Here is a 122,737-nt window from a genome sequence, read left to right as displayed (position 1 = left end):
TTTTTTTTTTTTTTTTTTTTTTTTTTTTTGTATTTTTAGTAGAGACGGGGGTTTCATGGTGTTAGCCAGGATGGTCTTGATCTCCTGGCCTCGTGATCTGCCCGCCTCAGCATCCCAAAGGGATTACGGGTGTGAGCCACCGCGCCTGGCCAGGAATCTGAGTTTAGAGCGTTGAAGGAATTTGCCCAAAGTCCAGGCACTGGTCAAGAGAAGCCATGCTGAGAACCCAGCCTCATGGTTCCAAGGGTGTCTTGACACAGTCAGGTATTCGCTGCTGTCTGCTAAAGGAGGTAAGGAGCTACCATCATTTAGTCATCCACTCATTGAACTAGTATGTATTGAATAGCACCTAGGTGACAGGTGCTGCTCTTGGCAGAAGCATTGTTCTGTTAATAGATGCTGGAGTTGTTTCTCTCATTAGAAATATATCAAACCTTGTACAAAAACAAATGTCTTCCTTAGAGTTTCCTTTGCACTTCTGGAGTTTAGCTAAAAATGCTGATCAAGTGAAAGCAGTCTTCTGTTAAGAATCTGCAAAAAAACGTTGATTCTGATAATAATTATTTTAGAAATTAAATCTTCCCTTCGATTAGGTATAACTTGAAATTACTAGAAAATAAAATCTGGAATTACTGAAAATTTTATTTGGAGTGTATTAAAGAATGAAATTATACACACACAAACACACATATACACGTATACTAATAAATATTAATTATATCATGCCAACAAAAAGCAATTCTATTGTTTCTGTTCCTACAACATCTAGCTTTACTATTTAATTTTATGTTAAATTTTGATTATTCACATTTAAACATAATGATAATGCTTTTTGGTCATTGAAAGAACATGACAGTATCATAAATATTGTAAAATATTAAATATTACCACTAATAAAGCAAATAATTAAAATACTAGTAAATATGATCTCAATCATTAAAGGTAATGATAATTTTATTTTGATCTTTAGCCCAGACTGATCTTTTCATACAACGTCGTTAGAAAGCACTTTGATTTATATTATTGTTTCAGCACCATGCTGTTAGTGCCTCCTAGGATATAAGCAACTTCCCACATCGGAATGGGCAATGGGAACAACCAGAAGCCACATGGAGATCTGGCACGGGGGCCAGCGAGAGCAGAGCGGGAGTCAGCATTGCGCTCATGGCTCTCAGAAAGGGTCTTGGTGGTGGAGCACCCTGAGCAAATGGGAGAATTAGTCATGAGGCCTGGTACATCAGCATTCAATCTACCTTTCCTATATGCCAGGGGATTTATGAAAGTTTTTTTTATAGGAACAAATAGACTATTTATATCCTCAACAATCATCTTTTTTTTCTTTTCTTTTCTTTTCTTTTTTTTTTTTTGAGACGGAGTCTTGCTCTGTTGCCCAGGCTGGAGTGCAGTGGTGTGATCTCGGCTCACTGCAACCTCCACCTCCCGGGTTCAAGCGATTCTCCTGCCTCAGTCTCCTGAGTAACTGGGATTACAGGAGTGCACTACCATGCCCATCTGATTTTGTATTTTTAGTAGAGACGGGGTTTCTCCATGTTGGTCAGGCTGGTTTTGAACTCCTGACCTCAAATGATCCGCCCACCTCGGCTTCCTGAAGTGCTGGGATTACAGGTGTGAGCCACCGCGCCCAGCCCAACAATCACCTTTGACACTTCATATTATAGCAGAGAATGTCTTTCCTCTTGATTGTTCAAGAAAAAAATATATAAATGTATACATTCATTTCTATGCAATTCTAAGAGTTAAACAATACTGAATATATTTTATTATATTTAAGTAAAATTTAAGAAACAATTTTATTTCATCATTTCTAATAAATAGTACGAGTTAAATAGATACTATGAGTAGAATTTGTTGTAGGATAAATGGAAGTAAAGATGGATATTTTTGTATATAATAAAATACAGTCGGCATGAATTGTATCCAATTTTTAAATAAACATAAAGTTAGAAATTAAAAGTAACCAGCCATACCAACCCATTTGACTCTATAGTTTCCTACAAGGACATGAAAGGCAAAGTAATAGCGGGCCTCCAAATGTTTCAGTTACAAAGTGTAGAACACCCACCAGTCATCTCACCTCTGTGTCGGGGGCTGCGGGGCTCCCCGGCTTCGCTAGTGGTGCTTCTCTGAGCTCATGCCTGCACCTTTTCTGCTGGAAGCCTGAACAATAATGCCGAGATACTGTCTTCTTTGTTGCAGAAAACAGCAGAAGGTATGTGCTCACGAGCGCAATATTAGGTCCTCATAAGTTGTGGCTTGCTATCTTCAGCACATCAATGAATGGAGAAAGTAAGATTTAAACAAAGATCAGTGTCTTCATTCTCTAACATTTTACTCAAAATATTGGTTAGGTTAGACTCCACACCCACCAAAACCCAAAAGACATTCCGTCTTACAGATGCTGTACATTCTTTCAATACAGAAACTGTACCATGTACCATAAAGCCTACAATATACACTTGTTTTAGTAAAACAATTGGTCAAGTTAGTAAAAAATGCGTTGAGTTAGTGTTCTCCTTCTCACAGATTATAACTTTTTTCAATTACAGAGATGTTTACAGAATTTATCTGAGGTGCTTTCTGTATATCTCTCAAAACACCTTCATAATAGTAGGCGCACCCTGGCTGGTGGTTCTCAGCCCTGGCTGCTCACTGGTGTCACCAGCAGAGCTCTGGACATACTGAGGCCTGAGCCCTTCCCCAGACACTAATTTAATGGGACTGTGGTGGGGCCAGGGCACGGATGTTTTTAGAAGCATCTGCTGATAGATAAGCAATAAATACGAGTTTATTAATGATACATGGTGATTTGGTTTCCTTGGATTCTTCCCTGATTTTCGGATCCATTGCCCCGTATATGAATAGACTAACTTCTAGTGTGTGGAAAGACCGACAGGATATTAACCTGGACCATGCCTGGAAAGAGTTATGAAAAAAACGGAACATATGCACCTGAGAGGGGCGCAACAGAAGTAGGCGAATGTGGGGTCTTTGAGAAGTCACTGCTGATCCTGAGTTTCTATGAGTATATACTAAAGGAAGTCATTGCAGTTTCCTACGTACTGTGCATTTGGATATTCTCACAATCCAAAACAATAATTCACAGTTTTGGCAAGGGGAACAGATAATGTGTTCTAATGTAGCATCTTTACTTTCTCTATTATTAGAAACATTTTAAAAATCTATCTTTCTTTGGCTTGGCATGGTGGCTCACAGCTGTAATCCCAGCACTTTGGGAGGCTGAGACAGGCAGATCGCTTGAGGTGTAGGGAGTTTGAGACCAGCCTAGCCAACACAGTGAAACCCTGTCTCTAGTAAAAGTACGAACATATTAGCCGGGCGTGGTGGCACATGCCTGTAGTCCCAGCTACTAGGGATGCTGAGGCAGGAGAATCGCTTGAACCCGGGAGGCAGAAGTTGCAATGAGCCAAGATGGTGCCACTGCACTCCAGCCTGAGAGATAGAGACCCCATATAAAAAGAAAAAAGAAAAAAATCTTTGGAGTTTATCAAATGTATTGCTGCTTTGATTATTATTAGTGAAATTTGATGAGTTACAGCAACTGACCAGTGATAGGAGATAATATCTACAAGGTTTAATGATTGACTGTAGGGAAGGAGAAGAGAAAGGAATAGACTTCTAAGTCAAATTGAATTGATAATGATGAGAATCATATGGGGAGGAGTCAATGTGTAGGAGAAAAACATTTGGTTTAGGACATGTTAAATGTGAGGAGCCTGTGATAAAGGATAGGATGATATGAAAAGCCTCCAAAAGGAGTGCACCAGATTATGAGATCTTTTTCCCAAACTAATAAAGGGAAAAAGTATGAACTCCATCGTTAATTCTCTATTGATCCTGATGAAATGTCAGTACTGCTGATGAGATGTAAAAATAAAAAGCAGCAAGACTAAAAGTTCTCCAAGATTCCTCTAGGATATGTTTGGTGTCTGCATTTGGATTTACTGTTGTTTTATCTACGTTATTCAAGATGCTTTCTATTTGGAACCCCAAGACAAATGGTTGAATGGGCTTGCTCTGGCTCTCTATTTCCACAGAACAACCACCCAAAATTTAGTGGCTTAAAAGATGACAGCATTTATTTTGTTCATGAATATGCAATAACTCCGCATGGTTTGAGGATGGCTCATAGACCAGGGGCAAGGGTCATCTGCAGGCTCATCCACTCACACGTCTAGTGGTTGATGCTGTTGGATCTCCACGTGGCTCTTCAGCTTCCTCTCAGCATAGTAGATGGATCCAATGATGAGTGTCCCAGGAGAGCAGAAGGGAGCCAGGCAGTGGTGTTTGGCCTTTCGTAACTGAGCTGAGGAAGTCAGATGGTGTCCTTTCTACCATATTACAGTCATTAGAAGTGAGCCACTAAATCTGGCCCATATTCAAAGAGAGGGAAATTAGATTCTATTTTGAAATAAGTGTCAAAGAATTTAAGAGCGTATTTTCAAACTGCCAGAGGGATCTCAGAAGGCTCTGCCACCTACAATCAACTATTTCTTTGCATTTTAATAGAATTTTTAAGAGAAATCATAGCTGAAGCTGAGGTTATATTTTGGAGTCATCACAGTGAAAGAAATAAAGTATATGTAATTTGATATTTCAGAGCATTTTTCCCTTTGTCCAAGACATTTTAAATTTGAAATATGGTTTTGGCAGTTTTGTAAGAGATATTATGTAAATTGAGAGGAGAAGATGAGTTTTGGGGTCAATCTTAAAAATGCATTTTGGAGAAGCACAGCATTTGCACAGCATCCCTCTGATTTCATGCTATTTATATAAAAGAGCTGTGCTTTCCCAGGAGTGGAAACCACATTATTGGAAAACTATAGGCTCTTTAGGGTAAATGACAGCACAAAGATAGTAAATGTCTTTTCATTTGAAATAACCTTTGTGGAAATGCTATTATTCTCAATATATTGTAAAAGAGATGAATCAGAACAGTGTTAGAAACTATTTAATGGATCGTCTATCTATGACACATTATAAAGCTAAATGTTGAATTAGCACTTGGCTAAAGGAGGCTTCATGGCCAGAAAGGGTTCAACTTTGGAATCCACAATCCTAGTTTTGAATCTTGGTTTACTTTTCTTTGCCAAGAGATCTTGAAGTTTTGTTATGAGGATGAGAGCACAATTCCTGGTATCTGCTCCCTGGCTGACACTCAGAAACTGAGACTTGTCTTTAAGATTGTGATGGTGAGATGATGATGAGAAATTGTTTGACTATCTCAGGAATAGTAGAAATTATTAAAATATTGAATTATACCCACAAGACTATGTGGCCAGGCAAGAAGAATGAGATAGGCCCTTCCTTCAAAGTTATGATTTTTTTATTATTGAAGAAATTATTCATAAACACTTGAAAACAAAGCATATTCAAAGTTTTAAACTGTACCTAAAAGATGGTGCCATAGGAGTTGTGAGATTTTGCTAAAAACTTTGACCTTAAAATGGGCAACTCATGAAATACGAATTATTTTAAGGGTCTAATTTATTGCATTTTTTGATTCATATGAATTTCCCTTGACAATGTTAATTCAGTTATCAGGGCAAATGAAAAAATAAGCTTTGTAAATTAAAATACAGAAATATTTACATATTGTGGCTTGTCTCTGAAACTTTTATAATGGTATATTATATTTTAACATAATATTGACATAAAATATTATAACCAAGATATCAGCAATATAGTTACAAGTTGTTCTTTCAAAACACAGGGTCATAACTCACAGGTACCTAATTTCAAAATACTTGGCATAATTTATAATTTATAAATCTATAACCTCTTTAAGGCTAATTGTTCTAATACATAATTAATGCACTAGTGCCAGGACTGACTTTTAAGAGTGCTGCATTTTCCACACCAGTTTATTGATAGCCTAAAATATTGCAGTCATTCTTTTAAAAAGTTGTTAAAGGTGTCTCTGTCAAATATAATGGCAAATGCTGGCTGTTTTATGAGTGGGCATTACAATAGTAAATAGTAAAACTGAAAATATTTTCCAAGAATAAATGTGCTTCATGTGGGTTTGATCAGCACATCTGGTTGAAGATTTGAGGTGGGATACATTGTTCCCATTGAGTTGAAGGGTTTCAGCGGAAAATTAGCTGATCTACTCTTTGAAGTGCAGAGCATTTGTGAAAATGCCAAGTACATCTCTGTTAGAATCTCATCCATGAGCAAATGAGTAAGTCAGATACAATGGTTAATTCTGTGGTTTGCCAAATCTGTCTACTTTCCTATTACTCTGTAGATTGTAAAATAATGATGCAGGGTTCACTCGTAATGATCAATTGTTTTCCTTACTAAAATGTAAGCGTTTAAAAGATCTGCCTAATCTTTTCTACGTATATGTTAGGCAGATCTATACTTCCAACTCTTAAAGCATTCTTCTAAAGCAGTTTATTAGAGCACATACTAATGGCTTATCGATTAAGCAAACACGATTAGTATTGAACACTTGCTCTGCTCCAGGGTGCCAGTGCTAGGTTCACGTGCATCAGGGAGACAGAGTCATTGTCCTCATGAAGCTTACAGGAGGGCAGTTTGATTGAGCTGACACCTCTGATTCCCTTTTAAGCCTGTAAGGGAGCAGCTGCTCTGTAAAGCAGGTGTTTCAAACACAACCACCTTCAGAGACGAGGTGATTCTGCTGAGTGGGTGAAGCAGGCCAGGCATGAGGCAGCAAGCAGTGGTTTAGACTGGTTCATTGGGGAATCCCTGCCTTATTAAAAGGATTTACTTCCAAAAATGTGAAAGGAAGACATGTCCTTTTCCCCAAATCATTTAGAAAGCTTGCTTTGTCACCTCTGCTTCTAAGGAGTCCTGGTTGGTCTCCAAAAGGAAGCTTTCCCTAAAGAACAGTGCAGTACAAAGTAAGATGGAACAAGACTCAGGGCGCCCACTCCTGAGCTGCTCAGCCACTTGCCCACCTCAGGTAAACACTGAGCCGGGTGGTCTTTCAGTCATTCCGGGTCTGATGTTCTACAGTTTTGTCAGGTTATCTGGGAGAAATGTTGATGCTGAAGAGTCCCAAAAGTAGGAGACGCATTTCAAACTGAGGCCTAAGATGTTTTCAAGTTGTAGCAGAGTTGCCTTGAAGAAGATAACTCGAGCTTTGCCCTTTGCCCTCACCTGCAGCCAGCACATCCATACCTCGCCTCCAATACAGCACCCCCTGTTTGACATGTTGTATATATTAAGCTTTTACTCAAGATGTCATTTAATGAAAAGGATTTTGCTGCTTAAAAAGCAGTGGAGAACAATAGCTAGCCTCTTGAATACACAGTCCTGTAAGATTTGAGCACATGATTTTTTAGAAAAAGAATAGAAAATGAGAGAATATTATAACCTTACTTTATCTGTTGGGATATTGGCATCACTGTCAGATTTCACAAAGCCACATGTGCTTCTGGTGAAATCCGAGATCCACCCTTTCTAACTGTATGCTCTTAGAATACAGTAGCTAGTTAATCTTTCTAGGACTCAGTTTTCCTTTCATTAAATAGGAAACTTACCACATAGGGCTTTTGAGAGGGTTACATGAGTCAATATAAGCAGAGAACTTAGTACTTTACCTGTCACGTAGTAAGCACTCCTTGTTATCCTTGGATTTTGTGGTACTTTGGAGGAGAATGGCATTGGGATCTCTGTTGGTATAATTTTTACCAAAGTAAAATTTGGTTGAAATAACATTCAGATTTAGGCTTAAGGAGAGGATATTTCTTAGAAAGGAAGGCTAAGCTTAATGGGGGAGAAGAGTTATCAGTGAGGCCCTGGGGCAGGGGACTGACTCCACTGGGCATTACTTGTGAAAAAGGGATAAAATGTAGAGATAGGTTTTTTTTTTTCTGGTATATTATTTTATTCCAATGTGTCTACAGCCATCTATTGTTAAAGTCAAAATTCTACTTTTATTTTGTAAAATAGTATTTCTGAGTCCTGAACAAAAGACTTTCAAGATAGATTTTACTGACAGAGAAATGGAGTGCCACATTCCATAACTTTGCATATACAGTTTCACATGCAAAACTCATTGCATCTCAAGGGCTAAGCCAGGCTGACTTAAAGCAAGTAGCTTTCCTATAAACTGTAAAGTAGAAGAGACAGGAGACAGCTATGAAGGTGAGAAAAATGCCTCCTGCAGAAGAAGAGCAGACGTAGGGGAGCATAACTAGTATACCCTGCCTGGACCCTGAGGAGGACCCAGACCCTCATGCTGTATACTGAGAGGGACACGGCTGTGGATGCTCATTGCTTGGGATTCTCAGTGATGCCTTAATCTACAATTTCCTAAAAAAAAAAAAAAAAAGTCTTTAAAATATGTGCATCTAGGAATCAAAGTGTCATTCAATGACTTATGGGTCCTCAAATGACAGCTTGGGGTTATATCTTATTTTGTATATCACAGAGTAACTCCTACATTGTATTCTTTCCAGGAGAATTAACTATGTCAATTCTTATGTTCATCTCTTCCTTAGCTGATTATTCGTTAGGGAAAAGTCTTTTGCTTGTTTATTAACTTGTTGCCTTCCTACTCTTCTGATTATTATTTTGTAATCAAAACATGATTTTGCAGTTCATAGACACTAAAACATTCTAGACTTTTAGCACTGGTTTCTAATATTTTGGGAGGAGAAGCTTCATTTTTTCTTGAAAATGAAGGTGTAAAGATACTAAATTCCTTGAGTAGAACGTCTGGACTTCATAGAAACTTTGGAGCTATACGATACTTAGAATGTAGACAGGGTTCCTCATTGTATAGATAATGAAACTGAGGCCCAGAGAAGCTGAGTGACTTGTAGAAGGTCCCCTAGTGAGTAGCAGATCCTGGATGCATACAGCATTGCTAACTCTGAGAGCTAAGTCCTCGTCATACCCTACCTTCACTACACCACACAATTCAGGGGAAGGGGCACATCTCTAGAATACGGCTGGAAAATACACTAGGGAAAACTTTAGATCCACTAGCAGAGTCCAGTGCTCCACTTGGAGAAAGTGACCAGAAAGAATAAAGCACAATCAGTTGTTGAAGAAAAGCTGATTTCTCAGCCAGATTATATACATTAACATCCATGTTAGTTACCTTTGCTGAAAAATTCTCTCCTCAACTCAGCTCTCTGAAGAAACCTCCAGGAATTAGCAAGGGTTTGAGTAGAGATGGCATATGTTTGGGCCCTCATGAAAATGATAGAATTGTGGCCTGGTTACAGCTTGTGTGCTGAAGGAAGAGCATGATGCAGTTCATTGGTATGAAAAATGAATGCAACTAAAACCTAAACATTAAGACTTGGCCTTTATTACCGAAGTGAAAGTGCTTCCAATTGAGACTCCCTGGGTTTTAATTGTTCTTCAGGAAAATTAGATGTTGTCAAAGTAGAAGGTTAATGTCTGTTCACAGTCTGGAGTTTTTGGAATAACTTCCTTCGCAGCGTGTGTGTTTTAAACATAAAAAGGGCTTTTTGGTTTGTATATAGTTAGTGGGATTACAACTGCCTCACTAGATGCTTCCAACAAATATTTAAGAAATCCATAAGGTCTATTATTTATAACAGAATAAACATTTAAATTTAAGATATTTTGATCATTTTGGTAAAGCATTTAAAAATAAACTATCATGAACTGACAAAACCAACATCATTTGAAAAAATTCAACGTGGCTAAAATTTTATGAGACTTATACCGTAGACCAAATTTGTAACTTTAGCCTTGATACTTTACTGCTTGTAAATAAAAATGTTCTTGCTACAAAGTGATGTGCTCAGATACACCCAAAATTTATTAAAGGCCTGTCAACAACCAAATTCTGTGGTAGAAAGTTTTTCATACATTATTTTACATAACCTTTGAGGAATTCCCATTTTATATTCTCATTTTCTGAATACTTGGTTAGTTACTGAATTCAACAAATGAGTGTGAGCAGGGGCCTGGAGTTAATAAACAAAATGCCTTTAAATCAGAAACACAAAATTGCTAGTAATTTCAGTTAATTGCACTTTACTCCATGTAGCCACAATTGTAGATATCTAGAAAAAATATCTATGCTAAAAGCCTGCCATCTGGAAAAGTCAAAAGAATGATGAGCTGGTATTAAATCACAGTACCCCTGGCATATGGAGTGTCTCTCCCATGTTAAGAGCGGACCTTAGTATGAGACTGACTCTGGGCTTTACATATGAATTTTGAATTGCCATTATCTCTACTTGAACTACGTGAGACAATAGAAGTGCTCCCTTATACACTTTAGATAATGGGCCCTTTAGGGAATCTGATGTTCATTCTGCCTTTCCCAGAAAAATACAACTATAATAAAATGTTGTAATCAGTTTCAGTTTATTTATTGCTGATCTTTTATTTTTGTTTTAATTTAACATGGCAATCCACTTTCTATAGTCAACAGTGCAATTTAAAGAACTCTAACAACTCACGATCTAGAAGAATGTCTTTGGAAATTTTAGGATTCAAATCTAAAATAAATCTTGAGATTTTTTTTCCCCTAGATTGTACTGATGTTATAAGTGCCTTATGTAATACCCAGTTCTTCCTCATGGAGATTTCTTAGTGAAAGAGCCACATCACATGTTCATAAGAGCATCAAGAAGAGGGCCAAGTACCTAGGAAGAACGACTGGCTAGCATTCTCTCTCCCCATAGAATATAAATGAATTTAGCACAGGGATTTGGTTTAATTCACTACTGCCAGCACCTAGAACAATGCTTGACATTTTTAATATGACAATGCACAATTCAAGAGGAAATAATAACATTGTATTAGTCTGTTCTCACACGGCTATAAAGACATGCCTAAGACTTGGTAATATGTGAAGAAAAGAGGGTTAATTGACTCACAGTTCCACAGGCTGTACAGGAAGCATTGCTGGGGAGGCCTCAGGAAACTTGCAATCATGGCAAAAGGCAAAGGGGAAACAGGCACATCTTCACATGACTGGTAGGAAAGAGAGAGCAGGGAGGTGCTATACCCTTTTACAGCAATCAGGTCTCTTGAGAACTCACTATAAAGAGAATAGCAATAGCAACAGGGAAGTCTGCTCCCATGATTCAGTCACTGTGGATTACAATTTGATATGAGACTTGGGTGGAGATACAGAGCCAAACCATATCAAACATTAGTACATGAAAGTAGTTATTATGATAAAACACATTTTAACCAACATACAATTAGTTATATGATTTTTTATAATGTTTTCAGTGTTAAAATTTTTGAAAACACTGCAGAAAAACAAGTGGAAATGAACAAAATTACATTGACAGTAGTAAGTTGTTAATGTGTAATCTTTGAATGTTTCAGTGGGAGCTAGATATTGGTTTGATATACTTTTTAGTTCAGTCGGAATACTACACTTCTCCACTTTGCCTAATATATGCTGCAGCAATAAATTAATTTTCCTTCTGAGATTTCTAGTAATTTGAGGAGTGTTTATTTGCAAAGAATTGAAAAAAGTGATATAAATTGATGTATCAAGCAAACTATGTGGTTTTGTATTTTCAAGTAATAGCTAAAGAGTACTTACAAAAAATATCAGATTCCTCAAAGAAGAGATATTTAAGGCAAGCAAAGAAATGTATAGGTCAGTTTCCTTCAAATAATTTTGTTTCTTACTCTTAAAAAACTTTTATTTTAGATTCAGGGGGTACATGTGCAGGTTTGTTACACAGGTGTATAGCATAGTGCTAAGGTCTGAGCTTCTATTCATTTCCTTACCCAATACTAAACAAAGTACCCAACTGGTAGTTTTTAAACCCTGCTGCCTTTTCTCCTGCCCCATTTTTGAAGTCCATGGTGTCTACTGTTCCTATCTTTATTTTCCAGTGTTTAGCTCCCACTTATAAGTGAGAATATGCAGTTTTTGTTTTTCTGTTTCTGCCTTAATTTGCTTAGGATAGTGGTCTCCAGCTGCATTCATGTTGCTGCAAAGGACATGAAATTTTTTTCTTTTTATGGCTGTGCAGTATTCCATGGTGTATGTGTACCACATTTTCCTTATCCAGTCCATTGTTGATGGGCACCTAGGTTGATTCCATGTCTTTGCCATTGTGAGTAGTACTTTAATAAACATATGAGTGCAGGTGTCTTTTTGGAAGAAACATTTATTTTTCTTTGAGTAGCTACCTAGTAATGGGATTGCTGGGTCAAATAGTAGTTTTATTTTTAGTTCTCTGAGAAATCATCAAACTGCTTTCCACAGGAGCCAAATTAATTTACATTCTCTCCAACAGTTTATAAGTGTTCCTTTTCTCCACAACCATGCCAACATCTGTTGTTTTTTGACTTTTTAATAATAGCCATTCTGACTGGTGTGAGATAATATTTCATTGCATCTTTTTGATGATTAATGATGTTGAGCATTTTTTTCATATGCTTCTCGGCTGCTTGTATGTCTTCTTTTGAGAAATGTATATTCCTTTTGCCCACTTTTTATTGAGGTTATTTGGGTTTTCTGTTTATTTGTTTAAGTTCTTTATAAATTCTGGATATTTGTTTTTTGTTGTGTACATAGTTTATAAATATCAAATACTTTCAATCTGGAAACTTGGATCTTTGATTTTTAGGATGATAAATTGAGACGTATTGCAAGAAAAACATTTGAATCAGAATATGTACCAACATTATCATAATAGTGAATTATATTTTTACTTGTCCCTACATTTTGGTAATAACAATCAAATTTTGCTAAATAATATTTAAGTGCTGGTCCAAGATGGTGGACTGATTATTCTTCCAGGGGGGCAGTTTCAATGACAATAAATGAGAAAATGATGTGAATCGGTAACAATACTAGTTTAAACCAATTTCTATAGTGTACATGTTCTTTGAAGAAGCAAATATCTATCACTGTAAGAATAAGACATTTTGAAAATTTCTTATATATAGGAGATATGTCATATTTTTGTATCTATATAAACCATAACATTTCTATGGTATATGATGTGAGCTATTTTCAAATATGTGAGTTCCGATTTCCCTCTGTTAAGGAACATTTAACTTTGAGTGATTCATGTGACTTCTGAGACCAACTGTCCCCAGCCTCTGAGATTCAGATAAAAACAAGTATTCTTAGCTCTAGCTTAATCAGATGGCACTGAGCGTCTATGGTGATGAAGAATATATTTTTGGTAGTCATTTTACCAAAGATGGGGCTGTGAAAACCATCAAAATATAAATCATGACCTTAACCATCTAGCTGAGAAGACGAGACTAATACGCTTGAAGCACAAGAAACAAATGCAAGAGAATGTAAATATACTTGTCATTGAATTTTGTGATACAGCCTACAAATGTTATGGAGGTCCATCTACATGAGGAAGTCAATGATGCATAGTGTAATAAAGACATCCTTCCTAGAATACATTGTGTAGATGGATTTGAATAGGCAGAAGGGATAAAGATGAACATTTAAGACCTGAGCAAATGCCTACACACCTGAAATAATATGGCAAGTCTGTATAGGAGAGGAGGACATATCTGAGGGCTTCAGCTAGAGTGTGACAAGCAGCTCATTTGAATAATCTGGTGGAATCAGATGGGCTATGGAAGCCTGACAGAGTAAAACAAGCAGATAATGAAGATACTTATCAGCTCTCAGAAGGAATAGAAAAAAATTTTAGAATATAAACAACGGAAACAAGGAAATAATTTTTAAATGTATAAATTTTAACCTAAATATAATTCTATAATGTAAACAGAGAAAAATAATGGACTGGAAACTATTTTCATCAAATACAAACATTATAAATTATTATAATGGGTTACTCAATTTACTTTACAGTTTAGACATTTTAAAATGATTCAATTTTAAAATTTGTTTTTAAATTTATATATATTTGAGATAGCAAAAAACCAAACTGTTTTTCTTAGTCTCACACACTCACCACTCAATACATTACTTCACCTCTGGTCACCAAAATATGTATGGATTTTTTCCCGCATACCAAGTAATTCTCCAGCAGACATCCACCGGGGCGGCCTATTATTGAATTCAATTCTGACACTATCTACATGGATATAGGGTCAGATCCCACACACAAAGGGCACGGTCTCACAAGACTTCCCTTCACTTCAGATGCTAGTTACAGGTCCCAGGATGTGACCTGTACTTCTGGCCAACTGGCTATAAATTGGAGGTTCCCACTATCCATTGTTTAGGTTCAATTAATTTGCTAGAATGGCTCATAGAACTCAGGGAAACACATTATTTACATTTACTCATTTATTACAAAGGATATTACTAAGGATACTAATGAACAGTTAGGTGGAGAAGCTGCATAGGGCAAGCTTGTCCAACCTGCCTTATTTTGTTGTTGTTGTTGTTGTTCATTTTATTTTGCTTTAGACTTTTAGCAACCTGAAGTCATGGTTTTAGTTTCTGTCTATAGTGATAAGCAGAAAAGAGGAATGAGGAAGGGGCTTTACTGGCTCAACAAGGAACAGAAACTAAGAACCCATGACTGTATTTCCTCCCTTGGACATCACTGAAGGCATGAGGGAAGGGGTAAGGAGCTTCCATGCCCTCTCTGGTGTGCCACCCTCAGGTACCTCCATGTGTTCAGCAATTCAGAAGCTCTCCAAACTCATTTTGGGGTTTTATGAAGGCTTCACTATGTAGAAATGATTGATTACAGCATTGGTCACTGGTAAACAACTAAATTTTCAGCCCCTTTCCTCTTCCCGGGGAATAAAGGATTGGGGCTAAAAGTTCAAACCCTCTAATTACATGGTTGGCTTTCATGGCAATCAGCTCCTATTCTAAGGCTATCCAGGAGCCTACCAAGAGTCACCTAATTAAAGCAAGAGATGCTCCTATAATCCAGGAAATTCCAGGGTTTAGGATCTCTGTATCAGATACTCCTATCACTCAGGAAATTCAAAAGTTCTTCAGAGCTCTGGGTCAAGAACCAGGGTCAAGTATAAGAACAAAAGATATTCCTAGCATCCCTATCTGCAAGGGATTTAGAAGCTCTGTCTCAGGAATCAGGGACAGAGACCAAATACATAATTTTTTATTATATCACAATATCACATGGCATAATTCACTTTTATATTTTTTATATAGTTCAATAAGTTTTACCAAATGCATAAAGTAATATAGCCACCACTACAATCAGCAACACAGAATAGTCTCATCACCACAAAACAACTCTCCCTGGATGCCCCTTTGTAAGCGCTCTTCTCTACCAATATATAGTCTCTAGAAACCGCTGATCTGTTTTGTGCTGTTATAATCTGGTGTACTTCAGAGTGTCAGAAAAATGTGATAATAGGAAACGAATGATGAAAAAGCTATAAAACCTACATAAAACAAATAACAGAATGCCAGTAGTAAGTTCTTCCCTTTAAATATAAATAGATTAAACTGCAACCAAAATACATAGACTGTCAGAATGGATTTTTTAAGAAAACCCACACAGGATCCAACTCTATTCTGTGTATAATAAACTCACTTTAGCCCTAAGGACATGCACAGGTTGATAGTGGAAATACGGCAAAATATATTCTATGCAAATAGTAATAAAAAGAAAGTAGGGTGCCTATACTATCAGTCGAAATAGACTTTAAGTGAAAAACTATTATAAGAGACAAGGAAGGGCATTATATAATGATAAAAGAATCAGTTCACCAAGAAGACATAACAATTTTAAACATATATGGACCAAACATCAGAGCTTCAAAATATATGAAATATTTTCCTAAATCAAAGTCATGGGTATTTTCTCCTAGATTGTCTTGTAAAGTTTTATAATTTTACATTTGTCTATAATCCATTTTTAGTTAATTTTTTATAAAGTGGAAGTTATAAGTAGAGGTTTATTTTTTACATAAGATGTCAAATTATTTCAGCACCATTTATTAAAAAGAAAATTTGATATTTTCTTTGATCTTTATCAAAGATCAATTGACCGTACAGGTGGACATCAATCTATGGATTCTGTATTCTGTTCCGTTGACCTGCATGACTGTCTTGATTACTGTAACTTAAGTCTTAACATCAGATAGTATGATTCCTCTAACTTTGTTGTTTTCAAAATTATTTTAGAATTTTTGCTCCTTTACCACACCATATACAATTTAAGAATCAGTTTGTGCTTTATCAGGATAAGAAAATTGCCTTTATTTGTACTTTGCTGAGAGTTTTCATAATACGTGAATATTCAATTTTGTCAAATATTTTTATGTATGTAGTTATGTGACTTAGATTTTTATCAAAGCAGTGTAAGAAAATGGCTATGAGTAATGCAGAGGATTAGTTCTTCTTCTTCTTCCCAGATCAGCCCTATATTTTGACTGCAATTTTCCATTTTGCTAATATGTGTCTATAGGATTGTATATTCTTCCCTATTTATTTAAGCAATTATTTAAATAAATTTAGAATTAAAAATAATTTAATACTTTGGGATATAATTTAATACACTACTTTATTTTATTACACAAATTGCTCTAGATTTGGCCACTGGGAGTTCTTTCAGTTGACTCCTGTATTCCTTTGATATACCCCCATCATTGAGGGTTTTTTAAAATGTGGTTTATTATTAATGAAATTAAAATGATCTATTCATAGAACCTGAGATTATTTCAGATATTATATTATGCAAGCATTAAGATAATATTAAGAATTAGACTGGCAAATGAAAGTCATAGAATCAGAGTACTTACTCAATGTCAAGTGTTGCTAATAACTGCAATGACATAAGTAATTATATGACACAAGTGAAGCAGAAAGTGTTCTGGGACCCCAGTGTGACTTACTGAGTCCTTTCTTCTTACATGAGATGTGTTCTGGTATAGATCTTGCACAGAAGAAGCCACTTAGGTCATGAATTACTCAGTTACATAGTTTATGTGACATTTTCCTTGGAGCCATCCCCCGTAAACTTAAATATTCCAGGTCTATTTACCACAGGTGATTCTAGACAGGCTACTGCATTTTGCTCTATGTATTTCATAGTTCTCTCCTGCTAGCCAAAATCACATACTTTGTTTGCCAGGAGATCTGCCATTATAATGTTTACAAGGCAATTAGACAAGATAATATATTTTCTTTCTTCCTTTGATGCATCACTCAAACTCTGCAATGAGAGAGAAGGGCATGCAGGTCTACTTCATAAGTCCTTTCTTTCTAGATATTCTGGTACAGTATTTTAATGTATTTTATGATATAGACACTCTAGCATTTAATATATTTTAATGTATCATGTTTAATCTAAGCTGGATAAAGAATCATCATTTCAAATACTTTGGATAGTAATTGTACACAGTGCAAATTCATGGAGAAAATAATCAGAACCATTAATGCTGATAATTTTGGGGCATTTAAACCTTTTTCAGGTCAATGGATTAATAGATTTATTAGCTCTTACAGAGTGCAAGCATATTACAGATTTATAGCATAAGTGGTTAAAAGCAGTTTTATTTCACTGAAAATTCACGTAAAGCAAAGCCTTTGCAAAACCGTAATGTTTATGCTTTTAATAAAACAGTATTTCTGTTGTACACTGTAATGATTTTGTTCCGGAACACTATGTATAAGCAGGTTTTGAATTGAAGGCAGTGGAGCAAGTTTGTCAAAAATCGATTCAATTGATTTCTATTTATGTAGATGTATTGAATTTTACAGTGGTTGAGCTCTCTTTAAATTGATTGGATTCAGAATGAAGACCAGTGGTCCACATCCATATCCTCACCATTGCTCCAAAACTTGGTAAAGAAAAATGCTTCAGAAACTTTCCTGAACAAATAATATAAAGATCATGCCAATTATACATTAACCAACTAGTTATGAAATCTAAAATCATTAGGGTTACATTTCAAAAGTGAAGTTACTAAAAAGGTGAAATTCAAATAATTCTAACAGAAATAGGATAAAATGCAGAACATTTATGAAACATAAAAGAGGGCCTATTTGTGTTAGCTGTAGCACACAAGGGCTGTAGCAATTTCTGATATCAGAGTCCAAATTTGAAGAGATCCAGACACTTAATACACAGGTTTATTTTGCCCAAATATTTTGTCTTATTGAGAATTGTGATAAAGCCAGAAGACCTGAGTTTCACTCTTATAATGGTTTGAAACATGAGGAAGTCACTGAACATTGCTGGACCTAACTCACTTGCATGATTTCAACTATCACATATACCTGGATGCTTGAATTACAAACCTATGTACACTAGACTTTCCTGCTAAGCTGAAAAGCTGTATATGAACATATCTTTCATGTTAGCTCCAGTTGACTGTTTCTCAGGTACTTTCAATTTCATACGTCCCACATTGTTCCAATTTTCCTCTGGCCTCTGAATGCCCTTTCTCTGTAAGCAGCACCATCACACACCTTGTCACCCAATCTCAAAAATGGAAAGACACCTTCCAAATAGCCTCTTCTCACCACCCTTATCCTATTCCACACCCTGTTTCAAACACTGTGAAGGTTTTTGGGGTAGCCATTCAAAGGATCTACCACAATTAGTTTCTGAAAAGAACAAAAAAATTACTAGCTCCAGCTGGTTGACCATCCCAGTTGGGATCATGCTTTATTCTGCCTCTGATGTAAGATTTTCATTGTTCAAGGCAGTCAATACATTTTGATTCTTAAAGACACGCTCTGATAATTTTCTGTGAAGTAGGAAACTCATTCAAGAAGACCAGCCTTTCAGTGGTATCACAGTCTAGACTTTAAATTTATAAGGTGGAAATGGGCTACAGTTGAAATAGATTTTTAGTTCCATGGATTCTATTTCTATCACAGCTGTCATATCCACCTCCCTCTCCATTGCCCATGAAACAGCCTAAATCCAGGCCTTTAACACTTTTTATTTGAATTATTATGGAAACAGTTAACTGTCTTTCCTGCCTCCAGACATGCTTCCCTCTAACTTCCTCCTTCATATTGCTGTGCAGTGATCTAAACTCCAAATCTGATCCAAATCTGCTGATCCTTTAATAAATGACTTCCTAAATCTTTCAGGAAAAAGTTCAAGTTTTGTGGATCATCACACACCACATTGTTTGAATGAATACAGAGTAAAATAAAAAGTAGTTGAATGAATATAGAGTAAACAAAAATGGGTGGGCCTCATGCTCCTATAAAACACAAGGTTTTATTAGGTAAATTGAAAGTTTCTTAAGCTTCCAAAATTGTCTTATTCCACAGGAAGCTATAAAATTTTATGTCACTGGATCCACACTTTGTCTTTACATTCTCCTCTCAGCACACCACTTCCCAATATTTGGTAACCCACAGACTAACATAGAAAATGAACAAGTCAGGGTGGCTGGCAAGGTGGCCAAATAGGAACAGCTCTGGTCTGCAGCTCCCAGTGAGGTCAACGCAGAAGGCAGAAGGCGGGTGATGTCTGCATTTCCAACTGAGGTGCCTGGCTCATCTCACTGGGACTGGTTAGACAGTGGGTGCAGCCCAAGGAAGGTGAGCCGAAGCAAAGTGGGGCATCACCTCACCCAGGAAGTGCAAGGGGTTGGGGAACTCGCTCCCCTAGCCAAGGGAAGCTATGCGGGACTGTGCCATGAGGAATGGTGCATTCCAGCCCACATACTATACTTTTCCCACGGTCTTCACAACCTGCAGAACAGGAGATTCTCTCCGGTGCTTATACCACCAGGGCCCTAGGTGTCAAGCACAAAACTGGGTGGCCATTTGGGCAGACACTGAGATAGCTGCAGGAGTTCTTTTTCATACCCCAGGGGTGCCTGGGAATTCCAGCAAGACAGAGCCATTCTCTCCCCTGGAAAGGGGGCTGAAACCAGGGAGCCAAGTATTCTAGCTCAGGGTGTCCCACCCCCACGGAGCCCAGCAAGCTAAAATCCACTGGCTTGAAATTCTCACTGCCAGCACAGCAGTCTGAAGTTGGCCTGGGATGCTCGAGTTTGGTGCGGGGAGGGCTACTCAAGCCATCACTGAGGCTTGAGTAGGCGATTTTCCTCTCACAGTGTAAACAAAGTTGCCAGGAAGTTTGAACTGGGCAGAGCCCACCGCAGCTCAGCAAAGCAGCTATAGCCAGACTGCCTGTCTAGATTCCTCCTCTCTGGTCAGGGCACCTCTGAAAGAAAGGCAGCAGCCCCAGTCAGGGGCTTATAGATAAAACTCCCATCTTCCTGGGACAGAGCACCTGCGGGGAAGGAGTGGCTGCGGGCGCAGCTTCAGCAGACTTAAACATTCCTATCTACTGGCTTTGAAGACAGCAGCAGATCTCCCAGCACAGCACTCAGGCTCTGCTAAGGGACACATTGCCTCCTCAAGTGAGTCCCTGACCCCTGCACCTCCTGACTGGGAAACACCTTCTAGCAGGGGTCGACAGACGCCTCACACAGGAGAGCTCTGGCTGGCATCTGGTGGGTGCCCCTCTGGGACAAAGCTTAGAGGAAGGAACAGGCAGTAATCTTTGCAGTTCTGCAGCCTCCACTGGTGATACCTGGGCACACAGGGTCTGGAGCGGACTTCCAGCAAATTCCAGCAGACCTGCAGCAGAGGGGCCTGTTAGAAGGAAAACAAACAAACAGAAAGGAAAAGCATCAACATCAACAAAAAGGATGTCCACATGAAAACCCCATCCGAAGGACACCAACATTAAAGACCAAACGTAGATAAATCCACAAAGATGAGGAAAAACCAGTGCAAAAAGGCTGCAAATTCCAAAAACCAGAATGCCTCTTCTCCTCCAAAGGATCACAGCTCCTTGCCAGCAAGAGAACAAAACTAGATGGAGAATGAGTTTGATGAATTGACAGAGGTAGGCTTCAGAAGGTGGATAATAAAAACTCTGAGCTAAAGGAGCATATTCTAACCCAATGCAAGGAAATTAAGAGCCTTGAAAAAAGGTTAGAGGGATTGTTAACTAGAATAACCAGTTTAGAGAAGAGCATAAATGACTGGATGGAGCTGAAAAACACAACACAAGAACTTCATGATCCATACACAAGTATCAATAGCCAAATTGATCAAACAGAAGAAAGAATATCAGAGTTTGAAGAACAGCTAATGTAATAAAGTGAGAAGACAAGATTAGAGAAAAAAGAATGAAAAGAAATGAACAAAATCTCTAAGAAATATAGGACTATGTGAAAAGACCAAGCCGATGTTTGATTGGTGTACCTGAAAGTGATGGGGATAATGGAACCAATTTGGAAAACACTCTTCAGGATATTATGCAGGAGAACTTCCCTAACCTAGCAAGACAGGTCAACATTCAAATTCAGGAAATAGAGGAAACACCACAAGGATACTCCTTGAGAAGAGCAACCCCAAGATACACAATAGTCAGATTCGCAAAAGTTGAAATGAAGGAAAAAATGTTAAGGGCAGCCGGAGAGAAAGGTCGGGTTACCCACAAAGGGAATCTCATTAGACTAACAGTGCATCTCTCTGCAGAAACACTACAAGCCAGAAGAGAGTGGGGACCAATATTCAACATTCTTAAAGAAAAGAATTTTCAACCCAGAATTTTATATCCAGCCAAACTATGCTTCACAAGTGAAGGAGAAATAAAATCCTTTACAGACAAGCAAATACTGAGAGATTTTGTCACCACCAGGCTTGCCTTACAAGAACTCCTAACGGAAGCACTAAATATGGAAAGGAAAAACTGGTACCAGCCACTGTAAAACATACCAAATTGTGAAGACGATCAACACTACAAAGAAACCATATCAACTAATGGGCAAAATAACCAGCTAGCATCATAATGACAGGATCAAATTCACACATGACAATATTAACCTTACATATAACTGGGCTAACTGCCCCAGTTAAGACACAGACTGGCAAATGGATAAGGAGTCAAGACCCACTGGTGTGCTGTATTCAGAAGACCCATCTCATGTGCAAAGAAACACATAGGCTCGAAATAAAGGAATGGAGGAATGTTGACCAAGCAAATGGAAAGAAAAAAAGAAAAGCAGGAGGTGCAATCCTAGTCTCTGATAAAACAGACTTTAAACCAAAAAAAGATCAAAACAAACAAAGTAGGGCACTACATAATGGTAAAGGGATCAATGCAACAAGAAGAGCTAATTATCCTAAAACATATATGCACCCAAATATATATGCACCTAAATATATATGCACCTAATACAGGAGCATCCAGCCTGATGAAGCAAGTTCTCAGAGACCTACAAAGAGGCTTAGACTCCCACACAATAATAGTGGGAGACTTTAACACCCCACTGTCAATATTAGATAGATCAATGAGACAGAAAATTAACAAGAATATTCAGGACTTGAACTCAGCTCTGGACCAAGCAGATTTAATAGACATCTACAGAATCTCCATCCCAAATCAACAGAGTATACATTCTTTTCAGCACCACATCACACTTATTCTAAAATTGATCACATAATTGGAAGTAAAACACTTCTCAGCAAATGCAAAAGAACTGAAAACATAACATTCTGTCAGAGCACAGTGCAATCAAATTAGAATTCAGGATTAAGAAAATCACTCAATACTGAGGGAGGTTCCAAGACAGCCAAATAGAAACAGCTCTGGTCTACAGCTCCCAGCGTGAGCCACACAGAAGATGGGTGATTTCTGCATTTCCAACTGACCCTCCACTGGTGATACCCAGGTAAACAGGGTCTGGAGTGGACCTCCAGCAAACTCCAACAGACCTGTAACTGAGGGTCCTGACTGTTAGAAGGAAAACTAACAAACAGAAAGGACATCCACAGCAAAACCCCATCTGTATGTCACCATCATCAAAGACCAAAGGTAGATAAAACCACAAAGATAGGGAGAAACCAAAGCAGAAAAGCTGAAAATTCTAAAAATCAGAGCACCTCTTCTCCTCCAAAGGAAGGCAACTCCTTGCCAGCAACGGAACAAAGCTGGACAGAGAATGACTTTGATGAGTTGACAGAAGAAGGCTTCAGATGATCAGTAACAACAAACTTCTCCGAGCTAAAGGAGAATGTTCGAACCCATCGCAAAGAAGCTAAAAGCCTTGAAAAAAGATAAGATGAATGGCTAACTAGAATAAACAGCGTAGAGAAGACCTTAAATGACCTGATGGAGCTGAAAACCATGGCATGAGAACTGCATGACACATGCACAAGCTTCAGTAGCTGATTCGATCAAGTGGAAGAAAGGATATCAGTGACTGAAGATCAAATGAATGAAATGAAGTGAGAAGAGCAGTTTAGAGAAAAAAGAGTAAAAAGAAACAAACAAAGTCTCCAAGAAATATGGGACTATGGGAAAAGACCAAATCTATGTCTGACTGGTGTACCCGAAAGTGATGGAGAGAATGGAACCAATTTGGAAAACACTCTTCAGGATATTATCCAGGAGAATTTCCCTAACCTAGCAAGGCAGGCCAACTGTCAAATTCAGGAAATACAGATAACCTCACAAAGATACTGCTTGAGAAGAGCAACTCCAAGACACATAATTGTCAGATCCACCAAAGTTGAAATGAAGGAAAAAATATTAAGGGCAGCCAGAGAGAAAGATCGGGTTACCCACAAAGGGAATTCCATCAGACTAACAGCGAATCTCTCAGCAGAAACTCTACAAGCCAGAAGAGAATGGGGGCCAATATTCAACATTCTTAAATAAAAGAATTTTAAACCCAGAATTTCATATCCAGCTAAACTAAGTTTCATCGGTGAAGGAGAAATAACATCCTTTACAGATAAGCAAATGCTTAAGAGATTTTGTCACCACCAGGCCTGCCCTACAAGAGACCCTGAAGGAATCACTAAACATGGAAAGGAACAACTGGTACCAGTCACTGCAAAAACATGCCAAATCGTAAAGACCATCAATGCTAGAAAAAACTGCATCAACTAACGAGCAAAATAACCAGCTAACATCATGATGACGGGATCAAATACACATTACAATATTAACCTTAAATGTAAATGGGCTAAATGCTGCAATTTTAAGACACAGACTGGCAAACTGGACCCATCAATGTGCTGTATTCAGGAGATCCATCTCATGTGCAGAGACCCACATAGGCTCAAAATAAAAGGATGGAGGAAGATCTACCAAGCAAATGGAAAACAAAAAAAAAAGCAGGGGTCGCAATCTTAGTCTCTGATAAAACAGACTTTAACCAACAAAGATCAGAAGAGACAAAGAAAGCCATTACATAATGGTGAAAGGATCAATTCAACAAGAAGAGCTAACTATCCTAAATATATACGCACCCAATACAGGAGCACCCAGATTCATAAAGCAAGTCCTTAGAGACCTACAAAGAGACTTAGACTCCCACACAATAATAATGGGAGACTTTAACACCCTACTGTCAACATTAGATGGATCCATGAGACAGAAAGTTAACAAGGATATCCAGGAATTGAACTCAGCTCTGCACCAAGCAGACCTAATAGATATCTACAGAACTCTCCACCACAAATCAACAGAATATACATTCTTCTCAGCACATATTGCACTTATTCCAAAATTGACCACATAGTTGGAAGTAAAGCACTCCTCAGCAAATGTAAAAGAACAGAAATTATAACACACTGCCTCTCAGACCACAGTGCAATCAAACTAGAACTCAGGATTAAGAAACTCCCTCAAAACCACTCAACTACATGGAAACTGAACAACCTGCTCCTGAATGACTACTGGGTACATAACGAAATGAAGTCAGAAATGAAGATGTTCTTTGATTTATTTATTTATTTATTTTTGAGATGGAGTCTCGCTCCGTTGCCCAGGCTGGAGTGCAGTGGCGCGATCTTGGCTCACTGCAAGCTCCACCTCCTGGGTTCACGCCATTCTCCTGCCTCAGCCTCCCAAGTGGCTGGAACTACAGGTGCCCACCACCAAGCCTGGCTAATTTTTTTTGTATTTTTAGTAGAGACAGGGTTTCACCATGTTAGCCAGGATGGTCTCGATCTCCTGACCTCGTGATCCACCTGCCTCGGCCTCCCAAAGTGCTGGGATTACAAGCGTGAGCCACCACGCCCGACCAAAAATGTTCTTTGAAACCAATGAGAACAAAGATACAACATACCAGAGTCTCTGGGACACATTTAAAGCAGTGTGTAGAGGGAAAGTTATAGCACTAAATGCCCACAAGAGAAAGCAGAAAAGATCTAAAATTGACACCCTAACATCACAATTAAAAGAATTAGAGAAGCAAGAGCAAACACATTCAAAAGCTAGCAGAAGGCAAGAAATAACTAAGATCAGAGCAGAACTGAAGGAGATAGAGACACAAAAAAACCTTCAAAAAAATAATGAATCCAGTAGCTGGTTTTTTGAAAAGATCAACAAAATTGATAGACCTCTAGCAAGACTAATAAAGAAGAAAAGAGAGAAAAGAATCAATCAGACACAATAAAAAATGATAAAAGGAATATCACCACTGACCCTCAGAGATACAAACTACCATCAGAGAATACTATAAACACCTCTACAGAAATAAACTAGAAAATCTAGAAGAAATGGATAAATTCCTGGACACATACACACTCCCAAAACTAAACCAGGAAGAAATTGAATCCCTGAATAGACCAATAACAGGCTCTGAAATTGAGGCAATAATTAAGAGCCTCCCAACCAAAAAAAGTCCAGGAGCAGATGCATTCACAGCCAAATTCTACCAGAGGTAAAAAGAGGAGCTGGTACCATTCCTTCTGAAACTATTCCAATCAATAGAAAAAGAGGGAATCCTCCGTAACTCATTTTATGAGGCCAGCATCATCCAAATACCAAAGCCTGGCAGAGAGACAACAAAAAAAGAGAATTTTAGACCAATATCCCTGATGAGCATCGATGTGAAAATCTCCAATAAAAAACTGGCAAACCGAATCCAGTAGCACATCAAAAAGCTTATCCACCATGACCAAGTGGGCTTCATCCCTGGGATACAAGGCTGGTTCAACATATGCAAATCAATAAACATAATCCATCATATAAATACAACCAAAGACAAAAACCACATGATTATCTCAACAAATGCAGAAAAGGCCCTCGACAAAATTCAACAGCCCTTCATGCCAAAAACTCTCAATAAATTAGGTATTGATGGGAAGTATCTCAAAATACTAAGAGCTATTTATGACATACACACAGCCAATATCATACTGAATGGGCAAAAACTAGAAGCATTCCCTTTGAAAACCAGTGCAAGACAGGGATACCCTCTCTCACCACTCCTATTCAACATGGTGTTGGAAGTTCTGGCCAGGGAAATCAGGCAGGAAAAAGAAATAAAGGGTATTCAATTAGGAAAAGAGGAAGTCAAATTGTCCCTGTTTGCAGATGACATGATTGTATATTTAGAAAACCCCACTGTCTCAGCCCAAAATCTCCTTAAGCTGATAAGCAACTTCAGCAAAGTCTCAGGATACAAAATCAATGCGCAAAAATCACAAGCATTCCTATACACCAATAACAGACAAACAGAGAGCCAAATCATGAATGAACTCTCATTCACAATAGCTTCAATGAAAATAAAATACCTAGGAATCCAACTTACATGGGATGTGAAGAACCTCTTCAAGGAGAATTACAAACCACTGCTCAATGAAATAAAAGAGGACGCAAACAAATGGAGGAACGTGCCATGCTCATGGATAGGAAGAATCAATATCGTGAAAATGGTCATACTGTCCCAGGTAATTTATAGATTCAATGCCATCCCCATCAAGCTACCAATGACTTTCTTCACAGAATTGGAAAAAACTACTTTAAAGTTCATATGGAACCAAAAAATAGCCCGCATTACCAACACAATCCTAAGCCAAAAGAACAAAGCTGGAGGCATCACGCTACCTGACTTCAAACTTCAAGCTACAAGGCTACAGCAACCAAAACAGCATGGTACTGGCACCAAAACAGAGATATAGACCAATGGAACAGAACAGAGCCCCCAGAAATAATACCACACATCTACAACAATTTGATCTTTGACAAACCTGACAAAAACAAGAAATGGGGAAAGGATTCCCTATTTAATAAATGGTGCTGGGAAAACTAGCTAGCTGTATGTAGAAAGTTGAAACTGGATCCCTTCCTTACATCTTATACAAAAATTAATTCAAGATGCATTAAAGACTTAAATGTCAGACCTAAAACCATAAAAACCCAAGAAGAAAATCTAGGCAATACCATTCAGGACATAGGCATGCGCAAGGACTTCATGTCTAAAAACACCAAAAGCAATGGCAACAAAAGCCAGAATTGAGAAACGGGATCTAATTAAACAAAAGAGCTTCTGCACAGCATAAGAAACTACCATCAAAGTGAACAGGCAACCTACAGAATGGTAGAAAATTTTTGCAATCTACCCATCTGACAAAGGGCTAATATCCAGAATCTACAAAGAACTTAAACAAATTTACAAGAGAAAATCAAACAACCACATCAAAAAGTGGGCAAAGGATGTGAACAGACATTTCTCAAAAGAAGACACTTATGCAGCCAACAGACACATGAAAAAATGCTCATCATCACTGGCCATCAGAGAAATGCAAATCAAAACCACAATGAGATACCATCTCACACCAGTTAGAATGGCAATCATTAAAAAGTCAGGAAACAACAGGTGCTGGAGAGGATGTGGAGAAATAGGAACATTTACACTGTTGGTGGGACTGTAAACTAGTTCAACCATTGTGGAAGACAGTGTGGCAATTCCTCAAGGATCTAGAACTAGAAGTACCATTTTACCCAGACATCCCATTACTGGGTATACACCTAAAGGATTATAAATCATGCTGCTATAAAGACACATGCACATGTATGTTTATTGTGGCACTATTCACAATAGCAAAGACTTGGAACCAACCCAGATGTCCATCAATGATAGACTGGATTAAGAAAATGTGGCACATATACACAATGGAATACTATGCAGCCATAAAAAAGGATGAGTCCATCTCCTTTGTAGGGACATGGATGAAGCTGGATACCATCATTCTGAGCAAACTATTGCAAGGACAGAAAATCAAGCACCGCATCATACATAACTGTTGATTTACTGGATTCTCATCACTCCCTAAGAAGGCTGCTGTTATCATTTTGCCCTTTTTTACCTGAGGAAATTGAGGCTCATAGAAGGTGTGATGGTTGATTTTATGCATTTACTTGACTGGGCATGGGGTGCCCAGACATTTGATCAAACATTCTTCTGGGTATTTCCATGAGGGTGTTTTCTGAGGAGATTGACATTGCAATCAGTAGACTAGTTAAAGAAAGCAGATTGTCCTTAATGTGAGTGGCCCTCATCTAATCACTGGAAAGTCTGAGTTAAGTAGAACAAAAAGGTTGATTCTTCTGCAAATAGGAAAGAACTCCTCCTGCCTGGCCATTTCAGCTTGGACATTGGTGTTTTCTGTCTTCAGACTCAACTGAAACATTGGCTCCTCAGACTCAGACCGGAACTACACCATTGGCTCTCCCAAGTCTCTAGCTTGTCAATTGCAGATCTTGGGACTTCTCAGCCTCCATAATTACATAAGCCAATTCCTTAGCATAAATTTTCTCATATATATGCATGTGTACACACATACACACATGCACACACACTCACAACCTGTTTATCCAGAGGACTCTAATACAGGGGGTAAGTGTCTCAAGGCCACATAGTTACAAAGCTCACCCAGGGAGTCTGACTCCAGAGCCATGCTCTGTTGCATCTATTGGCCCTTCAAATATCACTCAGTGTTCACATAAAACATAATGTATTAGGCACATTACATATACAGTAAGTCATAATTTAGTGTCATTGATAGGTTCTTTGAAATTTCAACTTTGAGTGAAATGACATACTGTATGCCATAGAAACTTAACTCTTATTTATATCAATTAGCCTACGGTAAAACTGGTTTTGTTATATAGTACAACATTTTATTTAAAGTTGCAGTTTCTAAGAACCCGTCAATGCCATTAAGTGAAGACTTACTATACTCCTGTTAGATCAATACTAATATCTCAATTTGAGAAGTGAAAAATTTGAGTCTCAGACAGTTTAAGCAAAATACCCAAGGTTACATATTTCTGTGTAGCTGAGGTAGAACTTGAACCCAGATCTTTGCGGCTCCAGACACCATTATCTTTCCAATTTACCTTCTGTCGGTTGTCTACCTTCAATTAATATAGATATTTATCTACCTTTAATTAATTAATATACATAATCATGAAATAAGCTGAATTATCTCTGCATTTTAAGATCTAGATAAAATGGGTTTAATACACACCTGGTGGAAAATTCCAGTAGCCCTCCCACACTTATGTGAATTTCAGATTCCCTGACTCTGAATTGACAAGTTCTCTAAATTCTTTTTTCTCTTTGCAGTATCTAGAAACTTCTTACTTCCACATGAGGAATGCAATGTCATTTGCTGGGTTTTCACATGACAACAAAAGAAAATAACAAAAATAATAAACAAGACCTTGCTCACATGGAAAATTCACTGCCTATTTCAGAAAAAGTCAAGGATGTCATTACAGAGAGCAAAGAAAATAACAGAGGTTAATGAATGTTACTGCTAGCTTGCTCTTATATAGACTTATTTTCATTTCTGATGCTTTTTACCTCTCAAGGGTAAAAAACAAACATCAAACTTCTGTAAATCTCTCATGCAGGGCACCCAGCTTTCTGCAGCTCTGTCCTTCTTTGGTTTGTAATCCGCAGTTTTGAAGCCCGTCTAAGTGCCTTCATAGACAAGGCCATCTCTCCCCTTGGCCTCTGACTGTGGGCCAGGGGGTAAAAAGTGGTAGGTGGATTATATGCTTCTAGTTGAGTAAATGCTAGGTGTTTTTATGTGGGTTGCCTTTTATCATCTCTTTCTAACAAACAGATAATGGAACATTCAGAAAGGGTAAGTAACTTTCCAAAAGTTTCACAGACCCTGGAAGATAAGTCAGGGTTCATACTTTGGTCTGTCTGATCACAAGTCAGGCTAAGATTTGAACTTCTCTGTGACTGTTTCCTCAAATGTAAAATCAGAATTATGTTATCTAACTCACTGGCTGAACGAAGCTCATTCCTCACCCTTTTTTTTTTTTTTTTTTTTTTGAGACGGAGTCTCACTCTGTCGCCCGGGCTGGAGCGCAGTGGCCGGATCTCAGCTCACTGCAAGCTCCACCTCCCGGGTTCACGCCATTCTCCTGCCTCAGCCTCCCGAGTAGCTGGGACTACAGGCGCCGCCACCTCGCCCGGCTAGTTTTTGTATTTTTTTTAGTAGAGACGGGGTTTCACCGTGTTAGCCAGGATGGTCTCGATCTCCTGATCTCGTGATCCGCCCGTCTCGGCTCCTCACCCATTTTTTATCGGTACTTCTTAAAGAATGTAGTCTTCCCTCTCCAGGTTCCATGTTTTGAGCATGAAATTCCTATTCCTGTACCCCAGGCAGAGAGAACTGGACCAGGTGTGGACCTCTGACCTACAAGATCCAAGGCATTACGTTTGCCTGGTTCATCACCTCCTTCAATTGTAGATGCAGCAGATGAAAGTAAATTGGTGTGAGGTGACTGAATTGCAAGATGAGATGGAATTTCAACATTCACGCTGCCCTCTCTATAGAGGTTTAAGTAAACAGGAAAGAATGTTTAATGAAAATAAGGGGAACAAAGCAACTGTGTGGAGAAAAGCAGAGATGACACATCAGGAGGCCACAAATGAACAATAAGTGAAACATTAATTCCTGGACCTGAAACCTTGATGCCAGCATTCAGGAGGCTTCCTAGGCCACCTCCTTGCACGGCCTGTCAGCTGTCCTATTTCCTTCCACTAGATTTCTTTCTTTTGTTTTGTTTAAGCTAGTTTCAATGACAGGCAGCTATCTCTTGTAATGAAATGATCCTAAGATAAAGGGTTATTGTAAAGTTCAAATGAAATTAGATAAGGAAACATGCGTACACGTGGTCAGCACAAATCTAGAAAATGATGATTATTAAAGAGTAACTGTTTGGTTACAATTATCTCAATCTTATCACTATTAAAATTTCTCCGAGGTCAGCTACTTTTTTCAGGACAAGGATTATAATATTCCATGAGATTCAAATTAGCCATATATTTTTAATTTGAAAAGAAAACTACAAAAGATGTTATAATTCAATGTAAGCACACTTTGTAGCACACTTACTGTTTGATTTCATTTTCATGTTACATTAAAAATTTTTTGTATCAGTGCTTGTGCAACATGGTACAATGGAAACAATCATATTGGGATAATCAAATTTTTGAATTATAATATGCTCTTTCATTTTACCAGATTTTTTGAAATAAAAAATGAATATTGAAGAATATTCATAGTATCTATAGCTATTTTCTGTTCAATTTCTGAAAGAATAAGGAATGCTAGCTTTTTGAAAGTTGGATTTTGGTTCATGTAATTATAATATCATTCAAAGGACTAATAAAGACTAAAAGGAAACAATGACTTTATTGTAAAGATACATATAGACTGACTCTTCAAAGTCACCATGAGGAAGGCTGCACTGTGGCTATTTAAATGTAAATATATTTAAATTAAACAAAACTAAAAATATAGTTTTTTAGTTACATGAGCCACATTTCAAGCGCTCAATATGTTGCTACCATATTGGATAGGCATGGAAGATTTCCTTCACCCCAGGAAGTTCTGTAAAGTACTGTAAAGGACCAGTGCTTTCTCCTCGGCTTTCTTTCTTTATTAGGCATTGTTTTCCTTAAAATCTTCTACCTGCTATGCCCATTCATAGCCCTACTTCCATCTCACCCATGGGCAAAATATCCACTACAGTGGCCATTTACCTTTTTGTTAAAGTCACAGAGAGAATGTAGTAACACTCTGTTATTTTTTTAATCCAACAACCTCTTTTAATTGTGAAACTGCTGCCTCTGACCACATGCATGAGCAATTGACCAGGTCTAATCTCATCAACTGTGGCTCCTTATATTCCTTACTCTAGTTGTCAGTCCAAGTGTAGACATGTAATCGTATTAGGACCATAGACCCTGTATGAGATTATAATATTCCAATATTGGAGCAAGATCAGTCTCTCTTGCTCTTACTTGGAACAAGTGATTGATGGAGCTGGCAGAGGCCATCTTGGCACCACAGGGAAAAGGCCTGCTTGAGAATGAAGCTAAGCAAATGCAAACAGTGCTGAGAGATGTGGCATTATTCCTAAATCTCAATGTGTGAAAAAACCAATTCCTTTAGCTTGAATGTGGTTACAGTTGTTTGCAACCAAAATATTTCTGAGGCTGAGGAGGGAGGATTGCTTGAGCTCAGGAGTTTGAGACCAGCTTGGGCAAGGTAGCAAGACCCTGCCTAAATGGAAAAAAAAATTAGCTGGGCCTGGTTGTGTGTGCCTCTAGTCCCAGCTACTTGGGAGGCTGGGGTAGGAGGATCTCTCAAGCCCAGGAAGTCAAGGCTGCAGTGAGCCATGATGACACTGCTGCACTCCAGCCTAAGCAACAGAGTGAGACCATTTGAAAAAAAAAAGTCTGGCTAATATATGGGTATTCATGCATTTTATGGCATTGTGTATTAAAAGATACATATTTATAATACTAGATTATTTAACCCTCTAAGTAGATTTCTATATAGTATAATACTGCCATTATATTTTGTCTTTTGCATTGCATATTGCCAATTTAATTCAGTTTATTTAGTGCATACTTTATGTAAGGTACTCTCACATTCAACAAAGGTTCTTCTAATAAAATAAATGCACAGATCAAGAATGTACCAAAGAATAGGAGTTCTGTCTTGATCATTGATACAGTTTGGATTTGTCCCCTCCAAATCTCATGTTGAAATGTGATCCCCAATGTTGGAAGTGGGGCCTGGTGGGAGGTGTTTGCGTCATATAGGGGTGGGCTCCTCATGAAAAGCTTGGTGTCCTCCCTGCAGTAATGAGTGGGCTCTGGTTCTATTAGCTCACAGGAGGTCTGATTGGTAAAAAGAGTCTGGCACTTCCTTCCCTCTCTCTTGCTCCCTTTCGCACCATGTGAGAGGCCAACTCCCCCTTCACCTTCTGCCATGATTGTAAGCTTCCTGAGGCCTCACCAGAAGCAGAATGCTGAAGCCATGCTTTTTGTACAGTCTGCAGAACTGTGAGCCAAAACAAATCTCTTTTCTCTATAAATCACTCAGCCTCAGGTATTCCTTTATAGCAACACAAAATTGACTAATACAATCACAATTACTTTTTAAAGGCAAACTAGCTGTGAAAGTTGTCTGTCTCCAATATTTAAGACTATAATTTTATGATCATACAACTCATACTCCCAGCACTCTGTAAAGACAACCTATATTATATTTCTGTCAGTCTTTTATATACACAATTAGAAAATGATTAAAATAGTCTGATAATAGATTTCCCTGATAAGTTCAGAAGCCCAGTATTCATTTTTGGTTTTTAACTGGCATACTCCCTTTAATTTTATATTTATTTATTTTAATGATTCATATAGAGGCAATAAATAATACTTTATATAGGATTGGATTACAATTAACTGATGAATTTAGGAAAGGACTTAAAGATTTATTATTATCATCTTGTGATTTAAAACAAAACAACAGGGCTATAAACTCCAAATATGCAAGTACATGTAAAGCTCCACTTCAAAAATAAATGACTTGACAATGATGAAAAAGTAGGAAATGTTTGAGAAACTTTTTAGCAATATCCTTTTACTTCAAAAATAGGAGAAATGTGCACTACAGGTAGGCCCCCATTTACAGACTCCTAATTATTAATACGTGAATTCTCAGAAGACAAGGGCTGGGGGTAATGCTGCTTTTAATGAAAGTCTACTTTTATGAGTTTTCAGATGCCATAACCAAACTGACATTGTGTACCGTTGTTCTCTGGGGAGCTTCATGCACACAATGAACTCATATGTTCCATGACCTTGGGCCAAACAATATCTTAAAGAAGTAATCAGTATAACATTTTGGAAATTGAGGTGGCCAAAGTTGGTCTAGGAAAGTCTCTCAGGATTTGCTATGCTGAGTGCAGGAGAATTCATTTTCCTTCAGAGAAAAGGTCGTAGAAAGTATTCATGTGCCTCAACTGCTGAAAGCGATATAGAAAAAGAAAAATTGGGCTTAAACAACATTTTAAAAAATCTGTCTTCATTTTCTCCCCTGTGATCCTTTATAACTAGGAAGGCTATTACTGTGGAGAGGCCTTAATATGGACTATTTAGACCAGTCATTTGAACAAATGTCCTAACAACAGCAGAAAAACATATCGGTGTTCTGCAGAATCGGGACTTGTAATCAAGTAGACGGTCCTTAAGAGACAAGGTAAGGTCATGGAAATATACTGGAGCCAAGAACCAGAATTCTAGTTTTTGCTCCAGCACTGATTTGTTCAGCTATGAGTGATGTTTTCAGATAGATTTCTTTAGAGTAGGAAGCAATAACGTTATATGACTTGGAAAGACTTGATGAATGTTACTGATAAATAGATGTTTGCTGTTGAACAGTGGATCAAATTATTAAAGAAAAGTTAAGATAGAAAAATTCAAATACAGGCCAGGTGCAGTGGCTCATGCCTGTAATCCCAGCACTTTGGGAGGCCGAGGCAGGTGGATCACGAGGTCAGGAGTTCGAGACCATCTTGGCTAAGATGATGAAACCCCATCTCTACTAAAAATACAAAAAATTAGCCAGATGTGGTGGCGTGTGCCTGTAATCCCAGCTACCCGGGAGGCTGAGGCAGGAGAATGGCGTGAACCTGGGAGGCAGAACTTGCAGTGAGCAGAGATCGCGGCCACTGCACTCCAGCCTGGGCGACAGAGCAAGACTCAGTGTCAAAAAAAAAAAAAAAAATCTAAATACAAAATTATAACAATATGTAGCTATTTAGAGTTCATTAGTTACAAAGCTGCTAAGAATATAGATATTGCATATTATAATATATACATGTGGAATTTCTGGAACTGATTCTGTGTTTTACAAAGATATTTAGGCAGTTGCCAGTTTGGCAAAATTTTACATTTTCTGTAGTGAATGAATACAAATTATTTGATCTGAAATTACTATTTTATGAAACATATTATTTGACTATTAAATCATCAGTTCTTTTGGAGCTGGCCAACAATGTACCAATTTATGTTTTTTTAGTAGTGCAGCCCATGATAAAGAAAAGCAGAAAGCCACTAAGGACAAAAAGATTACTGAGCGCTCCTCCTCATTGTACTTAAATTTTGTTTAGGATGAGATAAAAGGGAAAAGAGCTGCAGCCTGTGGAGATCTAGAAATTTGGGCAAATTTTCCAAATGTTCATCTGGATGAGTAAACTGTCACATTTCCAGATTGAAGAGCATTGTTTTTTATTCTGCCTGGACTAGTATTAGGGAAAATCTTCAACTGAAAAGGTTACCTTATAAGAATTATATCCAGAGTATCATATTTAATTAATTTTTTGCTTACCCCAAAAATATTCCATTATCAATGTTTTTGAGCAAAAATAAGGCAATAGGTCAGGCTCTAAAAAAAATATAAGACTATAAAAGATGTATGTCTTCTATCCTACCATGGTAAATGGGGCAATGGTAAAGGAGAATGCAGAGGCCTCCTTCCCGTGTACAGAGTTTCTTTTATTGATTTATTATTGTCTCACACACATCAACCCTTGAGGCAGGAAAGGTATGTTCATAGAAAGCAACTTACCAGTGACCATGCCGGGAATGTTCAGATATACTTCACTATGACATGGTGAGAATACAGTCATATTAATGTAACACTGACAGGAATTCAGTAACGATATAAATCTGATAATAGTAACAACCATCATTAGTTAATGAGTCCTTGTTATATACCAGGCACTGTGTTAGTGCTCTCTGTCTTTCTGTTTCTCTTTCTCTCTCTCAGAAACCACACATATTCATATATATTTATATAAAATGATCATACAATTCCAGCAGCCACATAAAAGTTTGGAAGCATTTTCCCTCTTTCCTCTTTTTGAAGAAATGGGGAAACACAGGCACAGACAAATATGGAAACTTCGCAGCAATCACACAGAGGATGCAGAATGGAGCCTGAATTAAAATGCTCCCTCGGATAGAAGAGGCTTCATTCTTCTTTCTAGAAAGACTGTGGTGAAGGTCCTGGATTGTGACAAATATGCTATTTCCTCTAAACCCAGACTCACTCCTCTTCAAGTAGTTTGAACCTCTTTCCTACCCCTAGACCTGTAGATTATGCCTCCATCTCTCCCATCCTTGCTCTCCACTCAAAACGTAAGCTGTTCTCTTCGTTCTTTCTGTTAGTCCATCCTGCCTCCTAAATGTCTCCACCAGAATCTCTCTGGAACACCATTCCATTCTCATCAACTCCCTCCACATCCTCTACCTCACACACCTTGACTTAAGTGAGGTTTCTGTAAAGACACTGCCCACCTCCCACCTCCAGCAATTACAAAGGGATGCTTCTTAGAGTTGGAAGCTTCTTGGGGTTGGGAGGAGAGGCCAGTGTTCTCCACCCTCAGTGCAGTTCCAGACCATTCCTCCTATGTAACAAACCCTTTCCCTTAAGGCCGACAACATCCAGCCATGTGACCCTGTACTTCTTTCTCACACTCCCTTGCTTTTACTGAAGATGTTGAAGCTTTTTCTATATTCCAAGTGTCACCATTATTTTTGTATCTGGCACGTAGTAGTTGCTAAATTATATTATTAATAAATTCACAATCATTATTCTTAATAAATTATGTGTGATATACTCACGATTCATGGTGAAATGACCGTGTATCTCGAGATGAGAGTTGAAAAGGACAATGAGGACACCCCTTCCATACTCTGAACTCGAAGTTGCATGATCTTGTCAATCTCAGGACTGTCAGCCGTCCACTTTCACAGCCAAATCCTAGACATGCTGGAACTTTGAAATATTAAATTATAATACCACATACATACACACCTACTCCAAACCACATTCCTCCAGCCATCACTCGTCACCTCCACTCTGCCTTTCTTCATTTTATTGTAAAGAATGAATTGGGTTATTGTGACAATCTTTATCAGTATTCTCATTACTATACTACTTTGTCTTTCTACTGTACCTCCTGTGGAAAAAGATTTCACATCATAATCCACCAGACTGTCTTCTGATCTCCTACACAAACAACTCTCCTACAGATGGAGAAACTCATATAACTGCATTAAAAGTTAGTTTGAAAGGCATAGTTGCCAAACTCAATTGGAATACCACCTGGTATTTCTATATTTTCCTGGGCAACTTTCTCTTTCACTTCCCACAAGCATATTTCAAACCTCTATTGTGGTTTAGTTTTCTTTATCACATCACTATATGAAAGTGTAATTCGTTTATTCCACACTTACTTATTAGACATTGTAATGTGCCAGGCAAAGGGTGCTAGATATTATGGCAGAAAAAAGTATAACATTTGTCTTTGTTCCCTCTCACTTCTGCCTTCATTCCTGAAAGCACTCACCTATGTCTGTGCCCACCTTGCCAAGGGGAAGAGATATCTCCCTCCATGCCCAGTCATTCTACCTGTACTCTGTTAGCTCAGCCATTAGCTCAGTTAGCTTATTCCTCTCCCTCTCTCCACTACCTGAAAATTCTCCAGGTAGTGGAGCATTTTCCTAGCTCTTCTCCAGCAGCACTTACACTTATTTCTGTCCTATCTTTAACCAATCAATATGACCACTCTCAACCGTATGTTTGCTTCTAAGTATTTCCCTATATCTTCTAAATTCTTCAGACCCGCGGTACAATTGTCCACGCTCCACTCCTCATTCATTTCATTCTCTCTCCAGCCTCCTGTAGTTTGGCATCTTCACTCTTCTACTGCAGTGGTTCCTTCCAGGGTCAACAAAGCCTCTTTATTAGAAAATGCACTGGGCACTTACTTTCTTCAGTCTTTGAACTCTGCAGGCATTTCTTTTCTTTTCTCTTTTTTTTTTCAGATGGAGTCTCACTCTTGTCTCCCAGGCTGGAGTGCAGTGCCACGACCTCAGCTCACCGCAAGCTCCACTTCCCGAGTTCCCGCCATTCTCCTGCCTCAGCCTCCTGAGTAGCTGGGACTACAGGCGCCCGCCACCACGCCCAGCTAATTTTTTGTATTTTTAGTAGAGACGGGGTTTCACTGTGTTAGCCAGAATGGTCTCGATCTCCTGACCTCGTGATCTGCCCTCCTCGGCCTCCCAAAGTGCTGGCATTACAGGCGTGAGTCACTGTGCCTGGCCAACAGGTATTTCTTTTTTTTTGTGGGTTGGGGGAGACGGAGTTTCACTCTTGTTGCCCAGGCTGCAGTGCCATCGCGTAATCTCAGATTACTGCAACCTCTGCCTCCCAGGTTAAAGCGATTCTCCTGTCTCACCCTCCCGAGTAGCTGGGATTACAGGTGCCCGCCACCAAGCCTGGCTAATTTTTGTATTATTAGCAGAGACAGGGTTTCACCATGTTGGCCAGGCTGGTCTCGAACCCCTGACTTCAGATGATCTACCCGCCTCAGCCTCCCAACGTGCTGGGATTACAGGCGTGAGCCACTGTGCCTGGCCAGGCATTTCTTTCTGTAAACTGTGTGCCCCGCCTCTGGCCCACCCGAGGCTCCTGGTCTTTTCCCACTCACCTCTAGGGTCAGTTACTTGGCCTGTCATGACATGCGATGCTCCTCCAGGTTCTTTCTTCTCTCCTTAAAGTCTGTAGGTTCCATGAATGACATCATTTACTCCCTCAAATCCAAGTACATGTTTTATTTGTGTGAATCCCCAATAAGTAAGTTCCTATGGACAGAGGCTGTGCATGTTCGTTGTTTTAGTCCTGACACCTATCACAGCGTGCCTGACAACCCAGTACCCAGCAATACAGAAAAATGCAGACTGAATAATACAATAAGTTACCAGGACGACCCATTGAAAGTGGAGTATATTCTTTCACTCAGTATTCACTGGGAATGGACTATACACGAGTTCCACTGCTTGGGTTGGGAATTCAGTGAAGAGCAAGAAAGACAAAGTCTCTAGCCCCTGGGACTTACATTCTAGCAAGGGAGATAGTCATTAAACATATATACTATATATGGTGTCAGACAGTGACAAGTGCCGTGAAGAAAATAAGGCAGGGAAGGAAGTTAGAGAGTGGTAGAAGGTAAAAGTGGGCCAGCTACTCAAGGCAGTCTGGGAAGGAAGAAGAAATGGATGTAATGAGAAAAGGCCCAGCGGCTATTTGAAAGAAAACCATTTCAAGAGGAGGAAATGGTAAATACAGTGAAGTGGGAAAGGCTTTGGGGTATTTGAGGAGCAGGAATCAGGCCAAAGGGATTGGAGCCGAAGTTCTGATTCTAGATAGAATATAGAAGGCAGTGGCACTGCATCACTTTCACTGGAACAAGTAGTTCCAAAAGTAAAGAAATTGGAAATGTAGTGGTTTTAAAGATATCAGAGAACTGTGGTGTATAGATGATTAGATGGACTACAAGTGGAGTTGAGATGACTCCCTATTTCAGGTTTCTGTTCAGACTTGCCCTCAGCTGAGGTGTTTTGCCAGGGGAAAGAGAAGACAATAGAACTTACTTTCTACATAGATTCATTGAGGTATGACTCATGCACCATACAATTCACTCATATAGAATTTACAATTCAATAATTTTTAGTGTTTTAGAGATACGTGCAACCATCACCACAGTCAACTTTTGAACATTTTTATCACCTCAGAAATAAAAGCCATGGCCGGGCGCAGTGGCTCACGCCTGTAATCCCAGCAGTCTGGGAGGCCGAGGTGGGCAGATCACCTGAGATGTTCGAGACCAGCCTGGCCAATATGGTGAAAGCCCATCTCCACTAAAAATACAAAAATTAGCCAGGCTTTGTGGCACGTGCCTGTAGTCTCAGTTACTCGGGAGGCTGAGGTAGGAGAATTGCTTGAACCCTGTACTCCAGCCTGGGTGACAGGGAAAGTCTCCGTCTTAGGAAAAAGAAAAAAGAAAAAAAAGCCACACGCTTCAGCTATTACTTCTTGTCTTCCTAAGCAGTAGCTAGGCTACTGTCTCCCAGTAGATTGTCCTATTATGGACATTTCATATGAGTGGAGTCAATAACATGTGGTCTTTCGTTACTGAGTTCGTTCAGTTAACAGTGTTTTCAGGGTTCTCCATGTTGTGGCATGTATCAGCTCCTCTTTCCTTTTTTTGCGAGTAAAGAAAAAAGTAGCAAGATTTAACATTTTAACCATTTTCAAGTATACAGTACAGTACTGTTAACTGTATGCAAGTTGTTATGCAATAGGTCTCTGTAACCTTTCCATCTTGCAAAATGGAAACTCTATACCCGCGGAAAAACTCCCCGTTCCCCTCTCCCCAGCTCTGGTGCTCACATTCTACATTCTGTTTCTGTGAATTTGATTACTTTAGACAATGTATACACAGGGAATCAGGCAGCATTATTCCTTTTATGACTAACATATTTCGTGTAGCACAATGTGCTCAAGGCTTATCCATGTTGTAGCGTACGATAAGATTTTCTTCTTTAGGCTGAATATCCAGTGAATAATCCAGTAAATACGTATTTATACATTAATGTATAAATACGTGTTTCTACGCTAATTTGTCAGGAGATATTAGTGTTCTTCCAACTCTTGGCTATTGTGAGTAATACTGAAATAAAGATGAATGTGCACATATCTTTTCAAAATCCTACTTAAAATTTTTTTTATATATACCCAGACGTGGGATTGCTGGACTATATGGTGGTTCTGTTTTAAATTTTTGGAAGAGCCTCTGTTTTCCGTGGTGGCTACACCGTTTTACATTACCACCAACAGTGCACAAGGGTTTCAATTTCTCCATACCCTTGCCAGTATTTCTTATTTTCTGTTTCTGTTTTGTTTTTCTATAGTGATCTCGCTAAGAGATGTGAGGGGACATCTCACTGTGGTTTTGATTTGCATTTCTCGGATTAGTGATAGTGAACATATTTTCATATGTTGGCCATATTGATGTCGTCCTTAAAGAAATGTCTATTCAAGTCCTCTGTTAACAGGGTTTTTTTTTTTTTTTTGTCTAGTTTTGATGTTGTTGAATTGTAGAAATTCTTTCTATGATTGGATATTAACCCTTACCAGATACATGGTTTGCAAATATTTTCTTCCCTTCTGTAGGTTGCCTTTTCACTCCTTCATTATTTCCTTTCTGTGCAGAAGATGTGAAGTTTGATTTAATTCCATTTGTATGTTTTTGCTTTTATTTCCTTTGCTTTTGGTGTTATATCCAAGAAATCATTGCCAAATCCAATAACATGAAGCTTCTCCCTATATTTTTATCTTACTAGATAATTTATAATTTTTTAAATTTTAGTTTTATAATTATACTTTATTACATCATAATTTTATAATTTTAGGTCTTACATGTAGGTCGTTAATCCATTTTGGCTTGTTTGTTGTTTTGAGACAGGGTCTCTCTCTGACAATCAGGCTGGAGTGCAGTGGCATCGTTACAGCTCACTGCTGCCTCAACCTTCTGGGCTCAAGCAATCCTCCTGCCTCAGCCCCACCTCTCCCAGTAGGTGGCACTACAGGGTGCGTGGCACCACACCCGGGGAATTCTTACATTTTTTGTAGAGACAGGGGTTCTCGGTGTTGCCCAGGGCTCGAGCTATCCTCCCGCCTCAGCCTCCCAAAGTGGTGGGATCACAGGTGTGAGCCACTGCACCTAGCTGTTAATTCATTCTGAAGTGATTTTTGTATATAGGTACAGGAAGGTAAGGGTCTAACTTCATTATTTTACATGTGAATATCAAGTTTTCTCAGCACCATTTGTTGAAGACACTATCTTTTCCCCATTGTATAGTCTTGATGCCTTTATGGAAGATTATTTGACCATATATGTGAGAGTTTATTTCTGGGCTCTCTATTCTGGCCCATTGGTCTATATGGGCATCTTTATTTCCAGTATTATGTTATTTTGATCACTGTAGCTTTACACTGTTTTTTGAACTTGAGAAGTGTGAGACCTCTAGCTTTGTTTTTCTTTCTCATAATTGTCTTGACTATTTGGAATACTTGGGATTCTTAATGAATTTTGGAATTTTTTTCTGTTTCTGCAAAAAAAAATTGAGATTTTTATCTCAAATTATTTAATTATCTGCCAAAAAAAAATAAGATTTTTATATGGACTGCATTGAATCTGTAGATTTTGGGGGTAGTATGAACACTGTAACCATATTCTTTTCCAATATAGGAACATAGGATGTCTTTGTATTTATTTGTGTCTTCATTAATTACTTTCAGTAATATTAAAAGCATTCAGTATACAGGTCTTTTGCATCTTTGGTTAGGTTTATTCCTAAGTATTTTATTCTTTTTGATTCTCTTGTAAAGGGGATTTAAAAACATTTCCTTTTCTGATTATTTATTCTTAGTGTCTAGAAATGCAACTGATTTTTGTATGATTTTGTTTCCTGCAACTTTACTGAATTAGTTTATTAGTTGTAACAGTTGTCTGTGTGTGTGTGTTTGTGTAATCCTTCAGGTTTTCTACATATATAATCGTCTGCAAACAGAGATAATGTTATTTCTTCCTTTCAAAATTGAATGCTTTTTACTCCTTTTCCTTGTCTAATTGCTCTGACTAGAACTTCCAGTACTGTGTTGAATAGAAGTGGCAAGACTGGGCATGCCTGCCTTGCTTCGATTTGTAGAGGGAAAGCTTGAATATGATGCTCGCTATGGGCATTACTCATAGGGCTTTTAATATGTTGATGTAATTTTCTTTTGTTTCTGTATTATTGAATTTTTTATCATGAAAGGGTGCCGAATTGTATTAAATGCTTATTATTGCACTAATTGAGATGACCATGTGATTTTTTTTTTTTTTTACCTTTCTTTCAGCTAATACAGTGTATTGCATTGACTAATTTTTGTATGTTGAACCATCCTTGCATCCCAGGAATAAATACCACTTGGTCATACTGTACTGCTGAATTAAGTTTATGGTATTTTGTTGAAGATTTTTGCATCAATATTTAGCAAGATTATTGGTGTACAGTTTTTTCGTGGTGTCCTTCCTTAGCATTGGTATTAAGGTAATATCGGCCTCATAAAATGAGTTTGAAAGTATTTTTTCTTTTGAAAAGTTTCAGAAGAGTTTGAGAAGGAGTGATGCTAATTATTCTTTAAATGTTTGGTAAAACTCATCATCGAAATCATCTGTTCCTGGGGCTTTTCTTCATTGGGAGATTTTTGATTACTAATTCAATCTCCTCAGTTATAGATGTGTTCAGATTTTAATTTCTTCACAATTCAGTCTTGGTAGGTAGTATATTTCGAAGAATTTATTTCTTCTAAGTTACCCAATGTACTGGAGTATAATTGTTCATAGTAGTCTCTTGTAATCTTTTTACTTCTGTGTCCTCATTTTTAATGTCTCATTTCTGATTTGTGTTACTTTAGACTTCTATTTTCTTAATTATTGAAAGAGTTTGTTAAATTTTTTATTTTTTTTTAGGAGAGAAACTCTTATTTCATTGATTTTTCTATTGTTTTGATTTATTCTCTATTTCATTTATATTTTCTGTAGTCTGTGACCTTCCTTTTGCTGACTATAATCTAGGACCTTCCTTTCACTAAGTTTGGATTTAGTTTACTATTCTTTTTCTAGTTCTTTGAGACACAAAATTATCTGCAAGTATTGATTTTGGATCTATAAGCATTTACTGCCACAGTTTTGGTGTATTGTGTTTTCATTTTCATTTGCTTTAAAATACTGTTAAATAGTGATTTCTTGACTCATGAAGTTGTTCAAGAGTATATTGCTTAATTTCCACATCTTTGGGAATTTTCCAGTTCAGAGTTTTCTAGTCCGAATTTTCTAGTTTCATGGTTATTAGAAAATATGGTTGGTATTCTTTCATTTTTTTTTTTTTTTGGAATTGTTAAAACTTGTTTTGTGTCCTAATATGTGCTCTATCTTGGAGACTGTTTTATGTGCAGCTGAGAAGAATGTGTATACTAATATTGGGTGGAATAATCTTTATATATCTGTTAGATTCAATTCGCTTATAGTATTGTTCAAGTCCTTTATTTCCTTATTGTTTTTCTTTCTGGTTGATCTATTTATTATTGAAAGAAGTGTATTGTATTCTCCTCCTATTATTTTTTAAATCTAATTCTTCCTCTAGTTCTATCAATGTTTGCTTCATGTATTTGGCTGCTCTGCTGTTTGATGCATATATATTTATAAATGTATTGTGAATTGACATTTTTATCAATATGGTGTGTACAGTTTTTCTCTTGTGACAGTTTTTAACTTAATGTCTATTTTGTCTGATATGTGTATGGGCACCCTTGCTATTTTGGTTACCTCTTGCATGGTATATATTTTTCTATTCCTTCATTTTCAGCCTATGTGTGTTTTCAAAGCTAAGTGAGTCTCTTGTAGGTAGCATGCATTTGGATTTTTAAAACATTGATTCTGCCACTCTGTCTTTTGATTGCGTAGTTTAATCCGTTCACACTTAAAGTAATTATTGATAAGGAAGGGCTTACTGTTGCAATTTTGTTAATCATTTTCAGTATGTCTTGGGGCTGTTTGTCCCTCTTTTCCTCTCTTGCTGCCTTTGTTTCATTGTTTTTTTTTTTTTTTTTGTATTGGTATGCTTTGAGGCCTTTCTTATTTTCTTTGGTATGTCTTCTATAGCAGTTTTCTCTGTAAGTTATATGGGGATTATATAAAACATTTTATAGCTATAACTATTTATTTAAACTAAAAATTTAATTCAATTGCATGCAAAACCTCTGCTCTTTGACCTCCAATTCACCTTACATTATCAATGTCACAAATTATACTTTTAATATTTTGTATCCATTAAAATAATTTAATAATTATGGTTATTTTATGCTTTTATTTATACCTGATTTAAAAATGATTTGTGGACCACTATTGTAGTATGACAAGATTCTGCTTTTTTTTTTTTTTTTTGACAGAGTCTCACTCTGTTGCCCAGGCTGGAGTGCAGTGGTGCAATCTCAGCTCACTGCAAACTCTGCCTCCTGGGTTCATGCCATTCTCCTGTCTCAGCCTCCTGAGTAGCTGGGACTACAGGAACCCGCCACCATGCCCTGCTAGTTTTTTTTTTTTGTATTTTTACTAAAGATGGAGTTTCACTATGTTAGCCAGGGTGGTCTCGATCTCCTGACCTCATGATGTGCCCGCCTTGGCCTCCCAAAGTGTGGGATTACAGGCGTGAGCCACCACACCCGGCCTAGATTCTGCATTTGACTATATGTTTGCCTTTACCAGAACCTTATACTTTTGTGTGCTTTCAAGTTGGTATCTAGCTTTCTTTTATTTCAACTTGAAGGACTACTATTAGTAATTCTAGCAAGCTAGGTTAATGGTGATGAACTTCTTCAGCTTTTGTTTATCTGGGAAGATCTTTATTTCTCCTTCATTTCTGAAGGGCAGATTTGCTGTGTATTCTTAGTTGGCAATTTTCTTTCTCTTTCAGCCCTTTGAATATACTACCCCATTCCCTTTCAGTCTGGAATGTTCCCGCTGATGAGTTTGCTGATAATCTTATGAGAGTTCTCTTGTATATAAGTTACTTTTCTCTTGCTGCTTTCAAGATTCTCTGTCCTCGACTTTTGACTGATTATAATGTGTCATGGTGTTGGATCTTTAGGTTCATCTTAGACAGAGTCCTTCAAGCTTCCGAAATTTGGTTGTCCGTTTCCGTTTTCAGATTTGGGAAGTTTTCAGCCATTTCTTCAAGTAAGCTCTCTGCCACAGGCTACTCTTCCTCGTGCAATCTGTGGACCCAGTTGTCATCTGCCACCACTGTCTACTTATCTTTCGACTGCCACAAATGGACTCCAAAAAAATCTCCAAAAGAAACCGTTACCATGACAAGATGGCCAACTAGACACAACCAGGAAGCTCTGCTCCCACTGAGAGAGACCAAAATATTAAGTACACCAACATATTTTGAGTCTATCTTCAGAGAGAAAATACTGAGAGTCATTAAAGAGGTGATGCAGACAACAAGGCTGAAGAGGGAGGAAGCTGGGAACCCTGCACAGGATACTTGCGTGACAGGGCTAGTTCCCAGACCTGAGTGTCTCCTGGGGAAGGGATAAGTGAAGGGATGGAGGGACAGGCCACTCTTACTGCGGACCTCTGGGATCCAAGGTACATAGAACTTCACATTCTCCATGGACATATGAGCTGCCAGGGGGATCTTCAAAGGGAGTGGGCAGAGACAGGGCTTCACTGGCATGGAGTCCAGGAGCTTTTGTACATGTGGCAGCTGTGGCAGAGCATGGCCTAGACACCCATCCCCTAGGACGCCCCATCTCCGTACAAGCAGCTCTAGCCTCAGCTGATTGCTGGCCCAGGAGAGAGTGTGGCTGGCTTCCCTGTGGGACTGGGAAACTTTTTTTTTGTAGACCCTCCTGCCCACCAGCAGGACCCCTGCCTGGTCACCCTGCAGGAGGTGTGTACAGGGTAGCCTCTGCTGCCAAGCCTGGGAGCTTTGCTTTGCCTGAGTACCTTCCTGGTGGCCTGGGAGCACTTTGGATCCCCCAGAACAGCTAGGGCCCAATCTCAAGGGTCTGGAGGATGAAGCTGAAATCACTCCTAGCCCCCCAAAACTACACAAATACATGGAAATTGAACAACTTACTCCAGAATAACGCCTCAGTGAACAATAAAATGCAGGACAAAATAAAAAAATTCTTTGAAATAAATGAAAATAGGGACACAGCTTACCAAAATCTCTGGGACACAGCTAGAGCAGTATTAAGAGGAAAGTTTCTAGCACTAAGCACCTTCAGCAAGAAATTAGAAAGGTCTCAAATTAACAATGTACCTTTGCATCTAGAGAAACTAGAAAAAAAACAAGCCAACCCCAAAGCAAGCAGAAGATAATAAATATCTAAAATTAGAGAAGAACTGAATGAAATTTAGACACAAAAATCCATACAAAAGATCAATGAAACAAAGAGTTTTTTTTTTCAAAAGAATAAACAAGATCGGCAGGGCACAGTGGCTCACGCCTGTAATCCCAGCACTTTGGGAGGCCGAGGTGGGAGGATCACAAGGTCAGGAGATTGAGACCATCGTGGCTAACACGGTGAAACCCCGTCTCTACTAAAACTACAAAAACAAAAACAAAAAAATTAGCTGGGCATGGTGGTGGGTGCCTGTAGTCCCACTACTCAGGAGGCTGAGACAGGAGAATGGCGTGAACCCAGGAGGCGGAGCTTGCAGTGAGCCGAGATCACACCACTGCACTCCAGCCTGGGCGACAGAGGGAGACTCCGTCTCAAAATAAAAAAAAAAAAAAAAATAAACAAGATCAGTAAACCACTAGCTATATTAATCAAGAAAAAAGAGAAGATCTAAATAAATACAATCAGAAATGACAAAGAAGACATTGCAACTGGTTCCACAAAAATACAAAAGATCCTCAGAGACTGTTATGAAGAGCTCTATGTACACAAATTAAGAAAACCTAGAGAAAATGGATAAATTACTGGAAACACACAAACTCCCAATATTGAACCAGAAAGAAAGTGAAAACTTGAACAGACCAGTAAGTTCCAAAATTGTATCAGTATTAAAGAAACTGCCAACCATAAAAGAAAAAAAAAGAAAAAGAAAAAAAAGCCCTGGACCAGATGGATTCACAGACAAATTCTCTCAGAAATAAAAAGAAGAACTCAGAAAAAAAAAGAATACCAATCGTATTGAAACTATTCAAAAAAAATTGAAAAGGAAGGGTACCTCTCTAACTTATCCTACAAAGCCAGAATCAGTCTGATACCAAAATCTGGCAGAGATACAACAAAAAAAGAAAACTTCAGGCCAGTATACCTAACGAACATAGGTGCAAAAATTCTCAACCCAATACTAGCAAACTGAATCCAGCAGCACATCAAAAAGTTAATTTACCACAATAAGGCAGGCTTTACTCCTGGGATGCAAGGCTGGTTGAACATATGCAAATCAATAAATGTGATCCACCACAGTAACAGAATTAAAAGCAAAACCATATGATCATCTCAATAGATGCAAAAAAAGCTTTCAACAAAATCCAACATCCCTTCATGATAAAAGCCCTCAACAAACTAGGCATCTAAGATACATACCTCAAAATAATAAGAGCCATCTGTACCAAACCCATCATACTGACTGGGCAAAAGCCAGAAGCATTCCCCCTAAGAACAAAAACAAGACAATGATGCCTACTCTCACTGCTATTATTCAATGTAGTACTAGCAGTCCTAGTTAGAGCAATTAGGCAAGAGGAAGAAATAAAAGACATCCGTGGCTGGGCATGGTGGCTCATGCCTATAATCCCAACACTTTGAGAGGCCAAGACGGGCAGATTACGAGGTCAGGAGATCAAGACCACCCTGGCTAACACGGTGAAACCCTGTCTCTACTAAAAATACAAAAACAAAAGCAAAAAACAAACAAACAGAAAAGACGTCCACATAGTAAAAGAAGAGGTCAAATTGTCTCTCTTCACTGACAGTACGATTTTCTCTTTTTTGAAACTGAATCTCCCTCTATCGCCCAGGCTGGAGTGCACTGGCACCATTTCACCTCACTGTAGCCTCTGCCTCCTGGGTTCAAGTGATTCACCTGCTTCAGCCTCCAGAGTAGCTAGGATTACAAGCATTCACCACCATGCCTAGCTAATTTTTGTATTTTTTAGTAGAGATGGGGTTTCACCACGTTGGCCAGGCTGGTCTTGAACTCCTGACCTCAAGTGATCTGCCCTCCTTGGCCTACCAAAGTGCTGAGATTACAGGTGTAAGCCACCATGTTTGGCCCCTGATAATATGATTCTATATCTAGAAAACCCTAAAGACTCTGCCAAAAGGCCCATCAAACTGCTAAATGACTTCAGGAATGTTTCAGGATACAAAAATGATATACAAAAATCAATAGCATTTCTATATATAACTGAGTACCTCAGCCTCGAAATACATTTTTAAACTATTTTTTTCCTCTCCTTTCTAATCTTAGAATGTAGCCTTGTAGTATAAGATTCTTTGTTATGCCCTTTCCCAACAGACGTATCTGTGCACAGTGCTTGCCCATCTAACTATGTGCTTGCCCATCTAACTATGTGCTTGCTTAGAAATTCCAGGAGCCAATTTTGAAGCAAATCAGGCAGAGAGACCCAGCCGCAGATCTTCCCACTCAAGGGGAGTTACGCCCAAGTCAGGATGATGCAAATCAGATCTCTCGATGGGCGATGACTTGAGATAATTATGGGAACAAGACATGCAGCTATGCACTCCCTTTTCACTACTCATGTTCATATCCCACACCTTTTTCCTTCTTAAATTCCTTCACTCAGCCCAGAAGGCTGAGATGGCTCTTTTGAGCTTATGCCCAGACATTCTCCCATCTGCTAGCATTTGATCAACAAAAGTTGCTTTCCTTTCACCACACCTCAGTTCTCATGCTTTGACTTCTGAGAGGAGAGCAGCTGGACTTGAGCCGGTTACATATACACCAATAATGTTCAAGCTGAGAGCCAAATCGAGAACACAATCCCATTTACAGTAGCCACACACAAAAATGAAATATCTAGGAATACAGCTAACCAAGAAGGTTAAAGATCTCTACAAACCTGACAATGTTGGTGTTGTCGTGTTTGGAAATGATAAACTAATTAAGGAAGGAGATACAGTGAAGAGGACAGGAGCCATTGTGGACATTCCAGTTGGTGAGGAGCTGCTGGGTCGTGCAGTTGATGCCCTTGGTAATGCCATTGATGAAAAGAGTCCATTTGGTTCCAAGACCCATAGGCGAGTTGGTCTGAAAGCCCCTGGAATCATTCCTTGAATTTCAGTGTGGGAACCAACGCAGACTGGCATTAAGGCTCTGAACAGCTTGGTGCCAATTGGTCATGATCAGCATGAGCTTATTGGTAATGGACAGACTGGGAAAATCTCAATTTCTATTGACACAATCATTAACCAGAAATGTTTCAATGATGGATCTGATGAAAAGAAGAAGCTGTACTGTATCTATGTTGCTATTGGTCAAAAGAGATCCACTGTTGCCCAGTTGGTGAAGAGACTTACAGATGCAGATGCCATGAAATACACCATTGTGGTGTCAGCTATGGCCTTGGATGCTGCCCCACTTCAGTAACTGGCTCCTTACACTGGCTGTTCCATGGGAGAGTATTTTAGAGACAATGGCAAACATGCTTTGATTATTTATGACGACTTATCCAAACAGGCTGTTGCTTATCATCAGATGTTTCTGTTGCTCTGCCAACTCCCTGGTCATGAGGCCTATCCTGGTGATGTGTTCTACCTACACTCCCGATTGCTGGAGAGAGCAGCCAAGATGAACAATGCTTTTGGTGGTGGCTCCTTGATTGCTTTGCCAGTCATAGAAACACAGGCCAGTGATGTGTCTGCTTACATTCCAATGAATGTCATTTCTATCACTAACAGACAGATTTTCTTGGAAGCAGAATTGTTCTACAAAGGTATCCACCCTGCCATTAATGTCTGTCTGTCTGTGTCTCGTGTCGGATCTGCTGCCCAAACCAGGGCTATGAAGCAGGTGGCAGGTACCATGAAGCTGGAATTGGCTCGGTATTGTGAGGTCACTGCTTTTGCCCAGTTCAGTTCTGACCTCAATGCTGCCACTCAACAACTTTTGAGTTGTGATGTGTGTCTAACTGAGTTGTTGAAGCAAAGACAGTATACTCCCATGGCTATTGAAGAACAAGTAGCTGTTATCCATGTGAATGTAAGGGACTATCTTGAGAAACTGGAGCCCAGCAAGATTACAAAATTTGAGAATGCTTTCTTGTCTCATGTTGTCAGCCGGCACCAAGCCCTGTTGGGCACTATCAGGGCTGATAGAAAGATCTCAGAAGAATCAGATGCAAAGCTGAAAGAGATTGTAACAAACTTCTTGACTGGATTTGAAGCTTAAAATCCTATGGATTCACATCAAATACCAGTTCAGTTTTGTCATTGTTTATTCTAGTAAATTAGTTTTATTTGTGAAAGGGTTACTCTCATACTCCTTATGTACAGAAATCACATGAAAAATAAAGGTTCCATAATGTGAAAAAAAAGATCTCTACAAGGAGAACTGCCAATCACTGCTGAAAGAAATCACAGATGACACAAATAAATAAATTAAAAAAAAATTCCATGCTGATGGATTGGAAGAATCAATATTGTTAAAATGGCCATGCTGCCCAAAGCAGTTTAAAGATTTAATGTTATAACTATCAATGTCATTTTTCACAGAACTAGAAAAAAACTATTCTGAAATTCATATAGAACCAAAAAAAAGTCCGAATAGCTAAAGCAATCCTAAGCAAAAAGAACAAACCTGGAGGCATCACACTACCCAACTTCAAACTATACTATAAGGCTACAGTAAGCAAAACAGCTTGGTACTGATACAAAAAAGACAGATGAATGGAACAGAATAGATAATCCAGAAGTGGTTCTATCCCTATAGCTATCTGTTCTTTGACAAAGCCCAAAAAAAATGGGAAAAGGACACCCTATTCAAATAGTGCTGGAATAACTAGCTAACCATATGCAGAAGAATGAAACTGGACCCCTACCTTTCATCATAGACAAAAATTAACTCAACATGAATTCAAGATTTAAATGTACAACCTCAAACTGTAAGAATCCTGGAAGAAAACCTAAGAAAAACTGTATTCTGGACATGAGCCTTGGCAAAGAATTTTTGGCTAAGTCCCCAAAAGCAGTTGCAACAAAACCAAAAACTGACAAGTGGGACCTAATTAGATTAAAAAGCTTCTGCTCATCAAAAGAAACTGTCAGTAGAGTAAACAGACAACCTACATAATAGGAGAAAATATCTGCAAACTATGAATCCAACAAAGGTTTAATATCCAGAACCTATGAGGAACTTAAACAAATCAAGAAAAAACAAACAAACAAATAACCCCATTAAAAAATGGGCAAAGGATATGAACAGATACTTCTCAAAACAAGACATATAAGTGGCCAACAAATGTATGAAAAAATGTCCAACATCACTAATCATCAGAGCAATGCAAATCAGAACCACAATAAGATACTATCTCACTCCAGTCAGAATGGCTATTATGAAAAGGTCAAAAAACAACAGATGCTGGTGAGGCTGTAGATAAAAGGAATGCTTATAAACTGTTGAGGGGAATGTGAATTGGTTCAGTCATTGTGGAAAGCAATTGAAGATTTCTCAAAGCACTTAGAACTACCATTTAACCTACCAATCCCATTATTGGGCATATACCCAAGGGAAAATAAATCATTCTACCAAAAAGACACATACACTTGTATGTTCATAACAGCATTATTCACAATAGCAAAGACATGGAATTAACCTGGGTACTTATCAACAGTAGATTGAATTTTTAAAATGTAGTACATATATACCACAGAATACTACACAGCCATAAGAAAGAATGAATTCATATCCTTTTCAGAATCATGGATACAAATGGAGTCCATAACCCTAAGTAAATTATTATAATATAGGAATGGAAAACCAAATACAGCTTGTTCTCACTTGGAAGGGGAAGCTAAACACTGAGTACACATTGATCTAAATATGGTAACACTAGACACCGTGAACTACTAGAAGGGGCGGGAGGGGGGATGGGTTGAAAAACTACCTGTTAGGTAATATGCTCACTACCTGAGTGATGGAATCTATATCCTAAACATCAGCATTACAGCACATACCTGTGTAAAAAACTTGCAGGTATATCCCCTGCATACAAAATAAAAGTCAGAGTTATTTTTTTAAAAAGAAATTGTTGTCATTACAGGAAGTGGTAGATATTTTGGGTTCTGCCTAGGCTGTTTCTGAATCATAGGGGAGTCCATGTGATTCTGTTTGACATAAGTATCCCTGCTCAAACCATTCTGGAAGGAATCAGCTTTATACATGGAGACATCTGTCATCTCTCCGAGGTTGAGAAAGCCTTCCAGGATATAAATGTTACTTGTATGTTCCATATTGTCTTTTATGTTATGTCAGGGTGGAAACAATTGAATCAAAAACTGGTTGAAGAAATCAATGTGGGAGGGACACAGGCAATGTCCTCCAGGCTTGCAGGAGGATAGGAGTAATAAAATTAGTTTACACTAGTGCTTGTAATGCATATTTGGAGGTGAAATGGTCAGAAATAAAGATGAATCTCTGTATTTCTTAACTCTTCACCTCTATAGCGATCACTACTCTCAGACAAAATTGACTGTGGACAAAAAGATGGTGGAAGTGAATGGTGTTTTTCCTCCCCTGCATCCCTAACATCCTGAATCCTTTCCCTTAAGTCTGTGACCACTGGGATACTTAGTCCCACTAGGATAGCTTTCCTCCACTGTGATTCCTCATCTACATATTCAGTGTTGTCAGAAGAATGATGTTCTTTTCCAGATAGATGAATTACACAGCATTTAAATTTATCTTATTTCGTTTTTTATGAGAAGTTATAAAATTGGAATAAAAAGCAGAAACAAGGAAAGGGATCTTCTGAAGTATACATTTCATAAGAGCCAAGGAATTAGTACCTGGAAAAATAAACTGTAATATTTAAAATTAGTTTATATATGGAGATAATTATGTTTCTTGCTAACATGCCTATCACCCTACTGATTCTCAATTTGAAATAAGCATTATAACTTTTATATGTCTGAAGATGAAATTTTACAACTTTGACAGAAGAGGCCAGAGAAGTAGCTTGCTCTTTTTCCACCACGTAGGAATAAAACAAGAAATCAGCAGTCTGCAGTTAGCAGTTACTGGAACTCAACCATGCTGATGCCTTGATCTTGGACTTCCCAGCCACCAGAACTATGAGAAATAAATATTCCTTGTTTAAGCCACCCAGTTTATGGTAATTTGTTACATCAGCCTAAACTGATTAAGACAAAAATGCTAAGAAACAGGAGGACCACAAAGTAAAATTCTGTAACTCGTTCTGGAGTTTTAGATCTACTACAAAGGTCTAGAATCCAGTAGGTCTTCATGGACTGAATATGGTACCAGCAAAGGGGATGTGGACACGAGCCAGATCCTAACACAAAGGATATTTGCCCTCAAACCTCCTTTATGGTTCCTTCCAGGAGTGTGCAGCCCAGAATGAAGGTTTGATGGAGTGACTGGTGCCACAGGTATGAGCAATCAGCTCGTAATTGGGGCAACAGCTAGGAATCAAAGAATCATGATTGTTCTTGTAAATGATACTTATGGACCAAAGAGGCACATTGGGCTCAGAACATAGCAATTTTTCTCCTAGGTCTGTCAGCCTATATATCTTTTACAGGCCAGGTATGTCAAGAATCTACATGTGAGAGAGGTCTTAAAATCCATACAATACACATTTTGTACACAATTTCAGAATTCATAACAGATTAAACTCAAGATACTGCATTTTATCTAGTGTGTTTTTACATTATAATTTCACAGGGTAACAGCTTCTCATTTTCAATGCCAGGTTACTTTTATGTGATATTCACATTTTGTACCAATCTGGTGTTCAGATTTTATATTGCTTGATATGACTTTTTAAGTGCATAATCACTTTCTTAAAGTTTCTGTTTAAAAACTTACAGGAAGCATGACACAATATAAATTATATTAGAGATGGAATGTTTAATATCCCCTAAAATACCAAATAACTTACCAGTATCCCAGTATTTAAATATATAGTTGGTAACTCAAAGTAATTTATGACTGTTTCTTTGTAATCATTTTGATGTCACAGGTTGTTCAAGGCTTAATGATGATTAAGAACATTTAGTGAATTTATGCACACTTTAATGAATTGATTTAACATTTCAGCTGTTTATGTGCAATGACCCATAAAATTATCAATTTAAATGACTTGAGAATTAAAATATAATAGTTTATTCTTGGAGCATTACTTTTTCTCTCTCCACTTATTGGTCAGGCTACCAAATGCTTTAAAAAAAAATCTGTGTTTTAAATATTTTTATTTATTTACTTATTTTGAGATGGAGTTTCACTCTTGTCGCCCAGGCTGAAGTGCAATGGCATGGTCTTGGCTCACTGCAACCTGCGCCTCCCGGGTTCAAGTGATTCTCCTGTGTCAGCCTCCTGAGTAGCTGGGATTACAGGTACCCACCACCACGCCCGACTAATTATTGTATTTTCAGTAGAAATGGGGTTGCAACATGTTGGCCAGGCTGGTCTGAAACCCCTGACCTCAGGTGATCCACCTGCCTTGGTCTCCCAAAGTGCAGGGATTACAGGCATGAGCCACCACGCCGGCCTAAATATTTTTACGTGAGATTGTGGATGATAATCTCATTTTGGGTAGATTTGTATTTTGGGTAGATTTGTATTATGGGTAAATTTTTATCAGGGATCCTGATTTTAAAAGAAGAAAATAATTTTTTTTTCTGGTTATGATGAGCATTTTTCATTAATTACCAGCTTTAGTTAAGATAGCTTCATTTAATCCATACATTTTATTTGTTAATGCATGGTGCGGTTAAAACAATAGTTACAATGTCACGAAGGACCTGTGCCAGGAATCAGATGGCACCACATAGCCGTCATTCCCTATGACGATGCTACTTTCAAATGCTCACTTTTTTAATGAGAATATTGGGGCTCCGAGATGTTAAGTAACTTTCCCAAGAATACACAGCTAGTCGATTCCGATTTATAAGGCCACAAAGCCTGGGTTCTCAGGTACTGCTCTGCTCACTGGAACTTGTGGGAGCAAATTCTAATAAACTTACAGCTCTTCTTCCCCAAAACATCTTAGCTCGGAGAGGGAGGAGACCTCTATACTGCAGAGCTAAGGTTTTAAGTAGGTCGTGCTTGACTTTCGGGGCATGTGACATGTGAATACAGCTGGTTTTATGATGGTAAAATCATCAGCACTTCCATGGAGCATCTTGTGTTTCTCAGGGCATGGGAACCAACCGCCTGCAGCATAAGGTACATTTTTAACTCATAAGTCAATGAGATTGTTATTGCTACGGATATCACCATATTATTTGGCAGGTAATTCTTACTGAAATATCATAAAGGGCAAGTATTGTGACAACTTTTCTCCAAGATTAATAAAACAAACAGGCAATATTTACAATACTAATCCTTACTGTGTTTCTTAATAAAATGTTCTTGATTACTTAAAGTCCTATTAAATTAAAAATCAGATTTTTTGCAACATGTAGAAGGCTCTTTTAAAAGAAACTATAGTAGTATTCTATATTGTATTTCTGTAGGTATAATATCACACCACCATAATCTGCATGGTCTAATAAAATAATGAATTGTTTCTCAATAAATAACTTTCCCACAATATGGAAACATTGGCAATGTTTTGTTTTTTGTTGTTGTTTGTTTGTTTTGTTTTGAGATGGTGTCTCACTCTGTCACCCAGGCTGGAGTGCAGTGGCGCGATCTTGGCTCACTGCTACCTCCACCTCCCGGGTTCAAGCGATTCTCTTGCTTCAGTCTCCTGATTAGTTGGGACTACAGGTGTGTGCCACTATACCAGGCTAATTTTTTGTATTTTTAGTAGAGACAGGGTTTCGCCGTGTTAGCCGGGATGATCTGGAACTCCTGACCTCATGATCTGCCTGCCACAGCCTCCCAAAGTACTGGGATTACAGGTGTGAGCCACCGTGCACAGCCGGCAATGTTTTTTAACCTGTAGTTTAGTCTTCAGACCCTCTCAAATTGCTTACTGAATTAAAGTATGCCTTTTATAAGAAACAACATTCCAGTAATATAAAAAAAATTCTGATCTCTTCTTTTACTTTCCATTCAACTTAAGGTACATTTTGGAGGGCATTCTTGTGCTTACTTCATGTAACCTCACTTGCTTTTAGGTGAATTCAAAATTCTAATGTTAATCCCTTGTATTAGCGTTCTCTCGAGGAACAGAAGTAATAGGATATATGTATATACGAAAGAGAGTTTATTAAGGAGTATTGACTCACACGATCACAAGGTAAAATCCCAGGATAGGCTGTCTGCAAGTTGAGGAGCAAGCAAGCCAGTGGTGGTTCAGTCTGAGTCCCCAAACCTCAAAAGTAGGGAAGCTGACAGTGCAGCGTTCAGTGTGTGACCTAAGGCTCGAGGGCCCCTGGAAAACCACTGGTGTAAGTCCAAGAGTCCAGAAGCCGAAGAAGTTGGAGTCTGATGTTCGAGGGCAGGAAGCATCCAGCACGGGAGAAAGATGAAGGCTGCAAGACTCAGTAGTCCGCTGTTCCATCTTCTCCTGCCTCCTCGCTGGCAGCTGATTAGATGGTGCCCACCAGGTTGAGAGTGGGTCTGCCTCTCCCAGCCCACTGACCCAAATGTTAATTTCCTTTGGCAACACCCTCACAGACATACCCAGCAACAATACTTTGCATCCTTCAATCTAATCAATTTGTCACTCAGTATTAACCATCTTCTTACTGAGCAGTTGACTCATAATAACACTGCCAGAGAACTCTAACAGTTAACAGAAGCGTTGTTTGTTGTCCTAAGTCTGTCATAATATGCTGTATAAGCTTTCAAGAAACATTTAAAATGTCCTCTTTCAAGCAATGAAATGTGCATTCCTTGAATTGAAAGAACTTGAGCCTCCTTGATGAGTTGCCTGATATGGTAGGAAAGGTGAGCCCCTGAGTGGGGGACTCATCCCGGATCCCATTCTCTCACAGGTTTGTGAAAGCAGAAGTCACTTTCCTTCTGACCTTGGCATGCATCCTGCTTCAAGAATGGAGCTGGAGGCATATCCGTTCTGATTACAAAGAAAATTTAAGTCACTCTCCTACAGAATTTTAATTTCAATAATTGTTTTAGTAATTTGCAAGTATATGGCATGTTTTGTCTTAACTAATGGAAAAAGCGTCCTTTTTCAAAAAGAGAAGTGTTAATGTAATAATAACAGTAATGACGTCACAGGGTGTGTGCGTTCTGTTCCAAGCACTTTAAAACATGTTAACAATTTAATCCTCTCTTCCTGGGCGCTGCCTACGGAGGTGGCAGCCATCTCCTCCTCGGCATCATGGCCGCCCTCAGACCCCTTGTGAAGGCCAAAATCGTCAAAAAAAGAACCAAGAAGTTCATCCGGCACCAGTCAGACCGATATGTCAAAATTAAGCGTAACTGGTGGAAACCCAGAGGCATTGGCAACAGGGTTCGTAGAAGATTCAAGGACCAGATCTTGATGCCCAACATTGGTTATGGGAGCAACAAAAAAACAAAGCCCATGCTGCCCAGTGGCTTCCGGAAGTTCCTGGTCCACAACAACAAGGAGCTGGAAGTGCTGCTGATGTGCAACAAATCTGACTGTGCCGAAATTGCTCACAATGTTTCCTCCAAGAACCGCAAAGCCGTCGTGGAAAGAGCTGCCCAACTGGCCATCAGAGTCACCAACCCCAATGCCAGGCTGCACAGTGAAGAAAATGAGTAGACAGCTCATATGCATGTTTTCTGTTTAAATAAATGTAAAAACTGCCAAAAAAAAAAAAAAAAAAAAAAGAAATGTAATCCTCACAGTAGTCCTTGGAGGATGATATCATCCTGACTTTGCAGATGAGACCACTGAGGCACAGAAAGGCCAAGCCTTATATGGCAGAGCTGGGATTTGAACCCAGGATGTCTGGCTCTTAATGCTGTTAGTTCACTTTCTTAACTGTGGGCCAGATGTGTGTAACTGGCTATCAAACGTGGTTCTGACACAAAATTCTACATCTAAATTCCAGTCTCCATTTTACATTTCTGCTAACCTGACAGGGGAAAAACTTTTATTTTAATATGACCAGCGATCCACATTTTGAAAAATACCACCAGTGCAGTCCTGACAGCCACTTCTTCATTCTTAAGCACCTGGGAGGAAACTGTTCAGAAGTGATTTGTTAATGAAATGGTAAAATCAGCTCTGCCCTTGCTGATGAGTCAAGAATAATTACCAAGGACTGAGTCCAGCCTCATGACCACTTTCTTGAGTGACATTTAGTTTGCATCCTAATTTGAAGTTTACAATTCTGGCAAGATATTGGACAGCTGTGTGGATAATTTTGTTCACAAATATAGATGCAAAGCTCTATGCTGCGTTACAGCTATTTTAAAGAGCATACTTTAGGACTAGTGTTTATTTCCTTGTGTCTAAATTTCCTGTTTTGCATTTGCTTTAGCTAAGATTGTTTTGGGCTAAACTTATCTTCCTACACAGACCCTTGGTATCATGTAAATCAGAATAGTCATTAAAACACAGGCATATCTAATTATATGACTCTTATTGTTGCTACATTGAAGTTTTTCTAACATTCTTAAATTTTGTCTACATAATGAATATGTTTTTAACAGGAAAAAACTATATGTTTGATTGCTTGCTTATTTAAGTAAAAAGAGAAAGAAGAGATAGAAGAATTATGTACTCTTTATTGGTTGCCAAACAATAAAAATACTTTTTTGGGAAAAAAAGGTAAACCCCATTGTTTCTTTGAATGTGCTTGTTCTTTCAGCTCAGTCCTAAGAGTGGATGATTATTGAGCACAGGGCCCTGAGATGAACTGAGGAACTCGCATCTCATTCAAGCCTCACAAAGCAGTGGAAGTATTAATGTTTCCTTCATTTTATAAAGAGCACACTGAGACTAAGAACGGTTGATTAGTTTGCCCAAGTTCTCAAGAGTAGTAAAATTTTAGCCATTAATTTAAAACAGACCATCTGGAGGTAGACTAGAGCTGAAAATGATCTCAATTAAAGGAAGGAATTCTGTCACTTTGTGGAGTTTTATGAAGAGATAAGATAGAAACCAACTTACTGAGTATTAAACAAAAGGCTTTTTCCTGAAAACAGTCTTCCACGTTTGTTCTTCAATCAGTAAAGTTTTACTACGGTTAAGGCAAAAAAAGGGTTAGACACAATTCCTTCCTTCAAGAAGCTTAGAGGTTAATAGGGACACTACAATATTCGTGACACAACTTAAAAGCTACATAAAAATGGTATAGAAAGGTAAAGATTTCTCTGTGGAAGAGGTGTAAAAAAGAAAATATTTTCCTCATGGTAAGCTTGAAGGTTCTTCCTCCCTGGGAGGCTTAAACAAGTCTTCATGATGGAGATCTAGAATCCATCTTAAGTTGGTTAGTGTGTGCACATGTGAGAGAGAAGGCCATGCTGGGCCTCATCCAAGAATGAGGCCGGAAATGGGTGTACTTTTAAGAAAATGAGTAAATAAATAAATGATCTTGTTTGCCTAGGAGCCTGGAAGAGACTAATGGAAGCTGTGAATAGAAAGACCCTTTGAAGCCAATTTGGAGATGGCCTTGAAAACGAGGGGAGTATAGAATTTTCTTCAAAAGAAAATAAGAAACCTTTAAAGGATTGTATCTGGGGAGGGGCAAGATAACAAAATCTTCGAGGAGGGAATAAGCCCTTACCTCACTGCTGTTCACCTTGTTTGAGGGCTTACCCTTCACAGCATGCGCCCCTGCTGCCGGCCCTCCCCGTCGCCTAGGCAGAGTTCACTGTTAGCCCTCGTCAAGTGTGATCACCAGCTGGCTGGTCTATCTCTTCTTATCAGTGATTGGGCAGTCTTGATACTGAGCTTCCCAGCTGTGGACCCACAACTAAATTAATGTAAGACCCAAAGGTCTGAAACGCCCTGTAAGATGCCACCCTTGAGAATAAAGAATGTTACATACCAGCAGAGGGTGTTAGGGTTATGCAAGAAGAAGATGGTGTGGTAAAAAAATCTGAGAGTAAGAAAATTAAGAGAAGAGAAAATAATAAAAAAGAACAGTGATCATTTGTATTAAATAATGAGAGTGAAAATAGAGCTAACAGTATTTTACAGGTGCAGTGGGTCACAGGTTGTTGACATGTAACCAACAAGAATTGGACTATATGGCTGCAACCCTTTGTCTGCAAAAGCTCACATGTATTGGCTAGTAATGTTCAAGTAATTAACAGAGGACATTAATCAGTTAAATATCTATCTGCACATGTTTTCTCTAAAAAAGTTCAGGTCTCTGCTGGGCATGGTGGCTCATACCTGTAATCCCAGCACTTTGGGAGGCTGAGGCGGGCGGATCATGAGGTCAGGAGATTGAGACCATCTTGGCTAACATGGTGAAACCTCGTCTCTACTAAAAATACAAAAAAAATTAGCCGGGCATGGTGGCGGCGCCTGTAGTCCCAGCTACTCAGGAGGCTGAGGCAGGAGAATGGCGTGAACGCGGGAGGCGGAGCTTACAGTGAGCCGAGATTGCGCCACTGCACTCCAGCCTGGGCGACAGAGCGAGACACTGTCTCAGGAAAAAATAAAAATAAAAATAAAAATACAGGTCTCTATTTTTTTCTGTCTAATACTTCTGGCTTCAAGGATAGAGTCAAGAGAGCTGAGACCAGGAATTGCAACTATTGCAATCAGGCAAATCCCCACAATGTCCCAGGTCAGAGAGTCAAGAGAGAGGCAGCTAAACAATGGGACTATACCCACCTATGACATGACCTTTTAAAACATCTCTTTTTTTTATGCTTCTTTAGATGGATAGAAGTGAACTTATGTCTATGCTTTGATTTTTACAAAATTCTTAGGCTGTAAAAGATACAGTTGTGACTAGGAGACTAACTCTTATTTGCCTCAGTTCTAAATTCAGTGTATTCAGTATAATGTTGAGGAAATAAAAATCATAATAATGATTTCAGGAGTGACATACTAACTCCATATTTTTGAAAGAAAGTGTGGTCAGGCTCTGTGCTAAAAAAAATTCTACCTACTGATGTTCCAAAAGTGTGTCATGAGATGATCTGTTATACTGAAAATTAGATTTCTGTGAATGCGGAATGACTTTTGTGTCCTTTTCTTTTCATATTCAAATCTTATTTCACTTCTATGAGACTTCCCCTTATTTATGGGTTTCTTTAATCATATGCGTGTATTTTTATGTTGACATCTAGTAAAGGTATACACTTTTGTTTCATTTTTAGCATGGACCTAAGAAGCTCTTCCATCATAATCTATGGCTTTCATTACTGATTCTGTTTATAGATAGGATACAAAGATAATATAAAAATCAAAAACAAGTTGTCAACAAAAATTATTTTTAAAATTAGATTTTTCTCTTCAATTTAAATATTTCACCCTTCCAAAGGATGAGGGAAGGGGGAAAGATGAAAGTGGCAGAATTAATGTAGAAGTAAAGTGTTTGGAGCAGAGCTTGGGTTTTTTCCCATAGAGTGAATACTAAATTTTATCAGTATAATGATCCACCACAGTTTAAAGAAGCAACACATTTTCCGATTACAATGATAACTTTTAACATATCGAACATTTTAACATATCTATGTCTTCTAATATATTAGACTTGAAAAATTCTGTAGTGGCTGCCTGTCTCAGCATTTTGCAAACATCATCCTTGCTGTACCAAAACAGAGTTCACAAATTTTGGAAAGATGTGTGAGTGGCTGTACCTCTTCTGGGACTAGACAACTGACAGCAACTACTATACGTGCAAGTAGTTGTTCTCTGATGAGCTGAAACAGTCACTCATATCACTTCCCATGCTCTGTGGTTTACATGAGGAGCGCTGGTAGAGAAAGGCAGCTCTAGATCTTTGTAAGAAGGTAATAAGACACCAAACTGTGCTCTTCAGTGGCAAGTGTTAATCTAATACATCTCTCCAAGGAAGGGCTGACAATGGGAGTTGAAAGCCACCAGATAGCAAGCACCCTGTGGCTCTCAAAATGAGCGGGAAGGTAGTTATACAAAGTTGGTGCCCCTCATACCTGTCTGGGGGCCTGGCTGAAGAGCCAATCCTAGTATGCCCCTCTTATCATCGTGGCCACTCTAGGAGCCAGCCCCAGCCACAGGTTCCCTGCTAGGCAAGAGTTGTCATACTTCTTCTACAAACTTCGAGTCGACTTAAAGTTTTCCTTTTGTCTTCTTCACCAGAGAAAGAAAAAGTTTACTTTTGGACAGATTGCACTAAAGCACTTTCGATGTTCTCTTTTCTCTGGTGGAAGCCTGTGTCTTAGGAGACATGGGGAGCCTGCTGCTGGCTCACCTGTCACAGAACTGGATCGTGAAGCTTTCATCTGGTTTTTCCCAGGTGGGCATTTTAAACTTCTGCTTCAAAGTCTGTCTTTGTACTTTTAATAAATAAGACATTTGTACTGATGGAATCTGCAAGACAGGTTTGAAAGAAGAAATAAATGTCTCAAAGTGAAAGTCTATTTCTTTCCATAAAGATGATATCATGAACAGTCATGTAAAAAAAGTATTAAAAATAGCCTTTTTGTGTTGGGGATCTATTATGTTCAGTAGCTAAACTACAACACAGAAGACCACATGGAGCACATACATGGAATATTGTTGAGCTGGCCATTTGGAGTCCTGAGTTCTAGTAAGGACTCCACTTCAATTGGCCACATGATCCAAGGATGGGCACATCACTTCTCCAGGACTTAGGGTCTTCGGCTCTAAAGTGAAGGCTGAATATTACAGGTGCCCTTAAAGCCGCAAAGCATCACACATTTCACACCTGTTTACCCTCTCTTTCTCTTAGATAACACTTTTTCTCTCCTTTTTCTTTCCTCAAAATGCCAGTATCTCCTCTCCCCGTCTCATTCTTAGCTTCCTACTTCACCAGAAAACTGAAGCAATTGAAAAAGAATGTCCATGAGCTTCCAACATCACATTGGCTTATGGCTGTGATCTGAATGTGTCTCCTCCACAATTCAGGTATTGAAACTTAATGGCTGGTGTGACAGTATTAAAAGATGGGCCTTTAAGGCCATGAGGGCTCCTCCCTCATCAAAGGGATAAAGGTCTTTATAAAAGAGGCTTCACACAGCATCTGGTCCTCTCGCCATGCTACCTTCTGCCAGGTGAGAATGCAGTGAAAAGGACCTCACCAGATGCCAAATGCTGTCTCCTTGATCCTTAACTTGTCAGCCTCTAGAACTGTGAGAAAATACATTTCTTTTCTTTTCTTTTTTTTTTTGAGACAGTTTCACTCTTGTTGCTCAGGCTGGAGTGCAATGGCACAATCTCAGCTCACTGTAACCTCCGCCTCCCAGGTTCAAGGGATTCTCCTGCTTCAGGCTCCCAAGTAGCAGGGATTACAGGTGTGCGCCACCACGCCTGGCTAATTTTGTATTTTTAGTAGAGATGGGGTTTCACCATGTTGGTTAGCCTGGTCTCGAACTCCTGACCTCATGTGATCCCCCTGCGTCAGCCTCCCAAAGTGCTGGGATTACAGACATGAGTCACTGCACCTAGCCAATTTCTTTTCTTTACACATTACTCAGTCTGTGGTTTTCTGTTATAACAGCACAAATAGACTGAGGCCAAAATTGATACCAGGAGAATGTTGCTACCACAAATACCCGAAAATGTAGAAGCAGCTTTGGAACTGAGTCATGGGTAGAGGCTGGAACCATTTTAAAGGGAATACTGAAAAAGCCTGTATGGCCAAACATGGCACATTAAGGGTGATTCTGGTGAGGGCTCAGAAGAAAAGAAGAGCTGTAGGGAAAGCCTGAACCTTCTTAGTTTATCTTAGACAAATTCTTATATTATCTCAGTGGTTGTGACCAGAATACTGGTAGAAATATGGACAATGAGGGCCTTTAGTAGGTATCTTAGAAATGAGAAACACCTTACTGGAAACTGGAAGAAAGGCCATCATTGTTACAAAGTAGCCAAGAATTTGACTGAATTATGTTCCTGCCTCAGTAGTTAGTGGGAGGCAGAACTGAAGAGTGATGAACTAAGATACTTGATGAAAGAAATCTCTAAGCAGCAAAGTGTTGAAGGAATTGCATGGCTTCTCTTAACTGCTCCTAGCAAAATGCAAAAAGAGAGAAATGACTTAAAGATGGAATTTATAATCAAAAGGGAAGCTATCACATGTAAAGAATGTAAAGATTTGAAAAATTCTCAGCCTGGCCATGTAAATAATAAAAAAGCATGTTTAGTAAAGAAAACCAAGGTTGTGCCCAATTGACAGTCTAATAAGCAAATTAGTGTGAATAGCAGGAAGCCAGGAGCTATTTATCAAGATAATGGGAAAGTGACCCCAAAGACATTTCGGAGATCTCCCAGGCCGCCACACTTTTCACAGGCAGAGTTCTAGGGCCTTGGGGGCAGAACAGGTTTGAGGAAGGGGCCCAGGATGCCCTTGGGAACTTGAGGCTTACCATCTAGGGTCACCTCAAATCTCTGTTCCCTGCATTCTGGCACAGTGCTCCTTGGCTACCCCAGCTATGGCTCAAGCAGGCCCAGGTGTGGCTCAAGCCACTGCTTCAGAAGGTATAGGCCATAGCACTTGGCAGCATCCATGTAGTGCTAACTCTGTAAGTGCACAGAGTTCAGGAGCTTTGAAGGCCTGGCTTCCTCCCCTTGGTTTCAGAGAATGCCACAGAGTGTCTCCACCAGAGAAATGCACAGTGGAGCTGTGTGAGTGAGGCCACCTCAGAGAGTACTCACTAAAACAAAGTCTACTGGAAAAATAGGGGCAGGGCCATGCTGGAGACCTCCACATTTTAGAGTCACCAGCGTGCAATGCCAGCATAAAAGAGCTGCCAGCAGGAGACTCCAACCCATGAGGGCTGTGGTGTGGGCTATGCCCAGCAAAACTATGGTGTTGTGGCCTTTGGAGTCTTGGGGATCCAACCCCTGCCCCAGTCTGCCTTGAAGGTAAAACATGGAGTCAAATAAAATTATTCTCAAGCCTTAAGACCTAATGTTGTTTGCCCTTTTGGGTTTTGGACTTACTCAGAACTTGTTACCCCTTTCTTTTAGCCAATTTCGTCTGCCTTTCAGGATGGGAATGTCTATCCCACACTTGTACCACCATTGTGTTTTGGAAGCAAATAACTTATTTGACTTTGCCGCCTCGTGGCTGGAGGGAAATTTGCCTCAGGATGAATTGTTCCTTGAGTCTCACTCATACCTGATTTACGTAAACCTCTGGACTTCAGACTTTTGAGTTGTTGTTGGAATGAATGAAAACTTTGGGGGCTATTGGTATTGAATTAATAATGTATTTTGCACATGAGAAGGATATGAATTTTGAGTGGCCAGAGAAGAATGCTATGGTTTGAATGTATTTCTGCCAAAATTAATATGTTGAAACTTAATGAAGAATGTGATCATATTGAGAGGTGAGGCCTTTAAGAGGAATTAAGCCATGAGAACTCCTCCTCCATGAATAGGATTAAGGACTGCCTTAGTCCATTTTATGCTGTTACACAGAATACCACAGACTGGGTAATTTATAATAAAAAGAAATTTATGAGTTCACTATTCTGGAGCTGGAAAGTCCAAGATCAAGGGGCTGACTCCTGGCTAGAACCTTCATGTGTGTTTTTTCATGGTGAAGGGCATACAAAAAAGGGTGAGAGAGAAAAAGGCAAGCCAAACTGGTCCTTTTGGAAGGAGCCCACTCCCACAATAGCAACATTAATCCATTTATGAAGGCAGAGCCCTCATGGTGTAATCACCTCTTAACATTCCCACCTCTTAATACTATTGTAATGGCAATTAAGTTTCTAACACATGCTTTTTGGGAGGACACATTCGAACTGCAGCAAGACCCTTAAAAAAGAGGCTTAAATGCAACATTTGGCTCTCTTGTCCTTCTGCCTTCTGTCTTGTGCACAGGCAGCAAGGAGGACCTCACCAGACATCAAATTCTGGCATCTTGATTTCAGGCTTCACAGTTTTTATACCTGTGAAAAAATTAATTACCCAATCTGTGGTCATCTGTCATAGCACAAAATGAACAAAGACACTTACCCATCAGTACCTACACCCACAGAGGCTGCCTCCTCACCTTTTAACTTAGACTAACTACCCTTTCTCATATACAAAGCTCATACTTCACCTATTCAAAAACAGAAGTCACAAGATTAGCTCACCTCTGGCCTTTGGATTTTTCTCTGATAATCATGCAAAGCTGAGTTGCTCATCCCATGACTGTTAGGTAAAGACAAAAAACTTTATTTCTTTCCTCTCCCTTTCTACCCATTCCCCTTTCACCCTCACCCCTGGTATCTTTGATGTTCCCTGAACTGGCCAGGCGCTCTCCAGCCTTAGTCCTTTTAATGGTTCCGTCCACCTGAAACATTCTTTCCACAAATATCTACAGAGCTCGCTTGTTCACTTCATGCAAGGGTTTGTTTAAATATTGCCCACTTAATAATGTATTTTTTGATCACAGTTTTTAAAATAAAAATCCATGACTAATGAAGACTGACACACGTGTAGTCTTTTGAACAATACCTAGATAAAAATGTCTGTGGAATGAAAGAATAAATGCTGACTTTGCTATTTCCTGGTTTTCTTCAGGAAAGTCTCATTATTTCTCAGACTACTTCGTCAGAAAATGGAGATAACAATGGCTTTCTTTTACGGTCATTGTGAGACTTAGATGGCCCCGTGTTTGAGAAGTCCTCCTTATGAGGTCACCCCCGTGGCTGCTCTTCACTTGAGTTCGGGCTCCTGCTCTTTGTCACTCCCCTTTGTGGAGGCAGACAAACTTTCTGGAACTGACTAACCTCTCATCACCCAACCCACATCTGGCTACTGGGGAAAGCACATGCTTGCCGCAGGAACTACGCTGGTTGTACCATCCCCACAAGAGTGTCCTCAGATTCTTCTTGAGAACAGTCTAGAATTGCACCAGAACTCTGATCCCCAGCCCAAAAGCTTGCATCAATATGGTATTTTTACATTTACATAGTGAAATGACTACCATAATCAAGCTAATTAACATATCCATCACCTCACGTATTTATCTTCCTTTTTTATTGTATGAGAACTCTTAATATCTATTCTCTTAGCAAGTTCCAAGTATACAATACAGTATTATTAACAATAGTCACCATGCTCTACATTAGATCTCCAGGACTTATTTATCTTGCATAACTGAAATTGGACTCTTCAATCAACATCTCCCTACCCCCAACCCCTGGCAAACATTATTCTACTCTCTGCTACCTGGATATTTTGTCTCTCTATGTACATTTTAGATTACACAAAATAGTTTGCTGTTATAATGAGTGGTATTGCATTGGATCCACAAATCAAGTTAGGAAGACATCTTGACAACATTGAGTCTCTCTACCCATGTACGTGGAATAGCGCTCTATTTATTTAGTTCTTTGATTTCTTTCATCAGCTTTATAGCTTTCCTCATATAGATCTTATACAAATTTAGTAGATGTGTATCTACATTTTTAATTTCTAGGGGTGCTAATGTAAATGATATTCTGTTTTTAAATTTAAATTCCACTTGTTTATTGCTGGTGTATAAGAAAGTGATTGATTTTTGGATATTAGCTGTGCTCTTATTTTTATTTCCCTCATTTTGCTTGTTTTGAATTTATTTTGTTCTTCTTTCTTATTTCTTAATTAAGAACTTATTGACTTGGGGACACAAATGATCCTGAATAGCCAAAACAATATTTAGCAAAAAGAACGAAGCTGGAGGCATTATACTCCCTTATTTCAAAACATATTATAAAGTCATATTAATCAAAACCACATAGGTACTGGTATAAAAACAGACACATTGACCAACGGAACAGAATAGGAAGCCCAGAAATAAACCTAGCCATTTGATTTTTGACAGAGGTTCCTAGAACACACAGTGGGGAAAGCACAGCCTTCTCAATAAATGCTGTGGGAAAAACTGAGTATCCACATGTAGAAGAAAGAAATGAGATCCTTGTCTCATACCATACACAAAAATTAACTCTAAATTGATGAAAGACTTACATATAAGACTTGAAACTGTAAAACTATTACATGAAAACAGAGAAAATGCTCCAAGAGACTGGTTTGATCAGCAATTTTTTGGATATAACCCTGAAAGCATAGGGAACAAAAGCAAAAATACACACATGGGATGACATCAAGATTAACTATCTTCATTGTATTATTTGATGAATAGAAGTCATTAATTTATAGAAGTTCAATTTAATAAACTTTCAAAATATTTGGTGTCTTTTTGGTCCTGTTTAAGAAATCTTTGCCTATCTCAAGGTCATGGAAAATATTTTGTACTGTTTTGTTATAGAATTTGTATTGTTTTTACTCTCTAAGCTTCCACATTGTGGCCTATGATCCATCCTGAATAAATGTTGCTAAAAATTAAACTTTGACTTCGCTTAATATAAATGATATTTATATTTACGTATTACATATGAGAATTATTTTACTATAATTACTATAATTAAGGCAGAATAGATAGTTTAAATACATATTCATGAAGATGCCACTTCCATTCAACAGGCAAAGGATAATCTTTTCAATAAAATTTACTAGATCTGTTAGATACCTGTAGGTGTGGTGGTGAATTTTGTGTTTAAACTTGGCTGGGCCACAGTGCCCAGATACTCGGTCAAACGTTGTTCTGAATGTTTCTGTCAAGATGTTTTCATCTAGATAAGAATAATATATAAATCAGTGGACTTAGGGTAATGCACATCACCCTCCATAGTATGGATGGGCCTTCTCCAGTCAGTTAAAAGACTTAATACAGCAAAGACTGGCCAGGTGTGGTGGCTCGCGCCTGTAATCCCAGCACTTTGGGAGGCTGAGGCGGGCGGGTTACGAGGTCAGGAGATCAAGACCTTCCTGGCTATGGTGAAATCCCGTCTCTACTAAAAATACAATAAAGTAGCCAGGCGTGGTGGCGGGCGCCTGTAGTCCCAGCTACTTCAGAGGCTGAGGCAGGAGAATGGCGTGAACCCGGGAGGCGGAGCCAAGTGAAACTCCATCTCAAAATAAAAACCATATCATTATGTCTATTCAGAAAAATGTTTTTTTAATATATATATATATATATATTTTTTTTTCAGAGTCTCACTCTGTCACCCAGGCTGGAGTACAGTAGCGTGATCTTGGCTCACTGCAACCTCCATCTCCTGGGTTCAAGCGATTCTCCTGCCTCAGCCTCCTGAGTGACTGGGATTACAGGTGCCCATCACCACGCCCAGCTTTTTTATATATATATATGTGTGTGTGTGTGTGTGTGTGTGTGTGTGTGTGTATTTTTAGTAGAGACAGGGTTTCACCATGTTGGCCAGGCTGGTCTTGAACTCTTAACCTCAGGTGATCTGCCCACCTTGGCCTCCCAAAGTGCTGGCATAAGCCACTGAGCCTGGCCAGAAAAATGTTATTTATATTCTAATGGTACCAACTTCAATACCCTTCATCACTCTGAACCACAGTTTTTTTTAATTTAATAAGGAAAATTTGGGTAGAAAAATGTATTAAGATATATATTCATCTATCAAATACTACACAAAGACACGTCCTTAAATGGGTTAGGCAATATGCTGAAGTTGAACACCAGTAAAACGTTGAGTAACCCCTCCATAGAATTCCCATAGAAATCTCTTCCTGACCATAAAGCCAAGATCGTTGCCCTCCTTCACCACCAGAGGGATGTGATTTTAGCATTTGTATTCAGTTTGCGGGTAGCCTAAGCCATCAATGAGATACTTGGCATTCTGTGTCTAAGCATGTTCCCTCACCACCACATTTCTTCATTTCTCTTGGTTCTATTCTATCTGTAGAAAACACTGAAAAGTGACAAGATGTGATGTTGAAAATCTATTTCACAATCATACACTCATTGCTCACTAAATATTAGCTCTTCAATCCCCTGGAGGTACCTGGGATCAGTCTCTCCCACCTCTCTGTAGAGAAGAGGGAGGGGTACTCTGACTGTTGGGCAGTTGTATATTCTCTTGGTTTTTAAAAATGTCTGCTAATTAAATGCCACTGGGCGTGTGCTCCTACTTTCTGGGGGGGATGAGACACAGTGTGACACAAAAGACAAAATGTCCTTTCTGTATGTTATTATGTCATTTTGTTCATATTCTGTGGCCCTACACATTTATAATGTCACCTTTACCTTTCATTACGTTCATACATGCACACTATTCAGTTTCTGAGACCTCTCATTTCATTGTTGATTTGTTGATTTCTGAACAAACAGCACTGTTTTAATTATTTTAACTTCAGACTTTTTCAGTAGGAAAAGTCATATTTGATTTTTATCTTGCTTGAAAATGCTTCTTATTCATATTCTCATCAGGGTGAAATTCCCCTCATCCTGATATTCAGTAACCTCATTCATTCCATCCATTCCACCTGACTTTCTCCCCATCTATTAGCTCCTGCTGTATTCATGTCTCATCTTATCAAGCTTAGGAAGAATATGGTCCATTATTTACCATTTCCTCTCTTCTATCATTAGTTTAAACTGTGTTTCTCCAACTGTGGTCCATGAACTATTGCCTCTGAATTATCAGGGGTACTTGCTAAAATGCATATTCCTAGGTCATTCAATCTGGAATGAATGGAGCTTGAAATCTGCAAATTTAATATGCGCCTCTGAAGTACATAATCATTTGATAGCTGCTTCCCTAACCTTTCTGCCCATCGCATGGCATCACTCTCAAGAACCCTGACTCAGGATGAACCTGCTTCTCTGCCTTCTTATGGCCTTTAACTAACTGGGCCTAGTGGTGTGACTGAATAAGCATTCACCACAATCCACTTCAACAGGCTTCAAACACCACCGACAATCCTGATACTGAAGTCAGCATCTGCCACACATTCTCGCTATCAGCAGTGACCCAAGTGTTCAGTCCCAGCCAGTACCTCACTTCACTTATATTGAGTTTCCTTTAATGGGCCACTGTTGCTCTTTTCTCCCAACACTTGTGAGTCTGGGACACCCTAGTTTATCAAACATGTTCTAAATGGCACTGAAGCTCAAAGAGAAATGGTCTGGATGCCACTTCTGTTCTGCACAAATGGCTTTTTTGTATCTCTATAAATTTGCAAATGAAAAACAGATGTGTCTAGAAGTAGGAGCAACCTCACTTTTCAGACCATTGATAAGACAAACATACTTAGTTACAGTCATCCCCTGAACCATGGGTTGGGCACTTGCCTTATACCCGTTATCATGAGAGGGACTGTCCAAGTGGTTCATGCCAGAGAAAAAGAGAGTTTTCCCAATGTAAATGAACTTAACCTATAAGGATTTAATACTTCTAGTAATTTCAAAATGATTTTAAAAATTGAACTTCTTCCTTGCTCCTTAAATTTCCTTGTACCTCACACTGTAAATGAGTGCAGAAGAAAGATTAAAAAAAAAGATGACACTAAAATTTTAGCTGTTATTTGGGAATGGCGAAAATAGGAGTGATTTTTAAATTATTATTTTTACAAAGTAACATTTATTAATTTTGTAATTAGAAGGAAGAAGGATAATACTTATTCATTTACCAATATGCTCCAACTTGAAAATGCTTTCATGACAAGGGGTGAGGTCAGCAGTCTGCCGTGTCAGTGAGGTACAGAGGAGTGCTTTAGCCTTGGGTCCTGCACACACTTACAACAGCAGAACAATCTGGTGCTTTGGGAAGAGGTGTCCACAGGGGATAAGGCACAAAATAAGAGGGCTGCATAGGGACTGTGTGAAGTAATAAATTCCTGGATAAATTTAAATACATAAATTATTCTATGTATTTAAAATTTAAAATTACCCTTTCAAGTGTGGAAAAGACAATTTAGGATCTTTATAACCAAAGAGGATAAGAATGATCTCTTCTCCTTAATGGAACCCCAGAGACTAGAATTTAACTATTTCCTGGCTCCATTCCACTTCTACCACCCCAATTTGAGTCTAGAACTCAAAGTGCAATTCATCCTAGATTCTGCGTACGTGTACAAATCATCACATTTGTTTTATCCAGAAGTATAATGATAACTTAGTGTTGCAAGAAAAGCCCTATATCTATTCAGAAAATGTTATTTATATTCTAATGGTACCAACCCCTCCCTTGACTCGGCTCTGTAACCATTCTGGTAAATAGGAGGGATTAAGGTAAATAGGAGGGATTAGGTTTGAAGATGGACAATCACTAAAAACTTGAAAAAAGAAAAAGTCACTTCATCGCCTAAAGCACTTCAATGACTTCCCATTGCATTCAGAATAAAATCCAAGTTGCTTATCCTGACCTATGAAGCCCTGGACCCTTCCATTCCTCTACCTTTCCCAGTTTATTTTATGCCAGTCTCTCTCTGTGCCATCATCATGGATATGAATAGTCTTCTTTGGTCTGAAGTTTATTCTTGGTTGCTTTATATACTACTAAAATAATAATAAGAAATTTGCCCCCTTTGAATTCCAAGTAACGTAAAAGAAGTTGTGGCTAGATGTTATCATAAGTACAACCTTTCTGTTTGGGAAGTACGGAATACTTCTCAACCATAAAAAAGAACGAAATTATATTTTTTGCAGCAATATGGATGGAACTGGAGGCCATTATCTGAAGTGATATAACTCAGAAACAGAAATTCAAAGACTGCATGTTCTCACATATAAGTGGGAGATAAATAATGTGCACACACGGACATGAAAAGTGGAATAGACATTGACTATTCCACATTGACTAGGTCCAGAATAGACTCACTGGAGACTTTGGAGACTCCAGTAGACACTGGAAGGGTGAGAGGGAAGTGAGGGAAGAGAAATTACCTGAAGGGTACACAATACACTATTTGGGTGATGGGTACACTAAAAGCCCAGGCTTCACCAGCACACAATATATCCATGTGGCAAAACTGCACTTGTACCCCCTAAGTCTATTTTTAAAAGTGATTAGAATCCATATGTTCTCCCCAACCAACATTTGCCAGAACAGTGGTCCCTGTGTGCCTGCAGGGACTCGACCAACTATTAGGTCAAAGGCCTGCTACTTATCTACTTCCATGGTCAAGAAAACCACAACAGCTTTGGTGACCAAGAATGTGGAATCCTTTGAGGAACCTTTACTAGGGGCCGACTTGCAGACCCTGAACCAGCGATGGATGAATGAAGTACACTGACACACAGATATTCTGCTTTGCCAGTCCAGCTGAGTGTCTGAGCCACTTACAGACTCCCTGGAGAGTGCTGTAAACAGTTGCAACTGCCGCCTCTATCAGTCAGTGAGACTTGCATTTATTTAGTAAAGATTAATTGACAAAGGTCTCAGGAAAACACTATTAGAGGGTAATTGATATTGTGGACTTCCTGAGTAGAAAGCAATTAAGCACCCAGGGTACATCAAAGGTTAGTCTTAGGAAAACAAGTTAGTTAGATAAACTACTCTACATTATTTTGTATTTGTGCCTTAAGCGCTCTAGCTCCTACAAAGAGACTCTGGCTGCCTTCAGCCAGACAATCTGAAGCTATGCAAACTCTCAGGCTTTCCAAGAGAGTTTGTGGCTATTACTATAACTATCATTAATATTTTTCCAACCAGCCTGAGTGAACCCCCACAAACCTCAACTTCAGCAGAGAGCTGGAAGCAAGGTAAGGAACTGCAGTTGCCATTGCAATTCATTGAGAATAAAGAGAAACTAAAGGGACTTCAAACTCATTTGAATAACCTTAGTCTCTTTGTGTTCTAGAATATTCTTAAAATACTTTGAAGATAAATCATGATATGACTCACAGAAGGAAAAGATCTGTCATTTTGGAGACCTTAAAATACTTGATTTTTAAAAACGTGTGCATTTTACTCACCCTTGTGATATAAAGCGCTAAGATTTCTCAAGGGTTGTGTAAAAATGTGCATTTTACGCAGAAAAGCCTGCAAGCATAGAGATGTCACTTCAGACATTCAGTTTCTAGTTGTTATCTTATTGTCAATCTTTTCAGCTTGGTCATCTCTATATCCCCACACACCAGCTCACTAAAGTAAGATATTTGCTGTGTTTTATGGATAATATAAAGCAATAGCAGACATCACTTTCCACAACTCATGTGGAAGTGATATGTGCTCTTTGTAAGACTCAGAAATCATCCCTCTCTGCTTACCTAATCAAAAAGTAAAAACTCAAACATTTCTGGTATGATGCTGCTTTTCACCATTTTAAATGTGACTAGAAAAGGTTTGCATGCACCTTACTGTAGAAGTAAATGTAGACCACCCACATGAGAACTGGTGATTAATTCAAAGTTTGGGAGTGGGAAAGCTTTAGAGTGAGCAAAAAATGGGAGGGAATGGGTGGGGGAAGTTTCCAAATATCCTCTGATTGGAGGTAGTTGGCAAGGGGAAGTTGGAAGTGGGTTAACTGGAAGCAGAGTATCTTATGTGGTAGGTGTGGTGAACATATTTTGCTTTATTTGGTTGGTTCTAAGTTGGAAACAAGGCAAAATAGGGAAGCTAACAGTCGTTAATGATATCCTGACCGTTTGGGACCAATCACTGCCAATGATGTGGTTTGGCTTTCTGGACTGGTGGCTTCAGAGATTGTGAATCAGAATTCTATTGTCATATGTTCTGACCACTATTCATTTGAAGATTTATCCTCTCAGTCCCCCATTATGGTCATTCTCTTACTTATGAGAGATTGACCAATTCAGGGGCAGCTGGAAACCCAGATCTTCACCACTGTGATATTGTCAAGTGGTCTCCATTGTAAATTATATTATAAGGCCTTCTTGACTTTTTGTTGTTGTATCAGTACTGAGAGGTGAGGCTAGCAGGACTTCCTGGAAGGGGGGACTTGGGGAACTTTCCTGTCTTACAAGAGGATTGTAAAACACACCAATCAGTAACTTACAAGAGGATGGTACAAAGTACCAATCAGTGCTCTGTAAAATGCACCAATCAGCAGGATTCTAAAAGTAGCCAATTGCAGTGAGGATTGAAAACATGGCATTCTGATAGGACAGGAATGGAATATGGGAGGGGCCAATAAGGGAATAAAAGCTGGCCACCCCAGCCAGCAGAGGGCAATCCTCCTCCTTCCAGCTGCGGAAGGTTTGCTCTTTTGCTCTTCACAATAAACCTTGCTACTGTTCACTCTTTGGGTCTGTGCCATCTTTAAGAGTTGTAACACTCACAGCAAAGGTCTGTGGCTTCATTCTTGAAGTCAGCCAGACCATGAACCCACCACTAGGAACCAATTTCAGACACAGTACAACAATGATCTCCTGTGAGAACAGCTGCACAGTGAAATGTAAGATTTTGCACAGGATGTGATGAACCTGCATCATGGCAGGTATGACCAAAGTGTTGCACGTTCTGTAGTTCCGTGTGCAGGGTGGAATGGCGCCCAGTGGCTTTTTCTCCCCTGTTGCTTGGTGAGTGGGAGGAAGAGTTACAGTGTTACAGGATTCCTTCAGTGCCGCTTCATCAGCTGGAAATCTCTGTGGCTGCCGTGACCTCTGTTCCAGGCCTTACTCAGGCCTGCCAGGTTGCTCTGCCCACTTGGCCCAGCAGGCTGCACTTGGCTCACATTACTGGCCCAGATCCTGTGGTCAGCATGGCTCCATGCTCAGCTTATAGCTGGACTGGGCATGCTGCAATTGGCTTCCATGTTGGGCGCTGGTATCTAGATGAAGGGGACGTGGTGGCACCCAAATACTTGGAGATGCCAGCAACTGCAGAGCCCCAACGGGTATTACAGCTTTTGCTTGGGGAGTCCTGAGGTCTGAGCCCCCAGGAAATGTTACAGCTCTCTCTGGTTCCTGCTGCCTGCAGCTCAGTGAACAGGGGCGCCTTACAGCTCCTTTGTTACTGACACCCAAGCTTGGGAAGTTACCACAACCAACAGGAATGACGTGTGTGGACGGCAGAGAGTGAGAAAGACAGAGAAGAATTTTATTGAGTGACAGAAAAGCTCTCAAGACAGGAGGGGACCTGAAGTGGGTAGACTTCTTTTTTTTTTTTTTTGAGGCAGCGTCTCACTCTGTCATCCAGGCTGGAGTACAGTGGCGATCTCAGCTCACTGCAAGCTCTGCCTCCCAGGTTCACACCCATTCTCCTGCCTCAGCCACCCGAGTAGCTGGGACTACAGGCGCCCGCCACCATGCCCGGCTAATTTTTTGTATTTTTAGTAGAGACGGAGCTTCACCATGTTAGCCAGGATGGTCTCGATTTCCTGACCTTGTGATCCACCCGCCTCGGCCTCCCAAAGTGTTGGGATTACAGGTGTGAGCCACTGCACCCAGCCTGAAGTAGGTAGAATTCTGTGTGAAAGGGGGCCTGAAAGTTGGCAGCCATCTGTGTGGCTGAGTCTAGGATTTTTAAGGGCTCAGAATGGGGGAATGCATGCTTACTGGTTCATGGGTGGTTTTGGAAAAAAGCACCATTCTATTGGTTAAAAGGCATAGAGGATGTTCTCACTCAGGTTGTGGACTCTGCAACTGGCAGTTGGGTTTTCAGGGGTCAGGCTGTCTTTGGCTTGAAGGTCGGGTTTCAAAAACAAAAGTAATCACTAGTCCCTGTAAAATGCTACAGAAGCAGAAATTCTGATTTTCCTACCAAGACCAAGAGAACAATAGGCCACAGACCATGAAGATCTGCCTTAGAATGGCAATTATCTTTTTTCCATAAGGAAATGTGAGATGTAGAGCCTATTTTACCCTGCCTGTTTCATTGATCCAAATATAGTGAGAAGTATTAGCAATAACACAGCTACCATGACTAGCCATCAAGAAATCTAGAGAAATGTGGTTATTATGACTTGTACTTGAATTGAGGCTGATTTATATTTCATATAGGGAAGAGACAATGTCATTACTAACTTCTGCCAGAGTTGGTGATAGTTTTCTTACAGTTTTGTCCATTTGTAAAATTCTCACTCTGATTATTCACGCAGTGAGTCAATAACTCCCCCAGGTAGACTGCCTGAATAATCAAGGGTGGCCTCATTTGGAAGCTCCAGTCTGAGGTGGAATTTCCAGCCTTCCTTTTGGAAACTGGGGTTGACCCATTGATGTTTTATAATGGCCTATTTGAATCCCTAGAAACTTCGCCTTTGAAGATTTACATAAGACAGGCTGGGCTCGGTGGCTCACACCTGTAATCCCAGCACTTTGGGAGGCCAAGGCAGGCAGATCAGGAGATCAGGAGATCGAGACCATCCTGGCTAACACGGTGAAATCCCGTCTCTACTAAAAATACAAAAAAAAAAAAAATTAGCCAGGCATGGTGGCGGGCACCTGTAGTCCCAGCTACTCGGGAGGCTGAGGCTGGAGAATGGTGTGGAAGGCGGAGCTTGCACTGATCAAGATTGTGCCACTGCACTCCAGCCTGGGTGACAGAGCGAGACTCCATCTCAAAAAAAAAAAAAAAAAAAAAAAGATTTACATAAGACAAAAACTTTAGTTAAGGCTTTTTTTTTTTTTTTTTTTTGGCATAAAGTTCTGTTAGATTTTTTTCTTTAGCTTTTATATTATCTTCTTTCTTTGTATGGGCTTCAACCTTAAAATGGCCAACTCTAGAAAGTAAGGTGCCTTAACTTATTCATTTTCTGGGGTTTCCAGCAGAGATGATGAATTTCTTTTTTTTCCAAAGCGTCCCAAATTCATGTAGTACTCTGAAAGCATACATGCTATATATGTTTACTACATGGTCTTCAGCTAATTGACAAGCTCTAGTAAGTGTAATAAATTCCATTATATGGGTTGATTTTACCTCAGATAGAAAATACATTCTAAAGGAGAGCTTAAATTAGTGATAATTTTCATTATCAGTTTTGAGGTATGATCCATCCATGAATAACATTTGATCATGGTTCACAATGACAGCCGGTCTCTCATCAATCTGAGTGAGGTATAGAAACTCCCCTAATTGAGGTAGAACAATCATGAGGTTCCCCTTCTTCTGGCAGGGGGAGAAGAGTGGCAGAATTTAAGGAATTGCATCAGTGAATAGTAAAGCGAGAGGGAGGGAGTAAACCTCTCATAAGAAGTCAATCAGCTGGTTGAAAAGTATTGTATGCTCTTTGTCAGTAGTTATGTCTACACTGCCCAGGGAATCATGATGTGAGTAGCAATATGGGCGCTAACTTTCTAGGTGGGGAACCTAGAAATAGTTTAAAAGAAGCATCAACAAATGTTGCAGTGGAAGCTGTTGCCTTAAGACAAGGCTATAAGCCTTTGCAGCTGAGTCAAGGGTAAGGCTGTGGAAAATGATGAATTTTTGATGGTTTCCATGACATTGAGTTACAAACAAAAAAGCTTGTACAAGTTGTCCATGCACAATTAGACAAAATGGCATATTGTCATCGGGGTGCCTAATTACGAAAGGGAGTGCCTAACTACAAAAAGGAAGAGGCTATTGAAGAGCCTTCTTGAATTACAGAATCTATATCTGGGCCCCCACAAAAGACAGTTTCTTACTAAGGACTCAGCCAATTCATAAAAAGAGATCACAAGCTCAGAAAAATTTAGCAGCCGTTGTCTATAATATCCAGTAAATCCTAGAAATCCTCTCAAGTGTCATTTTGTGAGGCACCGAGGCAAAGTTTCTATAGTCTTTTGCCTACCAATAGAGGCAAAATGGTTTCACCCTCTTAAAATAACTTATGACCTAAATAATAGCCTGTCTTTTGACAAAATTGTAATTTATCTTTTGAAACATTATGTTCTTTTTCTGCTATGGCTGAGAGCGAGTAAATGGAATCCTTCTCACAAGTTTCCTCGTTCTCTGAGAAAAGCAGTGGAGATCATCTGATCCTGCATATACTGCATCAAAACCGAATCACAAGTGAAATTTCGATCTTTTAAGTCTTGATTGAGGACTTGGGGAAAGTAAGAGGGGCCTCAGTGAGCCTCTGGAGTATGACTATCCAGGTATATTTGTTGTCCTCCAGATGAAGGCAAAGTTGTTGACTGTTCTGGTCTGGCAGTACACTGAAAAATGCACAGTAAAGATTCAATATGGTGAAGCAAGTGACTTTGTGCAGAATTGATGACAGGATAGATACTACCAGGAAGTAAAGCAGAACAATTTTGTTGATTTTTCCTGAGGTCATGAACAAAGTGTACTGGCAGAACAAGTGTGGTGTGTGGGCTATTGCAGCGTATGAGAAAGTCTTTGGATATAAGGTCGTCAACTACATTTTTGAATTCTTCCTTTGCTTCTAGTTTTTCAAGGAATATCAGGGAAGTTTGACCATGGTTTGCTAGGATACTTCTGAACTTGACTAGGTTCTGCTCCAATTATTTCCCATATAAGTGGATTTTTTTAGTTCGTAGAGTATTAGGTAGAGTGTTGAGGTCTTTATCTGGAGCATACGTCAAATATAATGAAGGAAACAAACGTATATCCAGAGATGACATGACTACAAGTAGAGGAACCCTCAGGAAACTCTGCTGTGCATTTATTTGTTTGAAACAAAGTCTTGCTCTCTTGCCCAGGCTGGAGTGCAGAGGTGTGATATCGGCTCACTGCAACCTCTGCATCCCAGGTTCAAGTGATCCTCCCATCTTAGCCTCCCAAGTAACTGGGGTTACAAGCATGTGCCACCACACCAGCTAATTTTTGTATTTCTTTTTAGTAGAGGCAGGGTTTCACCATATTGTCCAGGCTGGTCTTAAACTCCTGAACCAAGTGATCTACCCACTTCAGCCTCCCAAAGTGCTAGGATTACAGGCATGAACCACCATGCTCAGCTAGCGCATTTACTATTAAAATTCTATTTGAAAATTAAGTTACTCCCCATTATAGAGCAGGGAGAAATGTTTTTAAGTCAAATACCCAAAGGTTGCAGTTACAGTAGGAGATAGAAGGAATCTGTGGGTTATTTGAGATACCTGCCACCTGCTTACTATGAGGAAAATGTTGAGCAAAATTGCCAGGGTTTAATGTAGAAAGAGTTAGTGCCTGGCTGGGCATGGTGGCTCATGCCTGTAATCCCAGCACTTCAGGAGGCCAAGGCAGGCAGATCACTTGAGGTCAGGAGTCCTAGAGCAGCCTGGCCAACATGGCGAAACCCCATCTCTACTAAAAATACAAAAAAAAAAAAAAAAAAAAAAAGCAGGGTATCATGGTGCATGCCTGTAGTCCCAGTTACTTGGGAGGCTGAGGCAGGAGAATCACTTGAACCCAGAAAACGGAGGTTGCAGTGAACCGAGATTGTGCCACTGCACTGCAGCCTCAGTGACAGAGTAAGACTCCATCAAGGAAGGGAAGGGAAGGGAAGGGAAAGGAAGGGGAGGGGAGGGGAGGGGAGGGGAGGGGAGGGGAGGGGAGGGGAAGGGAAGGGAAAGATTAGGGCCCATATTGCCAGGAATCGCTGAGGTTGGCCATATATATTTATGGTTAATTCACCTTGAATATTAAATTTTAAATCAGGATATTGGGTACCTTCACTGATCTAAATTAAGGGGTTTTTGGTCTTATTTTTACTGGAAAATCATTTTTCAAGTGTCCCTTCTGTTTTCAATATCTGCAGGTGTCCTCTTCTACGGGCCGTCGACTCAACTGTTTGACCTGCAGGGCCGTAAGTTTATTCTGGATCCTGTCTTGTTATTGTTCTAGGGCTCTGTAAAAATGTCAGCCAGGTGTTGAAGTTCAGGTAAAGTGGCTATTTCCCATTCTAATTTTGGTCTAATTATTGTCTCCAATTTCAACTTTAATTCCATTAACAAAGCAGATAAAAAAGCCATTATTGCAATGACACTTCTTTAACACTCAAATGTTGTTGAAAGGAATTTTTTAGTTTATTCTAAAAATCTCCTATAATTTCTTCTTTTCTTTATTTACATGATTAAATTATGGTCCATTTTATTTTTACTAGAAATGTTTCAAGTAAGGCTTTTAGGATACATTGCCCTACTTTTTGAGCCTCTTTTTGGCCCTCAGGCTTATTGTGGAAAGAAAGACCCTGTAGATCTCTGTCCCGGTTAGTCCAACTGGCTTTTGTCATAAGGATTTAATGTCTGAGGATCTACAAACATAAATACAAGTGGATATAGTTCAGGTAACCCTGAGTTGTGTACACCTAAAGAATTTAGAATTCTGAACTCCTATGGGAAATACTTAATCATAGCTTTTAATTCAGCTCACGTTCAAGGTTTAAATTCTACTGCTGCTTGCGTATTTGGGTCATTGAAGAGATGAAACTTTAGAGGTAAACAACATGCTGAGATCTCAGGAGAGTCACTGGGAGAGGGTAGGGGGTCTGGAAGAAGAGGGAGGTGTCAATGAGGTATGAAAGGAGGATGGGGGAATGAGGAAGAGTTGCAGAGCTGAAGTCAACTGGAGGAGAAGCTGGGAAAAGATTTGCTGAGCAAATGAGTTAGTTTGTTGTTAAGTTTGTCATATTGTTCATTAGCTCTGGCCAAAACCTATTTTAGCGGAGCAATGCCTGAATCAGAATTTCATTTGAAAACTTGTGTACCGATCAAAAACTGCTGCCCATTGCCCCTGAGAAATGTTAGTCTCTTTCTTTTCTAAGGTGTTTTTCACAGGAACAATTTTGTTCAAGTCCAGTGTTCTCCAGATTGACCACTGAAGGCCTAAATTATCCTTGGTATAGAGATGGGTGCAAGTGCTAAGATCATAGCAAGGCTGCATATAAGAAATGGGAGGTTTTTCTGGAGGAAAAAAAGGAAAAGAGGATTTACACTCAGAAAATTCCCTGAGAGCTGGCAACAGTCAGTTGAAAGTAATATTTGTGCACTTTATGTCTTAGGCCCCCCCAACCTGATAGTTGGCAGCCTCCAAATGCAAACTTGACAACTTGTGCCCACAGGCAGATGGAAAACCAGAATGTTCCCTCTGGTCAAACTCAGCCTCTCCTGACCAAAAAAAAAAAAAAAAAACAAACAAAAACAAAAAACAAAAATGAGGTAGATGAAGAACCTCATCCCATTTTATTGGGGACTGACCGATAGGAAAGTTTAGGAAAGTTTGTCCAGATGGATGCTGATGTGGTAAGAATTGCAGCTCACTGGTTGTGGAGCGAGCTGAGACACTGCTTGTGGAGCGAGCTGAGACACTGGTTGTGGAGCGAGCTGAGACACTCTTAGAGGAGCAATGCCTGTGTTCTGCACTGACTGTCCTTCTGATAACAGACAACACTTTGACATATCTCACAAAACAGAAGCACAAAAGAGAGCAAAAAGGAATGGAAAAAAAAAAAGAAGGCAGTATTCTTCCAAGGGTGCCAAACAAATGGGAATTGGTAGCCAAAGCTGAGTACCAAGCTGAGAGTGAGTAACCAAGGATCTCAATACAAAGAGAACAGAGTTGAAGCCCCGCTCTGTTCTCTCACAGACACTGTGTCAACACAGACTTGACAGGCCTCAAGAAGCAAGGCACAAGAGGCGCCATAGATATTGCACCTGGTCAGGGTCCAAAGTCCATGGTGATGAGCAGTTAAGAATGCGTCTCGCTGGAGCTTCCAGGAAAATTACAGAAATACAGACCAGGCGCGGTGGCTCATGCCTGTAATCCCAGCACTTTGGGAGGCTGAGGCAGGTGGATCACCTGAGGTCAGGAGTTCAAGACCAGCCTGGCCAACATGGTGAAACCCCCTCTCTACAAAAAATACAAAAATTAGACAGGTATGGTAGTACATGCCTGTAGTTTCAGCTACTCGGGAGGCTGAGGCAGGAGAATCTCTTGAACCTGGGAGGCGGAGATTTAGAATATTGATCTGATGTCAATGACGTAAGTCAGCATAGCCAGCAAGGTGAGCCCAGATAGCGCCACTGCACTCCAGCCTGTGTGTCTCAAAAAAAAAAAATAAAAAATAAATAAAAATAAATAAAACAGAAAATTACAGAAATAAACGAGACAACTTAATGAGAACAGAAGCTATTTATTTCCTCCTTGCTAGAGAAGGGGAGGCAGTCACTATCATTTATGTTTGGCAGAGACTTAAAAGCAGGGAGAATGGGAAAGCTTTATAGTGAAAAGGGGCAAGGCTTTGGGGTAGGAGGCTACGGGCATGGAGAGGCTGGAGGTAGGCTAAGGAGAAGCATGACATCTGATGAGATAGGTTGGGAGAGAGTATTTGGCTTTCTTTAGTACTAAACTAGAAGCAGGGGCAATCTTAGGGAAGTTGGCAGTCATTGACCAGCCTCTGATTGTTTTGGGTGAATTGCTACAAAATTTGTGGCTTGCATTCCTGAACTGGCTGCTGCAGAGAATGTGGTTTGCCTTCCCAAGCTGGTTGCTGCAGTGGTTGTGGGCCGGAATTCCACTGTCGTACGTGCTTTGGCCACTGTCTGTTTTAATATTCAGTCTCTATTACTAAAAGATATACAAATGGCCAGGCTTCTCACTTTAGTTCTTCATGTACAAGCTCCATTTGGAGGTTTCTGCACTAAACTATTGTAAAGAAAAAAAAAAGGAAAAAAAAAAGACAAACTCCATTGATCCAATGTCAACCTTGACGTCAAGAATGATTAATGTGGCAGCTGTTTCCTTCTGTTATTGATCTTTTTACTGACCCTTCCCATTGTGCTTTGTCAAGGACTGAGTACCTTCCCTCGACCGCTCTTATCTGAAGTCGTTCTCATCTCTCAGGGATTTTCAGCACCATCTGTCAGCCAGGCACTGCGACTCTGTCATCAGTGACCATTTTTATTGACTTTTGTCTCTTCTGGCCTTTCCACGGTGCCTTGGCCTTAAATATCCTACTGATTAGCTCAGTGGTGATTACAGCACTGGTTTTGACAGCAGCCTGTTGTTTTTTCTTATCTAGGAGAATTTTTTTTCTCTCTTTATCTGGAAGTATTACCTTGCTGGCTATGCTGACTTATGTCACTGACATCTGATCAATATTCTAAATCTGATCCTGGGATTCCCATCTACAGTCTTCCCACACAAGGCAAGGGAAGAGACACACTTGGCTATTTTTCCTCCTCTTGGAGAAAGAATTTCCCCAAAATACTATATGAGGTGTTATTTTGTAAGCCTACTTAACTTAGTTTTATATACTGTGCACAAACTTTACATACGATTTGAATAGGCTCAGTTTTCTTTTTTTAGTTTTTCAGTGAATTTTCTAAGACAGACTATTTAAACTAAATAATTTGTTATAGTTAGAAGATACTGTTGTCTCATTTATGCACCAAAATCTACCAAAATGAATTTATTACAGTTAAGATTTTTTGTTAATTACCATTATCACTGCTGTAAAATAAAATAAATCTTTAAGAATTTTATGAGCAAAGCTTTTTCAAGTTTACTATTTAGTTTAGCAATTATTCTAAATATCAATCTCAAAAATTAGAGTAAGGGACTTTCCCTTTTAGGAAAGGATATCAATAATTATATAGTAAAAAGTTAAAATTGAGATACAGACATTTATTCTGTGTTGGATCCCAAATATCTTATTAGGGAATTATCTTCTCTCATTGTCTGCTATTTTCTAAAATACAGGAAGATATAAAGTATAAATCTGATTTTTTTTCTACCAGAAGTTAAAGAAAGTAAAATATATTTGGTGTGATTAATTGGAAGTTTTTATTTCCTCTGCAATATAGAAATATTATTATTTTAAGTATCTGCAATATTATTTATTTTAAAAGTTTTTAATTTGAAAAAACATTTCTGAAAGTCCCAAATCTATGAGCATTTGCTACTACAAAATTTTTAACTGTAAGCAATTGAGAGAGAAAAGTCCTAGAATTTGGCCGGGCGTGGTGGCTCACGCCTGTAATCCCAGCACTTTGGGAGGCTGAGGAGGGTGGATCACGAGGTCAGGAGATCAAGACCATCCTGGCTAACACGGTGAAACCCCGTCTCTACTAAAAATACAAAAAATTAGCCGGTGTGGCGGCGCCTGTAGTCCCAGCTACTCGGGAGGCTGAGGCAGGAGAATGGCGTGAACCCGGGAGGCGGAGCTTGCAGTGAGCTGAGATCCGGCCACTGCACTCCAGTTTGGGCAACAGAGCAAGAGTCCATCTCAAAAAAAAAAAAAAAAGTCCTCAAATTTATGCAAATGACATAGCAATCACTTCATGCCTGTCAACTCTTAAATAATTTGACAATCATAAGAGAATGGATTTTTTTTTCTATTCTTGTTTGTATCTTGTCTTTTTGAAAGAGAGTACTTGTTAATAATATGCTTCTGATAAAACAAAAACTAAGGGAAGTGTGTGATACAGGCCTGAGTCTCTCTCCTCAAATTCACTTTGAGCATAATCAGGGATATTGTAGCCTCTACCTGTAAAGGAAGGCTGGCTTTATATATTAATGAAATAGGCAGCTTGTTACACGATGTGATTTCAACAAAGCCAGAAAGTATGTCCTGTCTCTAAATAACTCCCTAAATAACTCTAAACAACTCCCCCTAACACCAATATCTGAAATGTTGTGACTGATTTCTTTCTGCCCTGCCGTGAAGTTCTTTCCCGACTGCAAAGAACAGCACATTATGAATGTTTCAAACTGTCATACATGTCCTCTCCAGAAGAGTGGAGTGATGCCCCCACCAGACAGTCTAAGTCACAGGATAACATGACATATTCTATGACTGTCAGTTTTTCCATGCGGTAAGTAGTTAAAAAGAAGAAGGTTATATTTCCAAGAACACAAACTGTATTATGGAATAGGACTAAACACAAGGATTAAAATAATCCCTTATTTTTGCTTTAGGTTACTCACCTTGCTGTCGGTAATTGTGTTGACTGAAGTATTGAGGAACACATTAAAGCTGGTTTCAGATTTTCTGACTTTAAGTTTCACATCTGAAATACGTTGGCACTTTGACCTTGCATAATTCAATGTCATGTCTCTGCACCGCTGTTTCATTTTACACAAAATGATTGACAATAATAGTTATCCCACCCAAGTTGAACTTCCATTTCTGTCAATTGGTCAAACTGGGCTTCCTAAAAAGCCTTGTAGCTCTACAAAATATCAGAAAAATATACCAAGTCTACTTCTAAGCAAATGTGAAGCTCTCAAGGAAGCCCTGATGGCAATCCAGAAATAGATAAAAGCAGCACAGGAGCTAGAGTTGCCTGGGGAACAGAAACTGACCTGCGTTACCCAGAGTTTGGGGTATTAACAACTACTCAGGGGGAAGTAAAAGTAGGCCTTGGACACAGAAAACGTTGGGAAGGTTCAGTCAGACTTCTTGTGTATAGTCAAGTCACAATAGGCTGAGGACATGAATTTAGGAAGGAAAACAAAAAAGTCTACAAGTAGTATGAAAAAAAAAAATCTCCAACACCTTGATACATTTTAATGAAACACCAGATTACAAAGAAAAGTACAAATTCTGGAAAGTGCCAGAGAGAAATCAGAGATTCCTAGAGGAAAAAGAATGTCCACTTTTTAATGGGGTTGTTTTTTTCTTGTAAATTTGTTTAAGTTTCTTGTAGATACTTGATATTAGACCTTTGTCAGATGGATAGATTGCAAAATTTTTCTCCCATTCTGTAGCTTGTCTGTTCGTTCTGATTATAGTTTCTTTTGGTGTACAGAAGCACTTTAGTTTAATTAAATCCCATTTGTCAATTTTTACTTTTGTTGCAGTTGCTTTTGGCATCTTCATCATGAAATCTTTGCCCATGCCTGTGTCCTGAATGGTATTGACTAGGTTTTCTTTTAGGTTTTTTATAATTTTGGGTTTTACATTTAAGTCTTTAATCCATCTTGAGTGGATTTTTGTATATGGTCAATTTTCTGCATATGGCTAGCCAGAATTCTCCCAGCACCATTTATTAAATAGGGAATCCTTTCCCCATTGCTTGTTTTTGTCAGGTTTGTTGAATATTAGATGGCTGTAAGTCTGTAGTCTTAGTTCTTGGTTTCTGTTTCCTTCGTCTACCTGTCTTTTCTTGTACCAGTACCATGCTGTTTGGTTACTGTAGCCTTGTAGTATACTTTGAAGTCAGGTAGTGTGATGCCTCCAGCTTTGTGTTTTTTGCTCAGGATTGTTGTGGCTATTTGGGCTCTTTTTTGGTTTCATGTGAATTTTAAAATAGTTTTTTTTAATTCTGTGAAGAATGCCAATGATAGTTTAATGGGAATAGCATGGAATCTATAAATTGCTTTGGGCAGTATGGCCATTTTCATGATATTGTTTCTTATCCATGAGGATGAAATGTTTTTCCATTTTTTTGTGTCATCTTTGATTTCTTTGAGCAGTGTTTTGAGATTCCCTTTGTAGAGGTCTTTCAGCTCTCTGATTAGCTGTATTCCTAGGCATTTTATTCTTTTGTGGCAATTATGAATGGGAGTTCATTTATGATTTGGCTATTGGCTTGCCTGTTGTTGCTGTATAGGAATACTAGCAATTTTTGCACATCGATTTTGTATCCTGAGACTTTGCTGAAGTTGCTTGTCAACTTAAGAAGCTTTGGGATGAGACGATGGTGTTTTCTAGATACAGGATCATGTCATCTGCAAAGATAATTTCCCAAGAAGGGAGATAAAACAGGAACATCTCACAGCCATTACAGAAATTGAAACAGTATTTATGTATCTCAATGAAAACCAAACCACCATAAACTTATTTCTTTGAAAAATACGATTTTTAATGCCTGCTAAAATATTCCACTGTATGGATATACCAAAATTTACTACATGACTTAGTAATTAAATATACTTATGTTCTGTCTTGAGTTTGCCTCCCATGTTTCAAATATACTAGTCTTTTCAGTTACATTGTCAAGACCATTATTTATATTTTTATGGTCTTCTCAGCACCAGCTGTCGCGATCATTGAAATATATTCTTGATCTTAGATGCTCACTGCACGCTTGATAGACTAAAAACTGAATAGAGGTGCTTGTTAGTATCTGCATCTCGGTGGCTAGGGACAGCTGGACTCAGAGCTTGTGTGACTCATGCAAAGTCAGATGATCAATCGTAGAGGGAACTTGGAACTTAAAAGTGTAAACTGGAACTTACACTTTTAAAAATTATTCTATCTCACATAGTGAGAAATCTTTATGACTCTTTAGTCTACAAAAGGGATTTTCTGTAAGGTGATAGATGATACGATATAGAGTGGTTCCCCTTATCCATGGTTTCACTTTCCATGGTTTCAGTTAAAATGTGGTCAACTGTGGTCTGAAAATATTAAATGGAAAATTCTAGAAATAAATAATTCACAAGTTTTAGATTACATGCTGTTTTGAGTAGTGTCCCTTCTAGGACATGAATCACCGCTTGGTCTAGCGTATTCATGCCTTATATGCTACCTGCCCGTTAGTCACTTAGTAGCCTTCGGAGTTATCAGATTGACTGTCGAGGTATCACAGTGCTCTGTTTAAGGAGACCTCGTTTTACTTAATATTGGCACCAAAGCACAAGAGTAGTGATGCTGGCTTATTGTTAGAATTGTTCTGTTTCATTAGTAGTTATTGGTGTTATCTCTTACTACGCCTAATTTATAAACTTTATTATAAGTATATATGTAAAGGAAACAGTATATATAGTGTCCTGTACTTCTGAAGATTTCAGGTGTCCACTGAGGATGTTGGAAGGAATCCCCTGTGGATAAGGGTGCACCACTGTAAGTATGTTCAGCTTTGAGGGCTACATAGTCTCTGTCACAACCGCTCTACCTGCAACAGCGCCAGACCACTCTGGCTAAGCTTTAAGGCAACAAAGTTGTGAGTCGGTCTGAGCCCTCAGGTTGAAGGTCATGTAACCTGAGCATGCCCAGATGAACCAAACTTGCAACCACAAGGGGAACGTAACTGCCCGGACCAAGGAAAAGACCAAGGGGCAGGGACTGAATTAAGAAGCAGACACAGTATGGAGGGATCCAGGATCCTATCAAATTGAGCTCTGGCATCAGCCCATGGTAGGATCCAATCAGATCATGCCTCCAGGCATCATCTCATTGCAGAATTCAATCAGATCACACCTCATTACCCTATGCTTATAAAACCCGACCCAAACGCCAGCGCAGGGTGATATATTGGAGCATTTCCTCCTATCTCCTTGCCAGTCCACTTGCAATGAAGCTTTTTTTGCCCTCAAAAGCCAATGTCATGGTATTGGCCTCCATGTACATTAGGCAGCAGGCCCATTGTTCGCTCGGTAACACCCTACCTTTGTATGTGAAAACACAGAGACTATGTAAATGACTTTTATCTCATTTAAATGAATTGTCAACCTCAGCTAAATTACTACATATCATATAAACAGAAAATGTAAGTAAACTAATTATTTCTTTCCGTCCATGTTTTTACCCATTTTCTTCATGTGTAGTATGTTAGGATTTTGAAGTTAACTGTTTCTGAAAACTTACTTGCAAATTTTTCAACACTGCAAAAATTGCTAAAAATAATGAAGCCAATAAAATTAAGCCAGGTTAAAAATATAAAAGAAGAAAAGAAAGAAAGGCAGGCAGGCATTTGTTTAAAGCTTCTTTCCCTCAGCATACTATTATTTATGATTCCGCTATCTTGTTGCATTTATCAGTAAGTTGATTCTTGGCCGGTGCAGTGGCTGGCTCAGGGATGTAATCCCAGCACTTTGGGAGGCCGAGGCACGTGGATCATTTGAGGTCAGCAGTTTGAGACCAGCCTGGCCAACATGGCGAAACCCCGTCTCTACTAAAAATACAAAAATTAGCCAGGCATGGTGGTGGGCACCTGTAATTCCAGCCACTGGGGAGGCTGAGGCAGGAGAATCGCTTGAACCCAGGAGGCGGAGGTTGCAGTGAGCTGAGATCGCGCCATTGCACTCCAGCCTGGGTGAGAGAGCGAGACTCGTCTTAAAAAAAAAAAAAAAAAAAAAAGTTGATTATTTTATTGCTCAGAAGTGTTTCATTGTATACCATTTGTTAGCCCATTCTCTTACTGATGGACAGTTGGGATGTTTGGATGTTAGAAATAAAAGTGCCTTGAACTATCGTAAGTTTTCATGTGAAAGTATGTTTTTTTAATTCTCTTGGGATTAGAGCTGCTGGGACAGAGCAGCAGGGATCAGTGAAATCTTAATTTGTATTTTATTTTATTTTACTTTATTTATTTATTTATTTACTTATTTATTTATTTATTTTTGAGATGGAGTCTCGCTCTGTTGTCCAGGCTGGAGTGCAGTGGCACCATCTCGGCTCTCTGCAAGCTCTGCCTCCTGGGTTCACGCCATTCTCCTGCCTCAGCTTCCCAAGAAGCTGGGACTACAGGCAACCGCCACCACGCCCGGCTAGTTTTTTGTATTTTTAGTAGAGGCGGGGTTTCACCAGGTTAGCCAGGATGGTCTCCATCTCCTGACCTCGTGATGCGCCCGCCTCGGCCTCCTAAAGTGCTGGGATTGCAGGCGCGAGTCACCACACCGGGCCAAAACCTTAATTTTATAAAATGTTTTTTATGTTCCAGACCTTAACTTCTAAATTTGAAGTGTATATTTAATTATGGAATATGCTTTAATGTAATCTTTTGGGATAATCACATAATATTTCGCCTTGAGATTTTTAATGTAAATAACAATAAAATAAATAACTGATAGTAAATGAATACCCTCGCTATCTTCCTAACCTTGGAATGTGGGGACAGGATTCGAAACTATCTTAGAATTTTGAGATCTTTACATGGTTCCCTCAAGGCTTTTAAAAAGAGTATTGAATTGCCAGGCATCCTGGCTCACGCCTGTAATCCCAGCATTTTTAGAGGCTGAGGTGGGTGGATCACCTGAGGTCAGAAGTTCAAGAACTGAATGGAGGTGCTTATTGGTATCTGCATCTCAGTGGCTGGAGACAGCTGGACTCAGAGCTTGTGTGACTCAAAAGATGATCACCCCTGGTCAACATGGTGAAACTCCATCTCTACTAAATATGCAAAAATTAACTGGGTGTAGTGAAGGGCGCCTGTAATCCCAGCTACTCAGGAGGCTGAGGCGGGAGAATCGCTTGAACCCGGGAGGCAGAGGTTGCAGTGAGCCGAGATAGTGCCATTGCGCTCCAGCCTGGGCAACAAGAGTGAAATTTCATTCCAAAAAAAAGAATATTTAATTGTGTTGATTTTAATGATTACTAAAATTTTAGCGGTTTTTTTTGAAACTATTTCTTGTTTCCTTTCTCTTTCCCTTGTAAATAAGCTGTAAGAGAAAACTGCTCAATCACAAAATGTAACGTAAGGCTTTCCTGTCAGTGTCCAATAGGAATGAATTTTTTATGGTGACCAGGTAGGATTATAATCCAGAACTCTGGTAGGCACATCCATGTGTAGAAAATAGCATCAGTTTTTCTGACCAGGCGCGGTGGCTCACGCCTAAAATCCTAGGATTTGGGGAGGCTGAGGACGGTGGATCACCTGAGGTCAAGAGTTTGAGACCAGTAGATACAGTGTTCTTGTTCTCAAAGCCGAGGTGGGTGGATCACCTGAGGTCAGGAGTTCAAGACCAGCTTGGCCAACATGGCAAAACCCCATCTCTACTAAAAATACAAAAATTAGCCAGGCATGGTGGCAGGTGCCTATAATCCCAGCTACTCGGAAGGCTGAGGAAGGAGAATTACTTGAACCCAGGAGATGGAGCAAGACTCCATTTCTCAAAAAAAAAAAAAAAAAAAAAAAAAAAAGAAAAAAGAAAAAGAAAGAAAGAAAGAGTGCCAGTTTTAAACAGGTATGAATCTGAATCTTCCACTTACTAGCTACATGATCCTCAAAAAATTACATGAATAACCTAAATCTCATTTATTCGTTTGTGAAATGTATGAAATCTAAATCCTTACGGGATTTTTGGAGGATGGTGTATATAGAGTATCTGATTTATGGAGTGTATTCCGTAAGTTTAATTTTTCTCTTCAGTCATCCATGCAGTCAGTATTTATTTAGTAGCTACTATCTGGCAGGCTCTGTGCTAGGCACTGGGGATACACCGGTGAATGATGGCCACTGTCACACTGCCTGTCTGTCATCCAAGCAATTACAAAGCAGTGCTACCCACACCACAATAGAAGGAGAGATAGTGCTAAAGTGGCCATAAAAGGGAGGTCAAGGAATATTTCTCAGAAAAGAAGGTGTATATCTGCAGTGCTTTAAAGGATGAGTGGCAATTATCCTGGCGTGGCAAAGGAGAGCACTGCTTGTTTGAAAAGGTAAAAGTAATTTAACATGGCTGGAGCGTTTATTTACTTGGGAGAAATGGCAGAATATGGGCTTCCATAAGGGTCCCAGGTAAATTAGCAAAGGCTACATATTGGCTTTTTAATTTTTAAAATTGATAAATTGTTACAAAATTAATTTCACTGCAGCTGAATGTGACTGTAGAAAAATTTACAGCGATTTAGATTGGTTTCACTTTAAATTCATGATCACAAGCTTCGAGTGAACCTGTCCCTCATCTATTCACTCTCTCTATCCTAGATGACCACTCCGTAGTGAATCTCTTCAAACCCTAGACACGTCTTTATCTATCCTCCCTCTCAGCTGGTGACTTTCTGACCAGAAGTGTTTCAGATTCTGGATTTTTTTGGATATTGGAATATTTGCATATGCATAATGAGGTATCCTGAGGATGGGACCCAAGTCTAAACATAAAACTCATTTATGTTTACATTTGCTTCATACACGTAGCCTGAAGATAATTTTATGCAATATTTTCTGGTAATTTTGTGCATGAAGCAAAACTTTGACTGTGTTTTGACTATGATCTGTCACGAGAGAGGTCAGGTGTAAAATTTTCCACTTGAGGTGTCTTGTCTTTTGAAGCATTTGGATTTTGATATTTAGCTTAGGGATGCTTAGCCCATATTATACAAAAAGTGGATAACAAGGAATTGTTTAGGTATATTTGCAAATATTTTCTACTTGGGTGTAATTATTTTGTAAAATGTTTCCATTATTATACCATTTACTTACTATACTCATATAAACTTAAAAGAAGCTATGTTTTTAATATTCTGAATGCATTTGTTTCTATCCACTGCAGTTTTATATCCTCAATAAATATATAACAACTAATAGAAAACAAATTTTTTGCTACTAAATAAAACAATTAGTGTATCTTCTATGAGAGACCTTAAAAGTTAGTCATTTAACTTTTAATTAACATTTAACATTTAATGTTCAGGCTGGTAGTTCTGACTGCACATTAGAATCACCAGATAAGCTTTTAAAACTCCTGATGCTGAGGTCTCACACCAGATAAATTAAATCTGAATGTCTATCCATGGAACAAATTGACATTTTAAAGACTTCCAGGTGATTTCAGTCTACAGCAAAGATTAAAGGCCACTGGTTAACCAGAGTCCATCAAGCACTGGACATTAATCTTGAATAAACCTTTGTAGATATTTCCAAATGAAGATCAGAGCACCTCTAGCATGCTGCAAACATACTGTCTCTGCTTCTGTCTTCTTTAAAACACAACATATGGGCCGAGCGCGGTGGCTCACGCCTGTAATCCCAGCACTTTGGGAGGCCTAGGCGGGCGGATCACGAGGTCAGGAGATTGAGATCATCCTAACTAACACCGTGAAACCCTGTCTCTACTAAAAATACAAAAAATTAGCCGGGCGTGGCGGCGGCACCTGTAGTCCCAGCTACTCGGGAGGCTGAGGCAGGAGAATGACACGAACCCGGAAGGCGGAGCTTGCAGTGAGCTGAGATCCGGCCACTGCACTCCAGCCCGGGCGACAGAGCGAGACTCCGCCTCAAAAAACAACAACAACAAAACACAACATACGACTTTCTTAAAGAGTCAGGGCCAAGAGTCCAAAGACGGCTTGGTTCAATCTCTTTTAATGAACACTACCAAAGAGTTGACTCTGTGTCAGGGGCTAATGGAAACACAAAGGAGGAAGAAAACATGAGCTCTGCTTATAAGAATCCCAGTATTAGATAAGTGGTCTTTCCTCTCTAGTCTTCATGATCGCTGTCTGTGCAACGAGGATAATGTAAATATCTTCCTCATCTGATTATTGAGAATATATTAATAAAATGTTGCACATAAGTGCTTGTATTAGTGAATGGCAGTACATTTTTTTAAAATAATGTGGCCATTATTTTTTTTCTTATTTTCAGCTGATTGAAGCTGACAACAAATTTTCAGCCGACAAGTAGAGTGAAGACTCTCAAACACTGTAATGCGCATGCCTACACTCTTAGACATTAGGGGAATCTCAAGAAGAATTTGAGGAGGGAAAAACAATATGGGTCAGGATGCTGATGTCTTTCAACTCTCCATGAATTAAGATAAGAAAACTGTTAATTTGTAGAAATGAGGTGATGTCATAACTACTGGTTTTGGCCTAGGGAGTTAAGGGTCTAGGATCCAGAGAAGTAAACTGTATTAATGATGTGGTCAGATCCATGCCAGAGTTTGTTTGGAAATGCACAGAATTGATTCCAAGATGTTTTAATAATCCGGTATGGAGTTTGCATCTCAAAGTAATGATCCATCAAGGATGGTCTTTAGAGCTATTTTCTAACTCACATGCTTAGTGGAGACTCACATCAAAATGCCCTGTTAATAGGAATCAGTAGCTGGTAAACCGAAGCCTAATTCAATTTGTGTCATTTCCCTGCAAATCTGTACTCCATCTATGTGCCGTCACCTGAAGACCACACACCCAAAGCTATTAGTAGACAGTGTGATGTATAACAGAGCTCCATGACTTCTCTGCAGAATAAATTTATTTCACCGTCTTTTTAAAAAATATTTTTCATGTTTATACTCAGAGTAAATGAGGAATGTTACCGCTATTCTTCTCTGTAAATTGTCACAACTTAAGTTCCTTAGGACGGCTCAACTCTTTCACTCTTCCAGCATGGGAAAGAATTGTTTAATAAAAATAAAACCTAACAGTGGATTCATGATCAAAAGAAGGCAAAATAGAAGATTTTTGTTTTCTGTTTCTCTTGACTACTCAGCTAACTGTATCACCACTAAACCTTTCTTTATCTCCCCCACCTCACAGGGTTAATCTCTAATGCTACTCAACATTTTATACCTATGTGGAAACTACCACTTAACAAAATGTTGTTTGATGTGGAAGAAAAAAATCATCCTTTCAATATTTGATAATTTTGTATGGCTAAGCACTTTTGTTAGATTTTTATTTTCTTCAAGAGAAATAAAATAGAGGCAGTGGAAAGGATTACTTCTCTGTCCCCAGGGACTGAATACTCACCAGAGGACTCAGTATGTTTGATTCCTGATACTTATTTAAGACTCCTTTTCATGCTTACTTACTAGGGCTTTTTAAATTTGTCTTCTTCCAGGTGAAATAATGCAAAACAACTCGAGAATGGAACTACTGATTCATTAACAAAGAACAGAAAATAAGCAAGGGCAAAACTTGAGAACATACATACACAAAAATACAAAGACTCACTTAATTTTTATCTCAGATAAACAAGGAAAGAAGTTTGCTGAATTTGCCTTTCTACTAAGAAGTCTTTGCTTTCACTTGGTTGGGAGGGTGCTTAACATGAAGAAGCAGGGGTTCCTGGAAAACAGGCCCCTTCTACCCTAACATGTCTTCTGTGGGGTTGTTCAGTTATTGTCCCTAAGCAGAGGTAACTGGGAAGTAGCCTTGGGCTGTAATTTTCCCATTTTACCTTAAGCAATATCATAACTAGCAATGTGTGACGCCCAGGAGGTTTGTTTTCTACATAACATTCTCTTTACAATATAAGGGCTCTTTGAGAGAGTTAATATAATAAATCCTCAGAGTAAAGTCTAGGATACTCTTTAGAAATGAAATATTACTTGAAACATATGAAAGCCGTTCAGCAGGTGATAGAGCTATTTGAAAATAGATTAAACAACTTTCAAGTAAATTATTATAATATAATTTAACATTCATTAATGTTGTTAGTGATTACACACTAAAACATAGCCTAAAATAACATATTTTATCCTCCTATTGTAACACAATTTATGTTACACTTAAACAAAAATCCGTCAATGTGCAGCTGATTTTAAATCCACCATCAGTTCTACTAGTCAAAAATGGATAATCTTTTTGCATTTGTACCTCTGGTAGCCAAAGTAATGTATCTTCTCTCCATGTTTCTTTATCCATTCATTAACGTGCTGTTTTCACATTGGTTAGTTTTGAAATTGTCCATGGTCCAGTTGACCCAAGCAGAAAGATTTCACAGGCTGGTTGCATTGTATTTTACATTCTGTTGTCAATTCCTTTGGTCTAGTAAGAATGAAATCCTTTGGTCTCATAAGAATGAGGTTTTTTTTTCCTTTGAGCATACAGAATATTTTTGGTTATTGTTCAAGAGTGAAGCCACAAATCAGAAAATGTTTTTCTTCTTCGTTTATTTGTTCCTCTAGCAATGTGTATTTCATATATGTGAGTGCTCAGGTCTAAATTTCAGGTCTACATTCAGCACAGCATCGTCATGGACAGCTAATGAGATTGCAGATGGTAAAGCAGTGTGGTCATGGGATGAAACTACTCCAAATATTTTATTAAATGCTTACACTCCCCTCTCTCACTGGCTTCATTTGCATAAACATTTTATATTGCAATTTTTTAAAAGACATAAATACATGAATACCTCCATTGTAATTGTTCTTAAAATTTAGCATGATTATCTCCTTTGAAGAATAGAATGGTCCTTTAATCAACCAATTAAAATTGTATAACCCACCAGAAGAATTCATACACTGTGCTTCATAATTAGTCACAAACCATATGTCTGGAACTATTTAATATTGACTTTAGCTCCATGTATATTATTTCCATCTACTTTTTTATGTTAGTGGGTTAACAGTATGAGTATGAATATATGAATTTCTAAATGGAAAGAGATGTGCTTTCTTTATTAAGCTTTGGATTGTCAAGGAGAGCAATGGTTAAATATGACTAAGGTCCATTTGTATTTAACTCTGCTCTTTTTTTCTGGAATTGACAGTATAGGTGAATGCATGCTGGTATTGTACTTTCTCCTTTGAAATAACAAAGAAGCCAGATAAAAGGATTATTGCTCACAGAAGAGAATAGAAAAAAGCAAGAGACCCAGGGAAAGAAGGACTCAATCCACTTTCTCTGAAATTATTCATGTTTGAGACAATGACTGATGTCATGAGTATCTTCTTACTTCTATGCCTTTTCATGGCATATTTTGAGGTTGATTTTTGAACTGGCTTTATAAATGTTTTCTAAAGTTTCAATGAAGGTGAATATGCCTTTGCAAACTATTTCTCAGGCTATGAACCATGAGTGTGTGGGTCAGTGAGTGGCAATGATGACATGCCACACTTGTGGAGAACTAAATGGTGAAAGATTAAATGCTTTTTGCCTTAGATCAGGACTTGTTTAGAATGAACTCTCTGAGTTTCCTGATCCGCTCAGCTGGTAGCCATTGTTTTCTGCAGCCACCAGAGACCCGGACGGAAGCCCAGCAGCAGGAGACCCACCTGCGTGGGTCAAATTGCAGATGTGGCTTCAATGACATGATCACAATGTGAAAGTTCCCTGGGGGCACACAGCATGCCTGGAGAACACACACACACACACACACACACACACACAGAGGTCAATGCCTTTATTGGGTCCAGGGCATTATATAAACAGGGAACTTCAAATTGATGGGTTTAAAGCAAGCAGGCACTAGTACTAGGAAGTCATATTATGACTGAGAAGTGTCTAAATGGTCTGTTTAGAGGAAGCAGCAGAACAGCTAGGAGACCAGATTTCTGGGAGACAGAGATGCCTTCAAGTTTTATTTCTGATCACTAGCTGGAGCCATTTGGTGGGGGTATAGTACAGGAAACTGTACTATAGGGTACAAGGTACAAGGATGACTGAACCCTGCTTCTGGTTTGAGAAAGTTCAACTCATGTTTAAAAATGGATGTTAAGGCAACATAAAACTTTAAGCACTCACTGCACCACGCTTACCTTTATTATTTACCATTGTACTGGAGGTTCCAGCCAAGATAATTAAACAAGAAGAATAAAGTAAAGGCATTCAGATTGCAAAGGAAGAGGTAAAATTATCTCTACTTGCAGATGACATTACCTTGTATATAGAAAATCCCAACAATGCCACTAAAAAAATTATTAGAACTAATAAACAAGTTCAGCCTCATGGCAAGGTACAAGATCAATATACAAAAACTGCATTTCTGTACTGTAGCAATGAACACTTCAAATTAAGACAATTCCATTAATAATAACATCGAAAAATAAAATGCTTAGAAATTAGTTATTCAAAAATAGCAAAAGTTATACCCTAAAACTACAAAACATACTTGAAAGAAGGTTAAAAAAAAAAAAAAAGGAGCAAATAAATGACAAGACACCAAAATTCATAGATTGGGAGACATTATTAAGATAGTTTCCCAAATGGATCTACAGTCACGACATCTCTATAGAAATCCCAACAGCCTTTTCTGTGGAAATTGACAAGCTGATCCAAAAATTCATGTGGAAATGCAAGGGGCTCCTGATAGTCAAAGTAATCTCAAAAGTGAAGAACAAATTTGGAGTGTGCACACTTCTCTACTTCAACATTTACTACAAAGCTATAGTAATAATTGCAGACTTGTACTGGCATAAGGACATATAGATCAATGGGATACAGCTAAGAGTCCAGAAACCAGTGTTTACATTAATAGTCAGTTGATTTTCAATAGGAATGCCAAGGCTGTTCAATGGAAATAATAGTCTTTTCAACAAAAGGTGCTGGGAAAACTGGATATCACATGCTAACAACTGAAGCTGGACCCTTTGCTCATATTTTATACAAAAAGTTACCTCAAAAGTATATCATTGACTAAAATTTAATAGATAAAATTGTAAAACGCTCAGAAGAGAGCATGGGGAAAAAATCTTTTTGACTTTAGGCAAAGCTTTCTTAAGCACACGCAACAAAAGAAGAAAATAGATAAGTTGGACTTCCTATAACGTATACATATATGAATATATCATATTGTATCCCATAAATATACGCAATCATTATTTGTTAATTAAAATTTTTTTTAAAAAGTAAAAAAAAAAAAATTTTTTTAAAGATGGAGTCTTACTCTGTCACCCAGGCTGGAGTACAGTGGTATGATCTTGGCTCACTGCAATCTCTGCCTACCGGGTTCAAGCAATTCTCGTGCATCAAACTACCCAGTAGCTGGGGTAACAGGTATGTGCCACCACGCCTGGCTAATTTTTGTATATTTAGTAGAGATGGGGTTTCGCCATGTTGGCCAGGCTTGTCTCAAACCCCTGATATCAGGTGATCTGCCTGCCTCAGCCTCCCTAAATGCTAGGATTACAGGCCTGAGCCACTGTGCCTGGCCAGAATTTTTGTAGTTCCAGAGATGCTACCAAGAAACTGAAAAGACCACGCACAGCATGAGAGAAAATATTTGCAAATCATATATCTGATAAGGGATTATATCCAGAATGTATAAAGAACTCTTACCATTCAATAATAAAAAGACAAATAACCCAATTTAAAAATGGGCAATGGAGCTGACTAAACATATTTCCAAAGACTGGCCTGTGTGCTCATAGGAAGATGATCAACATTATTTGTCATTAGAACAATGTAAATCAAAACCACAAATGAGGCTGGGCGTGATGGCTCACACCTATAATCCCAGCACTTTAGGAAGCTGAGGTGGGGAGATCACTTGAGGTCAGGAGTTCGAGACAAGCCTGGCCAACATGACAAAACACTGTCTCTACTAAAAATACAAAAATTAGCTAGGTGTGGTGGTGGGCGCCTGTAATCCCAGGTACTTGGGAGGCTGAGACAGGAGAATCACTTGAATCCAGGAGGCAGAGGTTGCAGTAAGCTGAGATTGAGCCACTGCACTCCAGCCTGGGTGACAGAGAGAGACTCTGACTGAAAAAAAAAAACAACAAAAAACGCCAGTGACACTGTTTTACACTCACTATTATAGCTATAATCAAAAAGACAAATAATGACAAGTGTTGACAAGAATGTGGGGAAGTTAGACCCTTCATACATTGCTTGTAGAACACAAATGGTGCAGCCACTTTGGGACACATTTTGGCAGTTTCTCAAGATGTTAAACATAGCGTTAGACAGTGAAACCCCACCTGTACTAAAAATACAAAAAATTAGCCAGGCGTGGTGGTGGGCGCCTGTAGTCCTAGCTACTCGGGAGGCTGAGGCAGGAGAATGGTGTGAAACCAGGAGGCAGAGCTTGCAGTGAGCCAAGATTGCACCACTGCACTCCAGCCTGGGCGACAGGGCGAGAGTCCAAAAAAAAAAAAAAAAAAAAAATGTACTGTTAGAATATAGCCCAGTACTTAACCAACCCCTCCACCCCAGTTTATATATCCAAGAGAAATAAAAATACACATTCACACAAAAAGTGATGTATGAGTGTTCATGGCAACATTATTTAAGAATAACCAAAAGGTGAAAACAACTCAAGTATTCATTAACTGACGAATGTGGCATATCTTTATTATGGAATATTAGCAATATAAAGAAATACGACAACATGGATAAAACATGAAACACTATGCTAGGTATAAGTAGCCAAAACACAAAAGACCACATATTCTGCCATTCAATTTATATAAAATGTCCAGAAAATGCAAATCTATAGACACAGAAAGTAGACAGATGATTACCAAGGAACAGAGCAGGTCGGAGGGATAGGAATGATGGTAATATGTATGGGACTTGGGGGGATTGTTATGGCTCAATTGTGTGCCCCCAAAATTCGTATGTTGAAATCCTAATCCCCAGTGCTTCATTACGTGACTGTGTTTGGAGGTAAAGCCTATAAAGAGTTAAGGTAAAATGAGGTCATACATGGCCCCTAATCCAATCTGACGGGTGTCCTTATAAGAAAAGAAGATGAGGACACAGACACACAGAGGGAAGACCATGTGAGGACACAAGGAGACAGATGCCAAAAGCCAAGGAGAGAGGCCTCAGGAGAAACCAGTCCTGTCCACAGCTGGATCTTGGACTTATAGCCCCCGGAATCATGAGAAAATAATACATTTCTGTTGTTCAGGTCACCCGGTCTGTGGTGCTTTGTTACGGCAGCCCTAGCAAACATTTATAGGGATGAAGAACAGGTCTTAAAACTGACTGCGATGATGGTTGCACACGCCAGTGAATAGATTAAACATCACTGAATTTTACTTTTAGATGGATAAAATGTACATTATATTAACTATATCTCAATACAGCTATGTATTTTTCTAAAGTACAAACAGTTTTTTTGAGACAGAGTCTCTCTCTGCCACCCAGGCTGGAGTGCAGTGGTGCGATTTCGGCTCACTGCAGACTCCGCCTCTCGGGTTCACACCATTCTCCTGCCTCAGCCTCCCGAGTAGCTGGGACTACAGACGCCCGCCACGGAGCCCGGCTAATTTTTTTATGTATTTTTAGAAGAGACAGGGTTTCACCTGTGTTAGTCAGGATGGTCTCGATCTCCTGACCTCGTGATCCACCCGCCCCGGCCTCCCAAAGTGCTGGGATTACAGACGTGAGCCACCGCGCCCGGCCCAGTATTTTTTAAAATACAAAAACGTTACATAGAGTGAACTCTATGGCACAGCTTCCATACTGAAGGAATTATACTCTGTGTTTAAAAACCTGATTAATATTTGGATTAAGTTTTTTAAAAACTGGGTCATTAAATTTTATTTTAAGGTTTTAACAGCTCTTTCCCCAAGCCAAACATTTTATCTATAGTTGCCCAAGGAAATGCAGTAAGCGGGTTACTTCATTTCCTCCCTGTGGCAATCCTTGGCTCTCACCCTTCTTAACACTTTATTAATGCAAGTCAGCAACTGCTATTTTTACATCTTATCTTTCATCAATGTTTAAGAGATAGCAAGTCTAGGGCTCATAATGGTCTGCTAACATTGTTCTTAACAAGACACTTAGCTTCCATAGTTATTTGCCAATGAAGCAAGAAAGTGGTACCACTTCATCATCATTCTGATTTTATTGGAGAGAGTGGATGTGTGAGTTTGCTGAGGGAAGCAGCCCAAGGAAGTGGGCTGGGACAAATTCTACAACAGAGATCACCAGAGATAGGGAGTGGACGCATGAAACTTAAAGATGTAGAGATTTAGGGAGTGACTTTACATCCTGTGATTAATGTCTTTGGGGGTTTATTATTAATATTTAGTTCCTTGTTGCCATATAACAAAAGATGTAAATGGGTTGCTGTGGTGAGTCATATTATATTATAATTTTGGTTTCTTTTTTTGGAGACAGAGTCTTGCTCTGTCTCCCAAGCTAAAGTGCAGTGGTGCGATTTTGGCTCACTGCAACCTCCAGCTCCCGGGTTCCAGCGATTCTCCTGCCTCAGCCTCCCAAGTACCTGGGACTACAGGCGCCCGCCACCACGCCCGACTAATTTTTGTATTTTTAGTAGAGACGTGGTTTCACCATATTGGCCAGGCTGGTCTTGAACTCCTGACCTTGTGATATGCCCACCTCAGCCTCCCAAAGTGCTGGGATTACAGGCGTGAACCACCGCGCCGAGCCAATTTTGGTTTTAATTAGAAACTAGGTAAGATGCATACCAACTATATATTATGACATGTCCCCACCCCCTACCAAATAGACACACACACAAACGTACACATTTTCTCCTTATCTTTTCTCCAATCTCGGTATCTATTTCACTCACAACTTTTATGCAATATCATGAAATAAAAATAATTTTAAAAATTATTAATCTTCATATTGTGAGACTAGATGGATAAATTTGATATATGTGATATTATTTATTTTTGGTAATTTTGTAAAGAGTTTTAAACGGTTTTTAACGTTCAAACAGAAAGACGCATCTCTCTCTTTTAATATAGAAGGTGAGTCTTGGTTATTTACAGCATACATGGGGGCCTTATCTGATTCTCCAACCCCTGGAAAAATAGAGTTGAATGCTCATTTGATCCTATTCCACACGCTACTGGTTTCCCTCCTGTTCACCCTGCTCCAGCCTTAAGGATGTTCTTGCTGAAATATCACCATCCAAAGCTCTTCCTCTATCAGGCTTTTGCATTTGCTGTTCCCTTTCCCACATCTTCTCAAGGCTGGATCTTCTTTAGTTTTCAGCAAAATGTGAACTCTGTGAAGAGGCCTCCCTGACCACTCAAACTAAATTAGCCACTGCCCCATGACTGTTTTTTTCTTTTTAACTTTTGTTAAAGTGCTTTAATCTCCTCAAGTGCTTATTATTATTCTTTGAGTGCATTTTGATCATTTGTTTTTTGTTGTTTGTTGTCTAGAAGTAGATGACAACTTCATGACAATAGGAACATAATCCTCATGAGGGCAGGCATTTTACTAGTATTGTTCACCATTACTCTCCTACTCCCATCTCAAATTCTGTGCTGTAATAGGCATTCAATAAATAACGGAATGAATGAATGACAGACAAATGTCACACGTCATGCTATCTGATGTTATAACATCCAATGTTGATAAACGAACAGAAGCAACATTAAAGGCCATGAAATATTGTAATGGTCACACTGTTTAAAGGCTCTGTGGGCTGCACCTCATCGCACACATTTGTCAATGACTGAATGAAGGTGATATTTAGCAGTTTGATATTACCTATGAAAACGAGCCAAATGGACGTGGCATGCTTTCTTTTTTTGAAACATATTTAATAATTGATTTCAATCATTTTCAATCTGAAGTTTTAATATACTTTTAACAACAGATTTCATAGTTTGGTCTTGTTTTCTTGTTTGTTTAGTGACTCATTTACTTGAGCATTAATATTAAACCAGTTCTTTATGTAGTTATATGTAGAAGTAGCCGTCAACTCCCCAGCACCAACTCCAGGCCAGTTGGAATACGGAGGACTCACTCAAATTCCTGCATCTCAATGATGGTACAGCCTGGAGGCCTTCTGTTCTCCACACTGATAGGCAGTCACAGCTGATTTGGTTCTTTAGCAGCGAATCTCTGTCCTGCTGCCTTCAAGCTGCCATTTCATTTCTTCAGTATGGAGACAGGAAACGTGGCTTGCCATCGGCAACAAGTTAGTAGTAATCCTGCTCATGGAAGACACAAATACATTTGTCAAGAGGGTCCAAAGGTTGTAGCTGGTGAGAATTTACAGGAAAGAAGGAAGGAAGAGAGGGAGAAAGACAGGGAGGGAGGGTGGCAGAGACAGAAGGAGGGTGTAAGAAAGAGAGGAAGAAAGGAAAGAGGGAGGCAGCAAGAGGGTGAGAGAGAGAGACTGAGAAAGATACCGGTGGGCTCCACACATACCAGCAAAACAAACTCATTGAGGCAGAACATTTTAGCATTTAAGTTTTGACCAGCATCCAGATGATTTTCTTTATTTTTCTGAGACACAGTCTTGCGCTGTCTCCCAGGCTGGAGTGCAATGGTGCGATCTCAGGTCACTGCAACCCCCTCCTCCTGGGTTCAAGTGATTCTTCTGCCTCAGCTTCCCAAGTAGCTGGGATTGCAGGTGCCTTCCACCACGCCTGGCCACCACGCCACCACTTCTCCATGTTGGCCAGGCTGGTCTCAAACTCCTGACCTCAGGAGATCCGCCTGCCTCAGTCTCCCAAAGGGCTGGGATTACAGGCGTGAGCCATCGCACCCGGCCTCAAATGACTTTCACATGTACTAGCAATGCAAAACTATGGTCCTGAATTCTTGATTTGGTGCATTTTGCTTAAAGGAATGTAAGTTGATAAATGGTATGTGTAATTTCCCCTGTGGTTTCCCTCTTCAGAGTCTGTGCTCACTACGTTTAATAATGAGATGTAAGTTTAGGAAATGCCTCCATAGTGTTCATTATATTTTGTGTATTTTCCCTGAGACAGGAAACAGAGGACTGTCTGTCAAAGAAAGCAATTTTTATAAATTCACAGCCAACAGGGAATATTCCTTTCATTTTTTTTTAGCTAAATCTGTAATTTAACAAGTGTAGAGCAGTGTTTGTCAGCAAGGAGATTGAAAACATTATGTGTATTCTCTACCTGCTGATAATGATATTCCAAGTGGGAAGTCACAAATATATTGGCATCTATAGCAATACGGCAAACAGATTAAGCTGCAAAACTCGTCACCCACTTTGAAGCCAAATAAAAAGCCCATTTTTCTTTCTAGCTATCAATGATGTAAAACTACAGACTGTAACTGCAAATAATCATTGGCAAGGGCAACATAAAAGTTATAAATTTAGACTTTGAAAACAAATCAAACTTGAAACAATCCTCTGTATTTTATTCCTAAATTAAAAATTTCCTCCTTTTTCTTGAGTGAAAGAACTTATACGTAAGCATGGAAATGAGAACTAAATCATTTGCTGAAACATATGCCTGAGAGTTACTCCATTCAAAACCACTGTTGTCATATGAAATAAAGCAGAAATTGATTAGCAGGTAATAAAAGGCAATTAATTTAACAGGCAGTAAATATATTGCTGATTCCTGAAATCTCTCGCCCCATTTTCTCTTTACAAAACTAATTCAACTCATAGCATTCTCTCCTTTCATTGAAGTCCTATAGTAATTAAAATCAGTAATTTAATTATATACTGCCTTAATATACAGAGTTTAGAGTTTGTAGGACGATTGCTAATCATCTAAATCAGGAGTTTGGTAAACTATGGCCCAAAGAATGAAACTTGGCCATACCCATTTTTTTACATTTTGTCTACAGTTGCTTTCCTGTGACTGAGCTGAACAGCTATGCAGAGACATTGCAGCCTCTAGAACAAAAGTAAATTTACTATCTGGCCCTTTATTGAAATAGACCCTAAGATTGTCACAGGGAAAAAATTAAGTCTCATAATAAGAGGATATTGTTTCACAAGTGGGGTCCCTAAGATGGAGCAGGGAACCCTCTTGGGGCCTGCACCTGATCCACCCAGGATCACCCTCCTGAGTAGCTGGAATTATAGGTGAGCACCACCATGCACATCTAATTTTTGTACCTTCAACAGAGATGGGTTTTCACCATGCTGGCCAGGTTGGCCCCAAACTCCTGACCTCAAGTGATCCACCCACCTCGGCCTCCCAAAGTGCTGGGATTACAAGTGTAGAGCCACCACACCCAGCCTCAAGGAGCATTTCTAGAAATCTAAAAGTCCCTCTAGGGGAACTCGGAGGAATTAATCTTCAAGAGCAAAAAACAACAAAATAGAAAACACTTACATGTGACACACACACACACACACACACACACAAAACCAAATAGGATTATTCTGGAGACATAATTTTAAATTCATTCAAATTTCTTCTATTAGATGTTACACTTTAGTTGACTAAATGTTCCATTAGATATTGAACAAGGCAGTAAATTTACCACCTTGTGTGGAAAAGCTTTTTTTCACCACTGCTTTGCTGGGGTTTGCAGAGAATATATTTAAACCTGTCTTTTCTCTTGTGATACAAGGTATGGAAAAGGAATGGAAACTGGACCATACGATTGCACTTGAGTGTCTGAAGATGTTTCACAGAGTTATTTTGGGTGAAGTCTGCACTCACGGTAAAAATGTGTCTGGGCTAAAACTCTGCTTTAGAGACTCATTTCTGCCTGAAACACGTGTCCCTCCGCCATTCTCAACTCCAGTGATGTACCCTGAAGGAGAAGGAGTTAATTGGGCTGGATATGGAGCCAGACTGTCTGGGCTGGACTTCTGACTCTGCCCTTATTAAGGTAGAAGATTCTGGCAAGTGACTTCCACTCTTACCTCAGTTTCCTCATCTGTAATGTGGATCTGCTTGAAAGAAGAGGGGCAAATCTGGTCCTCTGAAGAGGGAAAGGAGAGATGAGTGAAAATGAACAGAGGAAGTCAAAAAAAAAAAAAAAAAAAACCCCAAATAAGGAGGAGACTCATTTTAACAGTCATATAACAACTCAGTTTTATCTCCTTTTTTAATTTTTTTATTTGTATTTTTTTTTTTTTGAGACTGAGTCTCACCCTGTCACCCAGGCTGAAATGCAGTGGCACAATCTCAGCTCACTGCAACCTCCACCTCCTGGGCTCAAAGGATTCTCCTGACTCAGCCTCCAGAGTAGCTGGGATGACAGGTGTGCACCACCATGCCTGGCTAAGTTTTTGTATTTTTTATAGAGACAGAATTTCACCATGTTGGCCAGGTTGGTCTTGAACTCCTGACCTCGTGATCCGCCTGTGTCGGCTTCCCAAAGTGTTGGGACTATGGGCATGAGTCAGTGTGCCCGGCAGAGTTTTATCTTCCAATAAAATACTTTTTTTTAAGAAAGCTGAAGGCCTCACAGAAGATATGTCCCTGAGGGAAAAATCCCAAACCCTTGATTTGTTTGTCATTTGATAATTTCGGTAACTGAGTCTCAGTGAGCTACAGTTTTCGTAGCTCTACAGGCACAAAGCAAAAGGGTGGTCATAAAGCTGCCTTTTAGCAGACATCTGCAGGCATTGCTGGGTGTGTGCCAAACACTGGCCAGCTCAGAACATGTCCCTGTCGCTGTGAAGCTTAATAAGATGCACAGTCTATGACCTGTCTTAAAGCGAAGTCAAGACATAGGCAAAACAGAAGCCACCCTGATATTTCACAGAGTGGGACATCTGTTAAGAGATAATCACATTCAGATTGATTTTTACTATTGATTGAATTGCAGGCTTGCCGCAATATGGTGGAATACTAACAAAACATAAAAGCTGCAGTAGCCACGGGCTGTGACATCAGCAAGTGATAAAATGAGACTTTCTGGATCTCGGCCCCTCACAGAAGCATCCATTTGAACAAATCTTCACACACAAAAATCCTTTCACAAGAGCTGAGGAATCCACATGAGAGATAACAGCTTGTGAGTGTAACATAGAAATAAAACCCAAGGTCCGGAACCACCACTCCAGCTCTAGGCAGCCCCTGCAGGCCAAGGTCCAGGCTGGCCTTCAGGGTCCAAGGCTCCAGGCCCACCCCAGCACCAGGCTTGCCCCCATGAACTCATATATATACAGCCTGAGTCTGAGAAAAAGGTAATTTTTCTTCACAGTGAAAATTGCAGCCAAAGCAACATCTTGCATGGGATATAAATGTCATTTTCTCTAGGGCCTGGACATGCAGAAATGTGTAGTATTCATAGAGAACTGTCTCCAGCAATGAAGAGGAATATATGGGAACATTTAATTTTTTACAACAAAGTTACAATCTGGGAAACACATTTTAGTCTGATGCAAACTCAATCAATGCTAGTATTGGCTACTCAAAGAATAACCTACAGTTTAATTTATGTTAGCTTTTATAATCATCCCTGAAAATCAGAACTCATAATTACAATGTTGTGTATAATTGCAAATGAGAATTTTAGAAATCATTTAAAAGGCAAAAGGTGTTTATGAAGGTAAAATCTCAAATTTCAAACAAAACCTTGTGATTTGAGTTAAAACATCTAATAGCATCATAACAGATTCATATATGAATTTAATATAAATGCAACAAGAATTTAGCTGGAAGAGAAGATGCTGCATTTTGAACAACCGTGTTGAGTGACTCAAAACATGGCTCCTGTAAGGAGGAAGATTTCATGCTGGAAATGCACATGATGAATGAATAAAATATTTTTACAAAGACTGTATTTTCTTTTTGTTTTGAGACTGAGTTTCACCCTTTTTGTTTTGAGACTGAGTTGCCCAGGCTGGAGTGCAGTGGTGAGATCTTGGCTCACCGCAGCCTCTGCCTCCTGGGTTCGGGTGATTCTCCTACCTCAGCCTCCAGAGTAGCTGGGATTACAGGCACCACTGAGGTCAGGAGTTTTGAGTTTTGAGTTTTTTGTTTTTTGTTTGTTTGTTTGTTTGTTTGTTTTTTGAGACAGAGTCTCATTCTGTTGCCCAGGCTGGAGTGCACTGGCTCAATCTCGGCTCACTGCAACCTCTGCCTCCCAGATTCAAGTGATTGTCCTGCCTCAGTCTCCTGAGTAGCTGGGACTACAGGCACCCGCCACCACAACAGGCTAATTTTTGTATTTTTGTATTTTCAGTAGAGACAGGGTTTCACCATATTGGAGAAGCTTGTCTTGAACTCCTGACCTCAGGTGATCCACCTGTCTCGGCCTCATTACAGGCATGAGCCACAGTGCCCAGCAAAATACTATATACTCTATATACTATACTTTCAGGAATCATTTCTTTTTTTTTTTTTTTTTTTTTTTTTTTTTTTTTTTTTTTTTTTTTTTGTTTTTTTTTTTTTTTTTTTTTTTTTTTTTTTTTTTTTTTTTTTTTTTTGAGACGGAGTCTTGCTCTGTCACCCGGGCTGGAGTGGAGTGGCACAATCTCAGCTCACTGCAAGCTCCGTCTCCTGGGTTCTCACCATTCTCCTGCCTCAGCCTCCTGAGTAACTGGGACTACAGGTGCCCACCACCACGCCTGACAATTTTTTGCATTTTTTAGTAGAGATGGGGTTTCAATGTGTTAGCCAGGATGGTGTCGATCTCCTGACCTCGTGCTCCACACACCTCAGTCTCCCAAAGTGCTGGAATTACAGGCGTGAGCCACTGCACCCGGCCTTTCAGGGATCATTTCTTTTTTTAATTTTCTTTTCTTTTCTTTTCTTTTCTTTTTGAGATGGCGTCTTGCTGTGTTGCCCATGCTGGAGTGCAGTGGTGTGATCTTGGCTCACAGCAAGCTCTGCCTCCCAGGTTCTTACCATTCTCCTGCCTCAGCCTCCCAAGTAGCTGGGAATATGGACGTCCGCCACCACGCCTGGCTAATTTTGTTGTATTTTTAGAAGAGATGGGGTTTCACCATGTTAGCCAGGATGGTCTCAATCTCCTGACCTCTTGATCTGCCCGCCTCGGACTCCCAAAGTGCTGGGATTACAGGCGTGAGCCACCATGCCCCGCCTCAGGGATCATTTCTATAGCTGGTTACTAGAGAAGTTTCTCTGAACACGTAGAGTAAAAATTTTTTTAATATTTTCACAAAATTTGTGTATGAAATTACTCATACAAAATTAATACACCATTTTATAGACGATGTGATTTTGAATATTAACGTGTAACTAAATTATTAAATTAAATAGTCTAAGCAAAATTCTGCTTCTAGACAAGATGAAGTAAAAGGGACTGAGTTTACTTGGCTCCCTAAAACAACCAAAAATTAAAAGTAAAGACGGACAAAATAAAGAAAATGACAGTTTCAGAAACATTAGACTATAGGCTGAAAAGGATAGTCACCTCTGAGAGATGAGAAACAAACAAGAGGAGCCCTATAATTGTTCCAACGGACAACGTGGAGTTTCCTGGCCATGATGTGGGGAGGATGTGCCCAGGAAGAAAATCTTCACCCAGAGAAAATCTCAAAAGCACCCAGAGGGGGAAAAAAAAAAAAAAAAAATGACATCCAGGTATATGAATGACAGCATATTTCTCATTGGAAAAAAAAAGTTAAGCATCATGATGGTGGAACAACATCTGTAAATTATTGAATAAAATGTTCTCAATCCAGAAGTCTCTACTGAACAAAATTCTCTTTCAAAAATGAAGGCATAAAAACTTCATCAGGAGCAGAGCCACCCTGTAAGGAATGGCAAAAGAAGTCCTTCAGTAGGCGTAAGGAAGTCCTTCAGTATGCATCAGAAGGCATAATTGTTTCAACAAAATAATCACAAGGTACTGGCATTTATAATGCAGATATAAGTAAAATATGGGCAGAAATATCAAAAAGACCCAGAAGTGGTCAAATAGAAGTATATGAATATAGTATACCATGCATGCTGTGGTATAATATCACTTGAAGATAATCTGTGCTAAGTTAAACAACTCTGAACTCTGAAACAAACTCTAACACAACAAAGTAAGGAATTACAGCTAATAAGCCAATAATGACGATAAAACATAATAATTTAAAATATTCAACTAATCAAAAGAAATACAGAAAAGGAGAGGAAGAGGAGCAAAGAATGGATAAGACAAATAGCACACAAATAGATGACAGAGTTAAACCTAACCATATCAATAATCATGTTAAATTCAAATTTTTAAACTTCCAATTAAAGGGCACAAATTGCTGCGTCACAGGAAAATGTAAGAATTGGTGAGGCATGGTGGCTCACGCCTGTAATCCCAGCACTTCAGGAGGCTGAGGCAGGCAGATCACATGAGGTCAGGAGTTCAAAAATTACAAAATATTCCACCCAACTATATAGGAATATACAAATTCTTCAAGAACAGATGGGGCATTTATCAAGACAGACCATATTCTAGGACATCATCAAGTCTCAATAAATTAGAAAGGATTAAAATCCTACAAAATCTGTTCTCTGACTAGATTGAAATTAAATTAAAGATTAACAACTGAAATCTCTTTCACAATTATCCAGGAATCAGAGAAAAAATTACACACTCCTTTTAAAAAATGAGTGAAATCGTAAGTGGGAGCTAAACATTGAGTGTACATGGACACAAAGAAGGGAATAATAGACACTTGGGACTATTTGAGGATGGAGGGTGGGAAGAGGGTGAGGATTGAAAAATTACCTACCAGATATTGTGCTGATTACCTGGATGACAAAATTATCTGTACACCAAACCCCTGTGACAGGCAGTTTACCAGTGTAACAAACCTGCATAGGTACCCCTTAACCTGAAATAAATGTTGTGAAGAAAAAAAAAATGTGTGAAATAAGAAATACTGAAAAGTATTTTGAACTAAATAAAATTGAAAGCACAACAAATTTGACGAAGGCAGCTAAGAAATGGCCTGGGGAAGGGTGATGTGTGGCAATGACAAGCTATACTAGAAAAGGAGAAGAATTGCAAATCAATGACTTCTATTTCCACATTAAGAAACTAGAAAAAGAAAAGCAATTAAACACCAAGAAAGTAAATGCAGGAAAATAAAGTTCTGACCAAAAATAAATGGAATAGAAAACAGAGAAATAGAGAAAAATAAATGAAACCAAAAGCTAATTCATTGAGAAGGTCAAGGAAATTAATATACCTTTAGCAAGACTGGCAAGGAAAAAAGAAAAGAAACTAATTTTAAATATCTGATGAGAAATGGTATTACTGAGGAGTCTAAAGATGTTGAAAGAATAATAAGGGAACCTTGTAAACAAATTGATGCCAAAAAATTCAAGAACTTAGACGAAATGGACAAGTTTCCAAAGGTCACAAACTATCAAAGCTCCCTCATGAAGAAATTGAAAACTTGTGTAGCCTTATATCTACTAAACAAAGGTTTGCAGTTAAAAACTTTCCCCCAAATTAAGCTCCAACTTTAGGTTACTTTACTAATGAATTCTATCAAGCCCTTAATGAAGGAATAATACCAGTTACACACAGACTCTTTCAGAAAATTGAAGAGGAAGGAATCCATCCTAATCCATTCTATAATGCCAGACTGATTACCCCAATACCAAAACATGGAAAATACATTATCAAAATCTGTCTTACTGTTGTATCTCTCATAAACACAGATGTCAAAATTCTTAGCAAAATTTTAGCAAATACAATCTACAATATACAAAATAGATAATGTATCATGTCTAAATGGAAATTGAAGGTTGTTTTAACATTGGAAAATGAATTAAAGGAATTAATCTTACTACTGAACAAAAAGGAAAAATCTTACCATCATGTCAACAGATATAAAAATACATTTGAATGAGTTCAACATCCATTTCTGATTTAAAAGGAAAAATAAAAACCTTTCGGGAGAGCAGAAATAAAAGGGACTTACCTCAATCTGATAAAGCACCTATGAAAAACTTACATCTAAGCATCCTAGGATCACGAATGAGACAAGGAGGCCCACTGTCGTCATTTCTATTCAACATTGTATTGAAGTTATAGCCAGTGAATCCGGGCAAGAAAATAAGTTAAAGTCATCTGTGCTGGAAGGAAGAAATAAAAATGTCTTTACGGACTGACAACATGGTTGTCTAAATAGAAAACGTGATTGAACCTACACAACTGTAGAGGCAAGAACAAGGTGGTTGATCTTTGATACGCCTGATAATTGCAGCCAGTAAAAACTCCTGGTACAGATTAATGGAGTCCAAAATAGGTAGGTGACTTTTTTTAACTCTCACACCCTCAATAGTTTATTCCAAGCCGCTGATTCCAAATGTTTAATTGTAATGGAATGCACATCTATCAGGTATTCATCAGGACAGGCTGGGTTCACCCATCCTGTTGCTATCCTCTGCTCCCACTGGTCTCATTCCATCATTCTCCTGTTATTTGTCCATGTCCCTTATGGCCTCTGTCACATAGGCAGGCTGATGCTTGGTCTCAAATTAATCACTGTGCTATAAAAGATCCTTGCCATGTAATCTATCATTTTCATGTTAAATTCTCTCAAGTGGTGTATGTCTACTGTATTTTGTTTCTACCAAAAAGAAAACATGATTGTAAAGAGTTGAGAACTTGAACAAGTGCCATAACGATAAAAACAAATCTGGGAATAATTTGTTTGAATGCACATTGGCCATTAATTACATACAATTCCTGCATAAATAAAAACCTTCCAGTTATTTTTAAACATATTTATATAGATAATGTAGATAAGGCAAAACATTGCTGGTAGTATTCAATAATTCTTCACATAAGGAAAGAGACTTGCCTTTGGGCATGGAGCATTTGTCTAGGGTGATCACATGGAGGGCCCTGCCTCAGTTTACCTCCCTCATTGACCTCCTTGTTGACTAAATTACCACAACTTGATCACAATTCCTTTGAAGCTGCCTGAATCGAAGCCACTAATCTACAGATAAAATAAAAATACACATTCGATATTACATACAAAGTAACATTGCCTTATATACTGTATCCACACTTTATTGTGAACTGGAAATTCCATAAAGATGGAGAGGCATTATTGAAGGCAAGCAAGCAAAACACTAGCATGCAGCCAGACTCATGGCAGGAATTATGCGTGATCTGCCTTGTCCTCACCCTGGGGGCACTGCCTGCATGTCCGTAGGCCTCAGCCATGCCCAGCTCCTGTGGAAATTGTGGGTTTGGCCAGTTGCTACCATCACTACCCCTCAATGGGTCCTGGATCTCAGCATTTGCCTGGTAGTCCTGGGCCCACCTGCTGATGTTCAGGGTAAAGGGAGTAGGGAGAAGGGGTCATTCTGCTTCCTTCACGTGGAACTGCAGGTGTTAGTTTTGGGGGACTGGACAGCAATGAGCCTGGTTCCTTGACTCCTGGGGCATGGGGTGTCTGGCCACTTCCGCATTGTTGCCACTCACTCCTAGTGATACACCAGGCACCAGCGGCTCCACTCCTGAGACACGTGCCCTGGCTGCCTCAACACTGGCCCGTCCCCCGCCTTGGATGAGCTCCAGTTGCTTCAGCATGAGCAGGGCTCACTCTTTCACTCTACAGCAGGCCTAGGCTGTGCTGGCTTCTGAGATGCCCCAGGGCACCCGCTGGGAAGTGGGGTGTATGTGTGTGAGGTGCCAGTGTCGGTCCATTCTTGCTGGGCACCCTTATCTTCCCAGCTTTTCTCTTGTGCCACCCTCAGTCTTTTCTCTCCCACGACTTCCCTTTCAGGTCACACCACTTTGCTGCTTGACCTCGAGTGTTAGCAACCCTCCCCTGCTCTGGGACTCAGTTTACCTTTTGTTTGTCTAGAGGGCAGGACAGGTGATTTCTTCCTAGCTTGACTCCAGATCAACAGCTTGCCCTCCCCTGGTGGCGGTAGAGAGATCTGTGAATCACTGCCCACCCTCACCCCCACTCCTGCCCCTCGGCATACTCCCACCCCAGGTCTTCCCAGGTCACCTGCTCTTACATTCCACCACACCCCTGCATGCCAGCCTCCCCCAGCAGCCTTCCCATAGACTCCTTCTCCCCTCTCCCGATCTCTTTCCTTTAGAGGCTTTGGAGCCCATCAGCCCAAGGACCAGGACTCCATGGCCCTGCACCCCTCCTGCGTGAGGATGGCCCCAAACTTTGGCAGATGCTCTGGCTCTAAAACATGGACCAGCACCAGGTACCCCAGGCAGGGCCCTAGTTCTGCTGTCCTGCCCTGAAGGCCATATTCAGTGGCTGGCCTAGCCTGATGGGAACTTGTACAGTCAGGAAATCTCTCCACAGCTCCAGGCCCAGGTAAATGGTTCTTAATACTCTGGCCCAAGGGACTGATCCTTTGTGGCCAGGAGCACATCTCATTTTCAAGGAAACCTTCATTTTCAAGGAAACACATGCAAGACTCTATTGCCAGCAGAATTTACTTTATTTTTATTTATATATATATTTTTGAGATGGAGCCTAGGCAGGAGTGCAGTGGCATGATCTTAGCTCACTGCAACCTCCGCCTCCTGGGTTCAAGTGATTCTCTTGCTTCAGCCTCCCCAAGTAACTGGGACTACAGGCACACGCCACCAAGCCTAGCTAATTTTGTTTTTGTTTTTGTTTTGTATTTTTAATAGAGATGAGATTTTACCATTAGCACCACCATGCCTGGCTAATTTTGTATTTTTAGTGAAGATGTTTTGCCATGTTGGCCAAGCCAGTCTCGAACTTCTCACCTCAAGTGGTCTGCCCACTTTGACCTCCCAAACTGCTGGGATTACAGGCTTGAGCCACTGCACCAGCCCTCAAAAAAGGTTTCATAAAGCCCTAGTGCTTCATCTACTAGCGTATGTATCTCCAAATCCATTTGACCATTCAGCGTACATTTATTTTTAAACTCTTAAAGGTCGATCCGGGTGTATATATCATTGATTTGGCTACAGAATGTCAGTTATATTTTATGTCTTTGGTTAAAAAATTAGGATACAAAATTTTATTCTCAAAACACGTTTATGTAATGTTGATTAATAAAAATAATTCACCTACTTATGTTTGATAATTAAATAGTTTTATCTTTCCCATCACAGTAGGTGACACATAGAATATTTAGGTTTTGATTTTGTCAAGATGAAAATGAACAGTAAACCTGTTTAGAATTCTGAATTCAATCTCAAGGAATAGAAAAAAAAAAGCAGATTTCATTTTAATTTGGTTTGTATTATTCACACAGGAATATACCTGGGGCAGATAAATTTTCTAGAAAATCAGATGTCCTTTCATATGAGAATAAAGTTCAATGATATACTTTTCATCATACACATCACATGACAATGTCATCTTTAAATATAGTAAAGGGGGCCAGGTGCGGTGGCTCACGTCTGTAATCCCAGCACTTTGGGAGGCCGAGGCGGGTGGATCACCTGAGGTCAAGAGTTCGAGACCAGCCTGGCCAACATGACGAAAACCTGTCTCTACTAAAAATACAAAATTAGTTGGCATGGTGGCAGGTGCCTGTAGTCTCAGCTACTCGGAGGCTGAGGCAGGAGAATCGCTTGAACCCGGGAGATGGAGTTTGCAGTGAGCCAAAATCATGCCACTGTACTCCAGGCTGGGTGACCAAGTGAGACTCATTTTCAAAATAAATAAATAAGAAAAAAAAAATATATATATAGTAAAGGGAACAATTACATTCTACGATATTGTAGTGGCAGTCAACACGGTTTAATTCACTGGAAACGATTAGCTCTGCTCTATACAAAATTCACAAAGATTAAAAATAAATACACTCTACATTAAACCTCTGAGCACTGGAAGCTCACCCACCTATTCACAGGCTCACATACTGTAAGGGGGTAAATCCCAAAACACAGATAAGTCCAGTGAAAACTTCATTATGCCCTCCCTTTATCTATTATGTGCAGTTTTGTGAGTTTTCAACATAAATGATGAGCTTCTGAGGAATTTTAAAAGAATTTGCCATAGATCAATGATAATATGTTCTAAAAGTGAGTCATCAATTGAAGCTACAGTAACATGAATATAGTATTAATAGTTATAGTCAATGAAAAAACAATGACTTTACTTTTGTCTTTAAGGGTATGAAAAGCATATTCAAAGTTACTAAGGGGACTCAGCATTAATTTTTCACATCTGAAGAGAAAGGGCTAAGGAAGGAATTGTTTTAGCCTTTCATTCAACATTGTAACTGCAAACAAAAAATCACTTTGAAATAAACATAGAACTTTACCCCTTGCTAATTAAGAAGGAACTTCTTGGTCATAATTATATAATGGCCAATATTCACTTCTATTTTTGGCTTGGATTTCCCTAGTTTATTTATTAGCCATTGAGTTATTATGATCATCCAGTTGTTAACCTTTAGACATAATATTTGTATGAGCTGTTGGTTAATTTTTTTTCCCAAAATTTACATAACTCTGGCTGTCCTATCAATTTCCCATAGAGTTTTCATTCCACTTGAATCTGCGAAAAGTGTCTGATTAAAAATCATATGGATAATTACCATCAACACTCATTTCTCAGCAGCTGTTGAGGAGGAGATTCAATTATATACACATCATCCCAAAGTGAACTCATCGTGATGGAAGGGACATTAGAAATAAGAGGAGAGTGGTTAAATCAGTAAAAGATCGACTCCATTACACTGCCATCTGTTAATCTGTGACCTTGCTTCCATTGTTCTGTGCCCATTTATTGATTTAATGACATTAATATTGTTTGACGACTGCCTAGTGTCTGCAATAAATGTTAATTTTTTTGCTCAACAGTTGTTGCATCGACCATGAAAATATATTTGAGCATTAATCATTTTCACTGTACATCTGGTTGGAAAATATCGGACATTATACAAGTCCTTTATAAGGAAAATACAGATAACTTGTATTTTTAGTAAACTCTACCAATGAAGCTGTGCTGATGACATACTCCCCATGACATGTCTGAGAACACACTTCCTGCAGGAGAGGTGAGCTACCAAAGTGTAAGCATCAGTAAGAACAGCAATCCAGGTTATCGCAAGCACCTTTGTTTTTTCTTTTTTTTTTTTTTTTTGAGACGGAGTCTCATTCTGTCCCCCTGGCTGGAGTGCAGTGGTGCAATCTCGGTTCACTGCAAGCTCCGCCTCCCAGGTTCACGCCATTCTCCTGCCTCAGCCTCCCTAGTAGCTGGGACTACAGGCCCCCACCACCACATGTGGCTAATTTTTTGTATTTTAGTAGAGACAGGGTTTCACCGTGTTAACCAGGATGGTTTTGATCTCCTGACCTCGTGATCTGCCCACCTCGGCCTCCCGAAGTGCTGGGATTACAGGCGTGAGCCACTGGGCCCAACCAACAAACACCTATTTTGAAGGGATGTGCTACCTAAATATTTGTATCTGACATCACACTGTTACAAATGATGCACTGAACAGCAGTTATTATTTTACCAAAAAAAGTTTCTATGGAGGAATCTCTTAACAAGCTTATATGACAGGAGAAAAAAAGAAAAAAAAAAAACCAAAAAACTAGACAAGGTTTTAAATTATTTCTACAGATCCAGGTAACACAAAGGAGTCTTTAGTTCCTCAATTTTCTTAAGCACCACTCTGAGTGCTAAATAATTATATAGCAAGTCTGAAGATCTCGTATGACATGCCACATGAGTGTTTAATCTCTTGTATTAGGTCCCGTGACATCTTGCTTGAGTACTCAGTATTTAATTTATTGTTGCCACCACAAAATTCCCCAGTATATTTAAACATGCTCAGGTCTCTCCCAACTTAACACACCCACTTGCATGATACCACACTACCCTAGAGCTAACCTTATTGCTCTATTTCCATTTGTTTATTCATCCACTTATTCATCAACTATTTAATGGGCATCAACTGTCTGTCAGCAATGTTCAAAATTCTGATGATGCAATGTATAAGACAAACCACATCTTTACTCTGCCATTTCGATCTTATATTTTCATGGTGGAAGATGAAAATAAAGTAGAGAAATAAAAAATACCCAAACATACACAGAAATAATATACAAAAAAGCTTTTTGTGAGTTCTGTGGTACTTCCTTCAGCAACATATTGTTTCCACTGAAGTGAGATCAAGTAATATCAGTTCTAAAGTGTATGCTGGGAACTTTCATCAGAGACATTTCTGTAAAATTGTAGAAGTGAAATAGAGCAGGATGGACTGAATGATAAATGGGAAGTAAATAAGGAGCGGCGAAGCTAAAATATTGAAATCGGTGAAGTAGGGTGAAGGGGGTTTATTTGTTTTATTGGAGCTGTGTGAGACTTAAGTTTAAACACTAATGGGAAATGGCCAGTAGAAAGAGAAAAGCTGATGGAATCAAAGAATTTATAGGAGGTTTGAGCATCAGCCATTTTCACTGTACATCTGAGTACTGTACATTCAGAGAACAAGGAAACATTCTATTTTCCAACTAGATTGAAAAGGAAGGCGATTCAGAATGGCTGGTATGCAGGCGTGAATTCAAGAGCTGGGTGTGTCTCAAGATGGAGGGAATTGTCTTGGAGGAGCTTTGAAAGTGAAATGCCTTTGTAGAAAATGCAATTGTAAAATAAGACTTACCTTTGTAAACCAACTACATTATTTCCAGATCCATACCTTAAAATGTTGGGGGGTGGGGGTCAAAGCTCTCTGAAGATGCCTCCGGATGTTCCCATCAGGAGTGAACTCTGTGAATGAAACAATTCAGAAAATAGAGGTCACTCAGTCTTTGGCCATTGCTATGCAATTGTGAATAAGTAGCATCGCTTCATTATTAAGTCAATAATGCTATCATGAGGGCAGAAATGGAATTTCAAAATAGATCAGTTTATGAGTTTGCTTTACTTCATTTCTTCCTTTATTAAATTTTGCTTCTTACAAACATGATTATATTTTCTTAAAATTCTTCTGCTGCTGCAGTTTCTATTTGAAGAGCATAATCAGTTTCCCAGCAACCAAAAATAGAAATGTGCTGTCTCAAGAATGAGGACATAAAGGCTAATAATAGATTCCAGTGATTGTGACTTAGAAGCTCTGATTAAAGCATAATTTTCTCTGCCTCCTAAGAACAGGAGCCCAACATAACTGTATTAGAATATGTTCAGCAACATTATTTTTGCAAAGGGTTTGCTAACACTTGGATTTCTCAAAGTAGCTTTACAAGGTAACACTTCATTCATTACTACCCATATTTAACTATTTTAAAAGTCAGACTTAGTGGAATTTGCCCAAGAACATACTATATAGCATGCTTAGAATTGAAACTTGCCTACCATTCTTTCCTTTGTTTTAAGGCAGTGTTTTTCAAACCTAATGATCATTAAAATTGCATGGGAATATTGTTAAATGCAGATTCTAGCAAGATCCCAGGTGATGACAATGCTTCAAATAGCAAGTTTCGAAGACATTTTGGGCTGCAGTTACAACTATACTTGCAAACAGAACCGCCTCCTGGGTTAAAACGATTCCCCTGCCTCAGGCTGCCGAGTAGCTGGGATTACAGGCACCTGCCACCACGCCTGGCTAATTTTTGTATTTTTAGTACCATGTTGAACAAGCTGGTCTCAAACTCCTGATCTCAGGTGATCTGCCTGCCTTGACCTCCCAAAGTGCTGGGATTACAGGCATGAGCCACTGCACCCAGCCTTGCTAATTATTTTTAGTCTATCATATTTGTCAAATAAATAACAAATGAGAGTGACCACGTATTCTTGCCTTGATTTCTTTTTATTTATTTATTTATTTATTTATTTATTTATTTATTTATTTATTGTTGAGACGGAGTCTCGCTCTGTCACCCAGGCTAGAGTGCAGTGGCTCAATCTCAGCTCACTGCAAGTTCCGCCTTCTGGGTTTACGCCATTCTCCTGCCTCAGCCTCCCGAGTAGCTGGGACTCCAGGCGCCTGCCACCACGCCTGGCTAATTTTTTGTATTTTTAGTAGAAACAGGGTTTCACTGTGTTAGCCAGGATGGTCTCAATCTCCTGACCTTGTGATCCTCCTGCCTCGGCTTCCCAAAATGCTGGGATTACAGGTATGAGCCATCACTCCTGGCCTTGTAATTTCTTTAAATCAATTTTCAAAGATTGTTTTCATAAAAATAAGTGGTAGTTCTGTAGAGATTGAAGCTAAAATCTGTTTGAGACCAGGAAGTGCTTATTTAAAACCCTAATATCATGAAGAGATACGATTTCTGTTATTGCCTTTATTAGATAAAACCCCCAGCTGCATATTAAACATTTAGCATGGCATGATTCTAATTATTTGTATTACTGGGGCTCAGAACACAGTACCCCAAAGTATGGTGCCTTGGCATGTGTGGATTGTTGTGCTAAAGGAGACAGGAGGGGCTTAGAAGCAAGTAGGTCTCTCTGACCTTCTCCCACCCTTGTCTCCTGAAACAAGCCATAAAATCTAGAAAGGTCATCTTTCACCTACCTCCCCTGAGAGCTCATAAGACACTCATTCCAGAAGAGTCCTGCCCCATACCTGGAGAAAGGAATGCTACACATGAAACCATTACTGCAAAATTATAACTGAGGCAGTGAAAGGGATCTGACCTAACCAACTCCATCTTGCTTCTAACTTCCAAGCTGTCCTTGGTCATTCCTTGGCAGAGGCTGAACTAACATTGGAAGGAACTCAGTTTATAATTTATAGTTTAAAATGAACATAATGACAGCTCTTTCCCAAAACAAGTCCCATTCTTGCTTAGGGACCAGATGGCCTTTGTAGGACTCACAAATTAGCCACAAGATTAGAAACTATGGTTTAGGAGTCATGCAGCTGGAGGCTACAAGGTTCTTTCCAGATTGCTCCAGGGGATGACATCACTACTGTAAAACCTAAGGCCAGTTCTTGAGATATTTTGCAGTTGCCGCCATCACCCAGACCGATAAACTGTCTCATCTGATATTGTGGCTCCACTCAGGAACTGACTCAGCACAAGAGGACAGCTTTGACTCCCTGTGACCTGACCAATCAGCACACCCAACTCACTGCCTCTCACCAGTTCACAGATTATCCTTAAAAACTCTGATCCTCAAATGCTCAGGGGGACTAATTTGAGCAATAATAAAACTTCAGTCTCTCACACAGCTGGTTCTGTGTGTATTACATTTTCTCTATTGCAATTCCCCTGTCTTGATAATTCAGCTCTGTCTAGGCAGCGGACAAGGTGAACCCGTTGAGCGGTTACACCCAGAGAGACCAAGAAGAATCAGAACAAACAGGCCTTGCTGGGCTCTGCCTCAGTTTATTACCATTAGATCATATCCTTTGTGTCCAGTCATGTTGTTTCACAACTATTCACTTCTTTCATCAGATACAACATAAAAACATAGTTTCCCCCTGGGTGTTTGGGACTTCAT

General features: G+C 39.2%; 2 pseudogenes; both read left to right on the top strand.

Moving 5' to 3' along the window:
* The first annotated feature begins 1,081 nt into the window (after positions 1-1,081).
* On the top strand, positions 1,082-50,909 carry LOC111529808 (annotated as a pseudogene).
* Positions 50,910-57,959: 7,050 nt separating this feature from the next.
* Positions 57,960-58,401, top strand: LOC111529806 (annotated as a pseudogene).
* Positions 58,402-122,737: the final 64,336 nt, after the last annotated feature.

This window comes from Piliocolobus tephrosceles, chromosome 14 (genome assembly GCF_002776525.5).
Source record: "Piliocolobus tephrosceles isolate RC106 chromosome 14, ASM277652v3, whole genome shotgun sequence".
NCBI classification, from domain to species: domain Eukaryota; kingdom Metazoa; phylum Chordata; class Mammalia; order Primates; family Cercopithecidae; genus Piliocolobus; species Piliocolobus tephrosceles.
The sequence above is the reverse complement of the archived record's forward strand: the minus strand, read 5'-3'. Positions and strand labels throughout refer to the sequence as shown.